The following is a 144179-nucleotide window of genomic DNA, read 5'->3' as shown; positions in this document are numbered from 1 at the left end:
TTGAGGGGCTTTTACAGTAAGTACTTTAACCAAATTATCTCTGAAGGAGGTGACCAATGAGTTTGAGTTTTATTTTTAGTCAGTTTCAATATTTATAACATTTTAAAATATTACAGAAAGATAAATATTCTGTCTGTACAATAACAGTGTCAGTTTCAAAGAGAACAGATGTCCCAGAGTACTTATAGTTCATCACTGCTATTTGGATCAATGACATGTAAACGCCGGTAACTTGTATAGATTGTGGACTGAGTGGGAACATGTAACTGCAGCAATATTTAAGTAACCTTTGACCTTGAAGCTACCTGTGAGTTTGTATTTTGAGATTGAGTGAAAAGACTGTTATCCACATTTCAAACACGTTTCACTGTGAGTATAGGCACTCTTATGGAGAATGATAGATTTCTTAAGGTATTACATGTGTGTATAAGTAGCAGCTGAATTGGCAATTAAAAAGCACTCTGTATAATTTATAGACCAGGCCAATTTTCTCAGGTAAGTCTCTGCAGAGAAAAGTAGTGTTACAATTACACAGCATGTGCACTCGGGATAACAACTCCCTTGAATGCTAAGGTTGATTTTTTTTAAACACATGTGAAAAATGTATAGAATGCTGCAGAGTAGAAAATAATTGATGTTCAAGCTGTTAGAAAGGTCTTGGTTTGATAATCAAGATGGAAATAATGAAAAAAGTCTCTCGTAAGTATCAAAGTGTAATTGTTATCAGAAAATATTGCAATTTCATTCTGTCATTAGATTCTTAGAATAACTATCAAGGCACACAAGTTTGGCCCCACAGAGAGGCAAACATGTCATAAAACTAATTCAATCAAATCAACAGAGTTATATTGCTCTTTCTTCATCCTCCCACAAATTCAACAACACTTTCTCCTATTGTTTCAACTCCAGCCTTGGATCTAAAGTGCTTGACCTAAAAATGATGAAGCAGTAAAACTGCTGTTCATCCATCACTGATTTCCTCTAAAGAGCCAAAAACAGTGAAGCAGAAAAAGAGAACTCCTTTCTAACTTCTAACTCTAAGGCAGTATGGCTGCACTGAATAATCTACTGGAGGGACACATGGTGTCTTTGGTGGGCGAATTAAAAACAGACTTCGCTTCACTGGAGGCAAAAATGGATAAAGTCGAGAACGCTAATGCTGACCCTGCAATCTCTTGAATCAAATGCAGAGTGCAAGAAGTCAACTTTAACCACTTTAACTAATGACACTACTAAGCTTGAACCTGGAAACATGGAGCTATCAAGTACGAGACCACGTCCACATCAGTGGAATCAGTTCAGCTTTGTGGAATGAGTTGAGGATCACTGTCAGCCTTCGTCTACAAGCTGATGGTTGATGCTTTGGTGCAAAGATATATTTACAAGTCCTTCGGTGTGTGATCGTGTTCAAAGTTCTCACCACTAAACCAAAACCAGAGGTGATACCAATCATTGCTGAACAATTATAGAGACGGTTGTCTGTGATGCTTGCAAATAGAACAAAAGCCAACAGTAACAAGCAACCCGGTGCAGATGCACAATGATTAGCCTGGAGGTTGGTGAGGATACCAAGTTCAAAAAACATATCATATTTCAAAAAACAAACAAGTTTCCAAATATGATGAATGCTACATTCTTTTGTTTTAAATAGGCAGGTTTATTAAATCACTAAATTATTATTGCCCACACATCTGACCTTTTAATATAAACGTAACATTTTTAAAATTTTGTTTCCCATTAAAACAATTTGTTGGGAGCAATATTTGACTAAATGATCAAATGACATCTATTAGGTTAGTAAAATCAGCTGCCTACTACCATATAAAACAGTTTTATATCTATGGTTACCCCTCACTCTAAACTATGGGCCCACTGGTGGGCCTCAGAGCGCAGTCCAGTGGACAGTGGAGGTACTGCCAAATGGTCAGATTAAACATAAAAATGTTTGGTTTTTTTTGGTAGTATACAAGGCTAGTTGTTTAATGTATTATTGTGCTCAAGAACGAAAAACTCAAATTAAAATGCATCATTTCTATGACCAGTTATGTTTGAATATCATTACGCCAATTGGGACTCATCGTAGAGACAAACGTGTTTAGTCACTGTAAGCTAGCAAGCTAACGATCCCTCGGATGCAGTGGCACAAAATGTACGGGTTTCTGAAACAAATAAGTGATGTGGGAGACAATCTTCCAGTGCCAGGAAAAGGTCTTTGGTGAGGAAGTATGACCCTGAATACATTACATTTGGCAAAGGAGTCATGAGTAGTTGGTGCAGCCCGATAATGCTGTACACTGACTCATACAGGCTTGAGGCCACCAAAAAGTAATCTAGTAAAAATTTGTTCCAAACAAGTGACCAGATGCAGCTGATTTCTTTATTCTTTGTATGTTTGCACTATACATAATCTCTTCGCTACATTTAAAAAGTAACGATGGCGATGGAAGCATAAAAAAGGCTTCTGGGTGTTGAAAGAAATATTAATTGGAAAAATTGTTACAGATAAGGTTAATTAGCCACGCTGTAAAAACTAAATGACAAATATGTTGAATCACTGTTAAAAGACTCAATTTCCAAGCACTGCCAAGCGTTATTTCCAGAAAGGTACTGCAGAGTTGCCTGCAGTATCAGTCACCAGTGTCGCAGTCACGTTCTGTACGTGTTTTCAGTTCACATCAACCTCATCTGTTCGAGAAAGGTTATCTGTCCCCCTGTTGAGCAGAGAGAGTGACGTGTGATCGACTCTGTGAGGCTTCTCTGAGCCTAGGCGCAGGAACGTGGTCAAGTCAGTCAACCTGTTTCCATCAACAGGATAATTAATAGTGTCAGAGACGTCTCTGGTATCCTCTGCGTTCTCGACTCTCACACAAAGTCGCCTTTGACAACCATATTGCCATGTGCCTAGCAGCAATGTCGACTGGTGTTTTACAATTGAGACATTATCAGCTTGACGCAGTGACACGGAAAAGGTCACAATATCACTGCAACCCATGTAGCAAGATGCTTCCTCAATGTGTTGGTCGAGAGCATATTATCTCCCATGTAGAGTTGACTCAAACCAAAAAAAAATGTAATCCTTAAAGCTATGAGAAATGCATGGTTCCGAAGCGTCGGTATTAAGCGGCATTCCGTAAGAGTGCGTGCCATACTGAACATCCGTGCAATCTGTGTAAATCCCACAATGAGTGAATACTTTATATTCCTTGTGGCACTATAGAAAAAAGTCATTACTATTTATCCTCTGCATAGAGTGGATATTTGTACCAGATTTTATTGCAATTCATCTCATACTTGGCAAGATATTTTATTATTGTAAAAGGCAAATGTGTAACCCTGCTGGCGGCGCTAGAAGTAAAGTCAGAGCAGCAGGTTTTCTTTTTAAATTTCTTGACAAAACTGTTTGTACTACAGTGACACTCAAACTGACTAAACACGGATACGGTATAATCGTGATATTCAGTGCAACAAAATGTTGCCTGAACAGTCGCTGTGAGAATTCCCTTCTGTTATCTGTTAAAACACATGCACTCATTACAGGAGAGAATTCTGTTTGTGTTGAAGAAAGGGAAGATTAATATATCATAATATACATTTTAATTAAAAAGCTGACTGGGAACACCATAATGCTCCTGGTTTGCTAACATTACGTGGGTGATATGCGCCTCTCTGACGCATGCTTGCATTACAAATCAGTGCAGTGGAGTTTTAACCGGCACTCTGTTCATACTGTATTACACTTTTGTACATTATTTATTTGGTAGGAAAGACTTGTTGATCGTAGAAAGACGCTGTCATAACTTCGTGATGTATTTGATGATCTGATGGAATCAATTGTAATAGGTTCTAATGTATTCAAATTCAGTGAAGACTCATTCACTGTCACCTTCCTTAATTGCATCCTTTTATTTGCGCTTTTGAAATTAATCATTTAAACAGAGGATTTACTGGATACTCTGGCAAACAATAATTCACGTCTGAGACAGTCTGGAAAGCCTCCTGAGTGGTGACAAGATGGCATTGCATTTTATAGAAGCAATACAGCTGGATTTAGATAAATTTGTATGCAACATCCTCTCTGTAGAGATGTGCGTTTCCTGTTTGTATTTTGTGTTCATATTAAGAGCATTCACCTCGTCAAAATCCATGTTGATGTCACAGAGAAACTTGAAGGTAAAGTCTGCACTTTGTCACAGACGATTGAACATCAAGTGTCGTGTTTGTGAGGTTGTTTCATAATGCATAGACCATCATAACATCATAACATCAACAAGTACAATTTATTTACTGGAGTGAAAAAAGTTGGGTAGCTGACCGAACAGGTGTAACCAGACAAACTCAATGAACAGTTCTCAGTCGCAGAGTAAGTGGTGTAAGGCAGTCGCTATATATGGACCCCAGCACTATTCTGATGAGCCCTATAGTGCAAGCCAGTTATGAAGCATACACACCCACAAACATCAGTCTCGTAAAAGATGAAATGGAGACTTGATATTGAACAATATCAACGTACATATTACCCAGCAATCATCACTTTATAAAGTGGGTTTTTACAGAACTTTAACTCACCTCTCTGCCGGTGCCCGTTGGGAACCAACACCACGCTGCTGGAGGCACGGGCCGTATTGCTGGGCCCGTCAGAGGGGAGGGAGGCCGGGGAGGACCAGAACCAGGACGATGCAGGGCAGACTGTAAGGGCTTACAGCACTGCTGCAGTAAAAAAAGAGAGGTTTTCAAAATAGAATCTGCTGCTCAGAAACAACTCAACGACTGCCAAAACCAATACAGGATTAAAGTTCCTTGTTCCCAACTACATATTATCATGTGTGTGCTGTCTTTCTGCAGCGCCCTTGCCCTTGTGCTAACTTGTTATTATTTCTCTCCATTTTCTGCTGTTTGTTTGTGTATCACTTTTTTGGGGCCAGTCACGCTCCGCATTCCGCACACAAATGCAGTTATCAACATTTTTCATGATGACTTCTCTCAGAGAAAGGAGAGATAAGGCTTGAATATTTCTGCTGTTTGTTAATCAGACTGAGGCAGCCTCTCCCCCTCTCTTCTCCCCCTCAGAGGAAGAGAGAGGGGTGAGACCGAGTCAATACCATCTGCAGGTTGCTTTACTGTGGTGTTGCTAATTAGTTGATCCTGATGGTTGTCATTAATCTGCTACTGGCATCATTTACAGTCAGCATGCTGCATTGCTCTATAGCCCGGCAGTGACTGTGGGCCGCACCACACACCCGACACTCTAAATGCAAATTTCCCAAAGGAAAGCTATGCTGGGAGCCACAGTATAACTGATCACATTTGTGTACAGGCTTTGCTTTGCTGTTTGGCTGTGAGGGTCATCGTATTTTCCTTTTTATCGCTGTGCAAAATATGAGAACAGTGGCATATTTTTTATTGTTTTGGCACTGTACTCTAGCATTTTGGATTTTCAAATTAACCAGCTACCATGAGGTTAAAGTGCTGACTCCCCACTTGAGTTTCAGGGTGTTTACATCCACATAAGATGATATAAGTGGGGGAATTGTGGTGTTTTTTTTATACACAGCAACTTGAGTTTAGTTGAGAGAAAGTAATGGAAAAAGTTGTAGTAACAAAATTGAAGGCATCATATTTAATAAAATAATTTACAGTCACTGACTTTCTGACTAATGAAGCTCTAGCGCAAGTTCAGACAGGAAGACTACTCTTGCATGCCCATAGCTTATTTCCCATACATCTGCCATCACTCCTCATGCAGGCACATTCATTATTTCCTTGCTGTTATTGTTTGGGGCTGTCAATCATATCAGCTGTCTAGATCAGCTGGTCTCTCTAGCCAATAGCACAACGACACAAGGACGTCGTTAGCCTATCATCTTGCTGCTGTCTCTCTTAAATATGATTGTCTCTCTACCTTCAGTACGTTCATGCTGCTGTTACGCACCCCTCCACCTCACCATCACCGCCCAATCTTCGCAGATTCATCAGCTTCATCAACTCATCATTCTATCAACCTCATCAGCCACCATCACCACTAGTGTCTGGACTCCACGGGGGGATTTATATTGTTGCCGCTCAGGGCAATCTCACAATCGATCACAAATTTCCTCGTTGAGTTCAAGCGCCAAAGAATTTCTGTGTAACTCATTAACGCAGCATCTGTCATAATAAAGGTTGACTACTAATGATTCACTTGTCTCTCCTGATTAAACTACTGTATGGAGACACTCGTGCTGAGTCTCAATTGCATACTGCATTCAAACTCTACATGGCAAGTACAATACATAATATCAACATACTTCACATAACGGGAAATTATACAGTATATGTGTCGTCAATCAAAGCGCAACATTTCACTTCATACAGACCGAGCCAAAAGCCTTTCTAAATATGTGATACCTTTATTTTTTTTTCTATCTGAAGCTGTCTCATTTGCATTTTATTTTACATTTTGAGATTGAAGATTGATATTGATTAATTCTTGACCTTTCAAACAGCAGCTGGGTAGCCATCATGCACAGACAAACTTGAGATGAAAGCGTATTATCATTGTTCGGAATGCGAGTCATTGTCACTGGCATGCCCACAGACGAGTCACCAGGTATCTACACGACCAGTCGCCAGACTAACTCAAGTTATAAGCATCCTATTCACCTTTGTGCACCCCGTGTAACCTCTGTGCTGAAAACCCCTGCTGCAGAATTTGAGAAAGAGTCTTTCTTTGAGTTGAAGTAATGCTTCATTACATGAAGGCAGCCTTTCAGTATCTCATCTTACTTGGTTGTATTTTCAACAGGCGTTTCATGTGTTATATCCTGCTTGCTTCACTTACTTATAAAACTTGGTACAGTAAAAATAAGTTTCATAATACTGTAGTCACTTATGAGCCAATTTTGTATTGCAAAATTGGCTGTTTTTGCCAATACAATGTCAGGCAACACTTTACTAAAATTCAGTGCCAGACGTTTTTGAGACTTGATATGTTAATTGACAACATTTCCTCATTATGTTCATACAAAACATAATCTGGCTGGCATTACTGCAGAATGAATTTGCTTTTGCAAATTTGTTGTGTATAAATGCATTTTAGAGGAGTCGGGGTTGCAATACGGATGTGAACACTCAAAAACCTAAAGCTGAAATCCAACTTAACTTTCATTGTCAACGTTTCATTTTGAATGCAATGTGCTGGAGAAGAGCCAAAAACATTTCAAATACTTCCTGACTGCACTGCCCACTATGTAACTCTTTTGGTGCATTCAATGTCAGACGACAAAACTAAAAATGCAATTTAGATGTCTCACTCCAAACTCAAAATGTCGATGCAATAATAGGACTGCAGGCAGCAATTCCTGTGAAATATTTGCAGAAATTGCAGGCAAACTTTGGCATTGACAATTTGGTACCAGCTGGTGTAGACACACTGTCTGTGTGGCGTGGACCTTGTCAGAACTGATGACAGTTAGGGTTGACAAGTTCCTAGAATCAGCCTGAAAGTGCAACAGCATCTGTGACTTCCTGTGTCTGTGGAGAATTTGTCATGGGTGATTGCCTTACTTTCAGCATTAACAGACATCACTGCCCCCCCCCCCCCCCCAATGGCGTTATAAGCTTCCTTTGATGCAAATATTCACTGAGCACATGAAGGAAATCCATTTTCTCTCACACAGACCCCATACTGACACATCTCGAAAAACTACAGACACTCGCTCTTCCCAGGAGAGACTCGGTTCAGGAGGGAGAGGGGAGCAGACAGACATGACCTTCCTCGGGATCCTGTCAACATGAACTATAACAAACATATTGGTAGCTTCAATCCAACTTGTTTTTGTCACCACACTGAAAAATATGCACATCAGTGGGGAGGGTTCAACTGGAACTGCAATGTAAGTTGATTCCGGTTACTTTTTCAAAACCGTGTAATTCTAAATCCTTCTGAAGATTGATCTCTAAATGGTGACTGCAGCTGTCACGTTGAAGAATTACATTGGAAAAATATGCACAAGCTAATATTGTGAGGCATTTCACATCTGACAAAAACAACGTGATCACTTGCCAGATTGGCTTTTAGAAAAACAATCTTTGGAAAAACAATAGTCATGACAGCTGTTTTTTGGAAAGTGTTTTCTTTCCTTAAACACAAGAACGGCTCAAGACCCAAAACATGATTTGATTTTTGTTGTTAGCTGACTTCCACAATAAATCAATTCAAAAGCTCATTTACAAATTGAAGTGGCATTAACATCAAAATAAGTTTGACATTTTGAGAAACATGCTTATGATTGGTACCACTCTCGTACATTTATACACCCCACTGGACACATGTGTATTCATACCCCTATACTGTTTATTACACATTCTATTTCTTCAATATTTTGTTAAAAAAATGAAATACTCTTTTTGCACTTCTGGTAAACTTAATTTAGTTGTCAAAGTACCTGTACTGCATTGCAATGACAATGACGTTGAATCTAATCTAATTAATGCTAAATGTGAAGCAACAACCAGTTTACCTGGCTTAGCTTAGTTTAGTTTAGTTAAATTTATTGTATATATCTATCTCAATTAGCTGTGCCCTAACCCACAGGTTATCTTCCTGAGGTCCACATTTAAAAACATACACTAAACATTTCAAATGTGTTAATTTATGTGGATTGTAAACATACATTAACCATTACAGACAACACAAAAATACATATATTAGATAATAAGAGTAAACACTAATATGTGTATGTGTGTACGTATAACTAGGAATCCGCATTGGAAGCGAGATATGAGCGAGACGTGAGAGCCCTGTAAGCATTCTGTCATTCAATCCACACTGACTCCGTCTTCAGCCGTCTGTCGCAGCAGCTCCTGCGCTGAGCTGACTGACAGCAGAAATGTATTGAACCAAAATATTTTTCATGTCAGCTCCATGGGAAGAAATCAACAGTGTTTATGTATTGATTCATTGATTTTAGTCCCCCGTCCCCCGAAGCGAGTGAGGGGAATCTTCCTGTAGTGAAACAGTCAATCTCACAGACAGAGTAGGAGCCTCGTTCAGTCAACGTAGATACGGTTAATAAGTTCGAAACACAGCAGGATGTGTGATTTAAACAGCTGTTTATGCAGATTACACTTCACTAAATGCGACAAAAACAGACTTGAAGCATAAAAAACGCAGGAGGGTCTCGGAGTCGGTGTGGATTGATACATTTAATAAAATAGAAGAGCCACAACAGAAGCAGTTTAACTTTAGGTTTAGGAAAGAAAACATCACGGTCCCATGGGACACTGACACCGGTCTACTGAATAAAAGTCCTGTTTGACCCATTGGTACTCCCCAACCTCTCTATGTGGACTTCAATCGACACGTGCTTCTGTTGAACCTGGGAATTCATGTGTCCACCACGACAAAGGATCATAATTGATCCCATGACATGTCATCTGCATTTATCACCAATTTTGCCTTTTTTAGTGGTGAATTGTTGAATAAAATGGAATACAAAAGCGGGCTTAGGCAGCTCCCCTGAGGAACTCCATTTCATAGACACGGTATCTGAGGAACATCCATTAAAAAAGACACTCTGTTATCTATTTACCAGATAGCTTTCTATCCAGGCAGCTACAGATGGTTTAAATCCGTAACACGCTAGCTTTTCAAGAAGAATCTTGGGGTCAATAACTTTAAATGCTGCCGTAATAGGACTACTCCACAAATAATTATGTTGTCCAGATGCCTGTACCATGTATCTGTTATATATAATAATAAAAACATCTTAAACATTATGTAAAGTGTACAATCGGATTGTATGGGTGAGGATGAGAGCACCAGGCAGAGCTGCAATCATTATTAGCATGTAAGGTAGATGTGCCTCTTCACGCCACCAAGCTGTGGGGCCTCTGCAGCAGCTATGAGGGATCAGGATGTTAACATTGTTTGTAGAGCTACATGGTTTATGGTTTATAGAGTTTGTGAATTGTATGCAGAACTGGACCTAACATGCAGCAGCTGTGTAGCAGCTGGTGTAGCTCAACCATTAACATTTGTTCTGTTTGGAAATCCCTCTTTAACTAAATATATGTAGTGCTTACAGTTAGGAATCTACCAACATGAATATTAGATATAGTATTTCACACTGTACCATCTTGCTTTACATACAATGCTGTTGTTATTGTTAGGAAAGCATTATTGTGATTTAATGCTGAGGAAAACAGCGCAACCAAGCTACAAAATGGATTTTTAAAGGAAAGTGAAGGTAAACCTTTACACTATGGTTAACCCTGGTTCAGGGTAAACAACATGAACATTTTACTCATGGTAGTGTAAGATGTTTAGTTACATGAACCTTTTATATTCTGCAACAGAGTTATTTTGTCTTTCAAAATAGCCTAACCTTACATTAATGTCTGTGGTGTTCACATGTAAAACATATTAATCAAAGTGTGATAAAGATGCAATTTCCACCAGCTGCCCTCATATACGTAGAAGATGGAAAATTAAATATTTCTAAAATTAAACACATGTAATTATTTTTAAAGAACAACCCTAAAGTTACATTTCCACAGTCTGACAGGATGATGGGAGCAGGAGATGCTTTCTTTAATCGTCTCCCGTGAGTTTGAAGTGTTTTGTACACAGATTTTGGGCTCCTGGGGCCAGATACATAAAACTCTGTAGATGCATTATTAAAAAAGACAGAAATGCACATACACATTATTTTTGTCAGATTTGTAAAGCTGTGTGTACACATGGTTTTGTTTTCTAAATGTCAATCATTGTGGAGCTAGGCTCACAAGTCTTATTTTGTCTGCAAAAGTTACACGCACTTCACTACTCATTAGGACTGTCGGTGAAAAGAACAGCAAGAAGAAGCGCAATTTTACCTACCGAGACACATCAGTGAGCTTCTACAACAATGCCAGAGCAGCTGTCATTACAAACGACCATTATGCACGACTGTACACACCCGTACCATTAATTCATCTCATGTAGAAGTAAACCATTATCAATGGGGATATCTCAATCACCATGATTACAGTAGATTTAATTGCTCATATCAAAAGGAGACTTTAACAAAGTGCTTCACAAAAAAAAAGGAAATACAAAGAACGTTAACACGGGTACAACAAAAAGCTGAAATTGAAGACACAAACACAATTGCAAAGAAGAAAAGAGAATTGTTACCAATCTATTCATACCAGTGCCTGTTTTTGTGTGTGTATGCATGGTTTGTAGTGGCTTTTGTGGGGAGTGTTGTCAAAAACCAAAAACAAAATTATTAAAAGAGAAAATCTCTACATCACCTTGTTTTCTTCTGCTGCCTACAGATAAAAACAGAGGCATGCCTGTTTCTTCCCAACTTTTTTTTTTTTTATCAACTGTCAAATGAAGTGGCTTTTAGTGTTGTGATTTAATAAGGAAATAATTAAGGATATTACTAATGTCATCAGTTATGCTATCTAAATGACTGACAGCAGCTGCTGTTGCAGTTGCCTGGTGACAGTAAAAGGATGCTGCCTGAGCCAGGTTTCTCAAAATAAAAGCAGTGATGTGCCCCTCTAATTTTCCAAGTACACCCTACATGATCCTGCTAATGCATTTACACTTATCTAATCTTAATAAATCTCATTTGGCAGCACTTAAATTCACCACTTGTCATAGCCTATTTATGTTTGAGCTGCAGTTTATTAGAAATACTTGTCATGACAGATGAGAATATAATACTAGAGATTTTGAAACCACAAAAGCACAATGTGTTTACTACGAATATCAGTAAATGAGAGCTTTGTCATACTGAAAGGTATGCTAATGTGCATGTACTGTACAACAATGTATTGCATTGCAAAACTAGAGATCATCTTGCGATGGGATCAAACCAGCCGCAATGCCAAATCGGGCAAGGGGCACAAACTGTGTGTGTTTCAGCAGCACCACAGCAGCACCACATTTTGCCATGGTGACACACCCACAGACTCGCATGAAAATAATGCTGTCGTGGCTGCACAAAACAGCTGCCTGTTACATAAACTTTAGCTATGTCTTTTTGTGTATAGTTATAGGTTTCAGCTATCTTGCCAGCATCAAAAACAACAAACATGTATTTTGGTGCTATTTTTGAAACAATGCAGGAAAGCAACAAGATGATTATAATTGAGGACTACAGTCTTCTGATTTTCCCTGTTGTTTTAGATTCAGTTAATTGATTTTACTGTCACCTAAAATATGTGTAAACCACCCATTTAAACCTCTGAGTCTAGTGTTTACTCAGACGACAAAAATGCTTTTTTCATTCTCAATATAACCGCTCACAGTTCATAAAGCCCTCTTGGATGCCCTTGAGCTTCATCAGTACCTTTTGATTGCTCCACTGGTTTGAGGACATGGGGATCACACAAATTAAATTCAGCCATGTGGTAAGACAAAGGCTGACACCATTTCATTTCAGCGGGTCGCTAATGCCACCTTTCAGGACCCATGTTCCATCTCAGAGCGTTGTCTGCGCTCGGGGGGGATGCAAAGTCACCTCCGCTTACAGGTTCCACTGAACAAACGTCTCCCCGGATAGTGAGCAACACCTTGGAAATGTAATTAACCATCAAGAAGACTGAATGTGAAATTGCTTGTGAGAACTCTGCTGTTGACTCAATTGCATAAGTGCAAATTCTGAATGTGTAATTATTTTCACACTACAACATTTATGAAAAAATCTAGACGTTGGATTGTGACTGACATGCTTGACCTACAGCATCATCCAACTATGTTTTTCGAAGTTTATTTACTACTATGTCCATTATACTTTGGAATCGTTGCCAGGATTTTATGTTCACTGGCGACTCGTTTCCAGCCCAGGAAGTATTTTATTCTTGTATCCCACAGAACTTGTAGGGTTGTGGTCGGGGTGGAAGATGGGTGTCCTGCGTAATGCATTCTGTGTGTGGTTATTGGATTAAACTACTACAACACTTTGGTTAAGGTTAGGTACTTCACTCTTGACTATGCTTAACCAAGAAGCAATTTTTTCTGTAACATTAAAGGTGCTAACAGAGCTAACAGTGTTTACCTGAGGTGGGAACCTGAGGGTTGGAGTTACACTTCCCAGAGACACTGTGGGTCGGAACGGCTAAATCAGCGGTAACCGCCGTATGAGCGCAGTTAAGAGCGATGGCGATTAGCTAGCCAGTGGGGCCACACACACACACACACACACACACACACACACACACACTAACATGCACACGTGGCCACATCGGCTACATGAACAAAGCACAGAGAAGCTCGGAACACACACAGAGGGAGAACAACTTCCTTCTCTGCTCAAATATTACTCCACTATATTCTTACATACAAATAGTTGTTTACTGCTATAATAATGCTCAAAATTAATATAGCACCTTTAACCAAGTGCTTCAAGAGCCCTAAAGATAACCATGAATATATGAATCATGCTTTATTTGACATAAGCAGATATGGTCGAGAAAACAAATAAAATGTGTGTCGGTGAATGTTTTACAAATGCATTCAGTATAAACAGTTTCCGACTTAGAAGATAGAAAACAGCTCATCCAGGGACCCTGGTGAAGCATGAACAACAAAGTCTCCAGTTCATGTCCGACTGCAGACCTTTGTCGCATGTTGTTCCATATCGCTCTCTCTGGCCTCATTTGCAGTCAACTCATCAGTGTAATCTTTCTAACAAAGAAAAGATTTGCTGCCGTTATCTTTCTTTGGAAAAGGTTCTTCCTGTTCCATATGCCAACGTACATTTTTAGGAGAAGGCATTGTACTATTCAATGGCGCATTGCAACAAAGTATATTTACTCAAGTACTGTAAAAAGTACAAATTTTAGATACTTGTACTCTACTTGAATATTTCGATTCCAACTTTGCTTATTTGACAGCTTTAGTTACTGGGTACTTTACACATTAAACTGTTACTCACAAAACCTTTGACCAATTGGTATAATATGATGTTTTGTTACAGATTTAACTACAATACAGTGTATAAAGTGTTGAAATTAGCTCAACTAATGTAAAATGCTGCCAATAAACACATAAATCCAACACTATGAAAGATTTCATTCTACATAATGCATATTTTTGCTCACAATATTTCTTAGTCGCTTATATTCAAAAATATTTTATAGCCAGTATTTTTACTTTACTTGAAATGGAGTCATTGTATCTTGTAGTATTTCTACTTTTACTGAATTAATTATCTAAATTCATCTTCATATACTGGTCTTATCACGTACAAATTCAAAAGCAAGTCAGTCTCCTTTGGAGGGTATTTTGCTCTCATATTCAAGACTGTGTCTGAACTACAATTATCTCCAGAAACTTGTGTTATGTTATGGCCTCACTATTTGACACATACATATTTCATTATGACTCGTTATTATACAGTGTGATCATTCAGGCCCTCCTTGGCCGCCGGGTTTAGCTCTAGAGCTTTGTTCTGCGTCATTTTTTAATGGTGGTCCTGGACTGCAGTCCTTCTTTTTCGACTGCTCCACAAACCATTGCTCTCTCCTGAGGTTTTAGTTTTCTCTCCACTGCTCCCAGCCTCTGCCTTATCAATGGGACGCAGCTGAAGTAAACATTGCGTCTTGCATATAATTCTATGGCAATCCCCACCAGCAGTGATAAGCTTAGGGAGCAGATGTAGCTCATGAGCTAACTTTTTGATTCACTTCACTGGAGGATGCCTAACAGGATGTCTCTGCAAGGCTTACTGTATGTCCAGTCATTTCCACAGCATTTATAATTCATGAAGTAAACACTTTTTTTTTTCTCAACACTTGTGCTCCAACCCATGTGAATGAGCTGAAGCCTAGCTCCCCAGTTTTCATTGAAAATTGCAAATCAGAGCTTAGCTGTAGTACGGCCGCATTTCGAGCAAGTGGAGCCGAAAGAGCTCCTTGTTGGTGGCTTCGCAGTTTAAAACTAATGTACCATGAAAACTACAGCAGGCTGCGAGGAAGGGTAAATAAAGGATTTTCATTATGATTTAACGGCTCCGTTCTGGTGAAACCATCCCTGCAGGTGTGAAGAGATGATGTGACTTTTAGAGGCATGTTCTTTCCTGGCTTTGTCTGAGTTAAAGTGATGTATGAAACAGGAAAATAGGCTATCAGTGTGGGCCATGCTTTGACTCAATGCACTCTTGAGACAACATGCTGTTAGAAAGCACTCACATCAGGGCACGAAAAAAAAGAAAAAGGCATTCAAGCAGCATTTGTGCCACATTGATACATTGAATTAGACATTAGAAGGTAATTTATTTTTGTTTATTTGGCCTTTCCAATTTTTTATTCATTACTCTGCAAAGAGACCATTTGGTGTCCATTTCCTCCGCAGTCTCATGTAATCATGTTTGGATGTGCTGCAGCAATTTAGCTGACAATAAAAAACGGCCTCAAGTATGATCTAATTTGACACCGGACTTTACAGTGCTCATGATTATGCCCAAGTTTTACCTCTCAAGATAAACAACAGCACTGACAAGAAGCTGGTACGTTGCCTGCTGACTTTTTCCTGTTCAAGCATTATTCAGTATATGGCAAGAGATCATCCGAGCAAAAGCCAGGATCAACCCAAGTAGCATAGTGCCGACAATAGTAGCAGGACGTCGGGTGTAAACATGATTATTTCCTCTAAATTTATGATGCATGAAGTTCATGAGTGGACTATTTGGGAGGCAAGATGACTGATAAATAGCATAAATAAAGTGTATTTTTAAACACTTAATTTGTGATTATGATTCTTCACGTGTTTAAGAAGTTATTATAATACTCCTTAAATTGGAGATTTTTTTTCCACTGTATTGATTTCAGAGCTTGCATATCCTTCAAAACTAAGTAAGTCTGAAACACTTTTGAACAATTTCACAGTGTGAGATATAAATATAGCTGACGGCTTGTGTTTGGCCAAAAATAGAAAATAATGCTTTATCATTGAGTTGGACTAAAGGTCAGGCTGGATTCATGCGTTTCATTTTATTTCTCCATCATATTCTGTCTGAATGCTGATGTCCACTGCAGTGCAAGTTCGATTTATCTTTATTGTAAAGCGTAAGTGGAGGAAGAAACGGTGTGTGCGTGTGTGTGTGTGTGTGTGTGTGTGTGTGTGTGTGTGTTCAACATTCCCAGCATAATCATACTATTATCTCTATTTTTTGCGGGATGGCAATGTTGGTCTGCCAGGTACAAATTTTGCTTTCTCCAATACTTCATAATGAACATGATAAACATCAAACTTGCTTAGCATCAGCATGTTAGCATTTTGGCTGTAGATTCTTCGTCTTAGTTCATATTTGAAAAACGTTAAACAAATATGCCTTGCAAAATTGATTCAGATTAACAGCAGCATGGATCACACGTGCACTGCACAGTGGTAGGATGTTGCTGTCCTTCAAAACAGGGACATAAAACAGATGGAGCAGAAGAATTGTTATGTACAGAATGAGATACATGTATAAATCATTCATTCCACTCACAACCAAGCCACTATAATTTCTAATAGATGTATGTCTTTACATACTGATCTCGCCCTGTGTAGCATACCTTGGGGCATTACTGGTTGTAAGGAAACATCAGAACTTGCAGTCAAGGACTAGTCCGTGACTGAGGTTTGGTTTGTTTCATGGCATTGCCATTCTTATTATTATTCATGTGCTTTTGTTATTCTTGTGTCCATTGTACATTATTTAATTTTCCACAGTGTATGATGCTACAAAGTGGATTTGTTGTTGAACCTGATCTCTGAACTCATGATTGAATGCTACATGAGCACTTAGGGCAAATGGATGACAGCGTATAGAGAAGAACTGATTTGAAATTAAAAATTTAACATTCAGGAGGCATGAAAAATCGATGCAACCCATAGCACCAGTACGTGTGGGAGCACCTCAACGAAAATCACCCGCCCCCACACTAATGTAAACGGAGAAGCATGTGCAGAGTTAAAGGCTGAAGCAGCCCCAGAGGCTGCACTGAGGTCAAGCCTATTTAAAGAGCAGACAGCCTGACTCCTGCAGGAACCAAGCAGAGGAAATGACAGACTAACACATAGAAGACGAGAGAAGGAAACACACAGTAAGCACAGGAGGAGAGAGCAGTTGGTTTGAGCTGAACTCCCTTCCCTCACACAAGGAATCTCCTATTTGTATCACTCTGTGAACACTGGTGTCTACACTGTCTTCCTGAGTACACACACATATGGATGTGAGCACAGATGTGGTGAGCATGTGTGAGGGTGTGTGTGTGTGTGTGTGTGTGAGTGTGGTGGGTATAAGTGAGAGACAGAGGGTGGAAGATTGGAGTAAAGGCAAGTGAGTGTGACTCAGAGTTTACACAGAGGTCAGACCGAAAGACGGTAATAATTCCTTCCCAGACATCGGGGTGTCGATATTTTATTTCCTGTGTGTGCATGTGCGTGTGTGTGTGCGTGCGCGTGCATGCATCCCTGTTTGTATTTCTACTGTGGAAATACAAGCAGGCTCTTCAGCGTGGTCGAAGATCTTTACCAAATCAGCCCAAGATAACATAGTGTTAAACAGCGTAACAGATTTAGCCGGATTGGCATGGATGTAGTCTAACAAGCTGACAAACTATCTAACAAGCTTGCCAGCATTCACACACAATAAGTGCCAGAGTACTGTGGGTGATTTGCCAAAAGGTTATCCGTCATCAGCAGTGAGGTTTCATGAATACGTGATAAAAATTGACAGTGGAAGTAATTTTAGCTTCAACTCTTCCGCTGCCCGAATGCTAGAAGCATCGACAGCATCTTAGTTCACTGGTCGCTTCCCAGAGTTCCTGGCAGGATGAACCTGATTTTACAGAAAAACAGGAGATCGTTGTTTTGTGAGATCACATTGGGCAGAATATGACCAAAAAGCACAAAAGAAATGCAAAGAAAAAGACATGCAAATCACATAATCCAGTGATCCATTGACGAAATTAATTGATTATAGGACCTTTAAGGTTTAGGTTAGGGGCCAGGAAATGCATTATGCCAATGAGGGTCCTCACAAGCATAGGTGTACAAACGTGTGTGTGTTGTGGTGGAAAATTTCTAGGGTAATCGGGAGGAGAGTTTTTGTTCTCAAATCAATAATGAAGTCATCAGAAGATTCAAAGTTGTCTTTTTCCGTTTATTCTCTTGCAAGAGGGAAGAAAGCACAGCAACTACGTATTCAGTGCATGAATGCTTCTTCGACGAAGTGCAATATTCAACATTATTTATGCATACAAAGGTTCACGCCTTTACAACTTCAGATAATGCGTCAAAAGGGGAGTAAAAGTATTTCAGACACAGGCCGTTTGTCTCTGCGGACATCCACCTCCGGAGTTAAGGCCTCTCTGTGTCTCCGTCTTACCAACAAAGAAACAGTGTCTCTTCACTTCTCACCCTTGTGGGAAAAGATAACAAGACACCTGTATACAAAACTAATTCAAATCTGCAGAAACTGCTGTTCTGTGTCTGCCTGTGTTCCTCACTTTCAGTTGTACATTCACTAAAATTTCACATGATACTACAACATATATTTTCCCATTACAGTGTGTAAATGCATATTAACGCATGTGTAAGTGTATTCCCACGTTAAGCACAATGATGCCATGGAAAAAGGCTCAGTATTCTCTGCTGTGATTTCTCCAAATAGTTTACAAAATTAGAAACAGAAGTGGCTTTCATACATTCAGTCTTGTCTTACAATATGGCAGAACCAGCAGACAAACTGTCATCCTACTATTGGCTTTTTTGTTATTGTTTTGATCCATTGGATATCAGACATTTGCGCTCGCAAATTTTCAAAAGGACTAACACTATGTGACAGCTAAAAAGCTGTGTTTAGAAAGGACCTGTACTGTAATTTACTGTCTGTCATAACAGGAGTCCATGCAAATCGTTTCGGGGCAATTTGCATCTGAAAAATAAAGCAGTATTTACATGTCAGCTGCCAGACAGCCATGACGACTGCAGCTCTTTCATTCTTTTGAGAAAGCACAAAAAATAAACAAGGGGGCTGATGTGTTACATTTTTTCAGTCTTCCAACTATAACATGTTACTCACAGCTGTTTACACTGTGTAACACTGTATTTGTTTAATTTTATTGTTTATTCCAAAGCTTAATTTTAATTGATAATCTAAACTTAATCAATAATAATAGCACCACCTGGTGAGGGTGACAATAAAGCAGGCTACAGTCTATATCCCTTCACCGATATACCTTATATTGGGAGAAGGGAAATACATAAAAGTCTCATTGAAACATTTAGAAAATACCTTTGTTCCTTAACTTGATACACTAGTGCCCATTCGTAACAGACCTTTTGCTTGACTCCAGTATTGTTGCTTACAGCGTTGTCGACCGCATGGCAGCATGGAACGCGTGCCCCTTTGAAACGTGCCAATTGCTTGGCTCCCGGTCCCGGATGTGCAGCAGGGACGTGAAGAAGAGTTTGTTTGTACCGTTAGTATATTCAGCATCCAGCAGTAAAAAGTAAACCTGTAAATTCCAGCTGTAGACAACATGCTTTAAGTCTGCAGAGTCCTGAAGCTCCGCCCCCACTGCTACACAGAGCGCTGTATGCTTGTTTATATTCACAGTTTTATTTGAAATAGAAGTAATGCACATGTATATAAGAATAAAAGCTGTTTTTTGTATTTAACGTTAAATTGGTAGTGTATTTTGTGTAATAAAAAGTAACTTTCATTTTGCGGTTATTTTCACGACTTCGGCCGGATCCAAAACATTTAGGTACCTGCTCTGTTTTCTCTGGCATGTGCTAGCTCTCCCTGCCACTACAGATCCAGCCACTCCCTCATGCCGCTTTCCCACCATCCCCTTCACCATCTCCACCCATTCACTCACCTGCTCCACATTAACATGAATAGTCTACAGGTCCATCTACACTCTCTCTTTGACCGATTGTCTTGTGCGTGTCCGCCTTGCTTTCCAGCTTTCATTCTCCCTGCCTAACCAAATGTTTAGTCCATGATTTGATGATTCCTTGGTGACCAAATTAATTGGATTTGTTTGCCTGAATGATGACTGTCTGGTTGGTTGAGACCCTTGCCTGCTTTTTGACCAAAGTAAACTTGCACGTGTATCTTAACCTGCTGTCTGTGAGTCGTGTTTTGGGGTTCAAGCTTGCCTTCTTTTTGAGCTGTTACAGTTACTTTGTGGATGTACTGTACTATACACTCTTCTCTCTAAAAGCAGTATTACATTTATTCTGGTTATGAATTAATTGTATTTGGATTGTAAATTATAAAATTGGTTCAAACCAATAAGAGAAATGTTGGTTTATGATCCTCATTCATTCTCTTTCACTCTCAGTCATTAGTGACACAATGACCCTTCAGCTACAAGCCCCTATAAGCATTAAAAGCTCTGCGGTTTCACCCCAGCTTCCCTGTGGATTACTGCATACGACAGTGAATTATGCAGGAGCATGAAGCATCTTTGTTTGGCTATGAGGTGAGCTTGCTCCCTTTCTGTGAAGTATTATAGATAGCTTTGGAAATGAATGCAGGGACATGGAGCTCCACTGCAAGTCTTCCTTTCTCACAAACACAGTTTGAAGCCAGGATGAGTAAAGCTCCAATAATCTCAGCCTTCACTCCTCTCCACTATAATAACGCCATTTCCTTCAGTCTCTACATTATTATGCATTCTTCTCTTTGAAGACTGTTGTTGAGGATCATTGTGACTCCTAATGGAGTTCTGTTATTAAGATGGAGGAATCACTGCACCTAATGACACTTTTTGTGTTATATTTGTTGTTCAGATAAGTGGCCAATATAACTGAAATGAAAGCCTTTTGGGGTGTCTGCCCATTCAGCAATAAATTGAAAAAATCATGGGTCAAACTATCCATTTTTCAACGTGATATAACAGCAAGGCGGACAGGTTATTTAAGATTATTGAGTAAATAAATCTGCTGCATGTCTTTATTTTCATTTCCATATAAAAATAAAAAGCCTCAATAATGAGAAGAGAAAAGGGGCTTTGTTATTCCTGGGAGGGTTAGGAATCCATTAAATGACTTCTCCCCAGTGTGCATTGGCCTCTGCCTGGATTCCCCTCGCTGATGCTGGAACTAGAGCAAAACTCCACTTTACTGCAAACCCACAAACACACATCGATGCAAGAATCATGTCTACACGCTAAACAAAACATATTATTGAAGTCTCAGCAACTACGACATGCCAAGCAATGATTTAAGTTCATCTCACTTGACTTCCTCCAAGATTAGAAGCACTGATTCTTATTGTCACTTCTGACAACTACTTCAAGTTTCTAACTTTTATTTAACCAGAAAAAAACAGTTAAATCTGTAGCAGGACGTATTTATTCAGTTTTAAATAATTAAAATTGTAAGGAGCTGCTCATCTGTGAAAATCTCTGCAGTTTTGCTGATCAACATACGATTTGCTGTTTAATATATATGTTCAAGCCTTAAGTATCAGACAAATGAGGCAAACAGTTTGGACGCCGGAGGGCATGGAGCCTCATGTTGTCAATCATATGCAGCAGCAACGTTAGCCGAAGTGATGACATCGAGTCAGCTCAGTGGAGCTCTTGTCGTTATGTTCGCTGGGGGAGAAACATTTTTTAACTGAAGTCAATACACAGTCCAACTATTGCGTGACATGTTCAGCATGTACACAGAAGACAATAGTGCCAAGCTTGCCATAAAGCCAAACACAGCGCATCAAATCGGTTTCTGACCACTTTTTTCTCGGCCTATATCACACAGGCTTACGTAGGGTATTTGTCTTTCACACATGAGCGCATACAACTGAAGCCCTTTGCTTCAGTTTAGTTTTTGTAAACAGATAATCATTTAATATTACATAAACTTAATGAGCCAGCTCTCCACCGTTTTCAGTCTCTTATTGTATCTAAGACAGTCCTGACAATTACTGCTATGCAAGTTGGCGGTTTGCAGGTCGGGATTGGTTGATTAATGCATATTTTTGTGTGGATTGGCTCTCATAGAAGGTTGGATGTGTGCGGGTATTAAAAAACCCTGACCGGAGCATCACTACCTTTGGCGGCTCGTTCTATTTTCGAAAATCATATACAGTAAATAAAGGCAGGTGTGCACTGGTCTGCTTTCAGCTCTGTTATCATTTAAGTATGAATATAAATGAATATCCTGCAAGCTTTTTATGTTTATCTATAATTAATTTAGTCTACCAGGTAGTGCCCTACTATTTCTGTGGGCCGGCGTGGTCATGCGTACATGTATGAGGGAGTAACAATAATGAAAACAATGCAAGAAATAAGACTGAGAAAAATGTCTTTACCCTGAAGTTAGTTTGGCTTTGCTCTGCTCCTCTTCACAGCCTGCAGCTGCTTTGTTCTCCAATGTGTCCAGTAAAGACTGATGTTGGAGGACTGAGTGTTCTCCCTGCAGTCAGAAAGGCACATATGTAGCCATATTAGTCCAGAGCAGCTCCTCTTGTGATGCCTACTTAATATTTGACCCTGAGGCATGGCATCCCGATGGTTCGGACTGCTAGAAGAGGGACATCAGGAGACACCTGAGTGTGTTAACACATTCATTCTTCACAGGGAGGAAATGGATGTAGCACATTAAAATTCGTACAGGCCTTGAGGTTCAGACAGTGAGCTCCGACCGCTGCATCTGCTGCCCAGCATTGTTGGTGCTCTGTATTCAGAATGGGCAGCAGCAGGGCACAACTATGCTGCCGTGGCTAATGGCTACATCCCATGATCCAACAGCAACCAATACCAGAGGTTCCCAGCCCAACAATTAATCAGACATACTGCACTACTACCTCTGTTTGCACTATTACCACAATTCCACTGTCATTGTTGTTGTATAGGTTTATGTTTATATATATATATATATATATATATATATATACTTTTGGATATATATTTATATTGTACATAGTCGTTAAATGTTTACACTTACATCTGTTCTACTTTTTTATATTTTTCCTGTTTATTTGTAAACTTGTGTTTGTACGTTGAGACCAAAGGGAAAACTGGAGTCAAATTCCATGTATGCGTACACATGCATGGCCAATAAAGCTGATTCCGCTCCAGAACATTTGTATTTCAATTAATATGTTTGTTCGGCTATAATTCCGAAGTAAATTGGCTCCTGCATCATTTCCCCTGGTTCTGTGGTTGCCAGGGTAACACCATAGACTGTATCAATGACGTGTTCACCTATTGTTTTGTGGACTGCAAATTTTTTTGCATTTTGTGATTTTGGTCGTCGCCATATTGGTTTTTGGCCATCGCCATCTTTGGCTGAATAAAACATTTATTAGGCAATCAAAACGGCTATAATTAACTTTCACCAACTGAAAGCCGTGAAAGTCTTGAAGTTGTAAGACAAAAACACAGACAACTCCCAGACAAAACAACCCCGTGGTAGCAACCTGTCAATCACACGGCATACCCTGCCCATTCGTCTTTTTTACTCTTCATGGAAGCATCATTTATAAATGACCATCATGCTGTATTGGAGAAGAAACTCGCGATGGAGACCGTAAATTCATGTTTACAATGTTTACTGAGGTAATAAATCAAGTGAGAAGTAGGGTCATTTTCATAGACTTCTATAGAATCAGACCTCTTTTTGCAACCAGAGGAGTCGCCCCCTGATGGCCAGTAGAAGAATTGCAAGTTTAAGGCACTTCTGCATTGGCTTACTTGTCAGTAAGGATGGATGCAGTAGCAGCAACTGTTGTATGACAGTAACTTTAGCCTTCATAACGTGTATGGGTGAGGGCAATCCACGTACAAATCATTTATAGAGGCATTTGTCACGTCCACTCGCCCGACTCACAGCACAGACACACTTCCATTCTTTCAAATGGATTGATAGTGTGAGACACATTATCCCCCGACTTTTTTACGCTACAGCTCTATTTTTGTTCTCCCTGGCACGCTCAGTGAGACATAAGCTCCACAGACAGCTGTTCAAATCTCTCGCTGTTCATCAACACATTTGAATCAACACATCTGCTGATATTTGTATCATCTCTGTGCATGTGCATTCTCATGCTGGTGGAATAGAAACAGACAGTTCGGGAATCCACACATTAGAACATTGCTCTCTAGCACCACCAGTGGTCAAAACAATCAACACGGTAAGATGTCAACAACCAGCATCTGAAAATATGTTTAGTTTGTTAAAACATCTTGGATGCAAAATATGTAATTGATATTCCTGACAGTGATGAAAGTTGGATATGAGTTTAATCTGGTTCAATTCACTCAGTTCACAGCAAAAGAGGAGACAATAGTGAAGCTGCCTCATTTCAGTGTAAACATAGATTTTCTTTTTCCTTTCCCCCAAGAGAGGCAAAAAACACTGTCGCACCTCTACATTTCACTCTGTTAGGACTTTTGCTGTCTGCCATATGGTGTGAGCTTCATGACATCCTTCCTCATTTTAACTAACAACCAAAAAATGATTGCTGTCACATATCCAGCAAAACTATAAAGTCAGGAGAAAAATACAACTTCCTCCTCAGTCTAACTGACAGTGTGGCTAGTCGTTCCGGTCCTGCTGTCAGAAGCGGTGTGATAAATTATGCAAGGAGGGATTACAATCCAAGTCAGAGCTCATCATGAACACAACCATTCTTCGCCATGTCTGCTGCTGTGTAAACATGCTTAAGCAGAAACTACACAAAGAAGCTGGTTAAAATGAGCAGAGAAACTTGCCAGGGAAAAATCCCAACAGGGAGCAGAAAAAGAGACATCCTACTGCCAAACATTTGCTGTGTCTGTGATCACTAAGACGACTTCTCACAGAATGATGTCCTCCTTTTTTTTTTTAAACAGATGCTTAAATGCAAAATGCAGTATTATTAACCTGTGATTATGCTGCTTAATTTGGGCTGAGCAAACCAATTAGTTTATAGGTTAATATACAAACAGCAGATGAATATGGGGTAGCTTTTATGCGTTGGCAAGCTTTTTCAGAATATATTATCTCTGTCTACATCATCATCCTTAATCATCATCATCAGTGGTGACAAGAGCAACTTTGTTGTGATGTTAGCTGATTTTGATTTATCAAGCAAAAATGGCAAACATTCAACTTTTATTCATATTGCACATTTTAAGGAATAGTTAATAATTTTGGGCAAATGCATTTAATTCTGAGAGGATTGATGCAGGTAAATATTAAGCGATATTTGGCTCTTGGAGGCGTTTTGTTCTTGGATTTCATAGACTAAACGATTAATAAAACAGTAATTGACTGATTAATCAATAATTAAAATGTTCATTAGTTGTAACAATTTCCCTGTCAATGTATCCTCATACACCAGTTCGTATGATATGTTGCATCTTTTGTGTGTTCTCATTCGAATGCCCAGCCTGTGCAGGCCCCTGCAGTGCAGAACCTGCTTAGGCAACAAAACTACTTGGTTTGGTTTCGGAAAAGATTATGGTTTGGGTAAAATATGTATGTTTGCTACTAAATTTAAGTATGCGACGACAGTTCGGTATGTTTAGCAGTCATGGACTGGCCCACATAGCTAAGGGCAGAGACTGGGCACAGATTAGGGCCTTGGCAGGTCACAACCTTTGTCTTTTTAATGTTTCTAAGAGCGCTGACACCGCACACTCCAATAAGTTTTGTGAGACTGATTTGGACACTATGACCTAATGTACACAATGATAGGCAATGATATTGTAAGTATTGCTATTTAAACTTCCCATTTAAGTTAAGATACACTAATTTAGGGATGCTCTTGTGTTAAATATATTTGTTGTGATCAATTATCCAGTCTATACGTACAGTATATGAAGTGGCATTGTGTACTGTATGGCTCTGTACCTCAGCACTTGGGATCTGAAATGAGTTAAAGGGCTATGAGGTCGACCATGATGTCTTTGTGTCATTGCCCTGTTGTGTTGGTATGAATCCAAGGACCAAACCCAGTTATGTTCCTCTTTGTACTGCGCAGATGGAAGACAATAAAGTCTCTCCTATCTCTTAAGTGCGACATTTAAGTTGTTTTCATTTCCCACAACTGCTGAAATATCTTGCTGCACCACAAGAGTGGACAAGGACATCTTCTAATGCTTTTCTCTCTCTCTCTCTCTCTGTTTGTGGAACTACTGTGCTAAATTCAACCAATTTTCCCTCAATAAACAGCATAAGACAGATGGAGTGCTTTCATCCAGTCAGCAAATCATGTTGGGCGAGATTGATGTTCCCTCGCGTTCTTTCTCTCGCACACAAGCACACATTCCCTCTCTCAGATTGTGTGTGTGTGTTCATGTGGTCAGCAGCAGGAGCTCGAAATTGGCAATCCTGTGAGAACTGCTTCAGTCCACCCTGCCGTCCTTTAATCATCACATTGTTCAGACACAAAAAGGAATATTGACACAGAAGTAAAATTCACTGATTGAAATAAACCGTCATCATTGCCCTGCTTATTGTAATTGTGAGCTAGGCTGCCATTGCAAAGGGCCATTAAATGAATTGAAAGAAAATGAATCAGGGGTTGAAAAAAGTGAAGCTTGTGCTTCACATAAAATCTAATATAATATTGCAATTAAAAATAAGTACACTCCTGCTTCTTTTCTTTCTTTAAAATTAGAACAACCGTCTGCGTTTTTCATAACTGATTGTGAAAGATTCTGCACCATGTTTCTGGTTCACTGTTTAGCAGGTACTCTAAGTAATTGGTGTAAAATCCTTCTCGTTCTATTGTATTTTGGTGACAGCTTGTCGATGATCCCCGAGGCTTCCTCATTTAGCTGCAGGCATTTAGGATCCACATTGGTCTTCCAAAACGTGGGTTTGGCAGTGAATTCTGCAGAGGTCAAAAAAAAATTCTGCTTGTCAGTTGTGCGCTGGCAGTATTTTTCTGGTGACTATAAGACGTAACTCTCTACAGAGAGCTTCAGACAAAACACGGGAACTTCAGCGGAAAAGGCAGCCGGAGAAAAATAGCAGCGGTTCTGCAGTGAGACAAGCGTCTATATAAAACATGAAGGTCATTTCTGCCTTTGATCTTAACATGGCTAAGAATATGGATTATTAAAGAGTAGGATTTGTTGTTGGTTTCATCACACAATCCTGTACAACTACAAAAACTGTTGTGTTGTATTGTCTCCCACAGCTAAATCTAAATATTTAAGCCAGCTGTTTTCTGACCAACTCTCTCACGCGATAAAGATCATATCACAGGGTCACCAGATGGCAGAGAACTGGTCATAAGAGGTTAAATGGTACAAGAGGTGCTGGCTTAAAGGGGATGTTTGTAAATATGTGCAGGAGAATAGTTAATACCAATATGGCTTTATTAGCAAAACTACAGTTTGAGCAGCAAAATCTAGCTATTTATTATTTGGCAAGATATCATCACTCACTTTCAAATACAAACAAAGAAAGTCACAAGAATTCTACAAATTAAAACAAGAAAGAAAAACTGAATCTTTCCCTGAGGGAGACAATTAGCAGAAGCACAATCCTCTGTTTCATCTCAGAAGAATCTTCACTTAATCTCAGTATTTTCCACTCGTTCCTCTGCTGTGGCTTAATTCACATTCTGAGCAGCGCAGATCGCTGGCTGGCTTTCTTGTGAAAACTTCAATATGGATCTGGGTTTTTGACTGACTTTGTACTTTGGAAGGTCACCTGCAGGTTGAGACCCAGTTAACTTACATTCATTATTACACTGCCTTACCCTCAATTGAAATCCCTCTGGGAGTTTTAACATGAGGGCATTTTTAAGTCAAAACACAAAAGGAGTGTGAGACAAGAATTCGGTGGTGCAGCGTTTTAACTTGTGACTGCATAGACCTTTGACTATAAAAATGAAATAAAGTACATTTTGTCTCCCTTTGGTCACTAGGGGCCTGATGGAAAATACAAGGCATTAGGTGCAAATAGATTAAAGCTACATATTTAGTAATATACTGTTTTTATGTTTGAACTGTGTCAAATTTAAAAACGTCAAGACTAAACTCAAAAAAAATGTAGCCATTTTAGGGCTGCTTCAACAAAAGCAGGAAGTAAACAAGTGGATTATGAGGTCAGCCATGATAACCTCTAATAATCCAGTGCAGCATCAACACTGACACTTGTATCTAAAAGTCTTCTACAAATGTAGATGACCCAAAGGGGCTTTGCATAGAATTGGGTCTTGATTGAGGCTAATCTATGGGCAGAAAAGCCAATACTTCTTTGATCTGAATCTCTGAGGACAGAGATTGCCAATAGTCCGTGGCAATGCTGGCCAACACAGCATAAACCCGCAAATTTCTGGAAAATTTTTTTGCTGCAACAACACAAATGATACTGGTGCCACGCTGGGAAAAGCACCAGTGCTCAATTCCCCCAAGCTTAGGAGAAACAGATAAAGCCAGTGAAAAGGCTTTGTGTCAAGCTCTATTAATCCATGGCTGCGCTTAAGAGCTGGCTGTTAAATCATCTGTGAGTGTGCAGTAAGGTGGCTTAGTGCTGATGTTGCACCTCATTCCACAGATGGGAAAACACAGAAACACTGGAAGTGAATCTTCAGTTCCCAAACTAAGAATCAGAAACTCTGCTGCTTTTTATGCTCCAACTTCAGCAACAAAGTCTCAGTCACAAATTCCTCCAGTTTCCTGAACAGTGATTTACTGGAGCAGGTAACAGTTCACTGTTGTTTTAATATTATGTTCAGTTAGCGTGTCATCAAATTATAAAGGCTGATGAAGTACGAAGCTGCACACCATGGCTTTGATGTTGACCTGTGAACGTTGCTCAGTTTGTTATGCAGGAGAGCTACATGCAAATAGATTCATACAATAGAAACATGTCTGTGTAGCCATAGTCTCATCTAGCTTATTCCTCTGTACCACAGACCTCCATAGACCTTTTTCACAGCAGACATTTGTCTTGTCACAGCAGGAAGGCACATGACAAATTGATCACGTTAACGATGGTTCAGTTTCTTTAATTGTCCCGGTAAGCTATTCCAGTGAGCCAGCATGCACAACACTAGGACCTCCCCTCATTCAAGTAAAATGCACCCATCATTAATTTTATCAAATACACCTGCTGTGTTCCTGTGATATATCAAAATGTCTGTTATAGTACCCAAGTACTATACCAAATTTTTAGGTACTCATGCTCTACTTGAGTATATCAAAGTCTGTCCTTACTGTGTTACTACAGATTGGTGCGCACAAATAGTTCCCTGGGTTAAAAGCTGGTCACTCATACTTTAATGCTGTTTAACAGGGAGTGGCAATGCAACTGCACATTATTGCTTAAGCAAATTTTTAGTAGCGGAATGCTTGTTCTTGAATGGAGTTTTACCCTGGAGCAGGGGTCACTAATAGGTGGACCTGGACCTACAACCTAATAGGTTGAACCTATAGATGATTGAGAATAAAAAAATGTTGACGAAGCGCCTCTATTTTAACCGGCGCAGCTTTTCTAGCCTTTACGGCACTCGTTAAGCGGTCCAAGAAACACACCAACCAATTGAACGAGTTGTAACTCAAGTCACGTGATGCTATTCAGCCAATCAAATATGTGTATTGCAATAAGCATCGCGGCTTTGTGTGAGACTGTGTGGGAAAGATATGTGAGTCAGAGAAGTTATTTCACATGGCATGTTTCAAAAAGAGAAATGTGGACAGCAAGACCAGAGCTTTTAAGCAAGAATGGACAGACTCTTGAAAGTGTTCATTCTGTCCACGGGCAGTTCAAAACCAGTATGTCTCCAATGTTCAGAGACTGTGGCGATTATTAAAAGCGGCAATGTGAAGCACCACCATGAGACAAAGCACAAATCTTTTCAGCAAACATACCCACTCATATCTGGAATGAAGGCACAGAAAATAAACGTTTCAAGAGCCAAATATGATTAGAATCCTAACACATTAATTCGCTGCCGAACAATGATGTTAACAGAGAGGAGAATGGAGCTGAAACAAGTGGTTTCAATATCCACAGATAAAGTCCCTGCACATAAATTGTCTTGTTTGAAGATGAGAAGTATATAATATTGTGGCGTTTTTGGGTGACATCCCTTCACACCTGAATTAACTGAATTTAAAGCTGCAGGGCATGGACAATTCAGTTAAATTCAGTTTTTTATTATGTACTTTTTAAGTAAAACAATTTCAAAAGCTTTTTGTTATGTAATATATTCTTAAATGCATCCCTTATTTTACTTTAAAAGTGAAAAGAACATGTATTTAATATTAGATTAAGTATTATTTATAACCATCCAGTTAAATTTTTAAAATGACAATAAATATTGTATATATTATATATTTGAACTTTATTTATGTGATGTCAGCTTTTGACCCCATACAGACATTAGTACAACTGCTAGGCTACATTAATATATATATGGCACTAAATCATAGCGCAAGTTAAGGCTTCATCTGTGCTCATAGAACTAGGGTTACGATATTGTAACCTTCATCTCTTCATGATGATGAACATGGACAAAGTAAGTCCCACATACACCAACATTTTAAAAAAGGGGAAGTATATATTCATCACCAGTTTTTAAAGATCTGTGTCTTTAGTAGAAACCAATGAGCTTGAGGTTGAGAGCCACAAACCAAACAGGCCAAAATCGTCTGTTCCAAAATATAGTCTGTTACAGTATAATAACAAAAATATAGCATATTGCCAGCCTTACTCTTTAAGGTTTATTACACAGATTAGCCTAACTGATCATTTCCCACCTTTACCTATAGGAGTTGGATTTAAATTCAAATGCATGATTTATATGTCAGAGAACGGAGGATTAAACCAGCAGGTTGAACATCCGGTCAGGATTTTGTCCCTGCTGCCATTCTGGATGTCAAAAGTGAATTTCTCATCTGCGGAGCCTTCAGGACTGATAAATTACTCCAGTGAGAGTTTTACCGCTTAATGGCCATGGTACATTGTGCTTGTTAAGAGAGATAGACTTGCCTCCAGGCGCAACAGAGAGCCCTCATTCTAATGTGAAGAAGCCTGATTAGAATGTATAACCACCTGTCCTTCAACAGAGAATTCACGCTCCACTCATTTGATGTAAAATTAATTCATTTTAAAATCAATACAAATTTCTCTCAGGTGCCTATATTCTGCCCTGTGAATCTGTGAATATGTAATCAGGAGGAAACTTGCTTGGACAAATTATGAGATAAATGGTTATTACAATGCGTTTGTGTGGTTTGAGAGAAGAATCTGTCGATTTCTTTCTGTCAGTAAAAAGACAATTTATGTCTCTATTTAAAGCTCTGTGCGCTGGTATAAATAATTCATGGCTTCAACAATACATTATCGGCCCAAGTGACAATATGCTCATTCTGTGGCAGTTACCGTCTCACAGGGTTTTATAGTACACACCGCAAAGTAAATGAAAATGTTATTCTGATGCATATAATACACAAATTAATTTCACCTAAATAGGCAATGTGTCACACTTATCAAAATGAATTTCAATGAAACTCGGTCATATGCACATACGTATATATCAATGGCAAATATGAACTGTGAATAAAGTCACACAGTAGTTTCAGCTTTTCTTACATTATAAGGGTGCAATGAGGAATATTTTCCTGCAGCGGGGCTGATAAGTGTTGGTGAGGAATTTTAGTCATTTCATTGCTGACATTTCAAGCTCTTTAAAAAGGGGCAGGCTGACCCAGCTCTTTGTATTTGCTGGGAATTATCTAAACTCTCAGGTTCTCGGTACTCATAGTAATAATAATCTTTTATTTTGTTATTGTGCAAGTTCACCCTCTCGATGAGTTCTCATTTATGGATAACACATCTTAGTGCAAGTTATTTTTCGCAACATAATTGTCACGATCAGGCTTTGCCTTGTGTGTTCTGTGTGTGTTTTCTGTAGCTCCTCACTCTACCTGTCAGCCACTCCCTCAGCACCAGTCCAACTCTCTTCACCTGTCCCTGATCAGTAATCAAGCACTCCCTCATCAGCACAACTCTCCTCACCTGTTCTAGCCACTATTTAAACCCCTGCCTCTCAGTCACTCTCTGCCAGATCATTGTGTTCTACCCGTTCGCTGTCTTGGCCTGTTCACGGTTTCACCGTTTCACTGTCTGCTTGCCTTGTCTCGTTCCCGCTGGATTTCCCCCCTCGTCTCTTGTGCTTGGACTCCCTGTTGTGTTGGTAAATATTCCTATTTGTGTTTAATAAAACGCCTGCTTCACGCTACTCTGCCTGGTCTGCGTTTGAGTCCTCCATCATGCCTCAGTGACAATAATTGACAAATTCAGTTTCAAAAGGTAGTGTGAACATTTCCACAGCATTCCCTTTTTAGGTAACATTTTCAATGCAGTACTTTACTTGTAGCAAAGTGTTTTTACATTAATGTTAATTTCTTCTCAATGGATAAAAATAGCTTTGATGTAGTTAAACTGCTTTTGCCATGTTGTTGTACCTTAACTTACTACATTTCTCTGTGTAGCTTCAGTCTAGTGAAGCTTGATTTAATGTAGAGTAACAGGTAGCTTAGCTCACTACACTCTCCAATCTTTCCCAACACTGCCGACCAGTTAAGAGCAGTGAGGAGTCAGGAGTCGATGAAGGTATGAAACAGTCAATAAAATATGTTTTCAAAAAGTGTGAATCACTGCAGCAACGAGAGAACCTTGATCATACCGTTACAAATTAGCACAAAAAATCGAGTGTTTCCAGCAAGATTAGCTATGGACACACAAACAAACAGAGCGCACACACTCACGTACGCACACATAATCTCCTGGTAGAGATCATGAAACGGTGGCCAAAGGGTAAAAGGAGTATCGTGTCAACATATCAATACCAACTCGCCATGAAAATGTTATTAGCTTAAGGTTAGTTACACTTTAAAAAATAGCATCATGTGAAAGGGACAAAGAATAAACAACTGTAAGGGCTTTCTGGGGCATTCTGAGCCATTGCCATGGTAGCTGGGATGTATCCCTCCAGCTTGTTCCTGGGTTCGCCCCAGGGTTTCCTAAAACTTGCATGCCTCCTGGATAACCCCAGATGCCAAAACCACCTCAACAAGATACTACAGCTTCTCGCCTTATCACTGAAGAAGAATTTAGTCACTGTGTACCTTTTAAAGTCTATTCAAGTGAAAAACATTTGATTTAAAAAATAAATCAAGTTTATTGATTAAAATGCATGATTGCTCAATTCAATTAAAGCATGCCAGTGGCTAGCATATATGCTGTGCATAGAGTTCAGCAAGATATTAATTACATTCAATTATAATTTACACCAGTGTTTTACATACTATGACAATAGGCTGTTGCAATAAGCTGAAAGAAATCAGGAAACTCATTTTAACAGAAATGCTTTTTGTATGTTTCCAATGCAATATATCCAATAGTTGTTGAGATATTACACTCTGAATCACAAATGGTGGATTGGCTGAGTTCATCAAAAATTGTCTAAGGCACTCATCTGGCAAAAAATATTTCATGGTCAAATTCTACAAACACATAAAATGCTACTTTTTTGTTTTTTTTACTTTTTGATTGAAGAGTGGCTTGGACCTTCTTTTTTCAACATTTGTGTTCCCTACAAAGAGCACTCTTCTTTTTTTTTTTTTTCAATCGAGAGTCTCAGGATAGAGGGTGTCGTAAAGTTGACTTGACAGCAGACAACAACCTCTATCCTTTTACTCCCAATTTCGGAGAAGTAAATCCCCTAGTTGTATACTGTTGAATCAAGAAATGTCTTTAGTAAAATATATCCTCTCAGACAGGTGTTTGAATGCAGAAGAAGAAAAGTTGAGTGCGTTGAAACAGTTTTATTTTAACTGTTCTCTGAAAAATAGAGCGAGCATGTAACCGTAAAATCTTTCAAATGTGAATTTGATTTGACACCCTATGTCTGGAACAAAAGATTTTTTTCCCATGGGCTTTCTTTGAATAGTTTACCATATATTATTAATTGGAGTGACAGCAACTTTATTCTGACATACAAAGGCGTAAGGAATTGATATGACTATAGAGAATATATTTAAGGAAATCGTATTCGCACAAGGAAATTATCAAAGGAGAGCATGCCTATGTTAGTCTCTCGGTGAGTCACTTACTATCTCACTATCATGATATTGAAACCTTTCTCTAAGGATGTAAGCAATGTCCTGTTTCTTTTTCAGTTCGAGACAAAGCACAGTGTAAACCGTTCTGGTTAATATCAGTGTCTTGCTTCATCAGCTCAGATGCGGACTCCCTGCGGTTAACATCCTGGTCTGTCCTCTGGGAGAGTCAACAGCTGAGGGCAGATCACCTCTACACTGACTCTACACTTATCAAATATTCACAAGAGGCTGGTTAATATAATAAAACTAACATTTCTTACATTCGATCAGTCGGATGGAAATAACCAAGATGCTACTTAAATAGCGTATTTAATGGTACATGAAAGCAAATGAATAGCTATGAATTCCCCACAGATAACTGCAGGGCAAAAGCAGGAAAAACATATGCTCTTCATTTATACTGATGGGGGGGGGGGGGGGAAACCTGACTCACAATACACATGTCATTCATGTATCCTTAAAGGTATCACTGGTGAACAACAAACTTTTTATTTTTTTATTTTCCCACTATTGATTTCTTGTCTTCTGTCACTCATCCCAGACATCCTCCAGCAGTCTGTGGCCATGTACTGAGAAGCTGAGGCTTAGCGAGTCAGGCAAGGTCAGATATCATTTAATATACATGTTGCCTCTGACGAGAGCACACGTGGCATAAGAAAAAAACACAGCAGAGAAAAAAAAAATGTGGGCTTGTTTAAAATACAGCATGCTTGTCAGGATAGTTTGAAACGTATCAACTTTATAAACTTAAACAACTTCCCGATACATTCATGAAAACCAATCTCTGGTGTCAGATCTCATGAGATATTTATATGATATTATGTCAGCTGTGAGATACAGTAGAATGAGGTGCCAATCAACCAGGCGAGGATGTAAAATGATGTCCACTGATGCTAAAGCCCCAGTGAGCAGCGTAAAAGCTTCATGACAGACAATTTCTACAAGACTCCAACTCCAAAATATGTTTCGACATTTTCAGTTCGGTGTTTGAAAATGTCAGATACCTGAAAAAATATATATATATATATATACAGTATGATTTGGTGTTGTGTGTAGTCAATGACAGCTGTTTTCCCACAAACCAAGCGATTTCATCTTCAGAGCTGTAGCTACCATTGAGGACAATACTGTATTTGGGGGAGGGTGCGCAAGGGAGGAGGGGAGCTAATATTTTTAGACATCTGTTTAAATTGTACTTCCTTTTTGCCTGTCATAATAAATAAATAAATAAATAAATAAAGGCTTTAACTTTCCCCCCCTGGAATTGTATTCCTGCCAGTGTGGAAAAGGCTTAGAAACAAGCCTTCTCCCATGTGGGAAAAAATAAATTTGTGGAAAGTATAAATCTCAGTCAGCTGAATAAATGAGATATGCAGAAACCTAGATATGTTCTGTATTGATGCACTTAGGGACTCATGACCTCACTATTCCTAAAATCCTGGCTATGGCCCTGTTTATCTTCCTGTACCAAAGGCATAAAATTCGCCACTGAAAATTGCTACTAAAACATCACCAAGCGTGGATGAGACTGATGCAGCTGTACAGGAAGTTGTAAGTCAACGTACAATAATAACTTTTAAATCACCCCTAGCTGCAGCGTCAACTGACATTGGTGTTTATCGGACAGATACATCACACACGACTGATTTGTGAGGGCAAAGTGACAACAGCTCCCAAACAGAAAATGGCTTACACCATTTGGGGTCAAAACATTTTGTCCATTCATTAATTAGTTGATAATTGATTGATTTTTTACATTTTAAAAGTCACTTATCAATTACAAAACAAGAATAAATGTTTGTAATTAAAACCATTTGGGGTTTAGACTGCTGGTCCAAGGAAGAATTAATCGATTAATCAAAAAAGAAGGATCTACAGTTTAATCAATAATTGTTATTAAACATGAACACGATGTCAGACTGACAGTCAAAGGAAACAAATCATTAGCCTACCTGTGTGTCAAAAATAAGCCATGAATCCTGGTTGAATTAATTTGCTGCATAAGACTGTATTTATCATGCATTATTTAATTAAGTTTTACCAGAACACAAGTAAGACACAAGTGTGGCTAAAAGCATTGCATCAAAAAAATTCAAAAACAAATAAAATAATCTAAAGAAAATATGTCATTCAATTAGAGGAGCATGTCATTATAATTATACACCAAAATGACACCGCTGTCATGGCCTGAAAGGGATAATAATTCTCTCATCATGCACAGTTGAGAAAAAACTATTTATCAGAGCATCACTGAATGGCATAGCAACACCCACTTGTAAAGAGAATGTTTCATAGTCACAATTGTTACTTTTTTTTTTTTTTGTTATGTACAACTAAACCGCTGTTATTCTTGCATTTTCTAAGCGAAAATGTCATGTAGACAGCAGAGGGCGGCTCTGGTCATCTGCTATCACAAATAAGTATCACATTCTCACATTCAGTATTGTGAAAGCTCAGATAACTGCGGATATGGACACAGTCATGAGGGTCAAACTATAATGGAATGAATAAGCAGAAAAGTACAATAGTTGACATCCATTGAGTGAGAGACATGTTTCTTAGGTGTCCTGGGAGACACGGTGGACTGCTGCAGTTCCTTCTCTACAGAGTGAATCAGCAATAACAACCAAGAGATGAACCCCTGTGATTGAGGAGGAGCAAGCAGCAGACGGTCCCTACACCGATAATACAAGTTTAATCTGAGCTCTGCAGGCGCACACACAAAGAGTGAGCCGTGCACCACCACAGATTTTAGTCTAATGTTATCAAACCACAGCAAACACACATGCACACAGAGCTCTGAGAGAACTCTGGATACAACCAACAACCTGAATCACACTGATTGCCGAAGAAGTTATCCTCGATAAGGAAGGAATTGCAACAAAATTGTGTTTACATGCTGGGAGCTGATACAAGAGACTATCTCCTGCAATAGAGAGCATGATATGAATCACATCCGGCTGTACCAGCGTGTTTAAAGAAGTGTTTCCCAAGAAGTCAACATTCACATAAAAAACGATGAGGTAATTGTTACCATGGAAACATTGATTTAACTGAGCGACAGGTCCAGCCAAAACTAGATAGATGTTTGACAAAATAAAATAGATAAAACAGACTGCAGCTTTGTTTTTGAAGAGGTTTGGAGAAGGCATTTGCTTGATGCTAATTAGAAAGTATGATATGATAAATGTTGGTATGGACTAATTGATCACATATATTTCATTAAAAAAAGAGTAAAGACCTTGTCCTTACCTAACAGCAACATCCTTCATCAGCCCCGTCTCCTACAAAGTGAAGTTCCCATACAAATAAACAGCACTCTCAATTACGTTTCAATGAAAATGTATTTTCTTCCGGTTGCAGTTTTAAACTGCTTGGAAGATGTGGAAAGCGAACAAAAGTGGACAAAAATCGCTACAAATCTACTAAAAAAATCATAATGGTTTGGCTTAAAATGACTACAAAATGTAAACAAAACAAAAATGTAACAAAAGCACTTTGTCCACATGGCAGGCTGCTTCTTGTCATGTAATCAGTAAAACTATATTATTGCTTGCTCCATTTATTTACATTTTTTGTCTCTGAGGTTGTTCACACTTTCAGTTCAACAGATTAGATTTTGCCGTGACCTCTGTGGGCCAATCGCCTCGTGCTGTCAAACTTTAAAAGTGTTCCTTTCTCTGCTGCTATGAGCTGTCATGTCAGTGTCAGATCGATAAGGCCCGCCCCCACCCCATTCACCTTCAGTTTTCCTCAGAACCAGCGTCAATGAGTTCTTCAACTGAGCTCATCTGAAGTCCAACGCTTTGAAAAAGTGAGGGAAATTGAGACGTGTTTGCGACTATAAATGTCATCCCTACTGTCAGAATGAAGACACTAAACTACACTATCTCCAGGTTGCTTTTAGCCATCATGTCTTAATTGGTGGCTGCTTTAGCTCTAAGACTTGATGTTAGTCTGTGTTGCCCTTGGGGTAATGTCAAGTCCTTTGTCAACAGCAGTCGATGCACCTTGAGTTATGCCCTGTTGTGCTCATGTGTCACATTTGGCAAGATGAATGATCACAGCAATATATTCATCCTCACTGTAGCAATCCATCAGGTGTCAACATCGCCAAGAGAGCAAAGCCTGCTGCATGGGTTGCAGCTTGCTTCTGGCAGAAGATTTGAAAAAGAAAACGGCATATGGATGAGGCATCAACAGGAGTTATGTGAGTTTATTCAATGCAATGCAGACAAGACATAAACAACACATGACAGCTGAAAGGCAGTGTGAGTCAACGTCCAGTGATTTTTCTTTTTTACTTTAAAATAAACTGTTTATTGGGTTTCCAGACAAATAACATACTGTATAGCAGTAGTATACAGAGTTCCAAATTAGGCTTAAATTAATTACAAAACAGAGAAAGAAAGAAAAGCATGCCTGTACAAGAAAACAAACTTAACAATACTTCAAAATATATGTGAAATAATAAAATATAATTAATGTAAATAATAAAATAGTATTCATTATTATTATTAATAATAATAATAATACAATTTGGCTTCTGATCCTCCACAGTTAAAGCTGGGTGGCGTTATCGGGCAAAAATGCATAATAACCTCTCACTCAGTATATTCGGGGTGTAAGCAGTTTTCTGGAAAAGGCAACAAAATAAAACACCAGGATATTTGAAGATACAGCCCTCATCCTGCACCTCTCTTTGACTTTGGCTGCAGTTAGCAGAAGCTAAACTATTGGCAACATTTTCTTTCCATCTCTGATGCTTCTTTTGGGTTTGCTTTGAGGTGTAGGCAGCTGTTGCCAATGCTGGAATAGCAACTTTTCCTGCGGGATATTCTGCCGTTTTGTTTTCTCTCAGACCTCTTAAATTACAATATGCTGAAAGATTATTATGGAATTTTTGCCGAATGATGTGAAATAATTCATGCCAGCTTCAAGGTGTTGAACTGAATGAACAGGAAACAATCCTGTCGTGGCAAAACATTATCATACTCATCACACAGCTAAAGAGAAGATACATCACTGCCCATGAACCTTTTTTAATCATGTCTCTTTGTGTCTCCTCTTATAAGGCCACAAAATTCAATCAGCCATGTTTTGTGGAAACTCTCATCCAGCCACTCCAGTTTCTCTGCTCGTACTACCGTAGAGTGTTCCACTTTTATTACTATTTATTTCAGAAAATTGTCTGTAGGCAGTGCAGAGTGGTGGGGAGAGTGCTGAAACAGCCAAGGCCATATTTTCTTAAAAGAAAACAGTGGGAAGCAGCACAGTCTTTTTTACTGGAATCAAACACATCGCTTCGGGGTCAAGAATCATGGCAGAGCTGCTATTCACAGCCTGAAGTTGGCTGCCGATCATATGTAGTGTAATATATTAGGTGAATTAGAGGGGATTTTGCTTCAGGAAATGAGAAAACATTTTTCATTTTTCTTATCTTGAGATAAAAATCTGTTTATAAGGTGTGATAAATTAGTCACTTTTTAATTGTGCTGTATTCAGCAAAATATTAAAGATAGAGATAATAGTGGATTATTATACGTCACTCACACTCAACAATGAGTAGTTTTGAATTTATTGTACTTATTCCATTTACTAGTTCATCCACTTCCCTAAGAATAAACTTTTGACATATAGCTGATAAAATGAAAGAAAAAACGTCATCATTAAGTACCTTAGTAAGGTATTGAATCACTGAACATGGCTGAAGATCATGTCTTTGTCATTACTGATCAGCCTCATCATTCAAGTCTCACTTGTCAAGCTCACTATATATACCTTGCTGTTCCAGATGTGGGTCTTGGAGACTTCAACACCAGCCTACCTTCACTCCAGTCAGTTCTGAATTCAAGACATGTCTGTAGATAGTTCAGTTAGTTTTCTCTTCATGTATTTTGTCACCCATCTGTATCTGTAAATTGTTGCAGACAGCTGTGATTTCCAACCATAAACTGGACATTCACATCTCCGCAGCACATAATGGACAGAGCAGAGGACTTCACCGTTACAAGTACATCCAGGCAAATAAACGTTCCTAGGCAACACTCAAAACCTCTGCCACCTACACAGGAGGACTGCGTCCTTTTTAAAATACAGGGACCAAGGAGGATGTCAAGATGACCTGCACTGGCAACGTGGCAAAAAGGACTAACTCTACAGAAACAAATTACATTTTTAGCAAATGAGGAGTGTTCGAGTAGAGTGTTATATAAGGATATCCTATGAGAACTTGGTGGGACGTGGGAAATAAATGACAGGGTATTAGTTTAAAACTTCTTAAATCCCATGGCAGGCAGCTCTGTGAGCACTCTATCGGGCGGCGTACTTCACAAAATGTCAGGCTTACTTTATTCCAAAGTGTAGCTGATCACTTCACAGCTCAGCCTGTGAAGCTGCAAAGTGTTACTTTACTTTAGAGAGATGGTTTTTTTAAAGACATATTACGAACTACAGAAAATTTCCAGACATAGTTTGATGTCAGTGCCTTGTAATATTGCGCAACCAGATGCTGTGTTATTATTATTATTATTATCATCATCTTCACACAGTTACTTTTTCCCAGTTGTTTAATCCTTTACTCAGACCAACAGTGTGGGCAGGTATGTATGATTTGCATGCATGTAGCTTACAGCTTGAACAAATTTAACTAATAGACGACTGTATAAAAAGAAAGTTCACACAGGGAATAAGATGATCTGTATCCGTTTACTTCTGGAACACACTGTAATTAGACAGCTGACACTCTCACCTTTAGACTTTGGGAACAAAGCTTATGTGAATCGAGGGTCTAAAGGAAGAGGGTGGCGTAGTTTGTAAAGCCCTTTGAGGCTATAGAAATTCAAAATAATTTAAGAAGATTTCAAAGAATTAACACAAACCAAGCAACCTGTTGTGTAATTACAGGTCAGTTTGAGATAAGCAGACAAACATATCATCTTTTATCATGATTTACTACAATGGCTCTATGGGGAAATTAAATATAAGTAAACATTTAACAACAAACTCATTCATTGCAGCTTTTGACCATATTTATTGGAAGTTACAACAAATATCAGTACATGGTACTAAAGGGTGGCAAGTGGAAATTCAGATCATCAATGAGACATACGCAGCAGAAAGATGTAAGCTGCTCTTAATGAAACTAAAGCGTAAGTTCAGACTGTAGGACTAGACTTTTGCATGCCTAGGCCTGTTTATTCCTCAGTCTCCTCTCATGCATGCTCACTCATAATTTCCTTGCTGTCATTGTTTGGGGCTGTCAATCATGATATCAGCCGTTTAGATCAGCTGGTCTCTTCTATCAGATAGCACAGTGACTCAATTGCATCGTTATAGCCTCTCATCTTGCTGCCGTCTCTTTTTAAATATGATTGTCTCTCTACCTTCAGCACGTTCATGCTGCTGTTACTCACCCCTCCACCTCACCATCACCGCCCAGTCTCCGCAGATTCATCCGTTTCATCAACTCGTCATTCTATCAGCCTCATCAGCCACCACCACCACCAGTGTCTGGACTCCACGGGGGGATATATTGTGTTGCTGCTCAGGGCAGACCCCCCTTGATTACACATCTCCCTGTAGAATCCAAATGCCAAAGCTTCTGTCAAGACTTTATCATCACATATCATCTGTCAAAAATAAATAATAAAAACTATCTTTTTTTCTTCTGACTTGTCTCTCCTTATTGAAATATAATAATGCAGAATCATATCTATCCTGGCAACCAAGCTTTTAGTCCATATTTCCTTTGCTAGATCTGCATGAGTTTTAGAGATCAGTGCAAGAATTGTACAAACCCTTTTTCAATTAAAAATATATAGATGAAATCCAACTGAAATTCTGGTAAAGGGACCCGGAGCACTGTGGGATATGTTGTCATACAACTGTAGTCTCTGATACAGACAACTGAATCTCCCTTCAAGGAACTCTTTGGTTTGACTTTGGTGGCAGCTTAAGGACGATAAGTGTTGTTCCCTGCCCGTTTTGCAAAAAACTGACACAGTGTGTCTGTGCATGTCTGGTATTCGATGCCCTTTACTGCACCAAAGTCAGGGGAGAAGTGCAGTGGCGGACGAACTTTTGATCTCAAGGATTATCTTTTTTTGAGCTTATGTTACCAGCTGCTTAGACCAGGTCAAAGGTGCAACACGGTTTTGGGGATATTTTTGGACAAATTGTATTTGATGTACATTCCTTTAAAATAGTCGAATTTAATACAGTATTTAATTACATTACCTCTGACTATAAGGCTGAATGATTATAATTGAAGTCGTGGCACATGGAGTTCGTGGCTGAGTCCTTTATAGAAATCAAGGTCTGACTGGTGGATGTCCACATTCAGTAGCCAAACTGTCCCTACAGTTTCTATTTAGCTCCTTACCTGATATCATTAAAATGACTTCTCTACATGAGCCAATGATGGAGCAGAGCAACAGGGCCACAAAATGTGTTATCTCTCCCAAAACGCATTTAATTTGAAGCACCATATATTCCCTCTTGGCTGTTCTGTACTTCCCATACAAGGACATCAGATTTCACTCTGAAGCCATTTTTTGTTGCAGGATCAAAACTGCTTTTCTACAGAGTGCAGTGGATTTTAAAGGGAGGAGAAAGCATTGATTTCATTGGCAATAACTAACCTAAAAGGAGGCAGTTTTGGACACATGTACGGTGTCTCTCCTCATCCCCACCTCTCGGTGTGCCCGGCAATGACAACCAAACATTGTATTCCACACATTTGCATCTGCATCGTGCTGCATTAAGTGCACTTTGTGTGCTTTCATTCACAAAACCAGAGCTGCAAGGAATCAATTATTTTCTACCAACAAGAAAAGGAAGTAAAAGTAATCCTTGTACACTGAATCTGTTGTACTACGTCTGTGTATTCAGGAAGAATGGAATCAGATTATCCTTGTGACAACTCTGTCAACACTACATTGTGGAAAGTTCACATTCATAACATCTTCATTCCTATCATGGACTATGATGCCACCTGTGATGATCACCGCCTATGATGCAACATTATAACAAACCTGTGCATGGTTCATGTCATTTGTCAAACTGCTGTGAAATGGATTTATCAACAGCTTGAGGTTTTAAGGTGTTGAGGTTTATTCTTGTCTTTATATTCACAAGGACACAGTGAAGAATAAGTGGTGACTTAATCACTTTCTTCTAACATTTCATTGCTCTGCCAAACATTTAGAGAGATGTGAGGGATTTACGAATTTTCGTCAAATAAATTGTATTTGTAAGAGATGATACGATGTATCTATGTTCTGTAGAATCACTAACTGTTCCAACCCATTTAAGAATTGATACCCACATATAATACCTTGATTAAAAAAAAAAAGAAGTGTTTTCAAATATAGTGCAAGGTTACAATTCTTGGGATGAGTGTCACTATTGTCTCTTGAAGTAATTGCAATTCCAGTCTCCAGTTAAAAAGGAAATATGGAACATTTAAAATAAATCTCCCTTAAGAAAAGCCCCTCGTTTCTTTACTATCCCATGGTGACTGGTGTTGGACATCAAAGCAAAATCCAATTAAGAACTGTTGGGTGAATTAAGTACCACCGCTTTCTTCTTCTGCCCCTCTCCCTTAATTCACACCTATTCAGCCATGCTTTTGAAGCCTGAAGTCTCGTATGCTGTACTTAACTTCTCAGTGCTAAGTTGTAGACCATTCAGAAGTTTTGTTTTCTTGTTCAGCTTTTTTTTTAATGGGTCTGACATTGAAAGGACTTTTCAAATTACAACAGCACACTCAAACCTTTTCACAGAAACTGCAACAAACTGTGTTAAGAGCTACAAAAACAGCTAATTTATGACATTTTGTAATGAAACATCTATTTCTATCTATTGAGGTCATTAGTCAACCAGCAAAGGTTTGACAGTACACCAAAAATACAATCCCTAAATGATTCAGTTTTTGGATTTGTAATTTTCAAATCTCAATTAACTATTTAAGTATATTTTATGTACATGAAATCCTTACTCGGGTTGTCTCTTTTTATTTGAAATTCAAACTGACACAAGGGAAAATGTTCAATATTTGATAATCATCTGGTCAAATAAAAAATTTGAACAGATGATTATCTATGATGATTATCCAGATATTATACACCCATCATGTGGTCAAGCTCTACATGATGGGTCTTGTACTTGACCCATTGGATGCCCTGTCAGTAAACTAGACTTTTGTTGTTCCTTTGTTAACGCAAAATGGGCTTGGCACAAAATGGTGTGCCAGTCCATCATGTAGATGTTGAGATATTTCCCTGAATGAGTGAAAAGATTGACCTGATTTGTATTGTATTCTCCCACCTCAGTGTCCTCAGTGGTAGCTACTGCCCTAGGATGACGTATCTGTTGGGGGGGGGAACCATGGAAGGATGGACAGAGCATTTTGCTTTATGTTTAAGATATCATGAAGGCGTGATGCACAAGCCTCATCGGTTCTTTCTGTTGTCTGACCTTGGCGTCTATTTAGTACCCTGTTACTCTGCTCTGAAAGCTTTACAGCCTTCATAATGGGAGACAATGACATTATCAAAGCTTTATTTCGCCATGAGCAGCGCCCGGGTTCCAGCTCTTCTCTCCCTGGTTAACGGGTACAGAAGAAACAGGTTTATAAAGATGGGATTACAAAATGCTGAACAGCTGCTGAAGGATGTTTAACCACTGAAGGATCTTACTAAACTACATCAGCTAATCTACATTTCAGACAACAATTTGTTATGCAGATGTGTTAGCACGATAGTAAGTTATTGTCTTAGAAGTCTTGGAAAAGGTTTTGACGTCCACATTGACTCAAAAACTTCCATATTCACTTGAAGACAAACCTTGAAGATTCCTGTTGTAGTTTCTGTATTGCCGTGCCTGAATTGAAGAACACACACAGCATCGATGCTGCCTTTGTCTTTATCTGATATCCATATTAAAAATGTTTAAATCTTTACTCCATGTGTACCATAGCTTATGCAGTTAGCTGATCATTGTGTCTTCCAGTTGTACACACTGAAAGAAGAACAGAGGGTTTTTGCAGTCACATTTATTTGTGCTGGCAGTGGGTTCCCACTCTGACAGGTCTGCACGACTCTCGCAGGAATCTCATGCATATATTTGGCGCTATTAAACCATTTTTAAAAAGCTATTTTGCATGCATACAGTCTAATCATTACAATGCAAATGAGATCGGTGGGATGGCAAATAAGGTGTGAATGAGAAAATGGAAAATGGATAAGTAAAACCACTTGGATGCACATCTGTGAGGGCAGCCATATTAGTTTGGATGCCCATTACAGTCTAGCTTTATTTACGGTTTTGTTATTTTGATATGAAGCTGCGTACACAAAAGCCTTATCTCGAAGCATAGTAGTTCTCTATAATAATACAACTTAGCTGTAAATATGTTCCTGTCACACACTGAACACTGTTGCCTGCTGTCCTTGGCAAGATGCTCTGCATTTGCTATTAGCTCTATTTGAGTCTGTCACTTAGATATATTCCAGTGGTTTTCATTTACAAAATCAACCACTGTGGAAATGAGCAGCATCCTTTTAGACATCTGGGGTGACATTTTTCACCGCAGCAGTCTGTGATAGCAACCTACTGGGAGATAAGACGAGTCTGTGAAGCGACACCTGAACTTGTCGTCCTTATAAACCATCAGGGGTCCTGCCACACAACCTGAAGAAATCTTGTGATCCATCAGATTTCACAAACGGGACTCAGGTTGTGTGTGGGAGGGCTATGGGAATATACAGTGCAGTTGCAAAGATATGTAGGTGGTGTTTTATAGATGTCTATGCTAATAAATTTGAGTTATAGACCAATAAAACTCACAAGTAAACATCGTGCAAAATATGTTTGCCATAAAAACTGGAGGGCTTTGGTATAAATTTAGTTATTTCAGCATCCTTGTGGCTCAGGGGGGCTGAGACATACTGCATGTAACTGAGATGTACGTATGTGGCTCAAATCCAGCCAGCACCGCGGATATCACTGTATTCTTTCAGGAAATCAGAGGGAAGTTTATATTCTAAAGTTAAAAACTGACTCTGTGGTACTTAACAGGCTGAGTCCAAGATGTCTGATATACTTAAATCGGTAATAATCAATATCCTTATATTAACAATAGATCAAGTGACTATGTTTATGTTATGTTTATGAGAAAAGAGTCGCTGGTAGTAACAAACCCATTGAGAATTATTACCGCAATCTGCAGCTGCCTCAGCTCTTTTGAGCTTTTTATCGTCTTTTTGGCTCGATTTGCAGTTTTGGTTCACTCTTACTGCTCTCAACAGTGGTGTTTCCAGACGAATTAGGCAGCAATTTTCAGCAAAAACGCTCCAATGAAAACACTATCCGCTACCTACCCAACACCAATAACCAGCAAACTTTCAGCATGGAGGCCGCTGTTCGGTCCCCATGTGAAACGAGAAGTCAACGTTGATGTTTAACGGCACTTCCGTTGTTTTCTACAATCTTTTCCTAAACCTGCGAAGAAGTTTTGTTGCCTTAACCGAACTATGTGTTTAGCGATCTATTACTAAACCTAACCAAGTAGTTTAGTTACCGAAACTGTTATTTACTGTGGAAACGGAAGTTTAATTTGAAAAGACTGTGCATGTAACACGCCGGAATTGACACATTTTGATGGCTTTCATAGGAAAACATGCGTACATTTTTCGTAGCAACTTTACAAGGTGATAATATGTTGTGTTTACAGCATGTTGCACTGCCCCAAAGAGGCTATAAATCAATTAATGCAACTTTATATTTGACTACTTGTAGACAAACAAAAACTAAATTATTTAAGAGGTAGCGCCAGGGCCTTCACAATACTTAATTTTAAGAATATAAGCATGTTTAAATATTATCCTTTCTAAACAAAATATACCAAACAGCTCAGTGCATCAATATTAGCCTGAAGTCATAGAAGCTTCATTCATTTAAATCAGGAAATATCTAATCAACGAATAACAACCTATGAGTGCAAGTTATAGTTCAATACCCAGTACTATGAAAGTCTCAATGTTTCTCAACAAGAATGTCATTTCCAATGTGAAGAAGGCTTTGAAACAGCATTTAGACCTTAATGTTGGAGGATCAAATTTACTGAGAATATAAATGAACAGTTTACTGAATTACGAAATATGAAATTTCCATATAAACACAAAAGAAAATTGAGGTTTATCTTTGGTTGTTTGGCGCATTAGATGGATGTGGACTGGAATGTATTTCTGAAATCCTACAACCTTTAATGCAGCCTACAATGGATACAATAGATAACAATGTGTCTCTCTCAAGTGTGCAATGTTTTATCAAACAGAGAAGTCATCAAAATAATCTTATAACTAAATACCGTTAACTAATTACTAAACAGTAAGTATGGAAGGCTGATAATCAATTTGCATCTACTGTATATAGAAAGCTATTCTGTTAAATCTGTGAGATATCGTATGTCAAGAGTGGAAACTGGATTCTGGTGATAAATCAAGGTGGCAAGTGTCCCCAGCTCCACACGCCCCGTAATGCCATTAATTAACACTCTTTTGCGATTCATCCCGCCAATGATCTTTCCCTTTTGTATACGAATACCTATTTTGATTAAGAGAAATACTGCTGTCTGTGGAGATTAGTCACTTCACTTCTCCAACCTCTTCCATCAATCTCACTTTACACATTGGGAGTCATGACACAGTGTTGCAGTCCATTTGTTCTCTCATATTGTTGATGCCATCATGTCTCTATACGTGTCCGGCTTTAATTTCGTGTGCCTCATAGAGATGTTTGTTCTGTTTGCAAGTTTTAGCATAAGAAATGTCTAACAGCCAAAGCTGACATTGCACTGCTTTGCCATTCAATAAAACCAAACCATCTCAAGAACTGAAATAATAAAATACTTCAATAAACAATTAAACGTTTTTATGATTAAATTGTTTTTCAATTCTATTAAACTTTTAATAAATAAAACACTAGACAAATTACTACATTTCAATCTTATTATCAGGACAACATGTAGCTGGATTTTTTTAAATGACATTTGAGAAAAAACATTTTACAAACCCATTTATTTTAAAAGTTGGTTTTCATAGATTCAAGCAAACATAGGACTGTTGACATTTAAATGAGCATTGATCCACTCTGTGTGCAAATGAACACTGTGGGCTCTTGAAATTTACAGAAATATCCAATGTTTCAGTATGTCTCTGTATCTCGCGGTCCTCCATCACTCGACTCCTTTTTACATTTGTTTTATGTGTCATCCAGTTATATTCAGACTGTATGTATTCGACTGTGACAAGCTGAGTGATTCCCTGAGTGCACTAGGCCTGTTAGCCCGTATCAACATACCATGCTATGGAAAAAATACAAATTGGACCTTTGCACGTTCCTACACATACAACCCACTACAGGCAGCTCTCACCTCCTCGTTTTTCCCCTTCACAAACTCAGAAATGACTCCTTGTCGTTCTCCTTTAGGTCCGGCCCTATTGAGCATCCTCACACCCGTTTAGAGCAAAAGTCCTCAGATGATTTGGCTCAATCAATGGCTTAGAATTATTCTGCATACCAGATTCACAACCTGATTGCACACTCGCCTCCTCTCTAATGTCACTCACACCTCACTAAAGCAACACTGTCATAGTCCGTTAGCCAGCTCAATATTCCCCTACTGGCATTTTCTTTTCTGTCTGGATCAGGAGATGGAGAAAAACAACGAGTAAGGGACTATTCTCCTTGTTATTTTCAGCCAGCTGGGAGGAAAAATAACAAAGAGGGGTTTTGTTTTGTTTTGTCGACAGAAATAGTGACTGGCCTTTCTCAGCAGGGAGTCGACTGTCATAGCATTTTGATACAGGTGGAGTTGCATTACAGAGCACCACAGAGAACAGCAATCATCAATTATGTTGCATCTCTCAACAACACCAGAGGCTGATTCACTCTCCTGGGAACACTCAAAATGAAGTACTTGTTCAGTTGGTGCTGTTGCCTAATGGCTTTACCTGCAACACATAGTTTTCTCTTTTTGAATGTGGAGTGCGTTAAAGTGTGTGTCTGTGCATAGGGGGAGGTAAGTTAAGCAAAATGTTGTCCAAAGATCCAAATTCATGTCATTTAATGGTTCACTTTCTGCATTCGGCCCTTATTCATCAGGCAGGGAGAGGTGTGGAGGATGCAAAGCTTTTACTTAATAATCTATATAAACTCAGAGAAAAGAAGCATGCACATGCCAAGCTTTTTTTTTTCTGACGTTTTTTGGCATTCAACAGGATGCAGCTGGATCTTTTGATTAAAAGGTTGCGATGTGACTTTAATTTGCCTCACCAGCTTGTATTTTTTAATCTTCTTGACTGACAGAGAGCAGAGGGTCTTTGTAAATGGGCGTTGCTCAGACTCTGGAGTTATGTCCACAGGCCCGCCTCGTGTGGTCTTTCACCCGTACTCTTTATCATGTACAGCTACGGCTGCAGGAGCTCTCAGGACAGCTATTCGGTCAGAATTTCTGGCGACACTGCATTGCTGTCCCTTCTCCGTGGTTCAGAATCAGACCACAGGAATGCTCTCACAGATTTTATTTCTTATTGTATTAACCACTTTTTCGACTTAAATATGTCAAAAAAAAACTACCAGGGCTAACAGAGCAAACAGTGGCAAACTTGTTGAGTTAATAGTATAATAATGCTGTATATTGCATTATGAATAAATCTAATAATTGTGGTTTTTTTATCGTAAAAGGGTCACTCAGCGTGACATACCTTCAGAGAATCATTAGTAATTTTGAGTCATCGTTTTGGTTTATCCGACACTTATCCGCATTTTCTGCATGGTTCAGTCTCCTGTTATACACTAAATAGAATAGGACCATAACAAATTTGATCAATTACACCTGTGTTAACCCTCCTATGGCATGTCAAAATGGCTGCTGTGAAAGTGCCTATAAAGCTACGTATATGAGAGGCCCAGGCCATGGCACACCAATTAACACATTCTCCAACAAACAGACAAACACAGATGTTTGTTTGGTGTTCATCAATTCCAAAGGTAGAGTTGGGAGCCTATAAATCAGATGTTTCGTTGTTCACAGGTCAAGTCCTGACAGTGGAATTTTGAACACTCTACAGATGGAAAGACAAACCCCATATTTATCTGTTCAGCAACAACAACAAAAGGGTTACAAACTGACTTTGTCATGCCTGCTCGGCCCAGCACCAAAAGGTAGACAGACAATTTCAGCGACTTGCTTGTTAGAAAAGACAGACATATTCTTCAAACTACAGCTAAAAAAAACGAGTGAATACTTCACTTACATGCGGCCAAAACCACGGTGAATGACAATATTACTCTGTGTCTGCTGTAATGTTTCAGAGGACAATCATTTGTTATCATGTTAGCCTTAACTGTTGTATAAACCAGAAGTTTGTTGCAGCTTTTATCTGTAGAGATGGGTAAGCTCAGAGCTCAGAGTAGGACCGCTGCCCCTTTGTGTTGCCTTTTGAGGTTATTCCTGCATCTGATCAGGATGTGTCCGAGACACTTCCCTTTAGAGGTTTTCCTGGAGCATACATATGGGAGGAGACCTCAGGGCAGACGCAGAACATGCTGGAGGGATTACATGTCCCATCTGGCCTGTAAACACCTTGGGATCCCCCAGGAGGAGCTGGAGGATTTGGCTTGGGAGAAGGAGGTTTGGGCTTCTTTTCTTTGCCTGCTGCCACCGCAATACATACCTGGATAAGCACCCAAAAATGGATGTCTGTCAGCTTTTTTTTTGTGGGGGGGTTGCCCCCTTCTGGACAAAATTTGATAAATGCTGCTTTAAATTCTAGAAAAATAAATCTCTGAAGCAGACCGCGGTATCCTTGTTACATCACTTTAAGTTTGAAGTAACGATGAAGAAATGAAAATAAAACTGATGCCATTTGTAAGGATTATTTTCAATAAAATACGGCTTCAGTAACTCAGATGCAATTCATGAAAGCACTGGTTTGAATTCAGAGCGTCCCGTTGGCCCAAAAAGTGGACTTAGCCCCACGTTAGGTCAAAGATAACGCTCACTGTTTGGCTTTGCACCTGCACGTTCATCACATCTTCAAAAGGAAGGTGCAGCGCTGCCTTGTGTTGATAAAACACTGGCTCGACTCCATGGCTCTTTGAGGGTTATTAATAACACCAAGTGAAGGGGAGGGCAGGGGAGATATTTCATACACACATGAGTGCCCATGCACTTACTCTTTCACTTACTTACGTAAAACTTTCTCTTCTTCTCTTCCTCTTTTTACGCCTCTCAGCCCTCGTCCTAAACCGTCTCTCTGGTGCTTTACTACAAACACATTTATACTTTATCTCTGTCCTCTTTACTTACTCTCACTGTCACCGTTTCTTCTTCTCCCTCTCTCATCTCTCATCTGTGTCTGTCTAAATGCGTTTCCAATCAGAGCAGCACCATCAGCATACTGAGAGCGTTCCGAGAGAGACAGGAGGGAGAAAAGACAAGACAGATCCAGGGAGACGCAGAAGACAGAAGAAGGCAGAGGACATCTGGAGCCTGGTTGCTAATTCATTCACAGATGACAAATGAGCCATTTTGTGACTGCTAATGGATGAGAGAAGTAGAGACAAACAATAAATGGATTTACTAAAATACATTTCTCCGCCATTGGAGACATTCAAGCCCATAAATTTAGAAAATCAGTAAAGGAAATGTAGGTGAATCGGAGTGAAGTTATGAGTTAGATAGTTTTGAAGGTAAAGTTCAACATTTTGGGAAATTCACTTGGTAAATGGACTGCATTTGCATCGGGCTTTTATCAAGAGCAAATTACGTTTTTGCTAACCATCGGGAGAAACTTGGGGTTCAGTGTCTCCCAAGACAAGAGAGTGGATCTTCATATCTAAATCTAATAAAGAAGACTTAAGCCTATTTGTTGAATGTTGAATTATTCCTTAAATTACAGTGGCTGGCTTCCTGTACGGGAAAGATAACTGTGTTCAAAGGATTTCAGTTGTGACTTCTCACTGCACTGATAGCTCTGATTGAGTTAAAAGATGTAGTTCAAAAACGTCTCAGCTTTCCAGCATGCCCTGTTTCATTTTAATGTAAGCTTTGCTACACTCCTCCACATGGTGAAATCTTTCCTTTTCAGTGCAGCAGAGTTGAAGTTGTAAAGAGCCAGAAACTGTAAGGAATGAGTAACCAACCTGTGGCCCGTGTCCTGCTGTCTCGCCTCAGCGGATGGTAATGAAAAATATGCCCTGCATCGTAATCACCGGTGACCCTCATGCAAAGGCTTGATTGGCTGCTCTCTGGCCCCATGGGTGTCCTCTGAGCAAGGTCCTGACCGGCCACTAGTCCGTACCTGATGGGAATATTCATGACCATGTATGTTTGAATGCTAGGAGGCTTACATTGATTTGTCTAAAATAACCCGGGGTGTTGCTGCCAGGTGTGGAAGCAAGGATGAAGTAAAGATATCTGATGAATGGGACAGGGAGTGCAGCTTCTGTGTGTATGTGTGTTTTTATTTCAGCCTCGATAAACAGACTTGACTTGCATTTGTTTAACCTGCTAACACTGTAACACTGTGATAGTGGTGAGGTGTGAGCTAGTTTCAGTGTAAGCTATTTTAGTATCAAAATAACCTTCAAAGCATCATGATTCTGGTAATATAACGAGACCACGCTGCTGAATTGATCTGTGTAAACAGAGCCATATGGTTCTGCACACCTTCTCTTTCTGTCAGTATGTCAATGCCCATGTGAATCCAGCCCAACCCATTTAATAAGCACATGTTTTTTTCCATTGTTCTGAAAGGTGGCAAAATGACAAGCTGGTATGGTAATATCAAACCACCTGTGTGATGGAAAGGTTAATCGTTTGAAGGAAAACACTCAGAGCTCATTTCATTCACTTTGTTTGCGTTGTGTTTATTGGTTGATTCGAGTGTAATCATTCCATTTATGCGTGCTAATAGGAGGTAATTTATGCCGAAATATCACTGTGTGTGTGTGTGTGTGTGTGTGCGTGTGTGTGTGTGTGTGCCGACATCCTTAAATGTGTTTCAATACATCACTGTGTATTTATAATATTTATTAAAGCACCCCTGTTATAAAATTCCCTCAACCTTCACTGCAGTTGTTTTGCTGTTATGAATACAAATGTACTGTGTCTGGTAGATGATGGAGATGCTGTGAACTATAGAACAATCGCACATCTAAACTGTGTGGCGTGATTGAAGATGAGTTTTACATGACAACAGAACAAGATTAGAACAAATGCAAACAAAACAGTTTAAAGAGTCAATTTGTGAATGGTTTAAAAATCAAGTGAATTTGTTACGCTGAGGTAGATTTAAAATATATATACAAAGACTAACTAAGACTAGGACTAACGTATCAATTCAGGCACATGTTTTTTGGCATCAAGACTCAGTTTCCTTAAGCTTTTATTCTCAATTGGATCTGTCTCTGTGTCCTATCTGGTCCTCAGGGATGTAGATGCTGATAAAACGAGAAAGGCGGGGTCATAAAACGCTCTGCGAGTCTGTCCTGGCACGTGGTAAATTGAGAGTCCGACTATTTAGTGGCCCTATAGGTTCCTGAGAGCAGTCTCTGCACAAAGTGTATTAGTTCGTATGTTGTCATTGTTATTATTATAACATTTAAGTTTCATCATCTTTCCGTTGACATTCGCTGCAGCCATATTTTGAATTGTAAATCTCTCCTAGCTCAGAATGTGGTATTCTCAGGGTCCTTGCTCTATACTGCAGCTTTGTCACTCCGGAGGAAATGAAGAACCATGTGTTGATTTGTGTGAAAATGATAAACACCTGATGCATATCACACAAGTCTTTAAAGCTGCGCTAATCAAGTTGTGTTGGTTCTACAGCCCTAACCTTACTCTTTTGGTTCACTAATCACTCTCATCAACCTTGTTTCTAGACACCGCAGACAGCTGTTTTCATCTTAAAAATATTTCATAAACCCACTGAACGTTACCTGTCCAGCAACAAAGTTAGTGCCTAGCTGGTGAAATTAAAGCATTCAGCAGCTAATGAGCAATATTTTTTCTCAGGAGTTGCAGTAGACCAAAACACAAAAGTTTAAATGATCATTATAATTAGTATTTTCTCATATATTCATGTAAACTGTGTATGAAATGTATTAAAAGCTGGTTAGGTGTCATACCGAATATACCATGCTTCACTCTTCAATTTTCTGGACGCCTCAAATGCAAATGAGTGTATTTGATCTAGTGGCTGTTGTTCAGAAGACATTGTAGAGGCGAGGAGATTGCCTACTGAGGTTGATCATTTAAAAAGGGAGACTCTTCCTGCTGCTTCCTACGTTTACAAGCAACAGAACTAATTTCTCCTCGCAAGAAATGATCTGAGCTGGCAGACAGACAGATGAGTAATGTCTGGTTGTTAAAAGGGAAGGCAACTATGCTTCGGTTCAATGTGCGTCGGAACAAGATGGTGGCTTTCTGCAAGCCTGCATTACAGGGCTTTACTAATTCAAACAAGCAAATATGGACTGAAGGACTGGTTGCCAATACAGTATCAGTAGCATACTGTAGCACAAAGCTAAACACACTAACAGATTATAATTTATCTTTTAAGTGTGTGATGTTGGTATAAACTCAAAAATATGAAATGAAAAAACACACTGCGTGATTTTCTAAACATTATTTTAACTATTCAAGTGTGCCAAACCGATACTAATTAGAAAAACCTGGAGCAAGTTGTAAGATTTTTATTTTCACAATGATTTGAGCCTTTAGCGTAAGTCCCTCATCTGCCGGCACAGAAAATTATGGTTAATAAGTTCAAGAATTCTGCAAGGGGTTCTGCATTGATTTTCCACTTGAACTATGTCCATGTGGCTGATTTTATTTTCTAACAGCAGTGCATCTGATTGCAGGGAACAGCATGAAATTGCTCTCCTCAAAACCTCAGTCCTGTTTAACAAACATGCAGTGGCCTTGATTTCACCAGAGAGTTCAACAGGCCTCATGTATGGCTGAAGTGAGAGTCTGTAAAGTAAGGCAAGGCTTGGGGAGTTTTACTCTATAGCCTATTTCACACATATAAGCAGTTCAAGTTCTCTAACCCCTTCTCCTAGAAATACCATTAATAAGCAACTGGTGAATGGAGTGACGAATGACTGTACAAAGTGTTTCAACAAGAGTTTACGTCCTGTCTTGAACCTCAAGTCAGTATCAATATTCAACCGTAACCACTAACCCAAACCAAATGGTTTTCACTCGCCGATACAGCTATAAACGTTTTCTATGGTGGAACCAGGTGTTCATACACTGGCATGCAGTCTCACAGTGTGCTACGATTCACTGTTGATTTGGATATATGAGTCCAGTTCCTGGAAAGGTAATCTTATAAGCAATCATACTTTTGTTGATACCTTAATCTTTAGTGGCCATAAACGACTATGAGGTTCGAAAAAACGCTCAGTATGAATAAAATAACATATACGGCAAAAATATTTCATCTATGTTGAGATTGTTGCTTTGTCAATATGTTGAGGAAAAAAAGACACTGCGCTTTCAAATTTAGCTTAGTAAAACTTCACACGTTTTCCATATTCCATGTCATTGACAAATGTGTTTAATAACACTGGCATTTTTAAAGAGAGATGTAAGATAACAAACAATACCCTGCGATACTTTTACATACACACAATACTTTTTCTGTGAGCGTGCCAATGCCACAGCAGTATGAACAGACACATTGCAATATGTTCGGGAGAACACCTTGCAGAGAGCGCAGCAGACAACAGTTCATTATTGCATGATTACCATATGCTTGTGAGACTGTGGGTTCAAACCTGGTTCAGATCCAGCTGGTGATTTATGTCCCATCTCATTCCATCTGCACTCCACTGTGTGCTGTGTACAGTACACTGCCTATTAATCAGAGGTGTCTTTAAAGCCTCTAAATTGTTAGGGATAAATGATGACTTTTCTCTGCGCTGGTCAGACCAGATTCAGAGCGCTGATCGACTCCTGCCAGTTTGCAGGTGATGTCAGAAGGATCTTTTAGAAAGTCAAGAGGAAAATACAAGAGGTGCATCCCATGTATTTGCTAACTGCCAGTGATTCGCAGATAAAAGCCTGCAGAAATTTGCAGTCACTAAAAGATTAACAGTGTGTCGGTGTCATACGATTCAATTTCTCTGCATTATAAATGTAAGGATGAGTTTAAAAATACACAAGACTGTGAATTATTCAGCCACTCCCCTCACACTCTGAGAGGCGTTTTTGACTTGACGCACTGCAATAGTGAGTAATGTGGCAAATACCCGATGAGACCATCAGTGACGGTAGATATTGAAGGTGAAATGTTTGATGTAAAATTGTATTTATGTTCGAAAACTACAAAACCTAATATTTGTTTATTAAGAGTAGAGGCATAATTAGGGAGGAGAAAATATACCACCCATGGAGTGTGTAAATAAGGCAATTAATTTGTCTCTTACAATTAAACTCACTCTTGTGTGCTATTTTCTCAAAACACTTTTTAAAATGGTGTATCTTAGAATATTTGAATAAAGAAAATTCTTCTGTATAGAAATGATTTAATACCATTGTATATTCATCTTTTTTGATTAGATGCACTTCTTTACCAAGACCCACGAGATAAAATCTTACAGAATGTCTTGTCTGTTCATCTGAATCATACATGCATGACTCAAAAATATCTAATCTCCACAAATATCTAATCCACATTATAGGATGCTGCCTAAAATTCACATTGCCAAATTGTCATCGGTGAGGAGCGTCAGCATGCCGTGCTGAGCTTTAAGTGGCCTGTGCGTGATGCACAGAGCCGTGCGTGTATACTGCCACCCAGTGGAATTGTCCAAAAATATTAGCCTGGATGAGTCATTCTTGCAGCCTGACTGCCTTCCTCGGCCTTGCTTGCAGAGGGACCCGGGTTGCTTAATAAATTAGTCTCTTTTAACATTCACAGCTGATGGAAGGCAATCTCAAGGTCTGTGAAGATGGGGTTGAAAGGACAGTGAGCATAGAGTGAAAGGACAGGAGGGAGGGAGGGGGGAGGAGGGTGACAGAAGGAGTGAAGCCGCCATTTGGGCTGCTCTGAAGCAAGAACAAGACTGCTTAAGCCAACAGAGCACAGAGCCAAAGACAGCAAGCACTAAGCATTCAGAGCAAAAACGCACCGCGCTTGTCAATGGGACAGAGAGAGAGAGGGAGAGACGTATGCAAGTCATCATTTTGAACTTGGAAAAACACATGCCTGCAACAATCCTGCATCCACGTATGGAAAATTGTATCAAAAGAAGTTTATTTGCAGTAGCTCACAAAATGACTGGTTTCAGAAAGTTTATAATTAGACAGCAGGCAGTGTACTTTTTATAAAAGCTGGCACTGAATATGGTCCTCAGGGGCAGCGGGCTGTTGCAGGCTGTAAAAGTTTTTAACAACTTTTATTTCCTCAATAACCTTGATGAGTAACATATGTTTGTTTGATGCATTGACAGAATTACAGACAATTTAAAATACCTTTCACCTTTATAGAGAGCATATACAGTACATGTGTGTACACCACATTTGTGTAGATATCAGTGAACTGTGATTTAGTTATATCAGGAAGTCTACAATTCAAATAAAGCCAATGTCATTTATGTGATTTATGGATTAAAATAATTAAATATAATCCAACGTGGAGATAATTTCCCTGCAAGGAGGCATTCAAAATCTAGGAAGAGAGGAAAGAATAAAGGTGGTGTGGAAATTGTTACCAAGAACATAGTCCTGAAAGCAAATGTCACAGGTGTTTATCCATTCGCTGAACTCCTCTCTTCCATAACTTGCAGCGAAATTGCCATAAGACCTCTAAATGACTGTAGACTCTAGTCAATTTCCAGAACCAGAAATCCATGAAGTTAAGTAATACCGCAGTCCAGTCCACCATGAAAAGTATTAAGGCAGGCACTCTATTCATCCGAGGATAAATAGCTCTCCTTGCACTTGTCAAGTTAATCTTCTTACCTTTATGTCTTTTGTTGATAAATGTTTTTTGTGCCCTCCATTTAATAATACAAGAATATAAATGCATGTTCGGCATTCTCTTTTCAAAAGAGCCTTCCTTTTCACATTGCGTTCAATCACAACCTGAGATGCAATATTCTGTTACACGATTACCATGTGACAGGTAATTTCACTCAAATGAAGCCTGAATAATTGCAGAAAATGTAATGGTATTATTAAAAAAAACTGTCATTAAGATATAATAAAAGAAGATGTAGTAACTCATTAATCCAGCTTTTACATGGATCTTTATGTGCTGTGATTTATTTCACATCTCACCTAAATATTGTCATCAATTTAAGTGAAATATAGAGTGTAAATAACCACGTTACAAATGAAGAATGGCATAAATAGACCATTCATTTAAATCCTCCACCTGTCCAACATCTCACTCTCCTCCCCAGTGTCACTCTCAGGAAATGACATCATTACACCCTTTTTAACTAAGTCACTTAATCCATCTTCATCTGTCTCCGTCTCTCAGATGTCGTCCACATCATAAACTTTGTCAGTCTGTACAAACACACACTGTTGAAAGCAGAGGAAACCCATCGTGAAGGAGCGGTGACATTGACAAAGTGAGAGTGTGGCCAAAGTGCAGTGTAACAGCACGCTGCCACTTATGAAAACACCTGCTCCACACTGTCAGCAACTTAACCTTCTATCACCTAAATCCCCACCGGAGGATTATATGTGACAGATGTAGGACAGGAGGGGGGTCAGGGGGGTGGGGGTGGCAGGGTGAGGTGGAGTGTGACAGAATTGACTTCATAAGTAAAAGTTTGTTGGAGAGGGATGAAAAACAGCTGAAAGAGGCGTAGAAGGAAGGACGTGAGAGGCACAACAAACAAGTCCAAGAGAGAAGTAATTAGAAAAGGTGTGAGGAGAGTGTGTTGGAATAAGTGACATCATGTAGGAGCCATTTAATTAAGCTTTTCTGGGGCCAGGTAGTCCAGGCGTCCCTTTCCCCAGCACCGTTTTCCAGATGTTTTTTTAGGGGACCAGCAAAGTCTTTTCTATACATGCTCTGGGAACCATGAATGCCGATATTACATTTTGAGCAAATCTTTCAGGCAGATATTGATATTCATTGTACTGGATAATTGAACATTTTGACCTGCATGGTGCACAAGATAAAAAGTCAAAGAATCACCAAAACCATTTGAATTAGAGATTGAAAGACAAATTGGTATGTCGGCCAATAAACAACAAAAAATATGTTTTGAGGCAATTTAGAAACAGTATTTTATATTTTGCCTCCAGAAAGCACTGACAAGTTAACTTTCTAACTGTCAAATGTCTCACTCAGTAAACAGTTGTTTTAATAAAATAACAAATGTAAAGGATGTTTAACAAGCATGCTTATTTATGCAAACAAAAAAAGAAACAGCATTGTCTCTGATGTATGGGTATTGGCCTCAAAGATATCCGTTGGACATTAATTGTGATTCATTCTCTGTAGACCTTTAATATCTATATTAAAATAAATAATAAGAAAATGATTTTATAAATTATATGGAAATTCATCCAGCAGTTGTTGAGATACATCTCTCAAAACCAAAAATGTCAACCTCTCAGTGGTAGAAGAGGATCAGTCAGGGGATCACGAAATTCATTTGAGTTTATTGTCTGGAGAACATGAATGTCTGCACACATCTTTTATGGCAATCCGTCTTTTGTTGTCAAGATATTTCTGTCTGGATCAAAGCAGTGCAGATGGTCGACTCACATCAAACCCTTTGGCTCAAACAAGAAATAAAACTGCTTTTTTTTTATCATCTGCAATGCAGAGTTGGGTACAAACAGGAAGAAGATTGCACCTCAGCATTGAGGAGTTAATTCCTTGTCAGCGCTATTGTGGGTTTTGTACAGTATATAAAGGATGATAAATGTGCTTTTTCACAGTTGAAAGGCAGCTAATGGAGCAGGCAGACTTGTTAGACAAAAGGCACGAAGGACATGAAAGACACAAAGGACATGGAAGTGATCCTGAATTAACTCATCCTCCACAAAATGACAGTTTAGACTGAGAGAGGTGTGGTACTGTTAAATGATTTGCACAAAATGTATCATCCTACATATTGTGAGGAGGATTTTCAGTCACTCTACAAGCTTGTCTTTGTAATGGCACAGTATGATCACTGGTATTGTGATGTGTCAGTGACGCATTAAATATACAGATGACAGGAGGTTTAGGTAACAGCTGTGGAATATTTTGTTTTCTTTAATCATTTTATTTTCAATGACAGCAAATAGCAATGTAACCAAATGTAAGCAGCTATAATAACTATTTTAAAGTGATTAGTGACTCGTCTAAAACATTTAAAAAAGGAATAACTTCAATAGAATCATTCTATACACTGTAGCTTCTTTACATTCTATTAGAATGTAAAGAAGTTGCATTGTTGCCTTTTCTTCCCACAAGAACGAAATTTGTCAGGTTGATAAAAAAATGTCACTTTACTTCCTGACATTGTTATTTTACCACAGGGGTGTCCAAACTTTTTTCAAAGAGGGCCAGATTTGATAATGTGAAAATGCCCAAGGGCCAACAGTCCCTGCTGACATTATTTTAAACAATACAAGTAGCCTATACATCCATTGTTATTTAATAATTTTATTTTCAATGACAGCAAATAGCAATGTAACTAAATGTAAGCATTCATGTATGAACACATCTCAACAACTATTCTGCCTTTCTTTCACATCTTGAAAGTCAGATAACACAAAGAACAAGCCATCTAAAAGCTAATTACATCGAAACCGATCAATATTCTCACCTCAAGACAATCTTAAATATGACTTAGTGAGGGTAATGAAAAGTTGTCTCACATTTAAGTTCAACACACATGAAACAGGCTAACGAAACAAATCAAGTTGTCTCTTAGTATCTGATGATAGCTCTTCAGTGTTACGAGCCAGGCAAACATTAGCAAACTGTCTTCTTCTCTGGGCAATTATGTTTTCTGCTATTTTCATAACACAGTCTTTGATAAACTTTGTCATGTTTAGCAATTACCATGGCCACTTTAGCTTACTTTGATGATGTTTTCATGTGAAAAGGACCGCTGCTGTGTGGCCACGTTATCTTGGAGTTGCTTCACTTTTCTAGCTCGGTCGCTCTGATAGCTTGTTGTAGCATTAGCATGTTTGGTCTCGTAGTGTCTCTTTACATTATATTCCTTAAACAAGGCAACAGTCTCATGACTAATTAGGCAGACACAGATGTTTCGGTTTTCGGTGAAAAAAATATTGCGATCTCCACCTCTCCTGGAAGCGGCGGCCCTCATTATCGACTTTCCTTTTTTTACCTGCCCTAACATGACAGTTCAAGGGTCAGAGCCAATTTCAAACAGCCAGACAGTTACAGAGTGGTGCTGCCACCATGAGGTAAAAAGAGGAATTGCATGTTGAATTTGTATGATTTGTTCATTCCGTTTTGACTGTGCTGGCGGGTCATAAATAATGCATTTTAAGACAGAAGGTGCGGGCCATATCAAATCTGACCTCGGGCCGTGATTGGCCCGCGGGCCGGACTTTGGACATGCCTGATTTAGACCCATTAGATAGATAGATAGATAGTTACTTTATTAATCCCACAAGGGGACATTTTTTCGCTACAGCAGCATTAATAGGTAGAGTAATAAAAAATAACAGAGTAAAAAATATGAAATGTAAAAATGCACAATATATACAATGAAATAGAATAATATTAAAATTAACTAACTAAACAACAGTGCAAAGATTTAACCAAACAAACAAACAACAGTGTAAAAGTGTTATAGTTGTGAGATTGATTTGACCAGAGGTGATTTATTATAAAGTCTTGTCTTGTCTGGATGAGTCTGTTGGTAAAAGCTCTACTGTGAACTACCACAAAAGTCAAATACAGCGTTAGGAATTAGGCATTAGGAGAGTGAACAGTAAACAGTGAGGCTGAAATCAGTGAGATCAAATAAAAAATAGTAGTACTGGTTTACATGCATGCATATTCCCGTGGTAACTGGCAAATTGAATCATTGTCATTAACAATAAAAACTGCTACAACATGGAGATGTAATTACAGATCATAAATACATAATGACTATTGCTAAATAGATTCAACCATAGGCTTTGATTTAATTGAAACTGTACAACTACAGACATCATGGCTTATTGGAGAGTAAAGTATAAACATGTATGACTGCCTTACCAAATAGAAAGGATAAAAACCATCAAAATGAACTTTTCACAACCCTGACAGCCCATAGGTTGTCAGTACTAAAAGCTTATAACTGATCATTGGTGAATTATTCATTAAAATATATTAAGACATTAGTAAAGGCACTGGAGTGATATACTAGAGCGTGGCATCTTTATGTCAGCCTGCAGAATCAGTTGATATAGCATTTAAGTTATCATTTTGCTTGACACCGTCTTCTGTCAGCTCTTTTTAAGTACTTATGGGCTTAACCACTCAGCTCTCTCGGTACAAGTTATGACTGTTTAATCCCATCAACAACAGGGATTGCTGTCAAAGTATCATTGAATTTGACAAATAACAGAGGGGGCACAAATGGGATTCAGTTGAGGCAGGGTAAAATGTTGATTCATGACTTCTGAAAACCCCACCGGCTAACTTTCTCAAAGCTTACAAGACTCTTCTGACCAGATTAATCTTCCGTATACTTTGAACCAACTTTTCCTCAGGCAAAGCAACACAAGAAGTCTCACTAAGGTATTACAGTTCCTCCCCTGCATCAGTTAAGATGTGCTTTGTGCTGGAGTTAGTATGGTTAGTCTGGCTGCCGTCATCCATTTTTCTCCAGTTGGATGATTGAGTTCTTACCAATTGAGGTTTACTGCACTGAGCAGATAGCACATGCCACAATTTATTTTACTCCTTCACAGGGTCCACGGATTATTTAATACCTCCTGTCCCAGGCTCCTGATTGGGTCTTTCCTGTTAAATGAGGCAAGGCAACATTAGCCTACACAATCATATAAGAACACCATCCCTGAGGTCACCCTTCCTTACCAGTTGATTGGTGTGACTATTTTTTAATTTGTGGTAAGGGTCTCAGAGGTTTGACTCAGAGAACATTTTCTGGTGCTGTGCGAGTGTGTGTGCGCAAGAAAAGACAAATACCACTTCTTCAGACCCTGACCTCAATCCTGATCATAAGTAGCCTACATTATATGTGTATATATATATTTACATATATGTGTGTGTGTGTGTGTGTGTGTGTGTATATATATATATATATATATATATATATATATATATACTGTATATTAGTGTTGGAAACGTTGGATGGATGCATAGATTGATGGCTGAGTGGACATTTGGATCAGACTTTGAATGTGCCTCCGCGGCCGCCGTACTTGTGCCTGAAAGTATAGTCTAGTAGCTGTGCTAACCACTAGCTAGGTCAAGCTATGGCTGACTATTCTCACGTAAAATCAACCAAACTGGTTTTGAAAGGTCTTAACAAAGGGTAAGTGTTTCTTTTACGTAGTACCACCTATCACTAACGTTACAATCTTCAGTTCAATCTACGACTAATTTACGGAGGTTTTGTAGCCTATGCTAAAGCTAGCTGTAGCTAAAACGTTAGCGTTAGCTTCGTGAAACACCTGTAAAGCTACTGTTTATTTCTCTAAAAGCCGCTCTTAAACGTTTAACTATCAGCATGGCGGCAAAGGCTGTTCTTAGCAAACACATTATCGCCTTGTTTAACTAATGCTAGTTAACGTTAGCTAAACATCAACTGTGGATCAACCATGAGCAAGCTAGCTTTAATTTGTCCAAAAGTAGTTTAAACGTCAGCAGAATCGTTAGATATCCTCAGGTTAAGCCATTGAGGTGCATGATGATACTAACCATACTAGCCTGAAATGTATGTGTGTATATATAACGCTTACTACAGTCTGCCTGAAATGATGGAGATGCCTGAGCAACAGGCTTACCTACTTTTGATGAAGTACATGTAGAAAACGTAGTAGACGTATTCGATTATAAATCACAGAAACTGTTGAGAGGAAAACAAACAAAGAAAACTCAGTCTCTAGATTACAGAAGGCTTAATCAATTTAAAGTTTTAAAAACATAACAATATGGGATGAGAGGACACAAACAGAAAACCCCAAAACTCCCCTTGAACTCTTTTTTATTTTGAGGCATTTCTGGGTTTCATATTCACAGGTTATAATTAACAAATACATACATAAAGTTAGGCGTAATTTACTTTATTGTTGGGTGGTATTTTTATTACCTTTTTTTTTGCAACTCTTGAAATAAGACAGAGCAGTGGTGTTAAGTTACTCTTTTAATTCAGCTCATGTCCTAGAACCATAATTATTTTCTCTTTTTTTTTTTTTTAAAGCAACGATGACTCATTTGTTATTGACTTTACGAGTCTTTGTGCATTTTCTAAATGTGTTCACTTTCGACAAATAAATATGCCAGCCCAACAAGTTTAATGTTATGGAAATGCTTGCAAGGCCTACTTGTGTAATTCAACATTTAGCAAGCTGAACACTAATGAAGACATGTTTTATTCTATTTGTTCACAGGAAAAAGAGGAAGCATAAAGATAAGAAGAAAAAAGCAGGAGATGGTGAAGAAAAAGCTGATGTTATTGGTATGTTTATGTACTGTGTTTTTGAATTGTAGAAACAAACCAAAGACTTTTGATAACCTGTTTTTCTTTCCATTTGTTTTTCCTGATATGATTTTTTTTTTTTTTTTTTACTAAAGTGCAACAATTGTACTGATTGGATGCTGCACCTTACGGTTGCTGTGTTGCCATGTATTGTTGCATCTTGTGACATTTGGGTCTTTCTGCCCTGCAGGTGGTTGGTGGGCCATCAGCAACGTTGGGGAAATATCTGGAACAATTGCCATCGAGATGCAGAACAGCGCTTACATCCATGCTCTGGATAGTGGCCTATTCACACTCGGTGCACCACACAAAGGTGAGAAGATGCAGTGGAGAGTCGAGCCTTTCACGCTGCTCTCGTGGGTTTTACTCATTTTTATCTAGTTTATACTAATATTTCTATTCAAGATTTAAAGTTTTGGTGAGGTATTTTCTGCTGTTGCTGGCTGTAAAATGGCAACAATTTATAAAGCTTCTGGTCAATCTAAATATTTGCTAGAGACTCATTGATAGCCATCCATAGGGAACAATTGTCCCACTGACCCATTCAGATTTTAGTGCTTTTTTGCTCTTAACCCGAGTCATTTTCTGAGCCTGAGTAGGACACATTTTTAAGTGTTTATTTAATAATATTATGATGTGGAAGATGGAATAATGCTGTAAAATGCCCAGGTGTATGGCTGCTCAATTATTCAATATGATTGTGTTTCAAGTTGAATTGTACACCGATGATATGATCATGTCATGTTACCGTTGATAAGTCGATCAAGACCAAATTAAAGGGCAACTATTTTGATAGTCCATTAATTGTTTTGATCATTTCTCAGTAAAAGTACCAAACATTTGCTGCTCCCAGCTTCTCAAAAGTGAGGATTTTCTTGCCAACAACTACATTTTACATTCTTTTTCACAATTACATTATGATCATGCAAACATGATTTACCTTCACCCAATACTCATTTTTACAGAATAGAGCTTGAATGCATCACAAGTTAACCCAATGCAACCTCCATTACCATTAGCTACGTCAAACGCATGAATAGATCCGTATCAGCCAGCCTTACCCAGGATGATGAATCTATATATGTAGCACAGAAGACGTGAGTGGGACTTTACCTGGGAGAAATAGCAAAGCAGGATTACAATGCAAGAATAGCACCATGTGGAATGTAAGCCGTTATGCATTTCATTTTGTCTGCAATTTAGATGAAGATGCAAATTCTACATCTGCTTGCTTAGACCACAGTTGTACAAACTTGAAGAACTTAAAACTCAATTTTGAGTTTACATTTACTGTAGGCGCCAGGCGTTGTGGGGATGACAGGGGGGGGGGGGTTTGCCTTCATTCCACAAAGCAGTAGCCTAAGTATTTTAAGTAGTAAATCCAGACACCAGACTCCATACGGCTGAACGGGGGTTGAGTTAAGGGTAAGGACAGAGCTAACTCTGAGTTTTCGAGTGTTTCTCTGAAAGAGACACGACTAACAAAAAAGTCAGCCCACGTTTTGTGAGAACCAGTGAAAAAATGGCTGCTAGATTGAAACATCCCAAATCCCTTAGTGGTTCCTCCTCATCCTCTGCATGCACATAAGCTCATTTCCAGGAGATGAAAGTGGATGCGAGCTAGCAGTATTGAAAGAGACCTTAGAGATTTTCCCCTCTTCGCTGGATTTTTCTGCAGAGCCGCCGCTGTCTGGATGATGCAGCGTTTTAGAAGACTGCCAAAAAAGTGTTCACATTCACCCTCAGGTCAGAGGAAACATGCTGATGTTCTCTTAGCCAACTCCGAGGGTCACCATCTGACATATTCCAAAGATAATCAGCCTTTTGAAGAAGCAGCGTGTGTCACATTTTCCCTCTACTTTATTAATGCGTTCCTCGTTAATGTCTCGCAGGCTCTGCACCCCCTTGACCCGATGCCTGTTTGATGCACTAGAAATTGTGCGAAACTTTGATTTATTGCAAAGGTCAGGAAGCGACCTAATCGCAAGCAGGTCACTTAATGAAATCACGGGAGAACTCGGTAGACCTCGGCACAGAATAGAGAATTGAAATGCAACGCAACAGTTCCTTTCGTGTCTTATTTCAAATGTCTCCGTGCTGCTGCAACGGATCCAGATGAGCACAGCGCTGAGTAGCCGGAGTGTTTGCATTATTAATTACAAGGAACGCATTACTTAAACATGAAGCAGCTCTCAAGTATAAACTTACCACGAGAAAAGAATTATGCACATTTTAATAATGGAACATCATTTTTACACCGTAATTAATTAAACACTAAATTATTGTTTTTGTGTGGCAGAAGCTTTTTCTGTCTAACCTAAAAGATCAGTGCCCAAATATATATATATACATTTTTTTTTTTTTTTTAACAGGTAGAGAGGCCCTATTATTCACAAATCTAAAATAATCAAAAAATTCTGTATATAGAGCAACATGGAGCCATTTAAAAAGCAATACTAAGAACCGTAAAATCTTAAAAAGGTAAATGTGTTTTGTGTGTTTCAGAGGATGAAGGACCCGACCCCACAGAACAGTTTACTGCCGTCAAGCTCTCAGACACAAGGTGAGTAAACAAAGACAAACTGCTGATGGAATTAGCATCCACAGATAATCCTTCGCCAACAGATTTAGTACTTCGCTTCTGCAAGGATTCTTTTAGAGAAGAGTAATTTTAACCTGTCCTTGTGGACGTGTGGCCTATTCTGGAGCCATTTCTTTAGCTGCGAGTCTTAGATTAACTCTAAACTAATATTACTAAACCTAAATACTCTGTAAGGCCAGGGAAATAACTCAGTTTTTTTTTAAATAAACAGATTAGCCTGTTCTGTTGTTTTGAGGCATTGAAAAGGCCCGTATCAGTGTACTGTCACCGTAGAATTCCATCACGTTGTTGCAGGATAGCCTTGAAGTCTGGATATGGCAAGTACCTGGGTATCAACTCTGAGGGTTTGGTCGTAGGCCGCTCTGATGCCATTGGCTCCAGGGAACAATGGGAAACAGTCTTCGAGAACGTGAGTGGATCTTCTACAGCATCTATAGTCTTTGGATCTATGGCATGTCTCTAATGGTCCAAAAGATAGATATAGATAGATAGAACAACTTGGAAACTTCAGTTAAACAACAACAAAGTCATTGGGCCATAATGTGAGGCCATCTTCTCTTTAATACAAGTAGGGCTGAAACAATTCATTGATAAATAGATGAGTTGATTAACAGAAAATCAGCAACAATTTACTACTATTGTCAATCAAAAAATGCAAACATTTCTCTGGTTCCAGTTTCTTTTGTGACCATTTAATGCATTTGTTGGTCATATATGATAATAAACTGAATAATTGGGGGTTTGGACAGTTGGTTGAATAAAACAAAACAAAAAAACATTTTAATATGTTACCTTGGGTTATTTGAATATAGGGACGGTTATTTTTCACAATTGTGAAATGAGAAAATAATTTGCAGATTGATCGAAGATGAAAATAGTCACTCGTTTCAGCTGTAGGTACAAATCGTGCAAGACTGCATGAATGCTAGAATAAATATTGTGTTATTGAAATTTTTTCTATTGATGCACATATGAACAACAGTTAGTGACTGAAATGAATACACAGTCTTTGCAGCAGTGGCGTACTGTACCGCTGTCCTCTGCCTTTCACGTCTCGCCTCGTGGCTGATTAGAGTGAAGCCCACGAGAGAGAGAGAGAGAGAGAGAGCGCACTCAGCTGTAGTAACTGTAAAAACAACCAATTCATTATGCAGAACGCGTCTACCTTATCGCTGTAGCGCACTGCTCGCCTCGATGCTTTGGTGAACCTATAAACAAGCTGCCCGGCACAACCTTGAGACTCTTTTACATCAAATATCAGGTGACCTTTTCATGTCTCTCACAACAACCAGTCCTGCTGCAAATCTATCTAATCAACCGCCTTCTCCTCTCTTGTCTTCTTCCTGTTCTGCCTCAGGGCAAAATGGCTCTCATGGCAGCAAATAGTTGTTTCATCTCCTACAGTGAGAGTGGGGACATCGAGGCCAAGACCAAGACGGCAGGGGATGGCGAGATGGTGAAGGTGATGTGTAAATTGGGTTCCTTCCACAAGGTTGCATGTTAATCCTTTTCGCTTTAAGCGTGCCGTCTCTGTGGGGTCCCGACTGTTGAGATGGAAGGGGGAAAATGTTTGTGACCTCACTTCAGGGGGTACACGGCATTGGTATTTAATGCAAAGCTTCTCCCTCTTTCTCTTTTTTTCTTTCTTTCTGCAGATCAGATCGAGTGCGGAACAAGAGGTCAAGCGTAAAGATGACATCATAGAGGCAGACAGGGGCAACGTGAAGTCTTGCGAGGTCAATTATGTGTAAGTAACTTCCCTTTTTATGTGTGCACCTTCAGCCCAATCAATAGCAAATGAGGGCGTCTCTCTGCATATAACTTTTAATTTACTGTTTGACCATTTTCCACCAGGTTCAGTTTCCCCTTTTGTGCTGCATTTAATGTGACATTTAAGAGCCAATCAGGAGTTCTTTCACCCAAGTGCTTTCAAATTAGGGCAGTGGGGGGAGGCAGCCGCTGTTTTAAAGTTTGTTTACATGCGTGTTAAATAAACGTCCACCGAGGGAAAACACAGATCTGAGGGTTGTGGGTTGATTACCTGGATAGAAAACCATAAAAAAAAAAAACATATTTCTGCTTCAAACTTTCCTCTAAACTTTGCTTTTTGGGAATTACTTTGCAAATTTACCTCTTCAAATAATCAATGTAGTCAGATATTGCTCAGTTTTTCAGGTGGTCACCAGCAAAATAAAGGTTGGCAATCGTTGGCCCCACAGTATAATGCACCATCGCACCACATCAAACAACACAGCCTCACAAATGACCAGAGTGTAATCACCTCCTCTCTGACAGAGTGCCAACAACAGTTCAACAAACATCGTGTTTGAATTGATTGTCATCTGCATTAAAATGCCACCAGAGTATTTTCATACGATGAGAAACGTGTGTCCTAGATGCTCACCAGTCAACATGTATACACAGTAATGCTACCACAGACAGTGTTGAATACATACAGATACAAATAATACGAACAATGACACATACAAACAATAATAAAAAATAAAAAAATGATATAATAATAAATAAAGTCAGTATTGAATTGTCACATGACCCCCATAAATAGTTTTGGTCAGTTGATAATTGGTTTACTAAAATGCCTCAGAAAAAATCCATTTGCATTACAAATTATTTTTAGTTAATAGCTTGAAAAATGTATATAGAATGAATTTATTGTCAGTTTAGCATAAACGGTGTCTCTTGCTTTGCTTGAAAGTGGCTCCAGGAAGTGACTTTTTTTTAAGTGGTATTTGTCTTTAAGCTGTTGTCACATTGTATCAATAACTACACTTTTATTTCACAACAGCTTGACGTTTTGTAGTTTAAGTAGTTTACCTTTCAGCCTCCTCTGAAATGAGTGCTAAAGCACTTTATTTCGACTGAGGATAATTTAGGGTGATTTCCTTCCCCATTATCTCCACACCGTGTCGGTCTGCACCCACAACATTTTGACAACAAAATCACCGGATGTGAGATGAGGCCTTTGAGCTACTCCCTCATCAGTCCTCCGCCTTTAAAGATGCAATTGATGGTCTGCTGTTAGAGCGGGAAGAGAGCGCGAGCAACACCACATATCAGCTTCGGATGCTGCAAGTGTTTCATATATATATACGGCCCGTCTGCAGCTTATTAAGTTCAAGGCAATATGTCTGAAACAGTTTTCTTCTTGGCATGCTTTGGCTGGTGTTCCGGCTCTATTATTTGTTTTAGATGAATGCTGGGGAAATGGACTCATCATGTTGACATGTTGATAATGGCTGCCCTTGAGCCTGTGTCTTGATGTAGTGTTTAGCGTCTAAATGCCTTTTAGGATGGAGTGCAGCTTGGGGATCATAAAACACAAGCAGAGCAAAGAGAGACTAAATATCAAAGAAGTTTCTGGCTAGATGCATACTGGAACATATTGTTAAGATTGCCTACTTTAGAATAACTTTTTATTTTATATTTAAATATTTTAGGATGTCCTATGCACATATTAAAGGGGAAATGTTCATGAAGGTTCACACTGACAGAAGGAGGATAAAGTGCTCACAGCCCATCACACGATGCAGTGGTACCTTGCTAAATGTTTATGGCAGAGCTTATTTAGATACATGTGCTGCAGGGACGACGTGTTTTTGTGGGCCAAGCTAACGGAAGTTAGCGTCGCACTGGTGCCCTCGATCAAAATAAAATTGCATTTTTCTATTGGATTTTGGAGTATTGCAGAAATGAAGCTCTTTGGCAAACACAAGTTACAAGTTTTGTTCAGCAAGGTAATCTCAAAAATAACACTTTTATACTTCAAAAGGCAGAATAATGTTTGCCGTGATGACAGATGGCGGTCTCATTTAGCCACTTGTTAGCGACCACCTTTTTTAAGACGACTAAAGGCTTAAAAATTAACAAGTGGAATTCTTTTTTTGAGGCATCTAACCAAAAAAAACATTTGAAAAACCCATTAAGATTGAAATTAAATTGGCAAAAAAAGTAATAATTTCTCGGTTTTGGGTCTCATTCCTGCAGAACTCAAAACATTTAAGCCAAAATTTTGATTTACACTGTCATTAACAAATTCCACTTCCAGCCATAGCTGAATATTTAAATAATAATACAGTACATGTTGGTTTGTGGCAGCTTGTTAGCTTAGACATTCAGCTTAATTGCTATTTAGCTGCCACTGTCACCATTTAGATATTCTGCTTTAGTTAATACTTGGCCTTAATGTTTGGAGTTCTTCTCAGAGATTTAGCTTCTTAGAGCCTCAGTGCCAGTTCTCCAAAGAGGATCAATTGTGGAAATGTGTTTTTATGTATGTGTGGATCGGGGTGGTGTGTCATTTGCCTTTGCACTTCCTTTGGTAATAGTCTTATTAATGCTGCTGGGTGAATTACAGGAAGAAGTTTCAGAGTTTTCAAGATCGGCGGCTCCGGGTCAATGAGGGAGACTCGTCCACGCTGAAGAGAGCCAGAACAGACGGGAAGTTTCACGAAGAGTTGCTCGACAGGTGCGGAAATATGCTCATTAGATATTTATTCTCAAACACCTAATTCACTTATTTTGTCTTATCACTCTTCCTTAATTGTTCCTTCAAGGAAATGTTTACATGAAGGTATAAAATCAAGCTCCAAATTCACAGCATTACATTTTTTATTTATATAAAATCCATCAAAGTACTCCAGTACACAGTGATATACAAGGCCAATCAGAGGCTGGCATTTAGGTTTAATTTCTGAATTAATAAATGCAAACAAATTACAAAGCTCCTTATAATACATTTCTAAATAATGTGTCTGCTATTGTAATTGTTTACCTTTTAAACACCTTCCTACATTGATATATTTGTGTAGACCCAGACCAGCCTCCATTTCTTTTGTGTTTTTATTTGCAGCATTAGATGTGTTAGTTGAACATGTGGCAGGTAATTCAGGTGGCCTCCCTGCTGTCATTATAACAGATTGAGAAATCTATTTACATCATCAACCTCACAGTAATAACAAGTAGGAGACGTGAGAATTCATGCACGTTAACATATTTCACACTCTGTGTCAACAAGCACTAAACAAAGCTGCTTACAAGGTATAAAAACCCAATTATCAGAACAGTAAAACATCTTTCTATAAATAGACATTGAATTAATAACAGAATATAGATTGATTGCACTGACATGTTGTTGCACTGAGTGAAATATGTTTTTTCTTTTTATTACAGGAGAAGCAAAATGAAAGCTGACCGGTACTGCAAGTGAAGACTCAACTGTGTAGGTTACTGCCATGTCTTTGTAAATGTCTTGATTTTAAAGATTTGGCCATTTGATCTGATTTCTGTTTTGTTTTTAATATTTTTAATAAAATGACATGGTCAAATCTGCTCTATGGTCTCCGTGTATTTTTAGCAGCCAGTTGAATGAATCTTAATGGTGACGTTTCTAGTATTCAGATGACCCATCGGCCTATGTTGTGTAATAGTTAACCATACATTTACTTTGCTGTGTCTCATGGAAGAGGTACACTAACCCTTTAAGTAAAAACATTGATACAACACTGTAAAATAAGTACAGAATTATTAACAGCAAAACAAAGTACTCAATCTGCCGACTAATGCCGTGTGATTGATTCATCATATATGACATTAGATTGTTAATACTGTATACTTAATATACAGTTTGCTTGTGGTTCATAACCTGGTGGTCAGGCTTCCTCCAAAGGGTCACAAGATGCATCTGAGGGGTTGTGGAATGATTACATGTACGAAAGATGAAAAAAGGTTAAAGATGTGTATTTTCTAAGACTTGTAAAATATGAGGTTATTTGGGCATAAAACGTTTTTTTGAATCAAACCATCTGAAAAGTTTAAAGCGGATATTATTATGTAACAACCCGACTCAAAGGCTGCCACATAAATGTGAGACCAGACGAGTGTAAAAATAATAAACACATTTATTTAAAGGATAACAATACAAAACAAACAAGGAGAGTCGGTAATCAGTGATGTCAGCATGTGTGGAAATGTCTGAAACAAACTAAACTAAACAGCAGCCAAGGAAGAGACCGTCAATGTTCAGGTGGACAGACTTTAAAGCTGGAACCACAGCAGGCTCAGGTGTGGCTCATTAGCTGACGATCAACATCCTGAAAGACAGAAAAGAGACTGCAAACAGGGTACAGACCCCCCCCCCCAGTGGAAGGGAGGGCTCGGAACAATTAGAGGAACTAAACCAGTGATTCTGTCAGGGGGTCTGCGAAATAATTTGATATGAATCCTAAAACTGCTGTTTCATTAAAAAGTGCAAACCTACAGATGGGGACCATTTGTGGAAATAAAATGATTATATTGTGTCCATTACTCCCACCGACTTATGAAATAGCAACTCTGATGTGATTGTGACGCACAGCAATAAATAAGTTCATTTTTTTAAGCTGAAGCAGTTACTGAAAGTCAGCTTTAGACTAGTACATTTAAATGTCTGGATTTATTAGGACTGTGCCAGTCTTGCTACTGTTCATTTCCTGATGGCTTTTTTAAGTATGAATGCTGTCAAGTGAAGTCCATTCCATTTATAATAAAATGACCCTCTGTATAAAGTAAATAAGTGGTATTAATATGATTCCAAGTGAAACATGTTTGTTTATCTCTATGAAACAGGTCTGAAGTATATTTTGGGGCCTCATTTTTTATAAAGGCTCACAAGCCCAAAAATTCGGGAATGACTAGTTCTTTATGAAATACAAGGTATTGTATTTAATTTGATTATGTTTTATGAAAAATCTTCATCTGAAAAAAGTAGCTAATTCTGTCAAATAAATGTAGTGGAGTAAAAAGTACAATGCTTTTCTCTGAAATATAGTGGAGTAGTCTGAAGAAGCATACATGGAAATAAGCAAAGTCCCACAATATTGTACTTAAGTAACGTCACAGCCCCTCAGTAAATGTACTTAGTTACTTTCAAACACTGGTTTGTATGTTTATGAGTACACACAGTATATCTGGCTGACCACACAATGATTTCTGTGATTAGTTTACAACAATTGTCATGTCTTCTTTCTTTATAGATTATATTATTGTGATTCTTACCATCGCAGTTGGTCATGTTATGTATTTTCACTTCCGCATGGACACTACCACTGGGGATCTCTTTCGAGGGGTGTTTTTGTATCACTTCCTCACTATGTTGTCGGAGGTTCTTGCTTTTATGGCAAATAAAAGGAACGGAATTTTTTTTAAATTTAATTTATTTGAAAACGTATGTGAATAATCACTCATGTGTGTAATCACTTATTTATATTTATTTGTACAAAAGCATTGTATGCCGCTACAGAACTTCCGGTTTCCCGTCACATATCAGTCAAGTTTCCCTGTCACGAGGTAAACAGCAGCAGCCTCTTGGACGAGCAACAGTTTGAGTGAAATCCTCCAAAAATGTCTCTCTGTGTTTTAATAATTGTAGCGGCTTTATTTTCCGCTACAACGACACAGTTCATCCCACCGGTAAGCGACATGTCTGCGTAAACATTATGCTGTTTAACATGTTCATTTTGAAAAAAGCTGCGTTGATCTGTTTTACTCTGAAGTCGCAGACAAACATTTCATGTCTATTTATTTACAGTATACAGAAGACTGTCGTGCAGACATGTATCCACCGACGGGCCCCACGTGAGTGACATACGTGTGTAAAAGTCATTTTAACGAGTTAGCTGATGACCGCTGTGTTTTGTAACTCCTCATAACTGAACTCTGCCTTCACTTGGTAATATGTTTTCCTGTTTTGTGGGCTGCTGTAGTTTGCTGGAGTAATTGGATTAAACTGTGATTTACTTGAGACAGAATTAGCCAGAATGGCCTCAGCAGTTAATTCAAAATGCATAAATAAAAATGCACCCCTACTCAGTGATGTTTTGACTCTGATGTTATCATAATCAGGTTCAGAGGAGCGGTCCGTTGGTACACAGTGGACCTGGACTCCCCGCCCAGCGAGAGATGGACGGCTCTAATTACTGACAAAAAAACTGATGTAAGAACGAAGAAGTACTTTATTAAACTAGCCTCACAGAAATATCGCCTCTTTTATTTATTTGACTCCTGATCTTTTTCTTTGAAGCTGGTCAACATGATTCAGGCCATCAGAGACTTGGCCAACGCTTTTGTTCCCAGTGGAAGGCTGATTGAGCTCGTTGACATTACGCTGGTGAGTGTTATTTCTGTCTCTCTGTGTCTGTCTGTCTGTCTCTCTCTGTGTCTGTCTGTGTCTCTCTGTGTCTGTCTGTGTCTCTATCTGTCTCTCAACTATGTTTTCCTTAGAATAACCGCCATAGTTGTATTGTCATTGAAGGCTTTGTGTTTGTCTAATGTTCTGCAGCCGTTGATGGTGGATACACTCCCAAACCCTTTCAGTGAGGAAATCAAAGGAATTGCGGCCGTGTCAGGGATTCCTCTCGGTAAGAAATAAAACAAAATCCCTATAAATGTTTCTAAAATTGTTCCATTGACCTTTGCCCTATTTAAATCGTCTGTCTTCCTTTTTATAATCTAGGTGAGGTCGTCCTGTTCAACATCTTCTATGAGGTGTTCACTGTGTGCACATCAATTGTTGCAGAAGACGATAAGGGTGGGTCATTGTCCAGAATCAGATTGATTAATTGACTTTAAAATCACGGTACATCAATACTGAAATGCTTTTGTTGCTTTGCACTCTTACAGGTAACCTGTTCCATGGTAGAAATCTGGATTTTGGATTATTTATGGGGTAAGAAAATTACTCCCCAAATCACAATTTTTAAGCTTGATAGTCTTGACTTGGATTCGGCTCAATAACTTCTCATGAATTGTGCTTCTTCACAGCTGGGATGTGAAAAACAAGTCGTGGATCATTAGTGAGAAGCTGAAGCCTCTGGTGGTCAACCTCGACTTCAAGAGAAATAACCAGACTCTCTTCAAGTCTACAAACTTTGCTGGATATGTTGGCATGCTGACTGGCATCAAGCCTGTAAGTCAACGTGATTCAATCAGCATTAAACATTGTTAACATCCATTAAAGTTGTTGATACTTCTTGCACAGCTGTGGATGTAAGACTTTTCCTCTCTTTCTCCTAGAACATATTCTCTCTGACTATGAATGAGCGCTTCAGCCTTGATGGAGGATACATTGGTGAGTGAAGAACAGTTTTGCTTGGAACCATTTGTACTTCCATGAAACACGAGGTCTCTTTTTTTGTGACGACTTGTCTGGCGTCTGTTCACGTGCAGGAATCCTGGAGTGGATCTTGGGGAAGAGAGATGGGATGTGGATGAGCTTCCTCACTCGCTCCGTTCTAGAAAACGCAAACAGGTATTCTTTCCTCTTTTTGATATTTAAAGGTACATCGTGGAGTTTTTGGCCATTACTGTTGATGGAGAGTCATGATTCTAAGAGCACAGTCCCTGTTTCATTTGTATCTTGTGGTCGAGCTCAACACATGCGCAGTGTTGATGTGACGCATATCTATGTGCTGTAATCAAAGCTCCACAGGGCAGCTTTTTAGCATCTGAAAAATCTAATGTCATCCGTTTCAAGACGCATTTATTTGGATTGTACAAATAAAACAATATTGAGACAATAAACACAAGACAATATCAAAGATATAGTGTGTGTATATAAAAGGGAAGAAGAATCAGGAGACTACAGTGTACTTACAATACAGTTCAATATATGAATGCATTGTCCGTAATTTAGTGATTAAAAGGCAGCGGCAATCAGAAGTTTACAGCAATGATTTTTAAAAGAAAGCAGACTTCATTTTTTTTTTTTTTTATGGATTCAGATTTGTGATTCATAAAACCTGAATGCTGCGTCTCTCGGTCAAGCGAACATGTCTCTGTACCAACAATGAGTGTGATCCCGTTCTCACCAGCTACGAGGAAGCCAAAACTCTGCTGGCTCGCACCAAGCTGCTGGCTCCGGCTTACTTCATCCTCGGAGGAAACCAGACAGGCCAGGGCTGCATCATCACCAGGTCCAGACTGCTCAGTATTGATGTCTTGGAGTAAGTACTGGAGCTTATTCTGTGCTTCTATAGCATTTTAGATTAGATTCGCCTTTATTGTCTCACTTAGGAGTAGCAGCACAGAGTTCTCATTTGTAAACGTATACAATTTAAAATTCAATAACACACACAGATCCATATACCCAGAACCCAAAATATTGCACGCATGCCTTAAATGAAGATGTTGCACATTCTGCCAATGACAGCCAAAACATTAAATAATGAATTCAATGCAATACAGTATGTTTGCGTTCCGTGGTTTAGTTTTTACATGCTTAATCATATGTTCATTGTATGTTTGGATTAAAAATAACTGATATATCACACAGTCCTGAGCAAATCAAAAACACTCTAACCTACAAAATTCCAATGATTTTATCTGGAGTTGTAGCTGACGTGCCCCTTTGTGTGGAACTGCCTAATGTTTGCTGCTAGCGTCGCAATGACTCAGCTTTTCTCGTGTGGTTTTCTTGTGAAACATCGCTTGCTGAGCTAAGAACTGGTGACCGCTTTGGTTTCAGGTCAACTGATTAAACTCTTATTTCACAAGTTGTATTTGCTTAGTGTAGCAACATGTCTCATGATGTTTTTTTCTATATTTGATTCCTGTATCTCAGGATGGACCTGAAGATGGGCCGGTGGTATGTCCTGGAGACCAACTACGACCACTGGACGGAGCCTTTTTTCCTGGATGATCGCAGAACTACTGCCATAAAGTGCATGAACCAGACCACACAGACCGTGAGTACTGATGACAGATGTGGAAGAAGTATTCAGAGCTTTTACTCTTAAAAAGTAAACGCAACAATAACACAACGTAGAAATACTGTTACAAGTACATCACAATATACTTAAAGTACCAAAAGTACTCATTATGCAAATCGGGCCTTTTAAGAACTATAAATATTGACTGACGCCCACTTCCTGGACAGATTTCTCTCTGGTTTAGAGGATGTGAACGTTTTCAGATGTAGTTCTCGCTCAGCCACGTGATAAACAGGAATGTAACTTGTCACAAATTGTACTTCAGACCTAAACTCAAAGTGGTAAGACGCCTTTGATCTCTTCTTTTAGAACATCTCACTGAAGACCATGTATGATATCCTTTCAACCAAGCCAGTGCTAAACAAGGTGAGTCTTTTAATGTCCGCTTGTATTTACTAATTGAAAGTATATAGTCATCATATGTGTTCAGTTTAAGTAAGTTTTTCTTGCTGTGTTTTTCACAGTTGACTACATACACCACACTGATGCAAGTGTCTGAGGGAAAACTGGAGTCGTATATCCGCGACTGCCCAAACCCCTGCATGCCCTGGTAACGGCCCAACTACTGAACCCTGATCAGTTTGTAAATGCCTACCTGCACGGAGACGCAGTGATGGGGACGAGCTTTGCTGATCATGGAACAGAAGTGAGGTTGTTCCTCTTTAACTGTTTGCACAGATACCAAATCACCTGAACCAAAGTTTGTTTTTCAGTCGAATCAAGAATACTTTGATGCTTCGATGTGAATAATAAATCATGCTTTTATCTTGCATGAGGGAAACTGACACAAAAGTGAATGGAACTTGTAAATTCCCTGTTATTTTTACTGTAATCATGCATGTGTTGAGTCCAGCAGTGGATCTCAACATGGGCAAAGGAACCACTGAGATGAATGCTTGTGTGTATTTAAATTAATGCAAAATATTGTTCGATTTATGTTACATTTCTAAAAATCTTCCCACACTCACCATGTTGTGCCTCCACACTGTGGCCCTGCTTTAGATTTCTTTTTTTTTTTTATCCAGGTTGCAGGTCAAAATGTCAAGACCGGTTATGTAACTTACAGGAAGTGTCTCACCACATGACCTCTTAACACACTGATACTGACTAATCTGCCTCATAGCGGACCACTCCGTTTTAGATTAATAAAAAATATTCTCAAATTAAAGGTTCTACTCGTGTTTTCTGATTTTTTATTTTTTTTTTAATATACATTTATCACTTTTTTTTGACAGTGACTATTTGACATAGTGTACTGTGACTTTGTGACATAATAGAATTGGCTTTTTTTTTTTTTTACTTGACCAGTTCTCTGAAGCTGTAGGCAAGGCACTATGACCTATTTGCCATCATGTACTGTAGCTTTTATCATCACGTTGTCATACTATACTATGCCTTTTTAACTTGGTATACCATCATTTTGACATACTACTATTTCAGCTGCAATAATATGACTTTCATACTATACCTGGACTTTTGACTTTTTTTCCACAACTTACTGATTTTGACGTACTATAGTAGGACTTTTTGTGACCATTTCAAAATACTGTACTTTGACAATTCTCAACATGCTGTAACTATTTTAGGACTTTTTTTCAACGTATACAATGAATTTAAATTGAAGTAATACTATGATTTTGCTAACTTTTTTGATGGACTATACTATGACTTTAATGTCCTTTTTCAACACTTGGATGATTTAAAAAAAAAAAAGAAATACTATATGATTTCATGACTTTGACATGCCATACTTGTACTTCATACAAATTGTACAATTAATCTTTCAACATACTATACCATGAGTTTTTTGACACTTTGCTCGGCTTCTTTAAAGACTTTTCAACATAGTGTACTATGATTTTTTTTTTTTCATGACTTACCACTTTTTTCCACATACTGACTTTTTTGGTATTATTTTCAATAACTTTTCGACAATAGTACTTTACTGACTTTCTTGGACACGACTACTTTTGTGATTTCTTTTTTTTCATACTATAGGTTTTTTTGTGACTTGTGAAATACTATACTATACATTTTTAAAAACGTATCAACTTACTATTCTACGACTTTTGTGATTTAGAGCAAAGCAAATCTGCAATTGTCAATTGATTGACTAATCAGATCTTGTATTGTGCAGTAGTGTAAACCAGTGATAACATTTTAACAGTAGGTCTGATATTAAGCTGCTGAAGAAAGGCATAACACTACAGCGTTGGCAAGGCCTAAATGGTCAAAACGTGCCAACACACACCATGTTTTTAAAGTTAAAGCATTTTATTATTTAAAACTTATTACTGTCGTCAACATTTTAATTACATGAAAATCAATGGAGACTAAACATTAACAGAACAGTATATAAAGATGTGTCTGAAGGGATAAAAGTGAAATCTGAGCTTTGAGCTCTGATATAATGGAAAAAGTGTTCAAGCTGGAGAAACCATTAGCTAAGTCAGTCAAGTCTACACTGAACTTCCATCCTACTGGAACCTCCATAGAACTAGGAATGGAGTGCAGTGTAGACGAGCTGTGTAACAATAAGGCCAAGACAAATAAAACAAGAATAATAAAATCACAACTCATGTTAAACTGATCCCAGAACCAAGAAGGAGACTAAGGCGAATCTGACCGAGAGTTTCAGGACTATAAAGACTCAGACAGCGGCTTGACTGTCATTAATCAGCAGCATAAAGACAAGCCCTCCCCAGATTACCCATTAATCACATTAAACATTCAGGAATAAAATGAGCCTTTGCTCCTTTAAACTAGCAGATAAAGAATCAACAATCATACATCCAGAGCAGATTGAGGGTGTAATCATAGTGTTGCTAAAAACAGTAGATTTTGAGACATTGGTATAAATCTTTACACACTCTGGGCACCAACAGTGTCTGAGAAGAAACAAAGGAAAAAACACAAATTACTCTAAAAGGGATGGACTATTAGTTAAGGTACAGCAGATAATTCCTGTATAGATGTACACATGATAACAAGACACAGTGTCTTAGCTTTTGCAGGCTATTTGGCAGCTACACAAACAAAGCTGTCCTCCATACCTGGTTCCTTCAGTGCCTGTGCATTTCCCACCAGCCCAGTCAGCGATTCAGTGTTCCCATTGAGGATCGCTACAGACAGCCTGTTATTCTGCTGCTCCTCCACTATTCTCATCTGGAGTTCCTCCTAATGTCACAGCACAGAGGATATCATTAGATCAGATGTTATTAATAGTTTATAGAAAGTGTTATACACACGTGTTTCATTTGTTCGCTGTTACGCACCTCACACATGACTGTCAGCTGCAATGGCAAATCTTCCACCTTCACAAAGTCTTCTTCATCAGATTTCTGACTGGTGTTACCTGAACCCATCTCCTGCATCAATAACATTGATAGAATCAGTACACAGCCACAATGAATAGCAACGTTTGTAGTGTGATACTATTGAGTAATAGTGCCGTCATTCCACAGACTAAATGGGTAAAACTTGACGATTGAAGATGTTTAGTTTAATCAGAATTGTGCTCCGCATATGTATCCAGCCTTGAACTTACATCTACATTGATCATGACGGGAGAGTCTGTGTCAGGGCTGCTCGTGGTGTTTGGCTCCTTGAGGACATCCTGATCATGAGACACTTCATGGGAGCTTCCTTCTGAGGCAGCAGCGGCCCCAACGTCTCTGTCCTCTTCAGGACTCTGGCACTCCGCCATGTCAGGGTCCTCTACTGCGGAGTCCACAGCGACAACCGACTTGTTGATTTCTAAAATCAACAATAAAAAGAAGACAACGTTAATGTAATTAGATAAAAAAAAAATACAAGATTTAAAGCCAGTTTAAATTCCCAGTGAAAATATGACGGAGGGCCTCACCAGCATCATCATCATCATAACCTGAGCTCCTCTGTTTGGTCTCCTGGGTTTCGCTGTGTGTCGTCCCCTGAAGCGCGAAACAATTCGACGCGTCAGACTGAGAACAGTATGTGAAAAAATACAAGTCATGGTTGTTTATTAAATAATACCTGTGCGGCACAAGTAACACTGACCTCCTGCTCCACCTGTCCATCAGCAGAAGCCTGCAAGGATGTTTGGACATCAACAGGTCCAGCTTCAAACTCCTCCATTTCCTCCTCATCATTCTCATCCTCTCCACTGCCGTAGTTTGTCAGGGCCTGCGTCTCTGCTTTAGACAGACCTGAGAGAAAGACGACAAACGAGAATGACACGTACATGTGTTACATCAATGCACACGTGTGTGTATATACATGAAATTGCATTTAGGCAGAAAAACATTAAAGCTTTTAGCATGAATCTTTACTAATTTCCTGCAGAACTGTTTTACTACACTACTATTATTACATCCCGACTCACTGACAGTGATGGATTACCACATAACCAGAAGGCATGAGTTGACTTTGTTGTGGCATTTAGAAGTGAGTGGGAGTCAATTAGCCTACGCTAGTGTTGGCACAACTAATGTGGCAATGTTGTCCAGGCATATACACAATACATACAAAATGTCAGATTTAATGTGAAAGAGAGAGGGGGGGGGGGATAAATTAATAAATAATCTCAGATTATATTGCATTTTGGCTTTCTTTTGGGGGGTCGTTTCTTCACTAAATGATACCAAGGGGCCCTTTTAAATATTTTCACTCACTGATTGACAGAGGGATTCCCTGTCCACCCTCTTCATCCTCATCCTCCTCTTCCACCTCTGAAGCTTCACTGCTCCTCCTGCTGTTCTTCCTCTCTGTTTGCAGGTAAAGCTCCTGCAGGGTGGTACCTTCCTGCTCAGCCTCATCTTGGTCCTGTAAGAACAAGAGGGACATTATTGTATCAGATTACTGGTGATCTTACGTGGTATTGACACTTTCATTATCGGTGTTAAAACGACTGACCTTGTCTTCATCTGTGTAGGCTGGAGAAGTTGATTTATCAACACCAGCGTCTGAATTTTCCTAATTATAAACATAAAGGGTTGAATTAGTCTCAATCAAACAAACTTCTGTGCTACATTGTTAATTCATATCACCAAAAAACAACTTACCCTGAGGCCGTGCTTTGCTCTACTGGGTTGCTCAGTCCTCTTCTTATATTTGTGTTTGGCTGCCAGGGCAATGCTGCGGCTGTCGTCAAAATACTGCATGAACCGATACAAGGCGAGTTCATTTAAGAGGATGTCTGAGATCTCCACCAGAAGATCTTCCCCACAGTCCTTCAGAGTACGGCCCACAAATTGACTAAGAGAGTCCTGGAGCAAGACAAGAGAGTGAGAATATCAGAAAGGCTGTTCTTCATTTCATAATGCTTAAACTTGTGTCACCGGCAACTGAATAAACTGCTGTCGTCACCGTCATACCTGCAGAATGCCTCCCAGCTGTCTGTGTAGAAAACGTACAAACTCCTTGTCTTCATCATTCAGTTGGGTGTGAGTAAGGACCATGCGCCGCACAGATGTCAACAGCTGGATGGAGCACACCTCATCTATGTTCTCCTAATGAAAGACAACATTACAGAGTGTTTTAACTCTTGAAACACAGTGGTGTACCCAGTGCTGATGACATTCAATCTGAGCCTTAAAACATTTGCTGACTAATGATTAACAAGCACCCTTTTAAATGTAGTAGTTCAGTTCAAGTACAGGATATTCATGCATGTTCATTTCCAACACATTCTCCGTGTTGGCCTACCTTCAGGAAAGGAATGACTTCTGTAATGATGGCTTTGATCCGACGGTCCAACTGCTGGTTGTCGTTCTGAGGACAGTGCACATCAGCTGCACCTCCTGCACACAGACAGACGCACATAATTGTATTCAAAGAATTCTGCAAAAATTAAACAGCAACGTGAAAGACAGTGACTGTGTCACTGGATTGGTTTCAGCTATACAGTTTTATAAGCTTCAGTCCCAAATAGTTTCTACATGCACACAGTAACTGTACCCAGGTCATCGCTAGCAAACGGTTCCAGGTTGGAGGAGGTTGACATGGTGCTGTCATTGCCCACAGATTCGGCATCATCCCTCTTCTTCATCATATCCTGTGTGAGCCTCAGGTTTTTCTCCACAACTTCCTGAAAAAAAAAAAAAGGGTACAGATCCTGTTTAGAGACAGCCTCTGTATATATCAGACATTTCCTAAACCAAAAGGTTTTTTTTACCCCCAATTGTTTGGATTATAGAAGAATCGATAATTCCTCACAGATCCACGTTAAAATCAGCCGAATGTCCCCCTAACATTTCCAGCATATAGTATTAACAGCAATGGTGGCTTCTCTTGTCAGTCTCCTAACTTGCAGAATTAGAAATTTCATCCATCATTCTTGAACAAAGGCATTATTTAGACAGAAAAAAAAGGCCTGGCATCCAATTAGTGTAACTCTGGGGACCTTGGCCCAGAACAAAGAACACATGTCTGATCTGGCAAAAGAGACGTGGATGGTCATTTTCTTTTTCTTTTTTACAGACTGGTTTCTGAAGTCTTGCTGTCAAGTTAAATTCAAAGACAATGAAGATGGTGAGAGGGGAAATTAAAAACAGAGAATAAAGAAAGACATGGAAGGATGAAAGGGGACAAGGCAGGGGAAGGATGAAAGGGGACAAGGCTGAGAGAGAAACTAATGAAAGATGTATTGAAATGTAGAAGAGGAAGCAAGTAAAAGTGATTTAAAAATAGGTTTGGGAGAAATACTTCAGTACTGGTAGATACCTCACTATGGAGTGACACAGAAATGAAGATATAAGAGAACAAACATTAGAAACGTGTGAGAATGCCCCACTGGGAAGCAATAATGTTTCTCTTACTGCATCACTGGTTGCCAAACTCTCACTGGGTGTGAGTTCAGACTGAGAGCCTGCCGCCCACACCACAGGACCAAGAAGGGGCAACTGGTCCTCGGCTGCACTCTTCTCTGACAGGTGTCTGGTCACTATATCCTGGAAGAAACACAGGGAGATACCAACAATGAAATTATAAAGTACCTCACATACACACTCAATACACTCACACAAAATGAAAGTAGAATGAAAGAGGAAACTCATTTATCATGATTTCTCCAACTCTTCTGATCTCTTATTTATCGGTTTCTGGACCTCTGGACCCAAACTCGCTCAAATATCAAGTCTCAAAGGGTTTAAAATGGTCTAGACAGCCCTAATTATGTCTGAGAATAGTTTGAGAGATAAATCTGTATCCATACATGCTACATACAACGGCTACATGTGTCTGTACGTACCTGTAGGGAATACAGTGCCCTTTGCCGTAAGTAGTCCGTGTTGAGCAATTGCAGCTCATGGAAGAGCTCAATGAGAAAGTGGGGGCGGGACTCGTTCTGGGATATTAAAGTAGCCACCTCAGAGTAGATGGTCTCCCTCAGTGCCTCGAACAGTGAGAAGTCACTGCTTGCATCTACAGGTTCAAGATATGCCAGCATGAGATTTGAGTGGATACTTGCATAACCTCATTAATTAGTAAAAAAAAAAAAAAAAAAAAAATAGTCTAGCCTCAAACTTAGAAGCTTTGGTTTAGGTTAAGCCAAAAACAGAACATACATGGGATGTTTAGGCGATATAATAACCACATGATGCTTTGGGTTGCATTGTGAGTTTACCTGGTGCTTCTGTGCATGCAATTCTGTTAGAGAGGAAGGGTGTTCTCCAAGCATAGGCTGCGAGTGAGATAAATTAAAGTGACACAAAGTAAATTAACCCAAAATTAAAATGAAACACGAGGTCATGACAAATGTGCAAAAAAATAGTAAAGGACAAAAGGACTGACGTAAAATAAGCCTGATGCAGACAATAAATGTAAATAAAGAAAAAGCAAAAACACAGACAAAAGAGGGTGGAAGTGTGTGCATAAGTGTCACTACAAGCAGCTTGACCCGCACCAGAAGAGAAGTCGTTTGGTTTGTTTCCAGGCTTAGTTTTGCTGTGAAGTTTCTCTCGAGTCAGCTTGTCCAGCAGACTCTTATTCTGATCCTTCTGATGGGACAGGGCTGCCCTCTTCTGGACAAAGTCTGCAGTGCTGCCAACACTGTCACTCTCATGGCCTGAAAAAAATACATGAAAAACACTGATGAGATTTTCCTCATTAAGTCTTTGCCAGCAAATAATACAGAAGATTCAGCTCAATTTTGGTACCATCACTGTTCTTGTTGTGCCCTCTGCTCCTCCTGCGACGACTCTTGGAACTGGGCATCTTGCTTCGTGAGGCCAGGTTGGCTTGTGCAGAGGCCTTGCGCCCGGCCTTAAAAGTCTTCGTGATGGTGGTGGGATCAACAGGATCCGGCATGCTGCTGAAGCTTTCCTGTGATGCCCTGTCGAATTCTTGAGGTCTGGGGTGGCGGCCGGCATAGGCGGAGGAGGAGGGAGACTCTTGGGGCTCGGCTTTGGATCGGTGATGCTGGACGGTGTTGTTTGCGTAGGAGGTTTTAAGCCAGCCAGACGGTCTAAAGGGGTCACACGGAAAATAAATATATGAACAATAAGGTCTACATGAATAGATATAAATTACCTCTCAGGCAGAAATGATGGACGTACCCTCTATCTGTGGTGGTGTTAAGAGGAGAGCGCTGCAGTGGAGGAGGGAAACTCATGTAGTCTGTTTTAATTGAGGTGTTGGGGTCTAACGGCTGCTTTGGGTGGTCAGGGGTCGCCTGACTTGCTGCACCCAGAGGGAACTCGCCCATAGTAGCCGGGAAGAGTGGATATAAATTAAAGCCTGCAGAGTGAAAAAAAGAAGAAAAAAAAAAAATATATATATGAATTTGCAAATGTGGAAGAGCTAATGGTCCAAAGAATCAATTAAATGACAGCAGGACATTTGGCCTTTCATTTATACCCGAGTGAATCACTTCACAAATCTATAACTAACTTCAAATTAAAATGTACTACCTGAAGAAGATTACTCCTACCAGTATTGAGAACATAAACAATGTTCAGACAGTGTACAGTAAAAAAAAAAAAACATTTCTTGAATATTCTGATTTTCTTTTATTGGAAAGAGGCATCGCTAAGATTTTCATAAATGCAATGACCTAAAAATCTTTAGTTGGTCTAAAATAATCACTGTAAACCTTTTGAGCCTCATGTAGATGATTTAGCTTTCTGTTGCTTCTAATGCACACAATTCAAGACATGTTGAGTGTGAGGATTAAGAATTTGAATCTCAAGAGGTAGAAAATATCCATGTCATACTAGGAGGGAACGGGGCTAAGGCAGCCGTTGACATGTTGTTGGTTGAAGGATGCAGGGTGGAGGAGAAGGGGAGGAAGACACCAGGGGAGGCTGAGGTGCCGGAGCTGGACTCCTGGGATGAGCCATGCTTCTGTGTCTGCCAACCGGCTGTGGAAGAGGAAGCCTGCTGTTGCTGCTGTTGCTGGCGAAGGAGGTCATTAAGGACCTGCTTTAGTCTGAAGGAAAAGTATGACAGGATATAGAAAATATTTTAAAAATGAACCATTTGATAGAAATCAAGAGGTGTACTGTTGTATACTTTTTTTTTTTCACCTTTGTACGTTGTTTTGCTGCCAAGCCAGCTGGGTGTAACACTGGTTGAGCTGGTGCATGACCAGGTGGACCTGTGGTGATGACAGGTTGTTGGGTAACAAACTGTACTGACCTGTCAGCAGGGTTTGCAACATATAAGAGAGTGTCTGTGGAAGGAGGTGAGAGAATTTGTTTTTGTTTGAAATAACGGTTTCATTATTAAAAAAAAAAGACAAAGTAAAAAACAAAACACCTAAACAAAGCTATGAGTCTTAGTTATAGTGGAATTGTCAATGAAGTCACTGTTCTCTTGCAGTGCAAGCTTGTGTCGATTGTTAAGGTCAGTGCCGGTGTATGTGTGTGTATTTGTCCTGTCCACAAACCTGCTGGTCCTGCAGGAGTGTCTGACACATGCTGGTGCTGAAGTCCAGCTGTCTCTGCAGCTGGCTGACCTGTTCCTGCCACTGACCCGAGCCCTCGGCGAAGGAGAGCTCAGAGGCCCAGCGCAGGTTCTCTTGTCGCCGCGTAGCTCCATGCTGGCTCGTCGCGGACTGGTTCAAAGTTCTGGACTGCTGCTGCTGCTGCTGCTGTTTGGCCTGAGTCTTATTATGAAGAGATGGATTCCCACTACCTTCACCCGAGAAGGCTGGTGGAGGCTTCAGGTTGCTAAAAACACAAAAATTAAGCGTGAACATCATTTTAAAAGACAGATTATAGATATCAGTGCAATAGAATTCCTTCTGCTTCCACTTCTTCTGACCTTCCTTGATTCTTCCTGTTACTGTAGGAGCACTGGTTCCTACTGGATGAGTATATGTGGATGTCGTCATCAGAGCTGCTTTCTACACGTTCATCATGCTCCTCTTCCCCCTCTGCACCCATCTCGGAGTGATCTTCATCATCATCGTTATCTTCATCATCGTCATCTTCATCATCATCATCAAGTTGGCAGGGAGTGGAACCCCAGGTAGCCATTGTCCTGAAGACACATTGGCAAATTGGTACAAATTGTGTATTGTATGGGGCCATCAGTTTTAATCCCTACTCCAGCTAAAAAAATAAATAACAACAGCTCTTACAACATGTTTTAGCAAAGCATAAGAGCTCATGTTGTACAATGTGGCTGCTGTGGGGGTCTCTGCTGTTCATCTGAAAGGATCTCCTATTACACTGAATATGTTTAGAACTAGAGGTGTCACAATTTCTATTCTAAATGGAAAAAAAAGTATCAAAATAAGCTTTCCATTTCCATTTCCCTTCGAAGTCAAAAGCAGGATCTGCGATACTCCCTGTATTTTTTTTCCTCCTTCCCCTGCCTACTTAAGCGTGTCTGATGAGAGAAAAAACGTATTTTACAGTAGCCTGCCCTACAGCTGCGCTTTTCGAGACACCGTGGCAGGGACATAAAACCAATGACCTGTTGATCCTTGCAAATGGCACAGCTGGCAAATGGCAGTGCTGACAATCCAATTGTGACCTTAAATTCAAAAGTCAAATTAAATTGCGGATTTGGAGAATCGTGGCACCTCTAAAGACAGCTAAGCTAGTCGACTTCTATCTTGGACTTGGTGAGACGGGCCCCTAGAGCAGCATGTCTCCTACCTTTCATCCCTACTGACAGGCTGTGAGGGTGTAGCAAGGCCTTCCGAGTCGTCCATCCGCCTAGGAGAGTCACTGAGACCACTACGCCTCTGGTGTTCAGCCATCAGGGACTCTAGGTGCTTTCTGCGCTGTCGCAGTTCTTCCCGCAAGATCTGGTGGCGACGCATCTCAGACCACAGCTGCTGACAATACAAGACCAGAGGAGAACAGTTAACGGTAATCTGTACGGTTCTGAACGTACACATCTCATTGTGACATTTGAAGAGTTGTAGCCATGGGTCTGCGTGTGTGTGTGTGTGTGTGTGTGTGTGTGTGTGTGTGTGTGTGTGCAAGGTTGAGTCTGTTACCTCATTGTCAGTGACTGACGGAGAAGCTGCTTCTGGAGCAGTGGGTTTTAACACGGCTGAGTTAGTTTGGGGTCCAGAGGAGGAGGAAGCCGGGACAGTGGCCGGAGAGGAAACTGAAACTGGAACCTTCCTCAGCAAGCCCTGCTGACTCACTGTGCTGGACACAGAGGACTAGAAAAGAGAACGCAAAAAGTAAAGACTGTATAGTTTCTAAATATAATATGCAACCCTTTAAAAAGGTGCCAGATTATTAGGTATACCTAGCTAAATGTAATCCAGTCTAATACAGCAGCCGTATTATAAACCCTATATTCATGTAGTTTTTGTTGAAACTGTTTTTATTTAAACTCTTTATTCAACTTTAAGGTAATTTTATGGTGTTCTTTATGAAGAGGTGTTTGTATTATTTATTCCACACCTTATTTGATCTAAATAGGGTGGACAAAATATTTCGTGAAACACTTTTTCTAAACATTTTTAAATCTGATTTCAAGTCTACCGACTGAATCCGCTTCATAGCAAAACCGTGTGTGTGTGTGTGTGTAACATACCTGGAGGTCAGGGCAAGCCCACTGCAGATCCTGAATCTTGCCTTGGATTTCCGTGAGCCTCTGGCGCTCCTCATGGAGCTGCTTAAGCTCCTGCTTCTGCTGACGCAGCTTCTCCTCATACAGCTTCTTCCTGCATCCAGAATAGTTAGGATGCAATGAAAATGAACATAATTATTGAATCAATGATTCAGTAAACATTCAGAATACAGTCCAAATAATGTTTTAGGACTAACTGTACAGGCCGTCAACAGTCTTTTCAAACATTGTACTGTACCTGGCCTTGCTGGAGAGTGTGAGTATTCGAGGACTCGGTTTAGATCCGTCCTTGAACGCACCAACCACAGTAGCTCTGGTATTATTTGGCTGTTGGTGTAAAGCTTCATCCTCATTAGCTGTTGTGCCATCAGTGTCGTCACTCTGGACACAGACAGAATCACACACTTTACATCGTGTTCAGCTTAAGACGAGTGAGACATCACATTCTAAAGTACAAAAACAAAGTGGTGGACACCACCTCAGGAAAAAACCTTTTACTGATGTTTAAGAACAACGGTCGTACATTTTCCTTGTAGTCAAAGGCTCATTATTTGTTTTAAGGGTTTTCTATTCCCATAAAAAAGGTGAAAAAGAACAAGATCCAACATGTCATGTTTCATGAAGAAACATTTAAGCATCTGTTACTACCAATAGGAGTTGACAAAGTCAGACATTTCTTCAAATCCTTTGCCCGATATCAGACAGAATTGTCAACTTGTTTCATCTTAACAGAACTAACCTACTATTTCAGGTCCTATTCAATTTATCATGTAAATCAATTTGTTAATCAAGGGGGTCATATCAAATGCAGAAGTGAGGCCATTGAGTGAAGGATTCAGAGATGTCGGGGTAGTTCTCCCATATAGACCCAGCGGCTATTGTTGGAGGATTTGTGTAAATGTTTTAGATTCCCTGTAAGGGTTCAAGATTCACGAGGGTTCAAGATTCACAAAGTACTGTAAAGAAGCGGTAGTCAGAGCTGAACGCTACGGTTATGAACACAGATGAGGAAGGCTCGAGAAAAGTAGAGAAGAGGGACACTGATAAGCCTACAAAACGGCCACAGAAAAGAAACTGTGATAGAATCTGAAAGCAGTATGGCAGAGGTAAATAAGACATCAAAGCAGAGTGCTGTTCGTTACTTCTCCTTTAATTGTGTCAATCAAAGAGTACCTCCAGTCTTGCTATGGAATCTTTCCTATTGTTCTGTCGTCTGCCTCACCTGAACCATGGCCACCAGCTCCTGAAGCTGCCGGAGTTTCTGCTTCGCTGTGTGCCGATGAACCTTCTGGGCAAAACCGCCATTGTTTCCCAGACTGCTTCTTTGACTAGATCCCGACGCTTCACTGTCTGCAGCCACAGCCTGTGCCCCTTCATCATTATCTAGGTCGTCTTCATCCTCATCCTCATCCTCATCCTCATCCTTCACCTGATTATAGGGGGTGTCCCTATTGTACTGGCACTCTAAATGAGAGCAAAGATGAAATCAAACATAATTTAAAAGTGGGTGTCTCTCCCTCCTTAAACATTACATTAACACAGAACTTCACAGCACTCTCACATCAAAGACACATTACCGAACAAATGTACGTGAATATCTTGTTTTGAATTTTATCTCAGGTGTCCGAAATGCATGCAGTTTTTTTTTAATCAGTTTGAAAAGCATGTTTATCAATAATAATGAGAATACACTATTCCACAGTATGAAACAACATATCTCTGCACTGTTGTGCCTCTGTCAATACAAGCATGAAAGAAGGGACAGTTGGAAATCATCAAATGGAGGGATGACTGCAAGCTGCCGGCAAATGCAATGCAGTTATATTCAGTTATATTTATGCCATCACATCTTTATGCCACCCATTAACCTTTTTAGTAAAAAAAAAAAAAGGTGTAAATAATCAGCTGTAACATGGATGTGTGTACGCGTGTGCATGAGTGTACCTATGGCCGAGGGGATGTTGAGGCTGCGGAGGTTGGCTGCAGACCGGTTGTTGATCTCACACTCGGTGTTGAGTCTTCCATCACGGTTGTTGGTGGCACTGCTCCTGACACTGCGCGGGTTGATCAGGCTGTTCAAGTCTGTCCAGTTCCCACTGCGCTGTGGGTTTCTAAAGACATAAAGTGCAGTTACTGTTATAGACACGTCGCAATGCCGGTAGCAGAATTGCACACACTGTGACCTAATGCTCATCGTACTTTAACTTGAGCCCAACAACCATCAATCCTCCCATTGGTGGTGTTTAAGTACAATGTAACAATTTCAATACAGGTAACCCTGTGAATAATGTAGGACTACAACTGACAATCATTTTAATTATCAATTAATCTAGCAATTCATTTATTAATCATTTTGTTTAAAAAAGAAAAATCACAATGTCCTAGAGCCCAAGCAGATGATATCAAAAGTCTTGTTTTCTCTAACCAATTAATGTAATGTAAGAAGAGGAAACGCAGCAAATCATAACATTCCATATTTGACTTTTTGCTTGAAAACTAATTTAAACAATTAATTGATTATCAAAATAGCCGCTGATTTTTTTTTTTTCTTTCTTTAATCTTCTTCTGTGATATTGTTTTTTAACCCCAATTGTTAAATTGACTAATTGTTGGAGCTTTAGTATTATGATTAATCGCTCAATTAAAGTCCAATCGGTCCTTTATTTATGGAGAAAATAAGTATCTATTTATCTAAAGACTCGGTGAAAGAGAAGTTAAAGAGTCTTTAGCTTCTGTACGGTGATCCATTTCACAGTGAAATGGAATATTTAAGTGGTGTACGGTTTAAATGAAATGCTTTGCATTTGATAAAACATTTGAAACCATTTTGCAGAAGGTAAAGGACAATTATTTGGCATTTAACAAGAGATAAATGAACAATTAACATACGGACACACACCGTGTGTTACAAACACACCTGATGTTTGTAACAGGCTGCCGGTTCTCCTGCTCAGAGTCAAACATGGCCTCAAACATAGAACCATCCTCCGTCTCATCTTCCTCCTCCTCTTCCTCGTCATCCTCTTCCTTCACATTCTCATTGACCGCATCCACCATCATATCAGAGGTCTGCTCGTAGTACTGAACCAGTTCCCGCAGCTCATTCAAACGCTTGTGGACCTCCTTCAGCTTCCTGTAGGGAGTAGAAAAGAACAACCAATGTGCAAATTAAATGTAAACGTATACTAGGCTAAATAATTAAAACGGTTATGCGACACAGCAAAACAATGTCTTCACAATTCCCTCCTCGACTTAATTTCCAAGTACAGAGACACCTACATAAAAGCCCCCGTATAAACAGAGTCTAAACACCACTTTAGCAAAGGATGAAACTTGTGAGCGCAAGGACAGGCAGTAGGTTCTGTCACTACACCATCCCCACTCTATACAACACCCTGGTGCTGATATCTGAGCTGCCTCTTCAGAGGCGCGTGTCTTTGTGCGAACCTGAGCTTGTCTGTGGAATTGGAGCTGTTCTGGTGTTGCGTCCGGGAAGGATGAAAGGGAGTGGAAGCTGAGGCCCCATTGAAGCAGAGAGCAGATGGACATTCTGAAGATCCTCCCACACTCAGACTGCACTGGGTTGACAAGCCACGACCTGAGGGGAACCACATACAGTCCATCATTTTATAGTGGGAAAAAGCCACAGAATTATGGGGAAAAAAAGCTTCAGAAATACTCTTACATGAGTTGTTGTTAAGTGTCTGGTCTCTGAGGGAATGCAGCTCCTGCAGGATCTTGTCCATGGTTTGCTTTTTGTCTTGGAGCTCTTGGAGCTTAGTGAGTTTGGCACTGTTGGCGGCTGTTGCCCCAGTGTCTAGACCAGTGTGGGGACCAGATGCAGAGTGGAGGAGAGGCCTGTGCTGAGGTGGACCAACAGCATGGGGAGCCCTAGACCAGCACACTTCTCTTGAGAGGGAAAGGCTCTCAGCCTGGCGACGGTTGTCTGGCACTGCTTTAGTCTACAAGGCATAAATAACAGAACATTTGAGCAATAACTGTGTGATTAAACAGTTAAAAACACATTTATTGATGAAATAACAAAGTTGACATGGCTTGTCAAACCAACATTACAGATTATGTCCAACAAATTTCATAAAATAATGATCTCCACATACTGACATTAATCATTATTATTACTACTCATTAAAAACATATGGTATTAGTCAGAAGACAGTTCTAGATGATGTAATGGTGTTATTTAAGTAGGTCTGCTGTACCTGAGAATCATGTAGCTGGTTGTGGAACCGCTGGATCAAATCGTTCAACTCATCATTGAGTTCTGATGTGATGCTCAGGCCTGAAACACTGCCTGTGGTTTCTGTGACAACTAACGACAACAAAATGTTAAATTAATTCAACATATATTTGTTTATGGGTTGTTTGTTTAATCATAAAAATGTGACTTTAAGCAATGGAAACTGTCAACATATGTCTATTTTTAAAAATGATATATAAATATGCCTTCCAAAATTAAATTGGTTCTTGCAGTTACATTCTGATTACAAGGTTTCCAGCTGAGTTGCCATTGATGCATCTCTGTCTGGAAGAAAAGTAATATATGCACTACTTTTTCTTCTGGAAACACAAAACAACTATAGGTCTGCATTTGATTGTGAATGGGCCTGTGGCTGTGTTAGTGTGCATCTAACCAGTGTCTTCAATCACAGCAAGTGCGTGTTCTGCACTGTCCTGCATGGCCATTAGTGCTTCCTGTCTACCCTGCAGGGCCCGGAGCTGCTCCTGCTGCTCCAGCATCTTCTTCAGCAGCTCGTGCTGCTTACGCAGATTCTCCAGCTCCTCCTTCTGGTCAGCTCGCACCGTTTCTGGCCTACCGCCCTACAAAAGTCACATCCACAAAAGCATTGCAAACACCGACTTCACCAAGACACAACAACAGTGCTGCGCGTCTCATTTTCATGTCTGGATTTAAAAGACAAAATACAATCACCTCCCACTAATTATAATGGCTACGTGCAACGCAACAGAGACCTGCTTCCACCAAATGTACACACCGTTGCATTTGAGGCATCTGAGGAACGGACCTCAATGTTAAGAGAAGTGCTCTCAGCCAGTGAACCAGAGCCCACTGCAGAGTCCAGGGTCCCCACATCGTCCTCGTCATCCTCCCGCGTCTAGAGAGAGTGGAAGGAACAGCAAGAGACGGTTACTTTTCAAATCACTGAAAAATAAAAAATAAAAAGAGTGCAGTACAATCTTTTGTCCAACAATTGTTTGGCATTGTTAAGGTAAGCTACTTAGTAATTGATAATAATTCAACATGCCATATGTTTCCCAAAATGCTCCATAGAGAATGCCTGCATGTTCAAGCTGATTAAATGTCTGGGAATATGGAAAACTAAAAACCTGCATTGAATTTAACCATCTACAAAACAAAAAATATTGTTTCTGGCAAATATTACTACATAGTTAGTTAGTTCAAAGTGATATCAAACACAAAACAAAGCCACCCTGCACTAGAAGGTAGCATGCTACTGAATGTCCTAATGTTACCATCATGAGACTTGACGGTTGGCCACAGAGAAAGAGAGCCATTAAAAATATATGAGTGACAAGCGGCCAGGATAACAACACAAACAGGTTCCATTTCACCCGCATACTAACAAACAAGCTTTCCAACAAAAGACAACTTTTGTTTTACTAAAAATGTCTGACAGCATGAGAAAAGCAAAAGGACAAGATTAATTTTGAAAAAGATAACGAGGAAACAAATGACAAACTAACCAGCATTTTCTGCAGGAACCGTAGATAGGACCTTTCCTGCTCCTTGAGGTGGTCGATGAGATGGGAGAGACGCTCCACGTTGGCCGGCACATCGTTCTTCTCCACCAGGTCATCCCGCATGGAGCTGGCCTTACTGATGTACTCCCGGATCTGTACCAGTTTGCTCACCACCTGACACCGTGCAGAGAGAGGAGGGTGGTGTATGGGTGTGGATTTCAGAAGAGTAGATAAAAAGAAGAAGTAAAGAAAGGTGAGCGAGCATGTGCAGCAACGCCTGAGATTGGGCTGAATAAGGGCAGAAGGGGGTTGGGCACAGAACTCACTGGGCACCAGTGGTGGCATATTTATAAATTGCCCTAAATACAGCCTGGTTTCGGCTGCACTAGCTCTCCCTCACTTTCATCCTAGTTCTGGTTTCACAGAGTAGCCTGGAGCGCAGTGACACAAAGACACGAGCAAGTGTACATGTGAAGAGGGACTCATTTAAATTAAATGTGAAATAATGTCTTTCGAACGGCAGTACACTTAATTCTTCAATACCTGATTTTTCTGGCCACTTGGGGGCAGTGGAAGTTGTTTACGTAATGTCATCGCCTATCAATTTAATATAGCAAACTTGTTAACAAATAGTGGCATATTCACACCACCAATGGTTACGTAGCAACATTATCATTCAATACTCACTCTCCCTTTTAGCACCGTGTTTGGTTTCTACATATACAATGATCTGTCTCTTTAGCTGTTAAGCTCAACTGCTAATCGCTAATTGTGTCTTTCTGCTGTTTGGTGCTAAGCAGACAGTGTACAGCTTTTTAGAGCTTTTTCCCTGAAAACATCTAGTCTGAGATTGAACCAAAACTTGAACGAAAAGTTATGGACAGTACAACAAAACAATGAGCTGAGACTCACTAAGCCAAAAGAGGAGCAGCAGAATCAGGTGACAATCATTTGTAGGTGCATCACTACTAGCAACCCCTTTCACATTGTCAGCGTATTTAAGTGTCATTTGATACACTGTTACAGCAAAAACATCAATTATAGCCTCTTTAACTGAAATACTTAAATGCTGCACATCTCCAGACCCCATGAAAAATATATATATATATATATATATAATTTGACCATACACTTGGTTTAGTTTCTTAGAAACTGAAGTGAACATTGGTGTAGCGCTGAAAGGTGGAGAGACATTCATGGTACCCAGAGGAGAAATCCTAACAACGTCAGTGATCATGGGACTTTTCCTCTGGTAAAATATCTCAGCATCTACTTGATGGATTGGCACCAAATTGTGTGCCAACACATAAGTGTGTGTTTATCCCACTCACTCCTTAGACTACAAGGTATCAAGTGGCAGTTAGACAAGAGCTGACCAAAACCTTGGCAACATCAAAACAAAACGTTACCTGGCTGCTGTCTATTCTGGGTTCTCCTCTGTCATAGGCTCTGTGCGGTAGGGGTCCTCTCTCAGTGCCACCACGGCTGGGCCTCGGAGTCTCCTTGGTAGGAACCACAGGGGTGAACATATCCCTGCGTCCTGGGCTCTGCTTCTTAGTTTCCTTGCTGATAGCTGGTGTGGCTGGGGCAGAGGAGGAAGGAGGGAGCAGCTCCTTGCTTTTGTTAGTGTTTACATGCAGAGGTAGGAAGTTGTAGGACTTCTTGTTCTCTCCAGCTAACTGCCGCTGGTTGTTGGCAGCTGTGGCGCGCCCCTGGGAGTCACTGCCAATGCTCCTCTGAGTGAGAAAAGAATATACAAGTCAGACAAATCACCACTCAAGCCTCCGGGTATTGCCTTTTAAAATATCATATACTGTAGATACTGTAGGTGTTGTTAATTAATAGTTTACATCATTCTTTTCTGTCAAAACGTAGAAACAGTACATTGATACAGAATCCTCTCTGACTTAAACTTTGTCCACCTTGGAAGAGTTTTACAACGATCTACATGTTACTGCTCTGCCATTCTACTCCACAACTAAACTACCTTATACCAAACTATGAAAAATATTCTGCAATCACTTCTTCTACTGCCTGCCAGTGCATCACGTGCATTGGCATTTTATCACTGAATAAGTGATGTGACTATGAGTTTGTCAAACCATCAGCTCATTGTGAGATCTATGTCCACAGACTAAGTTACTGCCCACATATTTATTTATTTATCTACCAGTATGTCACACAATGCCACTTTCTGTCAAAAACTCTGCCCTCGTATGCCTGGGATGTGAATTAACAACAACATATTGACCACACTGAGCAGAACCAATTCATGATGGTACAGCAGCTTCTCACCTCATCCAAGTCTTTGAAATTGATTCTCTGACGCAGCTTGTCCAGCTCGGTCTGGTCCGGCACGGACATCTGGGTGGTGTATTTGATGTGGGGAAAGGAGTGAGGAGTGCGTGCTCTCCTGCGACCGGCCCCAGGGGTGGACTCTGGCGAAATATCATTAGTCAGGCGGATCTCCACCACTGCAGCCGCCAGCTTCTTCTTGTTCTTTTCTGAAGATCGTTTGGCTTTCTTCTGCTGAACACCCCAGTCCTGAAATGATTATGATACATGTTTACATTAATAGGGGCCGATGCATATGGTCTATAAGATACAGTACAACATGATGAATCTTCTTCTATGAGGTTCTAATGAGCCCTCACCAGATTGTTGAGTCTATCCTCCAGACTTCCATTGGTTACAGTCCAGTTGTGCAGCTCCTCTGCACCGTCATCGGAAGGAGTGCCTCCAGTAGCCATGACACCCACTTAGTTACAGCTTGCTGGAATTCACAAAACATGCAACACCGGTCACAATTATCAGCGCAAATCACTGTCAAAATGAGATCCAATTAACCAATTAAATGTAGTTATAAAATGGTGACTTGGACCGTCCACTTAGTGTCAAAAAGAAAAAAAAGGTAAAAGTTTTGCAAGCAGAAGAGCAGTGATATTAGTCGCGAGCTAGGGGACGCCCCTTGCGCTTAATTTATGCAGAGATATTCTGCGCGGAGTGATGTGAACGCACTCGTCGAAGTAATGTACGTGCGCGGCTGTTTGATTTGCACGCGCAGGACCTCTACACACACGCGCGCAGATCTCATTTGCGCTCTCGGATTTTGGCAGTGATTTGCCTTCATACACAATACATAACAAAAAGCAAGTTATACAAGTCTACGTTAAAAACATTATACGAAAAGGACACATCACAGTCAACGAAACAGCTTGCTGTAAACAAAGGAGACACTGATCACCAAACAGGACAACAAGCACGTTACACACACTTAACATAAATTAATAGAACAAAAAAAAAAAGGTAATTTCAGAAAAATACGGAAAAAATAAAGTAACGTTAGCATTAGGTTGACATTAACTACCGCTAACTAACTAACTTAGTTACCATAAAGGTAGTGCCTAAAAACGACGACAAACTTAACATTTAATTGTAATTAACCGTATGAAATTGGTTATTTAGCAAACAGTAGTTCACTTAACGTTAGCTCGTTAACGTAAACTATTAGTAACTACGCATTACTCATCATACGTTACATATTGATATGACTGTAATGATAATAACGCAGACAGGTTTTATGAACTATAAGCATCTAATTCGTCATGTCTTACCAACAGCCGTAAACTTTAACGTTAACTACCGTTAACTCTCCGATCACGACCAGCATGAAAACATCAGTACGTTGACGGTATAACTACTGGCTATCTCGTGCCCTCTCCGTTACCGTTAGTTGCCGTTGGTGGGTTTTATGTGTGTGGCCCGCTCGGATTCCCGGGGGAAAACAATGAGCGAGTTAGCGCGAGCTTGAGTTAGCGCGAGCTCCTCTGCTCCCCGAAGGGACACGAGCTAATGTTAGCTTAACGGGCAGAAAGTGCAGCGATCGCCAATGTAGCTTTAATAGTTAGCTTAACCTAGTAGCTACTTGTTTTATGGAGAAACTTTACTAGCTTAACATTGGTGACCTAATTATGTCCTACAATCGCCATGGCAACACGCAATACCCCCCGATGTGCACCAGCTAACCTGCTGGTTGACGTTGCTTCGATTTTCTTATCGATCGAACACCACAACTCTTTACGTTATGTTGTGTCGATCAACGATACCTTATGCTAATGAGCAGCGAAAGTTACAAAAAAATACCTGAGGTAACGTTAGCTCGCTAATGCTAACAATACCTAGCTTGCGAACAGTTGCTCATCACAGAGCTAACTTTAAACGTCACGATAAAAGTTAAGCAAACAAGCATCTCAGTATTAAATCTAAACTTCAGGCTCAGACTTACGTCAGTAATCTTACTACGCTAGGGTTTGAAAACTGTCGTGACTAACCAACATTGACATTAGCTAACGACGAACGCAGCAGGTTTTAATACTGGCTTCCATGTTATTTAAAACTGCACTTGCTAAGTTAGCTTACAATGTAAGATATGGAACGATGGTATTACCATGCAGAGGGAAAGTGAAGGAAATGTCGTTCCTTAGCGGAAGCACTTCATATACTGCAGCTGAGGTTTTACAAATTCTCTCTGATTCTGGTGAAAGCCATTTGATAAATGATCACGTCTTGCAGGTCCCAAAACGCAGCAACTCATGGATGTGATCCTGGCCGATATAAACACTCCCATACAGCAGGGGGCAGTATACATGAGCTACGACATAAACACTCCCGTACAACAGGGGGCAGTATTAAGCTATTAACGCTGGCTAATATTCGACCAAAGGAATGTCTCTGCAGGAATAATAATAATAACTTTATTTATATAGCACCTTTAAAAACAGAGTTTACGAAGTGCTTTGAGAGACAAAGCAGCAAGAGCAAGGCAATAATAACAACAACAGAAAGCTCAGTGTGAGACAGTTGATACGATAAAAATAAATAAATAGAATAATATATGTATGTATATATATATATATATATATATATATATTTAGTAAAATAATTTAGTACAAATAAAAAATAAATAAACATTGGATACTTGGTTCAAGATTACCTGAAGAAAAGCTATTGTAATTATCTAAATATTTTTACAGATGGATGAAAACACTCGGATAATAATCATGTAGGAGTGTGCATATACATTACAGAATTCAACAAAGGAATTGTTAAAATAATTTCAAACAGGTTATCAGTGTACACAGCCGAACTGACAGCAGTAATCATCAGTCTTCAGTGGGTGGAGGAGGTTAAACCAATGAAAGTAGTTATATATTATACACTCTGGTCAAACAGTACGAGAGGATCTGGAGTTTATATGTCACTACTGAACTTACAACATTTAGTAATAGATGTACACTTCGGTTGGGAACCGGCTCATGTTGGAATAGAGGGAAATGAGGTTGCAGATAAAGTTGCAAAAATAGTTGATATTTTAGAAATTTGTTTTGGGAGGTCAGAAGCAAAATAATTTTATTTCATTTCATTGTAATGATAATTGTCACAAAGTCATGATGTTACTCCGGTACAGTAGGTGGCGGCATGCACCGTAAACGTTGGTTTGTAACTGAAAGAAGAAGAAGAAGTCTCAGCAGGAAACTGTAATATTGTCGTTCAGTGTTCGTCTGACGGCGTCGAGAGTTGTGTACCTGAACGTGGAGCGAAGTGGTTAAGCTGGTGTGAAGAAAACAAATAACGTGAGCTAAGTATTTTTCCCACATCCTCACTCATCGTCGATTGACATCGGATTGTGGACCCGAGCTACCATTTTTGCCTTCGCACTGCGTGAGTCGTGTCGTCCATTAGCCACTTAGCCTCCAAAGCTAATGTGAGCTAGTCAGCGAAGGAAAAGCAGCAGCATTGCTCCTCCCGTCATCAAACACACTGTGTTAACAAGAACATTTTGATAACAGTTGTGTTTTTTTTTTAGTCACAACTGTTGTAACCTGCTTAGGAAATAATGGGGTCGTCCAAGAAACACAAGGAAAAGAGTCGCGACAAGGACACGGAAGAGCGCCGTCGCGAACACAAGAAACATCGCCACAAGGACCGAGAGAGAGACGCTTCAGACCGGGATGCGACTCGTGATAAAGAGAAACGAAAACGCTCCAGGTCCCGTGAAAGAAGCGGACGGGACCGGGTCAAAGGCGAAAGGAGCACCGGCGAGCCACGAGTGAAGAAGGAGAAAGTCGATCTTGGCTACGAAGAAGGCAACAAAGAAGTGGCGCCCCAGTCTGCAAGCGGAGACGCGTCCCTCAGCATCGAGGAGACAAACAAACTCAGAGCCAAGCTGGGTCTGAAGCCTCTGGAATTAAATGAGAACAAGAAGGAGCTTGGCACCAAAGAGGACCCATTGGTGGCGGAGACCATCAACCCTGTTCTCATTAAAAAGCAGAAAGATATGAGAGAGAAGCTTGCAGCTATGAAAGAAAAACGCATCCAGAACAAGAAACTGGGAAAAGTCAAGACCATAGCAGAGGAAGACTGGCTGGATGACACCGCTGCGTGGGTTGAGAGAAGCCGAAATATGGCAAAAGAAAAGGAATTGGCGGAGAAAAGAGCCAAACTCCTGGAAGAGATGGACGAGGAATTTGGTGTCAGCAGTCTGGTGGAGGAGGAGTTTGCACACCGCAAAAGGGATCCGTACACATCTCAAGATCTAAAGGGACTCAAAGTGCAGCACAAGGTGGATTCCTTCAACGAGGGCCAGACTGTCATCCTCACCCTGCAAGACAAAGGTGTACTCGAGGAGGAGGAAGATGTGCTGGTGAACGTGGGAATGGTGGACAAGGAGAAAGCCGAAAAGAATGTGGAGTTAAAAAAGAAAAAGCCTGAATACAAGCCCTACGAAGAAGAGGAGAGTGTGGACGACATGGTTACGTTGAAGCCCCACACTGTGCTGTCGAAATATGACGAGGAAATTGAGGGTGAAAAGAAGAAGAGTTTCCGGTTAAATACCGGGGGCTTTGCCGACGGGGAGCGAGAGCGGGAGATTCAAGCCATGAGAGAGGCTCTACGAGATCAGGCGCAGTCCTTGGACATGCCCGCTCTCGCCATCGCCTCTGAGTATTACACACCTCAGGAAATGACGGGCTTCAAAAAGACCAAACACCGTGTGAGGAAAATCAGGAAGAAGGAGAAGCAAACTGCTGCAGACGAGCTTCACATCGATGACACTCGCAACACCGATTTTGGCTCCAGGACACGCGGTCGTGGCCGCAAACAGCTGGGTGAAGAAGGCGAGGAGGTTAAGGAGGAGAGCATAATGATTAGCGATACCCCCCGAATGTCCGACGATGTTAGGATGGCAGAAATGGAGATGAGTGACGACGAAGGCTTTACTCCTGCTGAGCCAGTTGTATTTGAGGAGGACGAGGCCGAGCAGGAACTGCAGAAACAGCTGGAGAAGCAGAGGAAGCTGAAGCAACGGCAGCTTCTCAAAGACTCCGGGGAGAAGGTGGCGGAGAAGATTAAAGAGCTCGATAAAGGCGACAGTGAAAATGATCCTGAGCGGAAGAACAACATTGTTTTCAACGCCACCTCAGAGTTTTGCAGAACCCTGGGTGATATCCCAACGTATGGACTGTCAGGCAACCGAGAGGACCAAGAAGACATTATGGACTTTGAAGAGAAGGAAGAGAAAGACGATGCTGGAGATTCAGACTCGGAACTGGACGAGAATATTGGATGGAGCACGGTTAACCTGGATGAAGAGCAGAAACAACCAGATTTTTCTACAGCCTCTGCCACCATCTTGGACGAAGAGCCCATTGTCAGCTCCGGTCTTGCTGCTGCCTTGCATTTGTGCAAGAACAAAGGTCTATTGGACACTGAAATGCAGAAGATATCCCGCGTCAGAGCAACAAAAGGCGCCTTGCCCAACGACAACTACTGCATCGAGGACAAGATGGGCTTCGATGACAAGTACAGTCGCAGAGAAGAGTACAGGGGCTTCACGCAGGATTTCAAGGACAAGGATGGATACAAGCCTGAGGTCAAGATCGAGTATGTGGACGAATCTGGGCGGAGGCTCACTCCAAAAGAAGCCTTCCGGCAGCTTTCCCATCGATTCCACGGCAAAGGGTCTGGAAAGATGAAGACGGAGAGGAGGATGAAGAAGCTGGAGGAAGAGGCCCTGCTGAAGAAGATGAGCAGCAGTGATACTCCTCTCGGGACGGTGGCTTTGCTTCAAGAGAAGCAGAAATCTCAGAAAACCCCGTATATTGTGCTTAGTGGGGGTGGGAAAAGTATGAATGCAAATACCATCACCAAATAAGTCTGGGGGAATAGTGAATTATCTTTAACACAAACATACACATTCCTTAATACACACACAGGATGTTTTAAGTAAAGTAAATGCCTACTTCATACAAGCTTTGTTGTTGTAGTAAACAATTGTCCAATAAAATGAACACAAATTAGATGTTTTATTGTTTTTTGTGTCGCTAATGTAGAAGGTGAAGAGTATGTGTTTAATGTAACAATTGTAAAGGCTGTTGGTTAGTTTTATGCACATTACATATTGTGGCCGGTAAGTAAGTCGCAGATCCAGTAATGAACAATGAAGAAGTATTTTTCAAAAAGGTTTAAAATGCATTTGGTTTCTGATTTTAAATACTAAAAGTATAGCCAAATTATTTCAGCTTTTTTTATTTTCACTAAAGTCAAAGTAAATAAATAGTGCAAAAATTAACACACTGAAAATGCACATTGTGTAATAATCTTTTTTAAACCCAGGTTAATATTTCCACTGCTATGGTCTCATCCTAAAAGTTAAAATTATACACAATGTGTAAGAAATGCATTCAATAATATATGTATTGGCCTTTGAATACTTAACAGTAAATTAGAGAGAATATAACTCCACATTATGAATATACATATTTAAATTAGAAACTTAAATAGGGTTGATTTTTTTCCATAATAGATGACAGCCTTGCAGCTCTTTGATAACATGACTGGTGATATCTTGCAGGGTGTCCTTTTTCAGTTTTATCTCATTTCTTTAACTGGTATGGCCTCTCAGACCTGTCTGGGAATTTCAACATTATTGTGTAGATCTGGACCTGCTGACGATAAAAGCATAGTAACAAAACCACAGATGTTATTTGTGAATACTACAGTAGGGAGGGATGTTTACCTATGGATCAAAGAATCCACAAATGAGTTAGTCAAGGGAGAAATATGTGTGTGGGTCCTCACATATTCAGAAGATGTGGTCAAAAACAAGTTGTTTCATTTGTTATAAAACTTTCAAATCCAGAGGGGAAAATGTATCAACAGTGGCAACAGTACTGTGATACTGCAACACAAATAAAGTAGGTAAGACACAGAGGAACTAAGTAAATAAGCAACAATAAGCAGGTTGAGGAGTGGACACTATAGTACATTATTCATTGATGGACAACATCATGAAAAAGGGACAGTGGAGCATATAGTGACATGCAGAGAACTACAAACATAGTTAATTTAAAGCTCAATTAAAGAAATTGTTACCTGCATGCATTTCTTTTATTGTTGTTTATTGCTGTGTCTGACTGATTTATATATTTCACATGCTCTGCATGCTTTTGTTTTGTGCCTCTGACGTGGACATATTTTTTAGTGTCTAATAATGCAGCATAATATTGTCTTTAATCCATGTTTCTATTTAACATAGTTATCCCTCATTTTATTTGCTTTGTGTGTGTTGAATTTGAGAGCCTCTGTGTTGCATTTCTTGTTAGTACTTGACAATGTAGTATAAGAGTCTCCTGAATGATGATACTACTTATATTAATATTCTCACTTCTTTCATTGTTTGTGCATACATTGTAAAGGGTCAATATTGCATAACGTTGTAAATTGAATGTTATATTCTGTTTTTAGGTTTACTTTGTAACATCTGCATTGGGACTACAGATGAAAAATAGCCTCTTGGCTAACTCTGGCGCATTTACAGCAACGTTTTTATTAATGTGCACTGTCCCTTATTAAATAAACCAATAAATAAAATAAAAAAATATTAAGTATATTAGATATATATATTTGGTTTTACGAGAGTAAGTTATCTGGACGACTTACATCACTTTAAAAACATGGACATCAATAAAGACTATTCAATACAGACTATGACCAGAGGGGGACAGTAACGCAAAGTCTTGGCTGCCAACTGCCGTAAAGGGAAGAAGAAGAAGAAGAAAAACCTGTAGCAAAGTAGCTGTTGTCCTACGTCCTTAATACATCCATGAAAGTAGTTAGCAAAGCTAACACTGGTGAGCTGACATTGCGTCACCCGACACGACATGCGCAACGTTAACAGCTGAAGTCTCGCACGGTAAAGTAATGTAATCACGTCTTAATGTCCCAGATACATCAGAAATGATCGTTAGCATCGCGTACGTGGGACGTGTCAGGCTGGTTTGACAGCTTCCTGTTTGTGTAGCTAGCAGCGAGCTTAGTGACACGGACACTGTTTTAAATAGCTTCGATGTTTGGAAAAGGCTTCTTGTTCCTCGAAATACCTCACACCAGTGTCCTGGTTGTGTTTACGTGACTCCTGTGCGTCATCTCGACGAGGAACCGGTGTGTTTTATAGGACTGTTATCGGTAGGAAGCTGTGTTTTTACGATGCAGTAACGTCAAAAACGTTAGCTAAACAAATTCCATGTTAACGTTGAATCGAAGCTGTTAGTTAAATGGTGAAAACGAAACTATAGAAACCGTACTAGTATTTATGTGTCGATGTCATGTTTTCACTTTAAATTAAATATTCAGGAAACTTAAGCTGTCATTTACTGAGCTAATGGTTATGGAGATAAGTGGCCTGTTTGTTAATGTCTAACAAGTTAAATCAACACATCGTTATTCCTTGTATGGCTAATGTTTTGTTTAGTTAGTTAATTTAATATTCTATTTTATTGTATATATTGTGCATTTCTTTTTTACTTAATTTTTTTATTTTTGCTGCTTTTATTTTTCCCCTTGCGGGATGAATAAAGCATCTATCTATCTAATGATAATTTAATTTAGCTTATGTCACAATAGCATGACACAGTGAACTACTGCATCTTAAGTTGTTGACATTACCAATATACACTGTGAGGATGGTGTCTTTAGAACCTGCAGGACTAGTTTGTGCTTACATTTCATGTGGCGCTAGAGCTGGGCAATATATTGATGTTATATCGATATTGTGATATCACAATATGGCATGTGTTGTCTGTTCTTGGTTCCAAAGGCTGCTTACAGTAAAGTCATGTGATTTTCTGAATTTACCAGACGGTTATGTTATGTTATTTTTATTTACCCAATTAGTAATTATGTTCACATTACTGATGTGGACATAAGGTCAACTGAACTTTTCTGATGTATTAAACATTCAGTTTAAACTATAAAGAAAACTGAGGTGAGAGCAGGAAGGTTACTGACATTTAATCCACAGTACTGATGTGTAAATATCAAAAATCTCACTGTGTAAATAATTTGTGAAAGCATCAATATCATTGCAATATTGATATCAAAGTATTTCTTCAAAGATATTGTGATATTAGATTTTCTCCATATAGCCAAGCCCTAATTTCATGTTTCAAGTGTGCATTAAGCAGGTTGAATAGTAGCAATATCCAACAGTTAATAGCAATGTAAATCTTGATTATTTTCATCCTCAACAGGCCATAACTTCACCCAGTGAAACTACAGTCTGTTGTGATGTCGGAGCCTAAGCCCCCTACTCCAACCCCTGGAGACATGTACAAGGGTTGGCTCTTCAAATGGACAAACTACATTAAAGGTTACCAGAGACGCTGGTTTGTTCTGAGCAATGGACTTTTGTCTTATTACAGGTAAGTTACATTTATATGACTAAAGTTGGAATTATTTGAGGTTTTCCCTGGCTGTTAATTTTGCTTTTAAATGAAAAGTGCATTCAAAGTAGTACTTGTATTGCATACTGTATGCACAATTTTAAACACGTGCTTTACAAGAAATAAAATAATGACTTCCCAAAACAGGGATCTATATTTGACTGTCCTTCATTCTGTTGTCTGCAGGACCCAGGCAGAGATGGGTCACACATGCAGAGGCACCATCAACTTGGCCACAGCCAATATTGCCGTGGAGGACTCGTGCAATTTTGTCATTTCCAACGGAGGCGCGCAGACCTACCACTTGAAGGCCAGCTCAGAAGTAGAGCGGCAGCGATGGATCACTGCTCTGGAGCTCGCCAAGGCAAAGGCCGTCCACATGCAGGCTGAATCTGGTGAGAGGGAAAACAAATACGTTGGAGAATGTAGGAGCCGGAATATGAACATGTGTAGAAAAGTCTGATCAGCTTATACAACAGCACCTATGTCAGGCAGAAATGTGTGTTTTTGTCTGTGTATGTGTGTGAAGCCTTTTCTCCTTGTGTCTGTTTGGTTTTGGTCACATTCTCTGACCCATTCTCTCCCTCAGATGACTCGGGTGACGACTGTCCCGCAGCGCCCCCCACCTCGGGACAGAGTGGAGGCTGCCGTAACTTAGAAATCCAGTCCACACTTCGCACACTCGGCAGCAAGGTGGAGGACCTCAACACCTGCAATGATCTCATTGTCAAGCATGGGTCGGCCCTCCAAAGGTATCGATTATCAGACTGAGCAGTCTGACTGCTTTAGGAAAAACAATGTTATCTTTATTCATTTTGTTTGCCTATTTCCTTCATCCCTTGATTTCACACACAGGTCTTTGTCAGAACTGGAGGGGATTCGTGTCGCAGGAGACATGGGGGAAAAGATGAGACAAGTCACAGAGAGAGCCACACTGTTCAGAATCACCTCTAACGCCATGATTAACGTAAGCCGACCAAGTGTTCATTTGCTGATAAACATTGTCGTTGACTCCTTTTGTCGAAACGTTGCTCTTGTTTTTTGCGTGTTCCCCAAGGCGTGTAGAGACTTCCTCTCCCTGGCCCAGAGTCACAGTAAGCGCTGGCAGAAGGCCTTGCAGGTTGAACGAGACCAAAGGATACGGCTGGAGGAGACTCTGGAGCAGCTAGCCAAACAGCACAATCACCTGGAAAGAGCTTTCAGAGGAGCTACAGTTCTCCCCCCTTCATTCAGCAATCCCGCCTTAGCTAACAAAGGTACGGTTCTCATCCCCAACTGCACTTCTGTCTTAGGACCCTGTTCAAGTGAGGCCAGTTGAGCCATTTAGTCATTTATTCATCTTGTCTTCACCCTAGGTGGTGGTCCAGTAAAAGGTGATGCCAGTGACGAGGATGACGACAATGAGTTCTTTGATGCTATGGAGGACCCAGCAGCGTTTATCACTGTCCCTGCTGACCCCAAGTATCACAGGTTGTTAACCGTCTGATTTTATTTCTTTATATCGACCTCGTTTTTGTTTTTGTTGTTGTTATTTTGCCTCCTTGTGCTCTGCTTTGTTTTAAATGTTGCTTCTCTGTCCGTCAGGAGATCTGGCAGCAACATCAGTGGGATCAGCAGTGAGACTGGAATGGACGATCAGTCAGTAAATGTGCGTTAAGTTCGTTTTTTGCGAGCAAGTTTTGATGTATTGATTTGTCCTCTCCTCTGCGTGTCAACATGCCACAGTCACTTGACCTGGAAAGCTATTTTCCTTTTCTTCTTCCAGTTTGATGAACAGTCTTTGGCATCCAACCCAGAGTCGCCACAGACTCTTGAGCTGGAGCCTGTTAGACAACGACGGACTCGTATCCCCGACAAGCCCAACTATTACCTCAATCTGTGGAGCATCATGAAGAATTGTATTGGAAAGGAGCTCTCAAAGATACCAATGCCTGTAAGAAACACGTACTCCTGTTGGTATCTAAGTGGCCTTTGCTTGTGAGAGTACTCAGAAGTAATCAGACTTCTTCTCTCTGTGACTATGTACCTACTAGGTGAATTTCAATGAGCCCCTCTCAATGCTGCAACGTCTGTCTGAAGACCTGGAGTACTACGAGCTGCTGGATAAGGCTGCTAAATGTCAGAGCTCTCTAGAGCAGATGTGTTATGTGGCCGCTTTCACAGTCTCTTCGTACTCCACCACTGTCCACCGCACGGGGAAACCCTTCAATCCTCTGCTGGGAGAAACCTTTGAGCTCGATCGGCTAAAAGATTGTGGCTACCGCTCCCTCTGTGAACAGGTAAAGGATGTTTATGCAAGCAAGTTTAATCGTCTTCAAACATCTCACAATTGTAATGGTCAAAACACGACTTTGCGATCCCTCTTCTCGTCACTCGCCTCTTCTCAGGTGAGTCACCACCCACCTGCTGCAGCTCACCATGCCAGCTCTGAGAAGGGCTGGAACCTCAGACAAGAAATTACCCTGGCCAGCAAGTTTAGAGGAAAATATCTCTCGATCATGCCTTTGGGTGAGTGTGTGTGAAGACCAAATATGACAGTGATATATTAGATGAGCAGGGTCTAAGATGATTCCCTCTGTATCCTCAGGTTCTATCCAGTGCTTATTTGACAAGAGCGACAATCACTACTCTTGGAAGAAAGTGACTACAACTGTACACAACATCATTGTTGGAAAGTTGTGGATTGACCAGGTAAATTTAAACTTTAACCGCATTATGTCTTTATTGAATGTTTCGCTTAAAATTCTACTGCGTGTATCCTTTTAAGTCCTCAAGAGCAAAACCTTTTGTCTCTTTCCTTTGTCCCCTTTCTAGTCAGGGGAGATAGATGTGGTGAACCACAAGACGGGAGATCGCTGCCACCTCAAGTTTGCTCCCTACAGTTACTTCTCCAGAGATGTACCAAGAAAGGTGGGCTTTTTATGCTTCTTCACAGGAAGATGCATAACACACCGCCACACAATACTGTCTATAAAACACACAAAGATTCAGAAACTGTAATCATTTAAATTGAGCTTTTTTCCCCAAAATGTAACTGATACCGTTGCCAGAAATGTTGATGTTTTCATCCTGGTTTATCGGTGTAATTGTCTTTTAATGAGAAGGATATTTTGAAAAAGAATAGCTGATTTATCCCTTGGAAAGGATGTGACTAGATTGGTCCGGGGCTTTTTAGTAGGGATCTGGGATTTCTCAATATGATGTAGTCTAGCACACTCCTGTGATATATAACCTAATTAACAGATCAACAAAAAACTGAACATTGTATTAATATTGGCAGAGCTGTAGTACTGCCTACTGTTGGCTCTGCGATTACATTCTTCAATGTAATCCGTGTTTGTGTCTCAGGTAACAGGAGTAGTAGCTGATAAGGATGGGAAGGCCCATTACGTGCTATCGGGAACCTGGGATGAGAAGATGGAGTTTTCCAGGATAATGCAGAGCAGTAAAGGCGAGAACGGCACCGAAGGCAAACAGAGGACTGTCTATCAGACCCTCAAAGCCAAAGAAATCTGGAGAAAGAACCCCTTACCGTGAGTTTTGGTGGTATTGAGAAAGTCGAATGTGCTCATAAATTGTCGTGCCTCTAACCTTTTTTTATGTTGATGACTTGACAGAGAGGGGGCAGAGAACATGTACTTCTTCTCCTCCCTGGCCTTGACGCTCAATGAGCCTGAGGAGGGAGTGGCGCCAACGGACTGTCGACGGCGCCCCGACCAGAAGTTAATGGAGGATGGCCGCTGGGATGAGGCGAACGCAGAGAAACAGAGGCTAGAAGAGAAACAGCGCACCGTCCGCCGAGAAAGGGAGAGGGAGGCTGTAAAAGCAGCCAGCTCACCCGAGGAAGGTAAAACAAAAAAAAGATAGGAAATAGCTTAGTTTTGGAGTTTATCTATTTGTCTTGTGTTTCTTTCCAATGTTTGTTCTGTCCATTCATCTTTTGTCCACTCCGTCTGTCTTGGAATACCTTGTCTTTGTCTCAAACCTAAGCTGTCACTGAGGATTCAATCAATGATTCACCCTCGAAAAGCAAGTACTCTCTTCTCTTCCGTCTTTTCCCACCCTTTGATCAACGCTATATATATTAGCTCTAGATGCAAAGCAACACATGTTCAAGATGTTTGCGTATGTAACAGGAACGTCCTTCATCATCTTTGAAGTACTTTCACCATCCTTTCATCCGTTTCTGTTCCATTTAGCTGATGCAAGGGAGACTGGCACAGACGCAAATGAGGGTTTTGATGAAAGCAAGTATCACTTCATAGCTGAACATAATATGTGCTTTTACGGTGCTATGTGTGGCATCTTAAGGGATCGTTTGGGTGTTTTTGAAGTGGGGGTTGCATGAGTACCAGCACGGGAGCAACGTGGTGTCCTGCTGAGGACGGGGGGCAGCAGCAAAACGTAGATGAGCCACCTAAAAGAAAGGTCCGCATAAAAAAAAAAAAAAAAAATAGTATCAGTGTAAATTCACACTATATTTGGCATATGTTCACTGCTTTATCTTTTCGTCACACAGTCCTTTCGGACGGGAAACTGAACTATAAGTAAAAGATATTCATGCTCTCTTCAAAGATATTTAGCTGTCATGGTATTTTGCTTAAAATGCTACACACAGCATTTCTGAAATGAACATAAACACCATATTTGTGTGGATTTTTTGGATACTGAGTTGTAGATTCACATCTATTTTTTTTAATTTATTTATTTATTTTTTTTGTGTGCTGGGGTAAAGCTGACACAGAGGACTCTCATCTCTATATATCCGTTGCATGCAAGTAGCCTCTTTCATTTGATTGGCTGTCTCTCTTTGTGTCGGCCATCTTCAGTTCATACCCAAACTTTTTATGTCTGAACTCTCAAAGATTCATCCTTAATTCTTCTATTTTCAGCCCCTTATGGACCATCACCTCTAAGCAAGTATTCTGATCATGACATAACACATGCTGTGCAATGATCTCCCCATTTCCTTGCAATTTTAATTTGATCTGGATTTAAGAAGCCTTCTGTTAACCGTTTCCCCTTTTTACGTCCAACTTGGTCTCTCTTAGTGGAAGGCAATGAAGGTCTTTATGGAGCTCAAATCAAAAGCAAGTAACATCAGTGTTGCTCTCAATTATCCCCTGTTTTATTTCCTTTAGATTTGTGTTGGTAGTATTTAGGGAACCTGTAGCTCAATGTAGAATTTGCACAAACCTAGTACTTGAATATTTTAGAGTAGCATTGTGTCTGTCGTTGCTCAGTTTACTGTGGTCCTGGGCATTCGGGGCATTAGTTGTGAGCCTGATTCTCTCCACAGAGGAGCAAATCCGTGATTTCATCGAGTGCTCACCTATAATTTGTCATCTTTTGTTTTTCGGTTTCGGTCAACCATCGGCTTAATTTCAGCATGGTGTGTTCGTCATGGCTCAGTGGCTTCTAAACCCTCACCTCGGGTCCAGCTGAAGCTTCTTCTTTGTGAAAGATGTTCCTCTTGTTTTTCCTTTTTAGGCACTCATCCAGACAACTACACGGCCATGTGGTTCGAGAAGTTGGACGACCCCGTATCCGGAGAGACCTTGCACGTCTACAAGGGCGGTTACTGGGAGGCAAAGGAACAGGGCGGCTGGGACATGTGCCCTGACCTCTTCTGATGACAGCGGAGGCGGCCTCTCTTCCTCTGTGGTGTACAAAACGTACATCAGCTAAAAATGGGGATTCAAGCCTGACATCAACCTGTCTTCAATGTCCGTAGCTTCAACTGATTCCCCCCTCCCCCACACTCGGTCCCCCTTGTCCAGCAGTGATTTGCTCAGGGTTAAGGGCATCTGGACTTCACCCTCAACGCAGATACGATGCACACTGTAGCATTGTTGTAACATTGCAGCTGATTAGCGTTCAGAATTCCCTCTCACTGCCTCTCAAACACTGATGATTATCTTAGTCCACTGCTTGTTCTCACTCCAGGGTTCTTTGGCCTTCGAGTTGCAGCTGGCAGCAAGTTATTCTAACAATGTCATTATGCATTTTCTTTCAAAGCACTATTATCAGAAGCATAATTCATCCAGATGACATCTTACAATATACAAGGTTTGCTTGTAGAGAGTCAGCGACTACAGAACATGTGATTTATGCGTTTGTTTTTGTTGTGCACTCCTGATTAAGACTTTTGCAATGAATTTATTGAAGCTTCCCCAGCACTGCCCAATGTTGTTTTATTCCAACACCGTAACAATTCACTATACCAGTTTCAGACCACATCAAATATGCATAGATGCAAAAGACAGATGAATGCTGTTTCTTGTAAATAATGGCGTATTTGAACAATTTTCTTTGCACTGGTTTAAAATTAGAAGTGTCACAAACACCAAGACATGATACAAAGTTTGCCTTTGAATTTATGGTAGTTTGGGACTCCGGAGGTATACTATATCTACATATTAGCCTTCTTTAATTTTTACAATTAACTAGTCTATTCAAAAATCAGTTTGTGATTTTCCTCCCAATTCCCCTGTAAAATACATAAATACATGGTAGCTGTGAGGAGATTTGAAAGTAGTTCCTTATGATTGTACCACTCCTCATATTTAGGCCTCGTTAAGTCTGGTTTGGTCATTTAACAACAATATTTGTGGGTCTACACATAAGTCATTACATATACACGCAGTTGTTTTTTAACCTTTCTTTTCACTATAGAACAATAAATTGTAAGGTTTTTTTTTATTGGGGAAGAATAATTAAATATTTCTATGTAGCACATTAAGTTGAATAAAATACATGTTCTTTATTTTATATGATACCATTTTGAATACTATATGAATTAAAATAGTGGTAACAAATGTATAAGTACCGATGGAAATATGAAGTAAAAAAAATTATCAATGGCACTATTTTTTTTTTTCTTGTATTTTGTCCAACAATTCATTTTAAAGAGTTGCTTAAGACTAAATCACATGTACAGTCACTACATTACACTCTAAATTGATTTTGTTCCCATTCTAAAGTCGTCCCATCCCATAATTCTGTCCCGTAGAACCTCAAGAGCCGATGAAAAAATCTGTGTTTTATGATACACCATGACCGGGAACGGGATGATCGGATTATTCAGATTAACAGCCTTTTCTGATTCTCCACCCAAGTACACTATTTTCAGACTTGTATTTTCATACCTGAAGTGTGTGCCCTCACTAACACTGAGATCAATGATTTAAATTCTGCTCTCAAAGTAAACACTGAGAGTCACAAGCTGAGCTGTGTGCTGATTTCTACTGGCGTGAGGCTTCTAGTAAATTTGAAGGGAAATGTGAGGCTTTTTGTCTTTCCGGTTTCCCCTCAAACGTATCGATAATAGCTTTAATCTTGATGTATTGTAGTCGTCGTGTTTTGCGAGTGTAGTTTTTTAACGGACAGCAATAAGAGTGCCTCAGTGCGTATATATACATGTAGCACAAAATGAAATGTGTGAAGTGACATTGCTAAAACTGGAAAAACTGAAACCTGTCATTGTATGTGTCTGTGTTGTTGTTTGTCATTGGAATGGAAGGACTGTGTGGTTGATGACAAATCTAAATTTCATTTTATATTCAAGTGTACTTAAAACACTGAAAATGAAGATCACAAAAAAAAGGTTATATTTCTGTATAAATATATTAAATAGTAAAGTAATTGTGATATTAACTGGTTGTATTGATAGAGAATCTAATGGCGGTGATGCACTTTTGCTTTATTTTTTTGTTGCTTTGCTTCATTGTTTACTCAGTACTGGATGTATACTGTGTTACATGAGTCACCCTCTACCAGCTAGGATAGCTTTATTTTAAATTACATAAATTTTGTTTGGGTCTGAACCATCACACAGCATTTAAGTACAGGTTGAAGAGTGTGTGAGGAATGTACAGCCTCCTCTATGTCTCTTAGATTTCAGATTTTACAGGTTTCCGTCTGTTCTGTCTCTTTCAACATTTGTATAATCTTGATTTTTTTTTTAGCCGTGGCTCCTAATTTCTGAAGTTTCTACCCTTTTCATCACTTTCAGTGTTTTCCAGCTGAGTTTGTTTTTGGCCTGCAAGGTGGAGATGGTCACAATGCCACAGCTTCCCACAATTAACTCACGTTCTTGCACTAACATACAGTGCATTACGTATCGTGCCCTACTTGATGTTGGCCACTGAAGTGTTGAGCTTGTTTTGACAACTTTTCCTGAGCCATGTTAAGTATTGCAAACGTGTACATCGGTTAAAATATACATATGTATTGACTCACTGTTTTACAGTACTTTTAACCTTTTGTGTCCTTCAATGCAGTTTTCTTTAGCAGGATTGTGTTAGGGGTTGGCAATATTAAAGTCTGAATGGAAATGAAGTGCATATTGGTGTTTTCGATTTTCCAAAACAAAAGTAAAATTACTCATGCAAAATGGCCACTTCCAGAGTATTATACTGTATTTATGTGTCATCACCGATACTTTAGCTTTAGATACTTTAGTTTTGAACATTGTATTCTCTTGAATCGTTAAGTCCATAACAATGTATTATATTTCTTAAACTGATCCTTAATTAGATGTCAGTTTCAGAACTATATTAACAATACACAAATACAATATAAAACCACAAAGTGTTACGTTTCCTGAACCTGGCTCCGCCCCTCGTCACTTGGAGGCGTTGCGCTTTAAATCGAGCGGCTCTCCGCCGCTGCGCGTGACATCAGCATCTTCTATCCGCCGCGCGCAGCTAGCTTAGTCTCTTACGTTAGCAGCTAGCATTAGTCGTCGGCTGGGTTTTTACCGTGCATCATACACAGGGTGTGTCATTTCACTGTGAGCTTCATTATCTGAATCAGAAGTATGTCGGTAAACGGACCCGGTGAAGACTCCACAGACGCAAAGAGTGGCGACGGACAACAGTGAGTCACGGTTTGTTTATTTATCCGATAGCTAGTTAGCGATGTTTATCAGCAGCCCATTGTTGTCCTCTCCAAGTCAGCAGGCGTGCAGAGATGAGCAAGCTGTTAGCATATTTTAATACACCCGCTTATTATTACACATCAGCTATTTGTCGGTAACGTTAGACCAGCTTTGAGTCACTCGTGATATATGAACAGGCCTGCGACCCATTAAATGCTTCCTTAGCCCTTTGTCGAGCATTACGTACAACGTGTTGTTATCACAGTTAAATTACATGCTGGTTTTATGGTCTCGTTGTCCCTCAGGTCAGAGTTGTCTTTGTCTGGCTCCGTGGACGTGGACGCCAAGCCCACCGCCCACAGCTTCAGATACAGTCTGAACTTCCCCAGCATCGGCCAGTGCATCGTGATCAACAACAAGAACTTTGACAGAAGAACAGGTGTTTTATATTTGACCTTAAGATGAAACGTATAAGTGAATCTGCTGTGAATACAAATTACCACTGTAGACGATTATATTTGATGCAGAACCAGGTTTAAATGTAATCTCTGGTTTTACTTAGTGCTGAAACTCTTTTCATAATAAGTTAAAAAGAATCATCTGGTGATAACGTCTACTCAAAGTAATTTAAAAAGTACTTTATAGTACTAGTTCCAAGGTAATGAAAATAATGACTTCCCTTTATGATATGTTTATTCTCTCTTGTTGGGTTCAAGTTTATTTTTCCAGCAATCGAGAAAAAGCCACACTGGGGATTTAAGAATGTGCCATTTCGAAATGCTCAGTTAATCTAGACTAAAGCAACAGGTGAGTCCAAGGCTAATGGGTCAGATGCCTCAAATGTTCACCGTTAAATATTTCATGAGGAGTAAGGGATCAGCTGGCTGAAGAGGTGTCTGTGGTGTCCCTGTCCAGTTGGGTGTACACAAGTGAACCTCAGTTGAGGTAGATTCGGCGAGGATATCCCCCGTCAGACTTGGAGATGTGTGAGCTCCATGACAGTTATTTTAAATGGAGACGGACATATCGGCGTTCAGCAAAGCAGGCCAATCATCTCGCATCCACACCTTTCATGAGACGACGAGTGTGCTCGGGGTCCCAATTTACTCTTGTTGCTGTGGATCCCGTTTAACTGCACCCCATGCCAGTTAATTAGATAACGATGGCTCTGTGTCCTTTAGTGAAAATGAGAACAAGCAGGCAGTTGTACTATTCCTTCTCTCTGCATCATTGCATTTGATTAAGACAATTCAATAACTCTCAGTGCAGCAAACTGTCAGTGGCTCTTTGGGAAGTTCAGGTATCCACATGATTTGCAGTGACTTGGCATGCATCACATGTGAACCCACGGTTTGATTAGTTCTTCTTTCAAGTTTGATGGAATTGGTCACTTGGGTATTGTGGCAGGATGCAGTAAGACAGCAGAATTGGCACGTGTCTTTTTGGTGTTCATAATCTTTTTGTGACTCATCACCATGTCTGCCCTTTAAGGATCTATAAGGGAATGTTACTTATTTTTGGATACAAAAGGCCTGATGTCTACAATAGTTGATGTGTGAGAACAGTCTATGCCATGTTTGAAAGAGCCTCCATTATCCGTCTGAGAAGACCTTTGATATCAGTGAATACAGCTTCAGTCTGCTGTGCATAAGTTACGGTACGATTTGTCTTATTTTGCCGTCAGACTTGTGTTTGACAAACTTGTCGAGCAGGACTAACTGAGTACACATGACTGCTTGGTCAACAATGTTCCAAGAGCAAGTAAATCATATGAGTGGGGTGGTAAGGCCTGCTCAACTGAGAATAGATTCCTGTTATGGTAAATATGTGCTTTCTCTAAATCACCACGCACGTTTCCAAGAATATTGCAGCATGTTGTGCAAGAGCCAATCAGACTTAGTGTAAAAATCTAGCAGGATAGGTGTGGTCCACAGCTCCACTCTTAGAAATAAAACAGATGGACCACAGTTACTGTAGCTAACAGACTAGAGAGGTGTTCAATCCTGAACACACGGGAGCTAGACGATGTAGTCTGACGGCACACAGCATGGTTGTGCCCTCCTAAGACAGACATTTTGACTCGTCATAGCGGGAAAGCACAGGTGTTACTAATGACGTTAACGATGGCTCTGTTCTATTCAAATGTTCCAGTCATCCATGACGGTGCGAATGCTATTCAGCCAGCAATCATCTCATTATTTACACCTGTTTAGGTGTTCTTTTTTTCTGGCTGATTGGGGTGAAGATATGTGGAGCTTTATGTGAGGTAACCAGAAAAGGTGCGCTCGGAAATCCCACCGTCACCGTGCAGGTCTGTGCAGGTTGAGCGTGAACAAAAAAAGTCTGTTAGGAGAATGGCCTGAATGCCTGGCTCTGTGAACAACAGAATCTTAAAAATGAATACAGACTAATGAACACCAAAACAATCACCTGTGTGTGGCAGTACAATGATAGGAAAACAAATGTGCTTTGCATACAATCTGCTTACAGTCTGTCATAATGGTGAAATCTGCATAAGAGGAAGGAAGATGTTGGTTCCTTAAAAATTAAGTTATGTCTTCATTGTGTTGCTTTTTGTTTTTAAAGGCATGAATCAACGAAATGGTACAGATGTGGATGCAGCCAACGCGATGAAAGTGTTTGGGAAGTTGGGTTATAAAGTGAAGGTTTACAACGACCAGTCAGTCGACCAGATGAAGCAGGTTTTAACATCTGGTAAGTTTGTTAGAAAATGTGTACACACACACAAATACTAGCTGCTGTCTTTCATATTGCGTATTAAAGATTAAATCCTATTTGTTTTAATTTAGCGTCAAAGGAAGACCACAGCTGCTACGCCTCATTTGTCTGTGTTCTGTTGAGTCATGGCGACGAGGGCGTGTTCTTCGGTACCGATGGCTCAGTCGAGCTAAAGTATCTGACGTCACTTTTTCGAGGTGATCGCTGCAAATCATTGGTGGGAAAGCCCAAACTCTTCTTCATCCAGGTATTGTAAGAGTTTGTCTTTTTATTATTTATTTTTCCTCCCCTTGGACTTTGCTAAAATGTCTTAACCTGGTCTTGTTTTTGTTTGTGTGCACATGGAGTAGGCTTGCAGAGGCACCGATCTGGACGCAGGCATTGAAGCAGACAGTGGAGAAGACGGCACTACCAGGATCCCTGTAGAAGCCGACTTCCTCTATGCCTTCTCCACAGCCCCAGGTTAATACTCACTCATACACACAGGTGCTTTTCTAGACTAATTGTTACCCTTTTTTACTTATTATATTGATGGACCCTTTACTGCCTACAGGCTACTACTCGTGGAGGAACACGATGTCTGGGTCCTGGTTCATGCAGTCGCTGTGTGACATGATCACCACATATGGAAAAGAATTGGAGCTTCAGCACATCATGGTTCGAGTGAACCACAAGGTGGCAGTAGAGTTCGAGTCTGTCTCCAATTCACCCGGCTTTGATGCAAAGAAACAAATCCCATGCATTGTGTCAATGCTGACCAAAGAGATGTATTTCTCCCCTTGATGTCGTCTGTCCATTGGAAGACTCCAGCCTTCATCTGCAGAAGAAAGGCTGGAGTATGAGGTGGTGTTTGTGAATTATTTTTAGTTTACACTGTCTGACTGCATACATCTTGGAAGTTCAGCTCACATATTTCACAATGCTTGGCATTATACGGTTCTTTCTGTGTGGAGCAGTTCTGAGATATGAGGCATTGAGTGTTTTTCTTTTTTTTTTTTTTTTTTTTTATATCCCTGCAGGACAACAACTTTGAATTGTCTTTTAAACATTTACCATAAAATGTTAAACAAAAGCATTAACGTAACAAAAGTGTGGATCTAAAAGATGAAATGTAATTGGCCGTATAATCCCAAGCTCTGTTTTCTACCGGTGAATGCCTCTTCTGTTTTATACTAAACACATTTCAGGGAAATATTTTGGTAGCCAGTTTGATAAAAACCTTTTTATGTTTGTTTGATCATGAAAACATAGATGGGCTTCCTGCCCTCCAACATCAGCATCTTATGACTAGGCAGTTTTTAACCCAAGTTTCTAAACAAAACTAGTCTATTTTGAAGGGATCGGGTGTCATTTCTGTCTGTTTTTAATCTTTCTTCACTATTGAGTGAATTTAATTGTTGTTTTTCATTTTCTAAATATCAGACTTCATAGCATGCATGAGAAAAGCCAGCCCACTTGTACGATACTTTTATTTGCTCATTTCCATACTTGAACACATCTGATCTAAGGCAGTAAATGTATTTATTTATTTTTTTTTTTTTAAGTTAAAACAAACGGGATGCTTTTTGCTATAATTTCAAAACGCAATTTGATTGTGTGCTGATCCAGGTGCTGGTCGTTTGTGAGTAAATATTTCAATATTTACAGCAAACTAGCTGAAATCAATTTTGCTGTTAAAATACTTCACTGTTTGACGATCCAGGTTTTATGTCGTATCAATATACTCGACTTTGCTATGAGCATCACTTTGGGCTTTTTTTTTTACATTAGTATTTTGTAAGCAGTGATACTGTGAGGTTGGTGTAATGTTATTTTTTCTGAAAAATAAAAACCACTTTTCATTGTTCTCTGTTGTACAGCAGAGTCAGTGTAACAATAACATCGAGTTTCATTACGGAAGTTAAAATGCTCAATTCTCATCAAATCTGGCCAGTGTTCATATCTCACAGAGCTAACCTCTACACACACACACACACACACACACAGTAGCGGGTCTACTTGTGCACACTGAGTGTAAACAACCAGATTACTCCAGATTTGCCACGCGGTGAGAAGAACTGTATCCTGAGGCCCTGGGCCAAATATAACTGGGCCTGAGATTCCTTCACTGCGAGCACAGACTTCACCTCAACTAGCTCTCACACACGACAGGCCACTTACCTGTTGAACGTACACAGACCAATATACAACTCCAATCTTAAGTAGATTTAACAAATTGCAATTTGTTCACCTTTGTTAATGTTAAGAATATAGTCTTGGGATAAAATCTGCAGGATACACAATACTGAATAATTCCTAGCTCATGTGATTGTATTCGCTTTATTGTATGATTGTTTTCATTAAGCCATACATTCTCAGATTTAAAGATTAAGCTATAAACTAAAATATGAATGTTACGTGATGAAACGCATCAATCCTGGTGTTGGTAATTCCATGATTTGTAAATGGCTCAAAACGCCAACTACAGTTTGAAATCAGCCCTAATAGACTCCTCTCTACGGTCTATTTGACTCTAAATGGACCATCATTTATAAATTAACATCATGCTGTATTGAAGAAGACTTGAAACTAGCGACTGAGACCATAAACCCATGTTTACAATGTTTATTGAAGTAATAAATCAAGTGAGAATTAAAAGTCATTTTCTCATAGACTTCTAAACAGACTTATTTTTGCAACCAGAGGAGTCGCCCCCTGCTGGTCAGTAGAGAGAATGCAGAATTCTTCAGAACTGGAGGTTGCCTTCTGGTCCTAATTTAATAAAGGACAATTCTGAATTTAACTTGACCGTTTTGGGACTAATCAAAGTTGTGTTGCTTTTGTCACTCGTAGTGACCTGGGGGAAGTTTTGCAAAAACTTGAAAATGTACTTTTATTAATCATTTAATAACGATTAATTGATTGATTAAAATATGTTTTACATATGATTATTATTATGCTTTATATATAAATCTGTGTCTGTTCTGTGTGAGCTTGCAGTAGAACAAATGTCCCTTTGGTGAAAATAAAGTTGAAGTAGATTTTACACTGAATCGTGCAGGTGTTTCTTATTGCTGGCCACAGCTTTGTGCCATTGGAGTGTGTTGTGGAGCCAAATCTTTGATGAACGTCCTTTGGTGTTTTCAGTCATACATCAAATCGATTGTTATTTTTGTTAACAATTAGATCAGCATAACATTGTTTAACAATTTCCACACATTGGCTCACATTGGGAGTTTACGTGTGGCCCTTGAACGCAGCACAAGTCCTCGCCTCTTTGTCGCTGTAAATAGACCCTAATACTCTTTGACATTGGGTTAGTTGGCTGCTGCGGACGGTGTGTCAGGTTGCTTATATCCCTGATTTTACATGCAGCACCTGTGTTTCACTTTTATAACGTCGTGCTGCAAACTGTGGAGCAGCGCAGCGTGTTTTTACTCTTTGGTCCATTTCTTTAATATGTCTGAACCCGTTTAAGACCACCAGCCATAGAAACGTTAAGACATGCGCTGGTCTAAAAACAACTTCCTACAGTGAAGAAACAGTAAGTTTTCTTTCATTTCCATGCGGACCACCGTGAACTTTGCTTGAAACGAGGAATGGAGAAGTCCCTTCCCGTCGCTCCGCACTCTCTGGCTCTGGTGCTGTCGCGGGTTCGCGGAGAAGATGAAGGGGACTCCCCACTATCATCATCACCATCACCACCACTCTCCGTGAAGGTACAGCCTCACTCCGGCTACGAGGTATTCGCGAATTTCAAATCCGTAAACATGCAGCATTTCTGGAACAAGGCGCTGACACACGCGCTGTGTGAGATGTTCTTCCTCGGCTGGATTGATGAGCATGTGCTGCTGATTCAGGGCAAAGAAGTTCATCTGCAGGTCCTCAGGAACGGGTGGACAAGACGGACCCTCAAACCCCCTCAGGGCTTTGCCATCACGTGCATAGGTGAGTATGTTAAGTTAATGCTATTGCACTCAACTGAAGCAGTTGCACAGGTAGTCCTTGCATAGGAGTCGTTGTTTTCCACTTGTTTTCTTTTTGCATGGGAAAAATGTGGCCTGCAGCCTGCAGCATGGCCACAAAACCATGCCGACCAACTCATCCACCAGTAAAAAATATTTTAAATAAGTTGCACAAATTAGCAGTAAAAGCGAGCGTTTAGAAAGTTTAGTGTTAACAATAAATAAAGTGTGCAGTGACAATGACATGTAATGACCACAGAGTCTGTCAGAAGAAGACTAGATGACACAAATAAAGTGATTTCAACTTTAAATTTAAACTCTGGTTGGTCATATTAACATGCATTGCACCATTTAGCAGTATTTCCATTTACACCGTATACGTCAGTCCAGAGCTGTAGACATGAGACTTAAGTCACAAAAAAAGAGGACATGGACTTGACTGCTCTCAGACTTGACACCCTAAACACTTGAACTAACTTCAGGGTTCAGATTTTCACCACGTAAAATCCTGGAACAATAAAAAAAACAATAGCTGCGCACCTTGAATATTGTTGAACTGGGGAAGACTAGTTTCAGGTATTGTGACCATTGCTACTGGAATAAACTGCAAAACAAACTGAAGTTACAGACACCAACCTTCTCAGAGAGACTCTAAAGTTCTGAAGCGCACCCTTCAAATGATAATTAGGTGTGCTCAAGTAACAAATAACCAAACGTGAAAAAGACAACTCTAAAGATTCTTCTTTAGTCAACCAACGTGTCAGAATGTGCTGATTGGTATTAAACCTAATACGACTCTCCTTATTTATGATAGTGAGTGAAAATACTTTCCCCTGAGCTTTTTATAGATCATCGTTTACTCCCTCTGTGAGTCAAGACAGGTTGCATGAAACCAGTCGCAGCTAGTCCGATGCATTTAGGCAGCATCTAACCTCGGCTGCTTCACATCAGGCAGTTCACTCGTTCACAAAGAGGAGACGGGACTCGGGCCCAGTACTACTCCAGCTCAACATTCCCACACTCGTACTCATCTTCTCCTGACAAGGCTATAACTCATGTATGCTGCACTCATCAATTTTTTTATTTTAACGATGGGTCAGATGAGTTTGGGTGTTGCTTGTCGTGACAAATCCGAAAACAGTTGTCACCCCAAAATTTTGCAGTTCCCTTTAACTCAACAGAGCATTTTAGCATCTTTCAGGCTTATTGTTTTTTGAAGCACGCGACCATCATAACAAAGTGATGAACTTTTATCAATCAATCAATCAATCAAAATGTATTTGTATAGCACATTTTTAAATACAACAAAGGTTGCCCAAAGTGCCATGGTGTCATGCAGTTGCAGTTCCCCTCATCTCAGCTCATTGTTTAGGTTTAACGGCCTGCAACTTTGCTGATTTTTTTAACACACTATCTGTTCTCATTAGCATCGTTTCCAGCAGATGTGTAACAGTATCTGTCTGTAATTTCACAGATATTTGAACTCAAACTTTGGGATCAAACAATTTGTCTCAAGTCAGCCTGTAGCACCTACTGCTCCGGCTCAACACTGACCAGACTCTTCATTGTTCCGACTGAACGGTTGATTTTAGTGTGTATTGTCCGTTCAAACACTTCTACAGCTCCTTTCATGTTATCAGGTGTCTACATTGAGCTGCTAGACATTGATTGTATTGACTGAAAAAGGTACGTTACAGTCCAAAAGGTAAATCTTAAAGATGCTTATTTTCCGAGTCCATCTGTCACAGGAAGTGACGTAGCTTCACTGACACCACTGGAGCAAACACAGATAAGCTGTGGAATGTTTGTCTTATAGCTAATAACTCACCAGACTCTATAATGCCAAAACCAACACAGTTTATAGGCTGTTGGTCCACATGCAGATGAGCTACTGATATATTTTTCACCAATAAACCCACGGTCTATCGGATAATTAACTTGGAACGGGACCAAACGGTGAAAAGTCATTTAGTGTTGTAGTTGCGCTGCATGCAACGGGGATGTGGCCACCACATTACTGGTCAGCATAATCAATCTTTACTTGAATAGTAAGCTCATTTGAATTCAAGCAAGAGTTACATTTCAACCATCTGGCCTCTTTGAGATCACCTGAAAGAACTCTGGCATGCAACAATGTTTTAGGGGTGTTGTTTAGTTTTTATGTCTATGAGTAATGATAATAATATACAGATAAAAACAACTACTGCAGTGTTGATTTTCTAGTATGGGCTGCAAGTTGCTGCGTGACTTATTTGACTTTACGAGACAAGTTCAAACAAAGTTCAGACAAATGATGCTGTTCATTAGCTGTGAGTGTAGATGGTCAGCATTTGGAATAATGTATACTTGCAAAATCATGCAACAATGTTGTCTTTTATTAACAAGATTTTGGACACTTGAATGCATCTGAAAAGTTTTTTGTCTGTAGGATAAAAACTAACAGACAGGCTGGAGGGAAACAGGAATGGATTAAAATCTCCATTATTGAATAAATAAATCTAGACAATTCAAATTTTCTTTACGTCTTAGATGGCTGAAGTCATGTAGCTGTTGTGAAATGCTATTTTGATGTGGGATTTGTAAACTTATACAGTTGTGCACATTACTCACATACAAGTGCTACATGTTTATATAATGCAGATTATCCACCAAACTGCCCGGGAGTGTTTGATTAGAGCCGAAAAGTAGCTGGATTACAACATTTAGACTAAAGTTGTGGATTTTCAGCTGTGTGGAAACAAAGTGGTTTTTAATACCGACAATTCAAATCTGATTAACCGAGGGACTTTGTATCCGTTAGCAGGATACAAACAATGGACTAGGAGGAGTGCGTGTGCTCTTAAGGAAGGAAAAGTGGAGCATTTGTGCAGGAAAGCACCGACTACGGCACTGCATTCCCTGCTGTAGCAGAGGTCTCCTCTGGAAGGAAAGGGAGGGTCCCAGTGGAGAATTTGGAGGAAATGTTAAACGCAGCGGAGAGATTTGTTGCCGTATATCTTAATGTCAGATGTGTTATGTAGGCTGTGGGCTGTGGTGAAACGTCTTTTGTCTCTTTATTCGGTGTCTGGCCTTAAGAGCTTACTGCGAAAAAGACGTGTGTTGTCCTAAATGTTCCACTGGAGGGCAGACCACCGGCAAAAATGGTCCTGTTTGCAAGGAAGTTGGATGGATTTGTAGCAGGCCACAAATCCTTTAAAGCTCAGAACTAGTGTGTTGTACAACAGGATAGTACTATCAATGCAACATCTGTGTTGGATTTATCCTGCATGTGGTATTACATTAATGACATTCTATTGATCATTTATTGGTAACACATGCCTTTAGACAAATCCAGTCTTACGATGAGTTGATGTACTTCACCTAAAAGACATTCAACACACAGCTAGAACAACCTTTAATGAGATTCCAATACTGTGTAACATTCTTAGCGACGGCTCTATGGATGTTACAATCCACTGACTTTTCATTTTAACACCATCATCAGGACACAATTTACATTTTTTTCTAATACTTTTCACCATACACCTGCTAAAACTAACCAACTCAGCTGCACTTTGTGTTCAGTACTTATTGGCGAATGTTAACATGCGAAGACTGTCAACATGGCAAACATTATACCTGTTAAACATCAAAGTGCTAGCATCAGCGTTGTGAGCATGTTAACACGCTTACAATAATGCTACACATTAATAACATGCATTAGCTAAATGCCTATTGAGCTGCCTTAAGTCTGTTATTGATACATTTTCTGATATTTCCTCAATTACGTCTTTTTGTCAGCAAGATGTAAGAAAATAGTGAAAAATGTCCATTGTAGTTCTTCAAATGTTTTTCTATATTCACCCCGAAAAAGTATTCGATCCTCACATATGACCAGTGGATGTTTTAGGCATTGTCGCTTGAATAATGAAAAACAATTATTCAGTTATCAAAATTGTTTCCAATTAATTTTCTGTCGACCGACTAACAAAGTAATCGACTAATCGTCCCGACTCTAATCGCTTCACATTTGGAGGGATTAGGACATTTTATAGGATATCTTGTTGTGACTGTGGATACGTGGCCTCATAAAATGCCTTCTTATTATCAGGACATCTTGCCACTTATTTCTCACAGTCAGTGTAATAGTTGTAAGACAAGTGTTGGAAGGACCTCAATGTGTCGAGCAGCGATGCAGGAGTATTTTATGTCCGTACAAACTGACAGCTCAGTCCCCCCCCCCCCCCCCCCCCCCCCCCCCGTCTCTGTGGCGTCTGTCTGCTTCTATCTGGAGTAACTGGCTCTTTAAGGGAACAGCACTCAAAAAGGTAACAGCTATGAGATCATCGGCTTGCGTCGTCATGGCAACAAAGGCTGTTGCAGTACTACTGAGAAATAAAATGGCTGGCGTGGTGTCGCTCTCCCTCCTCCTCCTCACCCCTCCTTCCCTTCCTCTCCTCTTTCTCTTTGGTATCAGTGAACTGGAGCAGATTGGTTGTGACACCGCCACCCCCCTCCTCCTCCTCCTCCTCCTCCTCCACCCGTGGCCTGTCCTGCCCTCTCACTTTGCTCCTTATTCTGTCCCTCCAACCGTCCATTCACACTCCACACATGTGAGTCAGCAGGAGTCTGCAGCTAGCAGGAGCTGCCACTCTGGATGTGATTAAGGGGATGCTTTGGGGTTTTTCTTTTTCACTGACAGCTCCGCACGGTATTAAGTTACTGAATCAACCGGTGGAAAGCACTGATCACGCACACACAAAATCTGGACGCTGTAAAATGGTTCCCTTTGGTTGTGGCCCTGTCAAGTCTTTAGCTTCAGGTGAGATGCAAAAAGAGGACGGATGGTGGTTTAAGGGGCCCCTCATCCTTCAAGAGCAGAGGGTGAGGGAACACGAGAGAAAGGAGGGCGAGGATGGAAATTCAGCCAAAGATTCAGAGCCTGAGCTATTCCCCGGACAACATCTGATGGCTGAATATATATATATATATATATATATATTTATTTTGTTCCTGTGTGTGTGTTTCGAGCTGTTGATATTTGCTCTCCTCTCTGCCGTATGCATGTCCTCAATCTCTCTCTCCCTCTCTTGCATCCTCTCCTCCCCTCCCCTCAGCCTCAATCACCCAGACACAGACGCATGCATGCTCACGCAGAATCGCGCGCAGCAGGCGGATGCGCGCATACACACTTTCTCACACACACACACACACACACATACTCACACACCCTTCCTGGAGGTGCTGGGAGCAGCTGCAGCATTAGCGTTGAAAGAGATTTGCCATTGACTGGAGTTTGCATCCCCCCCTGTTAAATGAATGGATGCTACGCCGATAGAATTGGGAGCTTCTTCCGTTGGATTGCGGGAAACGGTGGATTTCTATTCTTGAAATTTTATTTATTTATTTCTATGCTCTCCATTTTTTTCTCCCCACCCTCTCCTGGTGTGCTGTTGTCGAAAGGACGATGGGGTCTTGTGCTTGATCGGATAAAGATGGAGGTGAACGTGGCGTCTCCGGTGCTTTGCATACTATTGAGGTTTCACTGCCCATTAGGGTGAATGGAGCTTTTATTTTATTTTTTTAAGTGGGCTCTTTTGTTTTCCGGGGATCGGCCGAGCACTCCTGTGGTGAATTGAGCTGTTGTCGAAGACTGGGCCTCTTAAGCTTTGAATATTTGACCATCCATCTATCCCCTCCTTTCTTCCCCTGTTACCGACTACTCAAAAGGAACAAGCGGATCCCAAAACCTCCACTGAAATCTCTCCACACCGTCCTCCTTGCTTCCAATGCCCCATTTCCCTCATCTCTACCCCTGCCCCCCCCACCTCTCTCCCGCTCCCTCCTCCCACATCAGAGCGGCTACGTAATGTGCCTCCCTACGCATGCAAATGGGGATGCTACAAATGGTGGCTGGGACTGATGTCGATGAAAGGGTGATGCCTCGCGCAATCACCTGCACCTTAGCCGCTGCTGCCATCGCTCCAGATCAGCCTGGGAGAGCCCAGCAGCCTATGACAACCACCCACAGTGCGAACACAGTCGCTTGTAGCTTGCTCGTGGATGTAAATGAGACGTGTGTATGCGTGTGAAGGCGCACACTGGTTCCTGCCATGTCTGGTGTGTGATCGCTCTAGCGGGACGTTCTTACTGATGCGGGGGAGGCACTGAGCCTGAGGTTGGTCGACCTCCCCCTGCACACACCCCCCTCCCCCTTCCCCCTTCCCTCCCCTTCCCCCTTCTCCCCCCTCTCCCACCACCTTATCCCAGCCCCCGGGGGGTGAAGGCCACCTGGTAAAGGGGTCACGATGAAGAAGAACCGCAGCAGCAATCTGCGGCGGCCCTGGCCCAGCTCGGAGCATACCGAGCGCCCGCTGGAGCACAATCTCTCCCGTGGTGAGAAAGACATCCGTGTGCAGAAGCAGCATCTTCCTCCCCCTCCTGCTCCTCATTTCTCTCCGTCCCCACCGAGTTATCGTGCGCCAGGTGAGTCTTTGACACTCCCACCAACTGAGGCTCCACCCTCTCGCTACGCAGAGCAAAGACAGTTTGATTTGAGTTCGAAATGGACAAAATGTTCGTACTATCAAGTAGGAAATGATGGCAACTTCATTACTCGTAATGTCTAATGTATCAAGTGAGGTCAAACTGAAATAGAGAAGAAATACTTTGGATACTGGACACTCATTTGGCTCATTTTAAAATTCAAAACTGTATTTCTGTGGGTCCAAATAACCATTTTACTTCCTGACATATTATTCCCATCTCCTTCATATTTACTGACCTATGTTTCATCACTTACAAATTTTGTATACCGTCAAAAAACTTGTACAATACATCAGTGGCATCACCCCTTTTAGTGTCAGGTTCATATTTTGTGTTTGTTGATATTACAAAAGGTCTTCTGGGCCATCTCTCATCATGAACTAATGTCTTTACCGAGAAAATCTCATCGGTTCTGTCCCTTTTTATTATAGATATTGCATATATCTTTCTGCCGTCTTTGTTGCTTCATTGTAAGATGTGGAATAAATACGACAACTCATTCCCATACTACACAAGCACAGGACGGGGATCCAGCTTTCCTCATGTTGACTAAAAGGAGTAAAGCCTCGTAAAGCCACATAAAGCTTAGGGGGCTGTGATACTAAGCAGAGATAACGTCATCGTGTTGCTTCACTGACCGTTCCGTTGAGTGTGGTGAGGAGGCAGGGCCCTGCACACATTTCAGCTCAGGTAAAAGAAGTGTAGGTAGTAAAATGATCACAACACTTAAAACTGCGATCAATGAGGCGACATTAATTCGTCTGTTTATCCGTCCACATCGGAAGACTTAATGTAAGGTTAAAAATCAAAGACGGAGGCTTCGGTAGTATATTTTCTCATTTTATCGCGTAACCCTCTATCGATCAGCAGGTTTAGGTCAGAGGACAGGGTCAGCTACAGCAAAGGTGCTGCAGCGATGGATTCAGTGTGCTGCTTTACAACCTTTAAGCAGGGCAGATGTTTGCTCTCAGAGGGGCTTGAAGCTGGGCGGTCTGGTTGTAGGATGATCTCACTACTCACTACTGCTGACGGCAAAGCCAGCTTAATTCAACAAAGGCTACAGAGAATGTCTGTGTGTAAGCCGTCAATGTGGCGCTAAAGTCAGTTATGTTTTGTTCAAATCAAAATGTGTTGGGTTTGATTGTGTAAGCATCCTTTATCCGTGCGTGAGATCATGTGAAATGAATAGCGACGTTTGCGAAGACTCAGGTGATCTCGCGCTACGGCTGCTGCAGCAGCAGCTGCCTCGTTATGCTAACCTACGAGAAACGGGAGGAACGAGGGGCTAAAGGAAGCACAGAGAGGAGGGGTGGAGCTGTTCGAAGGCAGCATGCAAACTGCTGCTGTTTGACCATTACATCATAGCTTCACACGCTGCGCCTGCTGTTCATTCATGATCTAACAGTTGTGCCTCCTCCTCCTCCTCCTGCAGGTGACGTGTCTCCGATCAGCATGTCACCTATCAGCCAGTCACAGTTCATCCCGCTGGGGGAGATCTTGTGCCTGGCCATCTCTGCTATGAACTCTGCCCACAAGCCGGTCAACCAGGAGGCTCTGGTGGAGCACCTCACTGCCAGCTTCCCAGGTACGCTCCTCTGACCTCCTTCTTCAAAAAATAGGACCGCACAAAGCATGCAGAAACGGATTTTTGAATACATATACATCTGTGCATGTGTCATACCTGGTTTATTAACTCCTGATTTGTTATTTATTAAAATCAATTTCATTTTATACACGCCAGGTTCAAAGAGCAAAGTAATGGTATATATATATATATATATATAAATGCATTAAACATCTATTGATCTCACCTCAGGGCTCTGACGCATTTCAGTGATTGAGTATTGAGATATTTCATCCTGTCAAATCTTGCAAGCAACATCAATGTTTCAACGGGGATAGGTATGAAACAATTAGTCAATTAAGCAATCAATAAATCTGCCCATATTTTAATAATCGACTTATTTTAAGTCATTTTTCAAGCAGCTTTTCAGATGTGAGGATTTGTTGCTTTTCTCTACTATATGTGTAAACAGAATACCTTTGGAATTTGGACTTCTGTCTCGGCAAAATAATACATTTGAAGATATCCCGTTGAGGAAAGCTAGCGGACATTTTTCACTATTTTCCTACATTTTATTTTTTTTAAAAGACATGCAGCCCTAAATTTGAGAAATAAATACAGGTCTAAAATGTAGAAAAACACTTCAGCTCCCTGTGCCATTCTCCTCTTCGTTTTCTCTACTCATATTCGGTGTTCGGTTTTATTCACAAGCGATATAATACACATTTATTTATAGGACTTTGTCTATGAACACATTATGTTGTTAGAGTGATTTGAAGAACCTCAACCAGACCAGTATTCATTTTTAAATATTAATTCAGTGGCATCATGGAAGTAGCACATTTCCTCTTATTATAAATAAAAAATCTAATCATATTATTATTATCTCTCCATGAAGGCATAGTTCAGATTATTTGAAGTGGGGTTGTATGAGGTAGTTATCCATGGTCAGTGTGTTATCTACAGTAGACGGCGGTCGTCCCGCACAGGAGCAAACCAATACACTGCTGTGGACGGGGGCAGCAGCAACACGAATTTAACAACCTAAAAGAAAGGCCCACTTTAAAAACTTTAAAATGAATCAATATTTGTTTACGTAAATGCTATATTTAGAATATTATCTCAGCTTTATCTTGCTGTCAGACAGCCCTGTTTGATGGGGAATTGAACTTCAAAACCACGAGACTCTGTTGACAAAAGCAGTATAGATAAATTTCCCTTTCAGTTCAGTTCCCCATCTGAAAATATTCTAAATATAGCATACACTTAAGCTGATGTTTTTTTTAGGTAGGCCTTTCTTTTAAGAAGTTAAAATGTGTTTTAGCAGTACATTGCTCTGCTCCCGTGCTGGTACTCTTGTCTGCTTCTACAAACTTCAGCCGTGCTGACTACCATCTGCTGTAGGTAATAGGCCGACTATGGATGAATACCTCATACAACCCCACTACAAAAAAATTTAAACTATCTTTTGGCAAATTATATAAGCACAAAACAAAGATGTCCCAGCTTTTTAAAAATACTATTATCTGTTTTTTACTGAGTCCAAACTGTTGCTTCGTTGCAATGGGTTAATGGGTTGAATATATGTAATGTTTTAAAATTGTTATTTTCTTCTGTACTAAAATGTATAAAAAAATGAAATCCTAAAATGTATCGAAACACTGTTTAAAAGCACAGCTTTTACCACTGTGTAACCGAGTTGTCGGTCAAATTTGGGAATGGGAAGCATGTCCCTCAAATTTATCTCTATTTCGATATGACGCCTCAGTGAAAAGGAGTCGATCTTATAGGTTGCATCATTGCTGTGGAAAAACACACAGGGGTGATGTAATGTCAGGCAACACAAGACCATGCTAGACAAAGGTAATGAATGATGTTGAAAATTGACTACTTGTAATGTTGATTTGGTCATTTATACAAGCTAAGCTCTTGCGGTGACTGATTAAAATATCCTCAGGAGTCCTCTAGGAATGAGTGTTAAGTTTATTCAGTTTGTTTTTACACATTAAATCTTAGATCATGGTATCAGTTTTATAGTATACAAGTCACGGACATTACTTAAGATGTCTGAGGATTTGTGTGAGCTGTGGTAATTGGCAATTAGTAAAATCAGGTTAGCTAACAAATTATAAAAAATAAAAATGCTTTTCTAATATGTAAAACTCACCTACAGGTTTTTAAAGAGATGCAGACAATCATTTATCATTTTCTAGAGAATTAAAAACATTTGACATTTATATTAATTGAATTGTTTATTTTAAAATAGAAGGAAACATTCAATGTTCAAAACATTCAAACAATGAATAGATGTTAATGTGATGTACCCACCAGTGGGTCTGTTCATTTATTTATTCATGTGCTGCCAAGCTAAATTCAAACCAATGCAAGTTTAGCTTAACTTCTAGTGAGATCATAATGTTTCCAAACATGAATATGAATATGTCAAGCTTAGTTTTAGAGACATGTGGCACAATACATCTGCAATATATCTCTGAGATCCATGAAAAACGAGGCGACTTTGGTTTGAAAATTTCACTCCACATGAACATTATATAAAACGTGAAAGACGTTTTTTTTAATAAGAAGATGCAGAATATGCTATTTTATTTATTAAGATGAGGAATTTATGGGAAACAATTCAATGTAGTTGGATCTTCAAATTAATTATTTGTCTTTTTTTAAAGTTCTGAAAAAAATTAATCCTCACGCAGTCCCATCTTTCACCCCTAATTCTTGCCTCTGGTGAGATTATATATGTTCAATTTAGATTTTAATTGATTACACATGCATTGGGTGACTGAAACATCATGGAAGTTCCACATTTTTTCTTCAACTATAATCTTTTAATTTTGATTATTTAACTGTCTCCAAATGGTCTCTATGCTCAGAAACATTATTCAAAATGTCCTGTGTTTGAACAAATGTATTGTAAATACAAAATGTATGTGAAATGTATTTGTGCTTCTGATCTGTGTCTCCTGCAGGCGTGCCTACACCCAGCTCAGAGGTTCTGCGACATACCCTGAACATGCTGGTGCGAGAGAGGAAGATCTACCCAACTCCAGAGGGCTACTTCATTGTCACCCCCCAGACCTACTTTATTACTCCTTCCCTCATCAGAACCAACAACAAGTGGTATCACCTGGATGATCGGCTGCAAGAGCGCCAAACGCAACAATCACAGCAGCAACAACAGCAGCAGCAAACTCAGCAATGCACTTCGCCTCAGTCTGGCAACGTAACACCATCTACACCTGGCTGCCTGAGAGAGAGGCCTCCTCGCAAGAATCACAGTGACTCGTACAACTCCTATCGCGAAGACTCGTCCAGACTTCACAGTAGTAAGTCACCAAAGGAGCACAGGGGAGATTCTTATCAAAGTAAGCCCCCCAAGGATCACAATGGCGGGGAACCTCCACCAAGCACGTCAACCAAGGAGCACCGAGGAGAACCTCCGTCGTACCCTTATCCCCCTCTTCCCACTTCCCCTCCTGCCCAGCAACCGCCGCCTCAAGAGCCCGCTGATAAGAGCAAAAGCATTACTTCTTTCCCTTATAAAAGTGACACTCTGACCAAAAAGAAAGAAGGAAGTGGTGGCGGTGGAAGCGGCGAGAAGCAATCCAAAAGGTTCGGCCTCAGGCTCTTCAGGCTGAGTTTCAAGAAGGACAAAATGCGACAGCTGGCCACCTTCTCAGGCCAGTTCCCCCCAGAGGAGTGGCCTCTTCGTGACGAGGAGGTGCCAACCACGGCCATTCCCCGCGAGGTGGAGATGGAGATAATCCGCCGAATAAACCCTGACCTATCGGTGGAGAATGTGGCAAGGCACACGGCTGTGATGAAGAGGCTGGAGGAGGAGCGTACGCAAAAGAACAAGGCAGGCTCCTCAGCCCAGCACAGTGCACGGAGCAGGAGGGGGAGGGGCCACAGGAGGGCCCTACATGGGAAGTCCCGCTCACACAGCAAGCCCCGAACCTCCAGGGGAGACCCGTCTGAGGGTTCAAACTGGGACCTTTTGTTCATGGAAAGGGATTACCGCTTCTTTAGCCACTCGTTAGTTCGCTCGCCTCGGGAGGCCATGTACACCGTGGAGCGCAGACGAAGTGGAGGCGCAACGTACCTGGTCCATAGCAACCCCAACATTACCGAATCGTACTGCCCGGTTACTCCCGAGTGGGACGTGTCTGGGGAGCTCGCCAAGAGACGGACGGAGATGCCCTTCCCAGAGCCGTCGCGCGGGACGTGCCAGTCCAGAGTGCAAAGAAGTCACAGTCACAATCAGGACAGGAAGTCGCGTCACGATAGGTCAGATCAAGCTAAGGAACGCTCTCGGTCCATGGACAACTCCCTCAAGGGCCCGTCACTGGGGGTGCCAGAAGACTTTGACCCCACTCTGGAGGAGCGTAGTCATTACTACACTGATGACGGCACCCTGCGCGCCACGCAGAAGTCCTCCCACTACTCAAGGATCATGTTGTCTGCTGCTAAGTTCCACTCTGATTTTAATGTGCCTGATTTGGGGAAAGGGAGTTTGGACGAGTCAAGGATCCGGAGTACGATGGAGAGGAACAAAAGCAGAGACAGCTTGCCATCGTACAATGAGCTAATGGGACTTTCTCCTAAGCCCTCAGCAGATGAGTACTTCCAGTGCAATACGTCAAATGAAACAATCCTAACTGCCCCTTCGCCTCAGGCAAAATCAGAATATGACACATTAACCTCATCAGGGGGACTCCGAAAGGGCTCTCCGGCTGACCGCCAAACGCCTCACCTCACCTCTCCTCACACGATGGAGTACAAAGAGGACTTGTCGGCAGCAAAGGGACAGAACGGCTCAGTGCGACTGACGCCAAGCCAGACGCCGGAGCCGGTGCAAAATGCCCGTTTGACGCCACACCAACACAATGTAGATCCGGGAGGGGGAGGAGGCAGTATGGTGATCAAGAGGAAAGAGATCTTCAGCAAGGACACTTTGTTCAAACCTCCACACAATGCCTTGTCCACAGGCTACGTGGACAGCAGCTACACCAAGTCCGGCACATTGCGGAAAGCCTCACATGCCAAATCAACAGAGGCCCTAGACAATCCTGAGCCCCAGCAGCCTTCCAATTCAGCCACTTCCTCAGCGTCACCGGCAGTTTTACAGAGCTGCTTAGAGCCAACAGTCCCCTCCGCCTCCTTTGACTATTATAATGTATCAGATGATGAGGAAGAGGAAGAGGCAGAGGATGACTCGCACAAAGAGTTGGCGACAGCAGAGGACAACGAGGACCATGGGGAAGTGGGCGGTAATGGCGGAGGCAGTGGTGGTGGTGGTGGGGAGGGAACCATGCAGTGGTTACTGGAGCGGCAGAAGGACCATGATCTGCAGCGGAAACTGGAGACCAATCTGACCTTACTCAGCCCCAAGGAGACGGAGAACAGCAGCAGCCAGAAGTCAGCCCACTCTGCCCGTTTGGACAGCATGGACAGCAGCAGTGTCACGGTGGACAGTGGATTCAACTCCCCCAGGTATGTGCTCAAATGAACAGTCATGAATGTACCATCATCTGACACCATTTTCTTTACAGTTTGCTCTTAAAATGTTAAGTCTAAGCGGGGGAGGTCAAAATCAAGAAGAACACAAACATCTGGATTGCTGTCAAACTGGATGTTGATATATGGATGTAGATTGAACTATAGAGGTTGATGCATTCACAAACAAATTCAGGTCTTTACATCTACACACCACTTTATTAGGTACACCTGTTGAATATAATTGAATCCAATACAATCTATAAGAAGTTCATAATGTTTTTGGTGAAAGAATACATTTTAACTATTGAGGTTTGATTACATCACATTGTACAGGTGTACCTAAAAAAGTGGACGCTGAGTGTATATCTGTATTCTATATTTATATTATATTTTTTGGGCTATTTTAAGAGCAGCTCTCCGTGATGTGTCCCAATGCTGCTATTTAAAATCAGATAAAATGTAAAACCGTGAGAAGGACCAGTTTCCTACTTTAACAAACATTTCTTACTTGTTGTGAAATCCAGCTAAAACAGAACAAATTGTTTTCTATAAGAAGTGTTCAGTGTTGTCATTCGCACACTTCATAAGTTTCGAGCCTGAACTTTGCTGTGGGGTTAGCCGATGATGTGTAGAGCACGTTCTCACCTATTATTTTATTACGAATTTTAAAATCTGCACAAAAAAACACCATAACCACCACTTGCATGCTGAACAGTAAATAACTCTTTGGTTTACCAATAATTTATTAATTATATTAATTCTGTTGGTTGGTGTATGGATAACTGGAATCGTATTTAAAGCACACAGCTGTGACACTGCAGTGTCTTTGTTTTATTTCCTTCATCTTGATTGTAACAAATGGCTTATCAACCTTTGCTTCAACTTCAGATGACAGACACAGTTTTTTGTTATGTACAGAAAAAACTGCTGAAGTAAATGATCCATAAAATGCATCAACATGAAATGAATCGTTGAAGCTTCATACCAACATCTGCAAACATCTGTTTATCAGACAAACAAACGTACCAGCTAGCTGCTCCTTGAGTAAAACACGAACTCACTGCTGCCGTTTAACATTGGTGAATCACTTGTAAACCATTTAAAACACGATCAACCAGTTGCCAGATAGAGATCTCCACCAGTTGAATACTGCACTTCCAGAAAGTTGTTGGGCAGATTTAATAAAAAGAAAAGTCAAATTAAAGATATCCTGACTTCTATTGCCTAGTTTGGATTAAACTCGAAATACGCTGAATGAGACACTTCCCATAATGAAACTAAATAGCGTCTGTCCTTAGACTCTCCTTTTTGTAACACAAGATTTCTGTCAAAACATTCTCAGTTAAAGTTGAGGGAAAATAACCCTGATGACATCATCTGGATTTTAGAACGCCTCCATCAGAGCCACAGAAGACATTATACAGGCTTTCCACCGGCTAATCGTCATGTGGAAAATTAATAGAATTAATTATAAAAAATGATACATATGTAAGTTCCTAAGAAAGATTACTCTTCAAACATAAATGTTGGGCTAAAATATATTAAATATGAGGAATAGATAATATAAAATTTGCAATTTACACAACATGAAGCATGTGCTAAATATGATTTAATATGATATAAATATGATTTAATTAATGATCAACTTTATATATGGTTATGGCTTCTACTCAGACTCAAAGTTGCTTTATTACATTTGATTTTTTAGGTTTTTTTCCTGGATGAATGACTGAAAACTTTTGGGATTATAATGGGAGGAAACCTGGAATTATTATTATTATTATCATTCTCAGTAACTACAATTCATCGGCGTTTTTCTTCAGTCTGCAAAATCTTCTGCAAATTGCTTCCATTTATTTCACTGATATTCTTCTTTCTAGCCAAGCACACCTTATGAGATGCACAATGTGAGATGCACAATGTGAGATCTGCGTTTTGAAAGCAAACACTTGACTTCTTGTTGTCTCTTGTGCAGAACGCGTGAGAGCCTTGCATCCAACACATCCAGCATCGTGGAAAGCAATAGACGGCAGAATCCAGCGCTGAGCCCCGGCCACATCGGCACGAGTAGTATCGGACTGCCATTCAGCTTTCGCGCCATCCCAGAACCCCCCACCACACAGCCTGAGAAACTCCAGAAGTCATCGAACTGCCTGGCCTCCATCACCAGCGTCTGACAGGCAGCACAGACCGAGACCATGAACGGTGGTGGTGGAGGAGGAAGTGAGGTGTTTCACCATTTTGACCCTCACTTTCCTCAACCAATACACACAAACACACACACACACACACACACACACACATCTTCAGACTCCTGAGAATCCATTTACTGGGACTGTTATATAAACAGGCATGGCTTCAAGAGACTGTTCCCACAGCTTCAAGAACTTTACTGCAAAAAAGAGAAGAAAAACTACAGAATATCAAGACCAACGTAGGTGAAGAAACCTACCTGAAGTACTTTGATTTTTGGTGACATGGACTCTAGTTTGGCTTATATCAAGATTATTGACTATTGGTATTGGAAAGTAGTAGACTATAGGATTCAAGTTACATTTGGAAATATCAAAAAAAAACTTTTTATATTACTTAACAATACATGTCCAATTAAATGTTCTCCTTCCTGAAATAGCGTCAAGTTCTTCAGGACAATTCAATGTCAGCACAATGTCGAGACAATAAAAGTTGATCCTGAGAACAACGAATGAAAGATATAAAAACATAAATCAGCTCAGATTTGTGTACCGCAATGCAAATGATGTATGTATACTCGATACTTTTGATATCCTAATTATTATAATGGTGGTATTAAAGATGCTATGTGACCAAAAATGATGTCTGGACAAAATGAGCTGCACCCCAACACATGCACATGTACATCCCAGATACCGCACCAAAACAATCCCACCGAGAGGTTCATTCAGCGTCTGATCTGGATCTTTTGATACCATCACATGATATTCCTCGGTAGATCGAGTTCGCCAAGTTATCAGAAAAATGGAAATATTAACATCTACTATTCCCTGAGCCCTTTAAGGACTTATGCAGTCCATATTTAAGCGTAATAATTGAGATACAAAATATGCATAAAAAACAGAAAAGGCATAAACTGACTTATTTCAGCTTCTCAAATGTGAATATTTTAAACTTTTCTTACTCATCTATGATAGTAAACTGATCAGACAAAACAAGATACTCTGCACATCACCATGCACTTTGGAAAATTGAGTATATAGACCATATGATTAATAGAGAATGTAATCAATAGATTAATTAACAATTGTAGGCAGAATGATTACAATTTGTGACTTCAGTTGCTACTACTGCCATACACTCAGCAGTTGTGGTTGTGAACTGACACCGGCTCCATCTGTGTATTATCTATAATAATAGATCATCTATAATAAGAAACAATAAACTATTGTTTCTAGAAAGTAATCATTTCAGATCTGAAATGATTAGTTTATTGATCAGCAACTATTTTGATAATCAGGGGATTGTTTGAGTCATTTTTAAAGCAAAAATGACACAAATTTCATAGTTCCAGCTTCTGAAATGTAAACATTTGCTGCTTTTCTTTGTCTTGTAAGTAAACTGAACATCTTTTGCCTTTTTTAACTTACAAAGAAAGATATCTGAGTATGTAACCTCATGCTGAGGGGAATTGTGATTGGTATTTTCACTATTCTCTTATAGTTTGTGGACAAAAAGATGAATCTGTTTACCACTAAAATAACAAGCAGATTATTGAAAATAATTGTTAGTTTGCAGCTCTAAATAATTTTGCAATTTTTCAGTGAAAGTCCAGAAAGTCTTATGATGCACCCAATTAGTTTTAAATGGTTCTGTGGTTTTCTTTAGACGAATAACTTCAGACACTCACTTTTACAGGAGCAGAAACAACCAATGTGGGATTTATTAAACACCTTTCATGAGGGACAAAATAAAGACATTATTTTAAATTCCACATCCTGCTCCTATATGCATTAGTAACTCAAGTTTGCATTTGGTTCATGTTTTAATGCTTTGAGCAGCACAATCAAAACTCTTTTCAACTTAATATGTATTGTATTGGGAAGGTAGAAGTCAGTAAAAGGTAAATACCATTAGGGGCAAGAGAGAAAAGTATTCTTCTAATTTGGGTGACCTGTTCCTCAAAGCTTGGCCCTGAACATACAGTGATGCCACTGCAGTTCTCTGGAGGAACTGTAGATGGTGTCAAAACATTCGAGCAGATCGGATCACTGACCTTTGAAAAGCTCAAACTGAGCGCTCTCTAGTGGTTGACTGGCTGTATAACAGTGGCACCAAACTCTTTCTCTCTCTGTGTGTGTGTGTGTGTGTGTGTGTGTGTGTGTGTGTGTGTGTGTGTGTGTGTGTGTGTGTGTCACCTGAAGCTCGTCAAACGGATCCTATAAAGGTAATTAGTGGCTTATCCTCAAGATACGTTAATCTGTTGTAGAGCTACAATCATATTAATGTTTCACGACTGAAATGATTGGAGCCTTGACGCATTTTTTATTTTTTTTTACTCTACTCATAACATAATTATACATATTGAACTCACTCTAGTACTTCAGTGGGTGTAAGTTACCATTATGAAACGTTGACGGTACCTGCACAGGAGGCAGTGGCGTTTTTCAGTAGAATAAACGTTTGGGTAACAACTTTGCACAGATGCAAAATCAGAAAATTACACTATTTGACACAATGCGCTATTTCACATTTTCCATACAGTAGGTGGTAATCGGAGAGCACATACCTGTTCTCCTCAATTTGCTGTCATTCGGTCAGTTTGAGTCACTTCACTATGTTTGCCCAATTTCACCAAGTTGTCCTGCTGCCTCCATGTTTGGTAAATCCTCACATCGATACTTGAGATCCTGAAAGCCTGTTGTTGATCAGGTAATCGCCATCCCCTCCAATTAACACACACGGGAAAAGAGTTCTCTGACAACAGTGCAGTTTTTCCAGAACCACTCCACCTTAAATTTGATTATTTTTAACAGCAGTTTGGTTTATAACAAAATCCCGCAGCTGGTGGGCAGCGAGGTGTTTAATTAAAATGTTACCTTCCAATAAAATCACACTTTCTTCTGCTGCCAGCAGGTGGGGCTTTAACTCAAACACTATGGCACTTTATACGGAGTCTGATGGTGCCACCACATTGATTATAAACTTTTTCAGTGTTTAATTGTACTCAGTTTATAAATACACTATAGCACTTCTGCATATTGTTTGTGAGGTGGAATTTATGCTAGGAAGTTGCATAAATAAATAGAACAACACACACCAAGTCACAATATAATCTACTTAGCTTTAGAGATGCTGGTTGGCAAAATGACCTTAGTTAGGCTAGCTGATTCCCCCTGTTTCCAGTCTTAATGCTAAACTAAGCTACCAGCTGCTGGTTGTAGCTTCATGTTTAGCATACAGACAGGATAATGGGATTAATCTTTTCATGTAGCTCTCGGGAAGAAATGTTTCAATTTATAAATTGATTATAGTTTAACACTAAAAAAAGACTGTTTACTTTGTGCACTCCAGACTCCATAGAAAACACATGAGATGGCTGTTGATGTAGAATAAGTGAGCAGAAACAGCTGCAGACAGGAAATAAAGTCTAACAAAAACACTCAAAGTGGGCTGACCGATTATTTTAGCGTGACTTCTTTTACTAAACCTTTGCCATGGACTAATAGTGGAAAACAGAGTAATAGATTACAACAGACCTAATCTGAGCCATTAAACACTATCAAATGTGTTTTATAAGTATAATATAATCATCAGGTCAAAAGAACATAAAGCCAAACACAGCAATAATCCACGAAACACAGCTGCTTGTGGTTTTTACCTGTGTGTATTTTAATGACTGATTCGGAGGACGTCATGTCAGCGTCCCTGAACTACAGACACAGAGGTGGAATGATAAAACAAAAACTACAGTGGATCAGGGTCACCTGGAGCTTGGCACGTACAGCGATGAATGATTCAACTTAAAAACATAGTTTACAGACATACACACACATTATTTTCTCTATAATCACCTATAACACACACTTACACGTTTTCATTTAACAAAACAGATAATGCATCCTGTATGCACCTTGATATTCCTTCAACTTTACATCACTTTGCTCTCCACGCTCCAAATATACAGAAGGGGGAAAGTGTGTGTTGAGATGTTTGGGAAAACGCACACAAATTGTTTTTTGACGTGTAAGCATGTGTGTATGTATCTCTGAGAGCAGCTACACAAATGACACATAAACACACATGCACCATTGAGACTCTATCTCACACACAGACTACATTTCCCATGTTTTTCGTTGTTGCTTTTTTTTTGACAATAAAACCATTCAAGCTCTCCAAACAAATGCAATACACTGCCACAAGAGCATAGGAGCGACCTTGTGCAGCATACATTTTGGTTGTAAGGCAATATTGTAGTTCCACAGGACTAGTGCTGTTGATGCAGTGTGCTGTTTGCACGCTGACTGTGTTTCCAAAACCTGATCTTCCAACCAAACTCGTCTGTCGTTCAATGTATTTTTTTATTTTTAGCACCATGGGAATCTCTCCTTCAATCAGAATGGTATCACTCCGAGAGACAGCTATGAAAATATTCCCTTCCGATATCCACTTTTTATTTTGGGGTGAGGTGGAAAAACGGAAACATCCATGAAAGTTTGCTACAAGACGGTGCAAACTCAAAAACAGCATGGACACACACACACACGCGCACACACACACACACACACACACACATAACATAATGCAAGGCTTAACAATAACATCACAGATCATTTGGAAATTCACCATTTGCATTTTTTTATATTTTTTCCCATTCCACGATGGTCGTCTGCATAAGCTTTAAGCAAAAAGGGCAAATGACGGACTCCAGAATTTAGTTTTTTCTTTTTCTCTGTACACACATACAGTAAACACAATGGGTTTTACAATAAGACATGAAATAAAATCATCTGCAGCCGTTCTGAGCTGGGCTGAAGAGACCAGTTCCCAGGCATCAAAGGCAATAAAAATGTCTATTTAGCGTTTCCTCTCAGTTACTGTGGGTTTGAGAAGCCGTCTGATCACAGTAAGTCACAGTTCAAGGAGTCAGAAAAGTCTCTAAACTCCCTGGTTGGATGCATTTTGTTTTAGGTCGACGCTCCTCACGCATCCGTAGTTTATAATTCTGAATATGAATCTCGAGTGTCTATGTGTTTGTTTGTACTCTTTTGTTTTGCGACCGTGAGCATCCATAGCGAGCGTAGCTCGGTGTGCAGTAATGAAAACCATCTCCTCCACAGAAATGGCTCACT

The 144179-nt window shown here is 40.1% G+C and overlaps 7 protein-coding genes and 1 long non-coding RNA gene across 24 annotated transcripts; 6 read left to right on the top strand and 2 right to left on the bottom strand.

Moving 5' to 3' along the window:
• The first annotated feature begins 63472 nt into the window (after nucleotides 1-63472).
• frg1 (FSHD region gene 1) lies at nucleotides 63473-72733 on the top strand. The gene is made up of 9 exons (XM_076091469.1): nucleotides 63473-63615; nucleotides 64694-64761; nucleotides 64973-65095; nucleotides 67288-67345; nucleotides 67679-67793; nucleotides 68742-68846; nucleotides 69040-69131; nucleotides 71760-71870; nucleotides 72575-72733. The coding sequence occupies exons 1-9, from the start codon at nucleotides 63557-63559 to the stop codon at nucleotides 72609-72611; spliced, it is 768 nt and encodes a 255-aa protein (XP_075947584.1). The 5' UTR covers nucleotides 63473-63556; the 3' UTR covers nucleotides 72612-72733.
• Nucleotides 72734-73284: 551 nt separating this feature from the next.
• LOC142949680 (uncharacterized) lies at nucleotides 73285-74485 on the bottom strand. The gene is made up of 2 exons (XR_012954057.1): nucleotides 74438-74485; nucleotides 73285-73494 (listed from the first exon to the last, which is right to left on the bottom strand). It is a non-coding gene; the product is annotated as an uncharacterized LOC142949680 (long non-coding RNA).
• Nucleotides 74486-74696: 211 nt separating this feature from the next.
• Nucleotides 74697-79315, top strand: asah1b (N-acylsphingosine amidohydrolase (acid ceramidase) 1b). The gene is made up of 14 exons (XM_076091467.1): nucleotides 74697-74851; nucleotides 74970-75016; nucleotides 75284-75374; nucleotides 75462-75548; nucleotides 75720-75798; nucleotides 75894-75968; nucleotides 76061-76106; nucleotides 76202-76346; nucleotides 76454-76508; nucleotides 76607-76688; nucleotides 77251-77382; nucleotides 78000-78123; nucleotides 78457-78513; nucleotides 78612-79315. Exons 1-14 carry the CDS (start codon nucleotides 74783-74785, stop codon nucleotides 78699-78701), a joined length of 1179 nt encoding a protein of 392 aa, XP_075947582.1. The 5' UTR covers nucleotides 74697-74782; the 3' UTR covers nucleotides 78702-79315.
• Nucleotides 79316-80402: 1087 nt separating this feature from the next.
• Nucleotides 80403-100532, bottom strand: pcm1 (pericentriolar material 1). Of its 4 annotated transcripts, none has more exons than XM_076091447.1 (39): nucleotides 100355-100531; nucleotides 98562-98680; nucleotides 98203-98451; nucleotides 97317-97643; nucleotides 95911-96081; nucleotides 95181-95300; nucleotides 94818-95004; nucleotides 94386-94495; nucleotides 93851-94127; nucleotides 93613-93763; nucleotides 93065-93298; nucleotides 92110-92276; nucleotides 91388-91629; nucleotides 90404-90546; nucleotides 90130-90259; nucleotides 89579-89749; nucleotides 89232-89413; nucleotides 88390-88608; nucleotides 88013-88295; nucleotides 87651-87796; nucleotides 87339-87553; nucleotides 86682-86862; nucleotides 86283-86590; nucleotides 86030-86191; nucleotides 85751-85807; nucleotides 85376-85548; nucleotides 84945-85076; nucleotides 84085-84214; nucleotides 83833-83927; nucleotides 83502-83636; nucleotides 83190-83393; nucleotides 83041-83100; nucleotides 82800-82950; nucleotides 82186-82334; nucleotides 82013-82109; nucleotides 81695-81903; nucleotides 81423-81515; nucleotides 81201-81324; nucleotides 80403-81035 (listed from the first exon to the last, which is right to left on the bottom strand). In XM_076091447.1, exons 2-39 carry the CDS (start codon nucleotides 98655-98657, stop codon nucleotides 81010-81012), a joined length of 6306 nt encoding a protein of 2101 aa, XP_075947562.1. In that variant the 5' UTR covers nucleotides 98658-98680; nucleotides 100355-100531; the 3' UTR covers nucleotides 80403-81009. The 4 variants fall into 4 exon arrangements, with proteins under 4 accessions (XP_075947562.1, XP_075947564.1, XP_075947563.1 ...); XM_076091449.1 differs by having other exon boundaries at nucleotides 87651-87721; XM_076091448.1 differs by lacking the exon at nucleotides 85751-85807 and having other exon boundaries at nucleotides 100355-100532.
• Nucleotides 100533-101440: 908 nt separating this feature from the next.
• Nucleotides 101441-104264, top strand: sart1 (spliceosome associated factor 1, recruiter of U4/U6.U5 tri-snRNP). The gene has a single exon (XM_076091466.1). The coding sequence runs from the start codon at nucleotides 101804-101806 to the stop codon at nucleotides 104117-104119; it is 2316 nt and encodes a 771-aa protein (XP_075947581.1). The 5' UTR covers nucleotides 101441-101803; the 3' UTR covers nucleotides 104120-104264.
• Nucleotides 104265-106000: 1736 nt separating this feature from the next.
• On the top strand, nucleotides 106001-116032 carry osbp (oxysterol binding protein). Of its 14 annotated transcripts, none has more exons than XM_076091456.1 (21): nucleotides 106001-106159; nucleotides 107496-107666; nucleotides 107874-108082; nucleotides 108277-108439; nucleotides 108543-108654; nucleotides 108745-108943; nucleotides 109043-109157; nucleotides 109275-109335; nucleotides 109453-109620; nucleotides 109721-109966; nucleotides 110075-110195; nucleotides 110275-110378; nucleotides 110502-110597; nucleotides 111036-111220; nucleotides 111305-111534; nucleotides 111678-111716; nucleotides 111887-111934; nucleotides 112423-112461; nucleotides 112580-112603; nucleotides 112739-112777; nucleotides 113178-116032. In XM_076091456.1, the coding sequence occupies exons 2-21, from the start codon at nucleotides 107533-107535 to the stop codon at nucleotides 113318-113320; spliced, it is 2475 nt and encodes an 824-aa protein (XP_075947571.1). In that variant the 5' UTR covers nucleotides 106001-106159; nucleotides 107496-107532; the 3' UTR covers nucleotides 113321-116032. The 14 variants fall into 14 exon arrangements, with proteins under 14 accessions (XP_075947571.1, XP_075947566.1, XP_075947573.1 ...); XM_076091451.1 differs by having other exon boundaries at nucleotides 109272-109335; XM_076091455.1 differs by having other exon boundaries at nucleotides 106002-106097; nucleotides 109272-109335.
• Nucleotides 116033-116357: 325 nt separating this feature from the next.
• On the top strand, nucleotides 116358-121186 carry casp3a (caspase 3, apoptosis-related cysteine peptidase a). Its single transcript, XM_076091468.1, has 6 exons — nucleotides 116358-116567; nucleotides 116874-117007; nucleotides 119155-119283; nucleotides 119379-119554; nucleotides 119658-119769; nucleotides 119861-121186. The coding sequence occupies exons 1-6, from the start codon at nucleotides 116509-116511 to the stop codon at nucleotides 120088-120090; spliced, it is 840 nt and encodes a 279-aa protein (XP_075947583.1). The 5' UTR covers nucleotides 116358-116508; the 3' UTR covers nucleotides 120091-121186.
• A 1663-nt stretch (nucleotides 121187-122849) lies between these two features.
• On the top strand, nucleotides 122850-139048 carry stox2a (storkhead box 2a). The gene is made up of 5 exons (XM_076091933.1): nucleotides 122850-123234; nucleotides 131209-131361; nucleotides 134325-134735; nucleotides 134844-136848; nucleotides 138830-139048. The coding sequence occupies exons 1-5, from the start codon at nucleotides 122886-122888 to the stop codon at nucleotides 139029-139031; spliced, it is 3120 nt and encodes a 1039-aa protein (XP_075948048.1). The 5' UTR covers nucleotides 122850-122885; the 3' UTR covers nucleotides 139032-139048.
• The last annotated feature ends 5131 nt before the right edge of the window (nucleotides 139049-144179 follow it).

This window comes from Anarhichas minor, unplaced genomic scaffold (genome assembly GCF_050575085.1).
Source record: "Anarhichas minor isolate MPS153535 unplaced genomic scaffold, ASM5057508v1 ptg000014l, whole genome shotgun sequence".
NCBI classification, from domain to species: domain Eukaryota; kingdom Metazoa; phylum Chordata; class Actinopteri; order Perciformes; family Anarhichadidae; genus Anarhichas; species Anarhichas minor.
Note: the sequence above shows the minus strand (reverse complement) of the source record. Positions and strands in the feature narration are given on the sequence as shown.

Coding starts and splice junctions, on each gene's coding strand:
- frg1 (XM_076091469.1), top strand. CDS start 63,557: ATGGCTGACTATTCTCACGTAAAATCAACCAAACTGGTTTTGAAAGGT. Junction 65,096..67,287: donor ACTCGGTGCACCACACAAAG/GTGAGAAGATGC, acceptor TGTGTGTTTCAG/AGGATGAAGGACCCGACCCC. Junction 67,794..68,741: donor GGGAAACAGTCTTCGAGAAC/GTGAGTGGATCT, acceptor GTTCTGCCTCAG/GGCAAAATGGCTCTCATGGC.
- asah1b (XM_076091467.1), top strand. CDS start 74,783: ATGTCTCTCTGTGTTTTAATAATTGTAGCGGCTTTATTTTCCGCTACA. Junction 74,852..74,969: donor CGACACAGTTCATCCCACCG/GTAAGCGACATG, acceptor ATTTATTTACAG/TATACAGAAGACTGTCGTGC. Junction 78,514..78,611: donor CCAAGCCAGTGCTAAACAAG/GTGAGTCTTTTA, acceptor TGTTTTTCACAG/TTGACTACATACACCACACT.
- pcm1 (XM_076091447.1), bottom strand. CDS start 98,657: ATGGCTACTGGAGGCACTCCTTCCGATGACGGTGCAGAGGAGCTGCAC. Junction 93,764..93,850: donor GACACTTAACAACAACTCAT/GTAAGAGTATTT, acceptor GGTTCCCCTCAG/GTCGTGGCTTGTCAACCCAG. Junction 83,928..84,084: donor GTTTGCTAGCGATGACCTGG/GTACAGTTACTG, acceptor GTCTGTGTGCAG/GAGGTGCAGCTGATGTGCAC.
- sart1 (XM_076091466.1), top strand. CDS start 101,804: ATGGGGTCGTCCAAGAAACACAAGGAAAAGAGTCGCGACAAGGACACG.
- osbp (XM_076091451.1), top strand. CDS start 107,533: ATGTCGGAGCCTAAGCCCCCTACTCCAACCCCTGGAGACATGTACAAG. Junction 107,667..107,873: donor GGACTTTTGTCTTATTACAG/GTAAGTTACATT, acceptor TGTTGTCTGCAG/GACCCAGGCAGAGATGGGTC. Junction 108,083..108,276: donor CCACATGCAGGCTGAATCTG/GTGAGAGGGAAA, acceptor TCTCTCCCTCAG/ATGACTCGGGTGACGACTGT.
- casp3a (XM_076091468.1), top strand. CDS start 116,509: ATGTCGGTAAACGGACCCGGTGAAGACTCCACAGACGCAAAGAGTGGC. Junction 117,008..119,154: donor GAACTTTGACAGAAGAACAG/GTGTTTTATATT, acceptor TTGTTTTTAAAG/GCATGAATCAACGAAATGGT. Junction 119,770..119,860: donor TGCCTTCTCCACAGCCCCAG/GTTAATACTCAC, acceptor TACTGCCTACAG/GCTACTACTCGTGGAGGAAC.
- stox2a (XM_076091933.1), top strand. CDS start 122,886: ATGGAGAAGTCCCTTCCCGTCGCTCCGCACTCTCTGGCTCTGGTGCTG. Junction 123,235..131,208: donor CTTTGCCATCACGTGCATAG/GTGAGTATGTTA, acceptor CTCCTCCTGCAG/GTGACGTGTCTCCGATCAGC. Junction 131,362..134,324: donor CCTCACTGCCAGCTTCCCAG/GTACGCTCCTCT, acceptor TGTCTCCTGCAG/GCGTGCCTACACCCAGCTCA.